A 144,179-nucleotide genomic window follows, 5' to 3' on the forward strand; every position below is an offset into this window, starting at 1 on the left:
TCTATTAACAGTAGGAATTTTTCACAATAAAACACAGGGTACCTGACACCTTTGACTTTAACGTCTTGCTGCTTGACCACGTTGCCGGACTATCAGATTTTACCTTTAACACTCTCCTAAATGTAGACCTATCATATCTCTAAACAGTCAGAGTTTAATAGAAACTGAAACAAGAATTACTTATTATTCAACTGTTTCTTTGATGAAAATAGACGAGTGTTTGCATTTAAGACAACGGCTGCCGGATTTGCATGTGAAGTTTTAGTGGAAATATTGGTTGGAATAATGTCAGGATGAAGACAGTAGAGTTTGGTAGAGTTGATCAGGTCTGGACGAATCTCGAATATCGAATAAGAAAAACGGTCACCAACTTACACAGAAAAAAAAAAACGGTCACCAACTTACACGGAAAAAAACAACATGTCCACTAAAGTACAGACCAACTTCATCCAAAGGGGACACAGGGATTTAAAGAGAGTTCTTCGGCAGGCTGTCTTTCGCTAAAGTATCCTGGAGTTCCATCTTGTCAAGCTGCTTCTGACTAAAGACGAATTCTTATCGGGAACTGAATCGTCTTTAACGGCAGACTTAGCCAAAATTGAAGTTAAATCTGCGCAGAAGTATTCTCTCGTCTACGCAGTTACATAAGTCTAGATGTCAACGTATATGCGCCAAGCCTAATCACAACTCAACGTAACGCAAGATATTGAACGTACATACAAACAAAATAGAACTGCTAAAAAACTGGTGTTAAAAAAAATAAGACATAATCTCAAATTAAAGAGATACTGCCACCAGCAAATGCAGAGTAAACAATACATTAATGGCGTGCTACATACAGAGTTATATGTTGGTCGCGCGGTAAACTAGTCTGTCGGCAAGAGGCTTATCAAGTTCCTCTTTTGTTTTATTTTTTTGCTTTTTCCTGATTAAAAAAGACGAAACCACCAGTTTAAGATTTTATAACAACAACACCTTGTCCTACTATATGGAAGTGAAACTTGGCATCTTAAAATCAACCACGAAAAGAAATTAGACGTATTTGATTCCAAGTGCCTTAGAAATATTCTAGGAATCAAATGGAGTGATTGAATTACCAACTAAGAAATCAAAGACCGCACTAACCAGCAGATAGTATCGTCAATAATCTGCAAACGACGTTTAGACTGTCCCGGACATGCCCTAAGATTGAGCCCAGAGAGAATTGCCAACCAAATCCTCCATTGGACCACGGATTAAAAAAAAAAGAGAGAAAGATCAAAAATGAACTGAAAACAAAGAATCGACAGAGATTTGATTGCAGTTGGAAGCAACAGGAGAGACACTCTGGGTCTGGCTTCAGATCGAAAACGATGGTGTATTTTGATTGCCTCGTGCATCACAAGACGCGGGAGTTCCTAAGTAAGGAAACATCAGTTGCCGAAAAAAAATGCGTTGTCCCTAATCATCGAATTTCGCGGTAATAAATAAACGATAAAATGATACCTCTCAAGAGGTGATAACAGTTTTTTTATCTCCTAATCTCTATATTAATAAAATTGTGCGACCACTTCTCGTATGTCTGTGTATATATATTTCTCGTTTTTAACCTAGCTTTTAATTTCTGAATGTGAGAGAATATATAATTATTACCACAGCTAGACAACGTCGCAGCTCACAAGTGCCATGAAATCCAACAAACCGGAAGTCCAAGTTCCGCCCTCATTTGGACTCATCAGTTAGACACATCCGAACTCAGGATTCGGAATCTGGGCCTCTTGTATGCGAGCCAAGCGCTCTGCCAACTGAGCAAACGTGCCGAACACAAGAAAGTCTTACTAACTATCACAGATCAAGTAAACCGCAACGAAATCCGACAGTGGAATGTACCTACTTTCGTCTCGAACGAGGGATGTGATTATCGCGACCAGCTATAACTCAAGTCGATGTCTCACTAGTAAGAATTTTATACTCGCTAAGGATGTCATCGCGACAAGCTTACCTAACGAGCAATAAGCAATAGAAATTTCAGAATGTGAGAGAATATATAATTATTTCCACAGCCAGACAATTTTAACTTTTAATTTCTGCATATCATTTACATGTTGTCTTTGCCTCTATAATATAAAGAATAAATATAATAAATATGAACAGTCTGTATAAATACAATGTACGTTTATGAAACAATGATGTAATATTTTAAAGTAATGTAAAGGTTATGCTTATAGCCATTAAGGATTGTCATACTTCAGAGAGAAGTGCTCGGAAAATAATGATAACGATTAAGAAATTCTTACAGGTGAATTGGGAGAGTGGGAGGACTTGATGAATAGAAAATCAAAACGTTTTCTGCCGTCTTTGTGGGAATATGCATATGAGAGAGGCATTTTTAACGGAATAAATGTAGTAACTTGCACTTGAGGAAAAATTGTAGCAGTACTTTCGTGGAATACCGTTTAAAATATGTTGTGTGTGCTGATTGTGAAAGATTTGTTTAGGAAGTGTTCGTATATTTTCTTATTGAAACTCCAAAGACAGTGAAATCAGGATTACTTTATTATTTAGAGTATAGAAAAAAAAGAGAAGAAAGTTGGTTGTTTTGTTTGCCGGCATATAAAATCCTTTCGGGTTATTTAATGCCGAATCCAGTAATTTGGGAAAAGGATTTTATGTTTAAATTTCTTTATATCTTTAAATATTTATTCATGGTGTTTAGTCTGATTGTTTTGTAAAAGTAGAATGTTGTTTTTTTCTGTTTTTTGTTTTTGTTTTTGTTTTTTGTTTTTTGTTTGTTTTTTTTTTTTTGCTAAACATGATTGAGTTTTATAAATGGAGAGAAAAGGCCAATCGCATCAATATTTGGTGCATTTTTGGTCAGGAAGCCAGTATGAATAATATGTACACTACTATGGCGGCAAAATGAAATGCATAATGTTTATTTCACTTCGCTGACATATTTCTATTACTTTTGCGCAAGCGCAAATTCAATCATAGCTAGAAGTAGTTTGATTTTAAATCTTTCTTATCTATCTGTCGGATTAGGTAAAACAGTAGGGAACGCGACTAATGCGCTTAATGTTTTGGTTCTGATTCTAGCTGATGGCACCCAAGTTATTTTTTTTCGTTTTTACTTTTGAAATTAGTAGTATATACATATATATATAATATATATATATATATATATAAATAATATATATATATATAAATAATATATATATATAATATATATATATATATATATATATATATATATATATATATATATATATATATATATATATATATATATATAGGGTTGGCCAAAATAAGGGTCCTATTTTTAAAAATTAATAAATTCATGTAAGTTTTAAGAAGTGTTTTTCGGCCAAAATTTGTTTTGTTTATTTCAAAAGAATCTCGGAAGGGTCAGTCTACACACACATAAAGTTTGGTAAGTTTAACTTTTATTTTGTGGAAGTTATTCAAATTTAAAGATAGGACCCTTATTTTGGCCCACCCTGTATATATATAATATTCAATAGAGAATTGGCTCTATAATAATAAATACGAAATTTGCAAGAATTAAAATATATTTAGCGACCCGGCAAGGGCAGGCACCACCACCTCCGCTAGTTTTCTAATATAACAGTCAAAATGTTTTGTTTTTTGTTGTTGTTTTTTTTTCCTTGCAGCACAATTATGAATGACATCAAGATAAATATAAGCAATTAAAATGGTGCAGTATAACCTAAAAAAAAAAAAAAAAAAAAAAAGGAAATATCTGGGGAAACTTAGAACCAGACGTTTAAACAGAAAAGCCTGGCGTTAAGTTGTTGGCAGACGATAATGTAAACCAACTTAACGAAAATGCGATGCTGCTAGTGACTGAGATGTGATTTTATACAACAGCGAATAAAAAAAGAACAGAAAGATGAATAAAAGAGCGAACAGGCGGAGGCCTGTATTAGCAGACGATAATTGAGAGGAACAAAAGTAGGTCATTAGTCGTGTCCGTACTCCTTGAAATAAAACACTCCTTTTAATGATTCTTCGTGCTTCTCTCGCTGGCTGGTGGCGGTGGTAGACAAATGGGGTCTGTATTGATGAGGGAATTCGAAAAAGGAGGCCTCGTCTGAATAAACCCGAGATGCGGGCGGTTTCTTTTTTTTTTTTTAACAGGTATTATTGTTATCAACCAGGGGAAAGCGAGAAAGAAAACTGGCATATTTTTGTTTACTCGCATGTTTGACAAAAGGTCAGTTTATACTGAAGAAACCAGCTCCCCAAAATTTCCTCGTGGATGAGGGCGTCTCGGGTATTGTCCTGTAGTACATCGGCACTCACTCTAAGCAGGTTGAACCAACTTCTTCTGAAGGGGGAAGTTTCATGGGAATATCAAATTCACAAGCTATCCCCAGTCGCTTGTATATCCTCGTTAGTGGAGATGACAACGTTAGGTTTTTGCAATTCTTGCAGGGATGTGTTGACGTCTGTCTACATACAGTGCTTGGTATTCCCAAATGGCCACCCATCTGCTACTGATCAGAGTCAACGTTGTTTAACTTTGATGATCTAACGAGTACCAGTGTGTCAACGTGATTGTGCCGTATATTGAGTGTCTCAGGTGACAGGGGATAACCCCACACATAGACCTCCTTCGAACGCCATCTGTGGGATACAATACCACAAGGCTGTTTCCCAGCTAACTACAACTGGCTTGGATATCATATGGATCGATTTGACTAAAGCATATGGGTATGTGCCTCATCAAATGATTTAATTATCCCCTTCAGATGCATCACATTCCAGAGGGATGCTTGCAACGTATTTTGATGTTTCATATGTGGTTTATCACAAATGATTACATCACAAACTACACAACATTGATCAAAATAGGCTTCCAAATGTCTCAAGTGATTTCATCGATAAGTATGGATATATCCGGAAATTAAAATCCAACGCCACAAATATAGTCAAGGCTGGCGTATATTCCATTCCTTGTCTAGATTTCGAAAAATATCTCCACTGGCGAAACTCAACGCACCTTTGATAATAGACTTTATGGGCACAAAAGAGATATAAAGACCAATAACATGCTCAAAACCATTTTTTTTTTTTCATATTATGGAGTGCGGCTATCGCTTTGACTTCGAAAACGCAAATCTTATAAAATCCATAAATAATAAACCTTTACGTCGGTTAACTGAACCCGGCCTTATTTCTCCATTCCACAAACACAATAAAACAAAGAAAATGTTTCTATCATATTTCTCCTCGCCTATTAATATTGAATTGGACACCGGTTAATTCTAATTTGCTTCCTTCGTGCGTATATATATATATATATATATATATATATATATATATATATATATATATATATATATATATATATATATATATATATATATATAAAGCTGAACGTCTGTGTGTGTGTGTGTGGTCACGAATAGGCTCCTATATAGTTGACTATTTTAAAAAAATGATTACAAATAATGATAGAAGATGTATCGAGACACAGGAATGGGTATGTTTGATCTGGCAGAACGGTGGTTCATTAAAATTGTGGGGTCTGCGTTCGCGCCTGGTCAACAAAGTATGGAAATAAAAAATTTAAAAATTAAAAAAAAACGTTTACAAGTGTTTTTTATATAGATGTACATAAGAATACTTTGATAAGTATGTTTTAACTTAAATAGGGATGGTATAATAAAATTGTGGGGTCTGCGTTAGCGCCTGGCCTCCATAGAATGGAAATAGTCACAAACTTTAATAAAGACTTTTCATATCTATCTGCGTAAGTATATTTTGATAATTATGTTTCATTTTGAAGAAATATGGTATAATAAATTATGGGGTGTTCCTTCGCACCTGACCTCCATAGAATGGAAATATGTCACAAAGTTTAACAAGGTTTTTTAATATAGATCCACAAAATATTGTGATAAGTGTTTCAGTGTGAACAGGTATGGTATAATAAATTATAGAGTTTATCTATTTTATTTTTACTTTCATCATATTTTGCTTTGATTTTGATACCCCCAAATTCAACCCAAATTTACAACCTTTCCTTTTCATAACCTATCATACTTTCATAAATCAGAGTCTATTTTCTGTAGGCTGTTTTTGAACCCAGTCAACGACGGGTACTTTTGCTAATATATATATATATATATATATATATATATATATATATATATATATATATATATATTATGGCAGTAGAGTTTAGTTTCCTAGAAGTACATTCGATGAAACAACATGTGTCTTCCAAAAAGTGCTCAATGAGTAAACAGAGCAGGTATATTAAATATATTTATAGAAACATTGATGTGCATACATGTTTCTGTAATCACCCGTGTTGGGGAGATTACGTCTTCAGGCCATGAATTATCTTCGAAAACTGACATTTTAAGACACAAAAAAAAAACTTTCCTTATTTCGTTTACAAAATTAGAAATCTTGTCACCTAATATGGGTCGGGGGTTATGTGTGGGAGTTTTTATCTTTCATATGTTAACTTATTTTTTTAATTTTTTTTACCTTTCTTTATTCCCTTTTTACATTTTTTTTTTTTTTTTTTATCTCTCTCGTCGTTTTGTTTTTGCGTCATAACGTGCTTGAGAGACCCGACCTTCTGTCTCGCCTGGCCGGTGGTCAAAAAAAGCATAGACATCTCCGGTGGCTATCCCGTGGGGTTAAGGCCGGTATTCTTCCTTTACATACACATTCTATTCTAGAATTAAACACACACAGATATACATATACACTCAGGAGTGTATACGATTGTTTTATTCCAACTTACACATACGCACAGTAGATATATAAATTATAAGTATAAAAGTAAGAATAAAACAAATATAAATATAAAATTCAAGAAGACTACCGACATCTGCACGCATAAATATACATAAATACATGCACAAAAAATTCATACTCTGATACACCCGCGTACATATAGATATGCATATATAAATATACACACATATATACGTACATAATGTATATATACAGTTAAATACATTTACACTAAACGTAAATGCACACCTATATAATCTACATAGATAACCATACACGTAGAAATATCTATACAGATACTTAACATAAATATCCATACACTATATTATATACTAGCCCTATTAGTATACTGGTACTAATAAAACTGTTAATTAGGAATCTTACAACCTGTAGACCCCAATCGGATACACCTTTCAATAAAATATATATATATACTCATACGGGCATAGGCACATAGATATATAAATATAAACATGAGATACATACATATATATATATATATATATATATATATATATATATATATATATATATATATATATACATATATATAGTCATCCACATACAGTACTGTTTCGCAGCTCATCAGTGCGGCTAGACAGGCAACTACCTCAAGCCAGGATTGAAACCCGACCGTTTCTACGGCAGTCAAGGCTCCTAACCATTACGCTATTGGCGGCTGCTTGAACGAGTAGTGAGTTTAACGATGTTTTCATATCGTCTGAAATACCTCCGCTCGATTTGTTTACACAAAGAGCGTCGCTTTTTTTTTTATGCTAATAGTAATTCGTGTTTCACTTCTCAATATGCTCAACTCAAGGTGAGGAGCACTATAGTCATCCACATACAGTACTGTTTCGCTGTTTCACAGCTCATAGTAAAACAATGTTGCAGCTCACAAGAGCCATGTCTCTTGTGTGCTGCGACGTTGTCTCTCACATTTTTAGAAGTATATAAGTGTGTGTGTGTGTGTGTGTGTGTGTGTGTGTGTGTGTGTGTGTGTGTGTGTGTGTGTGTGTGTGTGTGTGTGTGTGATATATATACCTATTTCTATTTGCGTACATTTTATTTTATTGTATTTATTTATTCATTTAACTAGTTCTTTATATTTTATCTTTTTTATTATATTATTTCGATTACTTATTGTATATGTTTATTCATTTATTTAATTTATTTCATTCTTGTTTCCTTTTGATAGGAGCACGTCTTAACGCATGTAAGGCTCAGCAATTAAACTTCGAATGCGACACATGAAACGCTATTCGTAAACCACTACATTATTAAATATCCAATTTTATTGATTTGAACAGTTCGTTTACTTGCAATTCAGATATGGTCGCATATCAGTGAGTGGTTGGCGATACGCATAAAAAGCTGTCGAGAGGCTGGTCCCAAAACAGTGCGTATTCTCTCCTGATGACCTGAACCTAGCCCAAATATCTGACACGAACTGGAAGACGAAGGAATATACTTCACATTTGAAAACAGTCCTTTAAACTGAACAGACGAATCGTCGAGCATTTTGTTTTTCCTTTTCCATTTTAAATTCATATCTAGCGGGGAATTCTAGAAAATCTGGAGATATTTGGCACCCACACACCCGCAATTTAAGATTAAAAAATAAAGAAAAGCGCTTGAAAATACTTTAAAACATAAAATAAACTCATTCATGTAAGTAAAAAAAAAAAGTAGCATTTATTGCCTTTGGTAACAATTATTTATTGATTATTTGTTTTGTTTTTCACCTTTTTTCGGCTAACCATTCTTAAATCTCGCTATAAAATCGATTTTTCCAAGTACATTTTAGGTGGGAGAGGGGGGGGCATTCCAACCTCCGAAGTTTAGTTTAAAAGACGATCTAAGCAACCCTGCTTTATTTAGAAATATTTAGTCGAAAATTGTAAAAAGCAAGAAACAAAAAAAAAAAAACTTATACCAATTTAGTAGAATTTAATTATCTACCAACCTAAATACTTTTAATATGCTAAAACAAAGTTTTTTTGTTTTTTATTTTTCTAATTTCAAAATATGTTGCAGCATTATTGGGATGTTTAATTTGCAGTATATTTCAATTTAACTTTTATTATAAAAGTTTGAGTTTATGATGTCCAGCAAAGGCTTTTTTCACCGGGGTTCTCGGAGGGGGGGGTACTATGTTTTAGAATTTTTTTGTATACTCCCTAGATTATAATATATACGATTTGACAAAAGACGTTGTTTCTATATTTATTTTGATCGACTTTTATAAAATTCACACTATTCCATCCTCTTGAGTGTTTGTTCGTGTTTTTCGTATAAAAGCGAAACTAATCTAAAGCAAGAGCAGCTTCCCGCATATCAGACAATTGCTATTCATTTAGACACTTCCTTTTTGTGGGGAGCTGTGTAACGGCGGAAAACTGAACTGGCCTTCAGCCAACTTTCATTTCTGCACCTGTGTATTCACTTAGCAAGTCAACTTTTTTTATTGACATCACCAAATTTGAATGCTTTTTCACTTCCTATGGCCTCATAGCGTAGCGGTAAGATGTCACGTTTTCTTTCACTTTCTTTTCCGCCTTCGCGTTACGGGTTCGAGCCTACCTGACTACTAAGACTTTTTTTTTCTTTTACACCTCTAAACACCCGGGCAACGCCGGGTATCCTCGCTAGTAATTAATAAAAAGAAAATTGATTAAATTTATTATTAAATTATGATTAAGATTGCGTTAAAAATAAAAAGAATCTCTATAGTAGCTTGTCTATGAATCCAGACGTTTGCTTTACCCCCAGATATATGTATACGTGTGTGTGTGCGTTTATGTATTATGTGTGTGTATATATGTAAATATGTGTATGCATATATGTATGCATGTTTTTTGTTTGTTTTTCGTTTTTTTGTTTTGTTTTTTGTTTTGTTTTGTTTTTTGTTTTGTTTTTTGTTTTTTCGCTTTCATGAGAATTGGTGGCAAGTGTTAATTTATTTGGTTATTTATTTTCTCTAATTTGTGCGAATGGCGGCCTTAAAATGTGTGAATCTTTCAAATGTAAATTCTCATGGCAGGTTAATTTGATTAAATGGTAGAATTTTTTTTTTTTTAGGTTTCGTGAGAAGAGAAATCGAGTTTTAATTTATTTAGCTATTTATTTGGGAATATTGAAAGAAAGGAGCTTCTAGGGTGTGTACGGATAGCGGCGTAAACCTGAGGAATATTTTATATCCTAACGTTTTACGTTTTTACGCGTTGTACGTGGTACAGTGCATCTTTCTATAACAGGCTATCGTCATTTTGTGTTTCGTGCTCTCCTGGATCACGCATGGATATAAGGAGTAAGAGAACTTTTTATATATATATATATATATATATATATATATATATATATATATATATATATATATATATATATATTATGACAGCCCCTTTAAGAAATTCATTTCTTATCGTTGAGCACTTTCAGTTGAATTAAAGTCGGTCAATTTAGCTCTTATGCATAGATCATCGTATAACGATTAGATCACTCTCTGACTGACGTAATGAACCTTTAAAAATTAAAATGTTTAAAATTCAACTCTATTTCACGCGGTTAATGGTAGCCGAATGGATGCGGTCTCCGCTAATCGAGCCAGAGATGTCTCGAGTTGCGAGGTTCGAATCGTTCGGCTGGTGTTAATCCTGACACCCTGCACTGAAGAATCCCGAAAGGATGAAACACTAGTGTCTGTAGGTATTTAATTATTATAGTAAAAAATAAAAAATAAAAAAATAATTATATATATATATATATATATATATATATATATATATATATATATACTGCTGGAGGGGCGGGGGCTTTGCCGGGCGTAAAATACGCTTAAATATGATATTTTAATTTGTTCAGATTTCGCATATATTTTTAGAATCGTGATTTCAAAAGTAAATGTGTTTGGGTACCATCAGCTAGAATCGAAATCGTAGCATTCAAAGCTGGTGACGTTACCACTGTACCAACGTGGCATGCATATAAACCGATTAAATATTAAAAATGAAAAATAAACTAAGATGAATGTACAAAATGTTTAACAGTTTTTTTTTCAATTTTGACCCATTTTTTGATCCCTTAAAAACAATTTTATCTGGCTAAAGATCCATAAAAGAACGGCCCGTAAAAATCTAATTGTTTGATGCCCCTAGCGCCGCTCGGCAACTTTTAGTTTCATAGGAAATAGGGTTTGAAAATATGGACACAGACCGAAAAACAGCCAGACATACAGCCGTTTATATATTATTATTATTATTATTATTATTATTATTATTATTATTATTATTATTACGTAATTTTAATGAAAATTTAATAATAATAAAATAATAAATAAAAATACATCCCATGAAAAAATGGTGTGTGTGTGTGTGTGTGTGTGTGTGTGTGTGTGTGTGTGTGTGTGTGTGTGATTAACAAAAAAAAAAGCTTTTAACTCTTTAAAAAAAAAAGCTAAGGTAGCGAAATAAATTACAGCGTTTTGAAACTGTTAATATCGTGCTAAATAAAAAAAAACAGAACAACAAATCTTATATATATATATATATATATATATATATATATATATTGTTTATTTTTGAAATATCGTTAATTTCAATGTGTACCGTTTTCGTATAACGGGTCTAGATTTTTTTTATGTTAAAACCCCAATCACCGTTAATTTCGAGTTAAGCTCGTTTTTGTTGTTAAAATCAAATGGAAAATCATCTCAAGAAGTTGATGACGACAGGATATTTTTATGGACAAATAAATCCTAAAATTGCCTTCCCACTAATGAAACAGCTGTAATAAAAAAAAATTCAGGAGAAAATAAACATAAGTTATAAAAAAGAAAACGTAAGTCTTTGAATTTCAACAAAGTTTTGCACTATATATGCTCTGCATCTATTAATATTTCTATTATTTTTAAACAACTTTAATAGTTTATTTTGGAATATATTCCATAAAGAAAATAAACTTAAAAGAGAAATTACGAGTTTTTTTGTCTTTTATTCGCAGTTTTGTGTAAGGGGTGTCAAAAATTCCCAAAAAATTCTGATACACCTAGCGCATGTCTCAGTTTCTTTGCGTTTTTTTTTATTTATTTTGTTTTGTTTTGGGATTTTTTTTTTAATTTTGTTTTGTTTTCTTTTCTTTTCTTTTCTTTATTTTATTTTTTATAGGAATTAAACGTTACGTGTAATTCCTGTGGTATTTGGGTTTATCATAAATAAAAATCGATACTTGTTAAATGAACTATTATTTTTCCTTGTATTCAATAAACAATTTAATGGCGACTTCCGTAGGAGGCATGGTTTTAACGCAGTTAATCATAATAATTTTTTAAATTTTCGAGTACTTTTTATTGTATTTGAAAGATTATAGTTTAAAGTTAATTTCTCAAAGAAAAACATTGTGTGGAATAAAAAATACATGGAATAATTTTATCTCAAATCTGAAAACTCCTAGATTTCATAATCTGAAAACTCCTAGATTTCATAATGAATCAAAACATTCATTATGAGAAAAATCGCGTTTACATTTTTCTGGCAAGGAAAATATAAATTTTCTGGAATTATTTCCAAGTTAAGTATTAAGTTAAAGTCTTAAGATAATGAATTAATACAATAAATGTGTTTAACTTTTGCTAAAATGTACTTAACTTTTGCTAAAAAAAAGTAATAATTGTCCAAAAATGTATCAATGGTTGGACCGAGACTTGTTTATCATATCCAAAAAAACTTTGGCGGCAATATTCAAATATGTATGGAAGGCCAAATTAGAGATAATTTATGTCTTTATTTAACATTATTCTGTCATACTGAGCGACTTTTTTTTCTTTTTTTTTTAGTCACAGACCCCCCCTTCCTTCATTTAAAAATGCAGAAAAGTTAATTAAATTCATTAATTATACTACTGACAATTTATTCTTTGAATAAAAAAAAAGTTAGCACCATTATTTATTAATATTAATACAGAATTACAATTGGTTAAGAAAACAATTTATAATCATTGCAAAAAATTACACACTAAAAAAAATACAGACTTACGTTAAAATTTATCATAATGTTTACGTGAAATTTAAAGTTCATAAACACAAACAGACGAGTAGCTGAAAAGAGGAGGGGGTGGGCAAAACAGACTGGTTTTCTTTTCAACTCTGCGCATCCGTACTTACCGACATGGAACGTTCGTATAATTTTTGCCATTTTTTAATTAAATTATTTTCCTATGTTCCTTTTATTTCGATTTAATTTTTTTGTACTTTATTTTCCAAGATTATATGAACATTATCTTACGTTGATAATTATACATTCTTGCGTGCAATTGAAATATTAGAATCTTACATGCAAATATTACGTTACAAATGTAAGCGTAAAAAAAAAAGTAGAAATATTTTTTTCAATTATAATTTATTGTGTGAAAATATTAAATAATGCTTAATTCAATGATAATATTGGTAGTTCGGGAAATTAATTTTTTCTTCGAGTTATATCGATTTCATTAATATGGACTTCAGGGGCTTTTTTCGTAATGTTCTTGTAAAAATTATTTTATTTTTATTTTATTGTTACAAATTCCGATGCTTTATTTACATAAAAAAGCAAAAATAAATTCATACGTTTTTCATTTACTACTTAAAACCATAACTTTAGTAAAGGTATTTTTGTATAAACAAAATGATAAATTTCCACTAAGAGTTAAATAAAAATAATTCATTATATTCCGCGATCATTATTTGATAAATACTTAAATTTTCATTAAAATTGGTTAATTTCCAGATTTTTTGTGAATTTTTAAGTAAAGGGAGAGATCAAAATGTTTATACATTCATTTTGCCCGTACCTAATAAACACTTTATTATACGATTATTTGCACTTACGATTATGCCTAAAGGGAAAAAACTCTTTGCAAACAATTTTAGAGTTATCTCCCTTGCAAAAGTTGTGAATACTTATTTTAACACACGAGTTTAATAATTAATTAATTTAATTTAATTAGTTTAGCTATAGGAAAAAATATAGTAAAACTACGCATTAATTATTTATTTACATGTTATAAGTATTTTCGCTTTTACAACATTTGGAATTTGATTTTCTGCGGAGATACAATGCCTACGATACTTAAAAACAATAATTTCACAGCCAACGAATACATGCACACTCACTACATAGACCCGTTGGACAAAGAAATAGAAACACTTGAAAAAAGGGTATATTCCCGAAATATCGTGACTAGTGATGGAAAAAAACTACCGGTATATCTCCACTTTGTTAGAGCCTTCTAATAAATTATATATATATATATATATATATATATATATATATATATATATATATATATATATATATATATATATATATAAAGGAACAACCCGTATTATGTGTTCATCAACGTTTCGTTTTTATTTCGAAATAAAGACGAAACGTTGATGAACACATAATACGGTTTGTTCTTTTTTATTTCTCTATTTTGTCGGAATACTATTTCAATTATTTTCATCATATATATATATATATATATATATATATATATATATATATATATATATATATATTAGTGATAGGGCGATTACAATATTTTTCATGATTCGATACAATTACCGATTCCTTGCTAAAATTCCCGATTCCGATACAATTACCAATTCCGATTACGATTCTTTATGAATCTTTAATTAATTATTTATAAGGTTGTTATTTTCCCTGATTTTCATAAAAACACATGTTAAATATGCAGATATTTTCCTAAACGTCAAAATACATTTGTGGATGGATGATCTATCGATTTCAGCTTCACTGGTGGTTTTAAAATCAATAAATATTTATTATTTTATCATTATTATCAGCAATGGGAGATTTTGCTTTAAACAAAATCAAATAAAAAAAGACAATTAAAAGAATCGTTTTGGCATCGGAAAATAGGCATCAATTTTTCCGATTCCAATACCGATTCCGATACCCCCAAATCTTCCGATTTTTCCGATTCCCAGAACCGTCCCAACACACACACACACACACACACACACACACACACACACACACACACACACACATATATATATATACATATATATATACATACATATATATATATATACATACATACATATATATATATATATATATATATATATATATATATAGAGAGAGAGAGAGAGAGAGAGAGAGAGAGATATTAATCATTTTGTTATATTTTTTAGTACTTGTACAGTTTAATCAAGACATTAAAAAATGAAAATATCGCAAACAGGTTAAATTGTACGTATCCGTTTTGGACTGTAGATCTCCGAAAATAACGGATATGTACAATTTAAACTTTTTTCGATATTTTCATTTTTTTTTATGTCTTGATTAAACGGTACAAGTACTAAAAAAATATAACAATAACAATTCACAAGAATACGAAAATAATTTAAATTAGTAAAGATAAATTCAATAGAATCATAATCTTCATAATGAAAGACAATGACAGATTGTGTCGATTATATAGACTTTATAAATTGTTTAATATATATATATATATATATATATATATATATATATATATATATATATATATATATATATATATATATATATATAAACAGCAATAATAATAATAATAATAATAATAATAATAACGACAACAACTAGTTGGACCTGTGGGTAATTCCAGAGGACTCATTCATATGTAATGTATTGATGTTGGCATTCTGCAGATGTTCAATGTAAATGGAGGCGCTCTGATATTATTGTAGCTTTTTTTGTTAAAACTGCAAAAGTATTTATCTAAGCTAGCAGAGACGCCCGGCGTAGCCCGGTCGTAAAGTACACTTAAATATGATATTTTAATTCTTGCAGAGTTCGTATATATTATTATAGAGTTAATGTTCTATCGATTTTTATTTTATATATTATAAAGTTGTGATTCCAAATATATATATATATATATATATATATATATATATATATACATATATAAACTTAACAGATTGAGTACTTGAGCCTGTGGAACAAATTCAATTTGGTTTTCAGCCAGACTAAAAGGGTTGATAAGGAGTCAAATTTGAAAAACTGGAACTTAGCAGGCATAATTTGTACTTAATGTGTATCCTTTATGCATACGCAAATATACATTTATGCATTTAACTGCATTAATTTTTAAAGTTTGGAAGTATATGTGTAGCGAAAACCACTAAAGAAGTAAATGTTTTGGTTTCAATTCTAGCTGATGGCACCCAAGTCATATATTTTTTTACATTTTAAATCACTATTATATATTTGATATAATATAATAATCAATAGAAAATGAACTTTATAATAATAAATACTAAATATGCATAAATTAAAATATCATATTTTAGCATAGTTTTTGATCGGGAAACACTGGGCGGTGGGTACAATATAATAATCAATAGATAATTTGTTGCGTAATATTAAATACGAAATCTGCATAAATCAAATATCATATTTAAATGTATTTTTTTATTATTCAATTTTCACCCCAAACAAGGCACAGTGCCACTTTGAAGCAGGGGCTACAATCAGGGACTTAATTAGCAGAGTCATTATGAAGGGAGATGAGTAGAAAGATGCTTGTTAACATTACACTTGAACTTCTGCATATCAGTGCAGTTGGGAAAGCAGAATCCCGGAAGGGAGTTCCAAAGACCCGCAGTTCTGGGGAAGAAACTATTGCAGTAAAAGGTTTTCTTGCACCTAGGGATCTCTACTGTAGCTTGTCGGATTTGTCGGGGGGGGGGGTAGTTACGTCGGGGAGGCACAAGTGTTTGCTGTTCGTCAGAGCATTCACTATTAAAGTATTTGTAGAACAGGCAGAGAGATGTAACATCTCGTCGATGGGAGAGAGGCTGAAGCCTAGATGACAGTTCAGGACCTATCAGGTTGGCGACTCTCTTTTGAACCCTATCCAGGAGCGAGAGACAAGCAGCAGATGCACCAGCCCAGATGTGTGTGTGTGTGTGTGTGTGTGTGTGTGTGTGTGTGTGTGTGTGTGTGTGTGTGTGTGTGTGTGTGTGTGTGTGTGTGTGCATTGAATAATAGAAATTCCATTGTTTATAGTAAGCACTGTTGATATGGAATACAAAATTTAAACTTTAATGGTTTCAAGCCAAACAAGTGCAGAATCCCTCTTTTTAACCATTAATAAAATAGATTAAAGTGGTTTATGCGTTTGCAAAGAAATGAAAATGCTGTCTGGTGGATTTCATTTTATAAATTAAATTATTTTTTCAATAAGTTTTTTTTTAATTATTTTATTTTATACAATTTCATTTTTCATTTCAAAAATAATTGATTGATATTAAATGTAAAATCATATGTAAGTCACATATAAGCGAGAAAATTCACACGTTCGCACAGGAAGTGGTCACACAATATTATTAATATAAAAATTTGGACAGCTCGTGTAATAATCAAGGGGAAATAACTATTTTGAAACTTTAAGATTTTTTAAAAAATCTATAATTATAATAGAATAGAAGTATTATGGTTTCATAGAACTCATTGATGCATGTTGCTTTAGGGAGCTCCTAGTATTTTCTAGTTTTATAAATAAGGCTAAAAAAAAAAAAAAAGCTTTGCTCAACAGTTTAAATATATAAAAATACTGAACCCAAAACACGATAGCGACTAATGGTATTAAGGGAGATAATTCTCCTTGACCTTTCGACTTATGGTTACATAGTCGGAATGAATTATCTCCCATTTCTTATATTTTTATTTTTAAAGTTTAATTGTTTTTCCTTTTTAATATTATTAATAATACTAGCGGGATATGGGGCGCCTGGCTTTGCCCGGGCATAAAATATACTTAAATATGATATTTTGGTTTGTTCAGATTTCGTATATATTAATATAGAGTCGTGATTTCAAAAGTAAAGAAAAAAAGTATTAAGGTGCCAGCATCGAAACTGAAACTGTAGCATGCAAAGCTGGCGATGTTACCACTGTACCAACGTGACATGCTTATAAGCCGATTAAAAATTAATAATTAAAATAAACTAAGATGATGTACAAAATGCTTAACGATTTTTTCCATTTTTACCGATTTTTGACCCCCTTAAAAACAATTTTGACAAACTAAAAACCTATGAAAGAACAGCCCGTAAAAAATCCAATCATTTGAGGCCTCTAGCGATTTTTAGTCTCAGAAGAGATAGAGTTTTAAAACATGGAGCCAGACAGACAGCCATATAGACGTTTATATATTAGATTATTGCAAATGAGCATCCTCCTCTACTACCACTTCTCTTGAAAAAATTAAATTCTAAAAGTTTAACGTAACATCATCCTATGTGTCTGGAGTTTGAGAACAGTTAACCAACCAAATTGAGAGGGATGGGAGCTTGTGAGAAAATTCTATACGTTATTTTTTAAGGGTGAGAATTCTACAATTGCATGTAGTTTTACAAAGGTTTTGTTTTTGGGGTTTTGCTATTTGTACTTAAAGTTAGTGATAGAGTTAAGGAAGGGTTTTGAGGAACTGCCAGTAGACTTTGTGGTAAGGTTAAGGGGTTTTTTGTAAGGAACTTTTCTACTGAGACTTAGAGTTAATGGTGGGTATTATGATGGAGCTCTAAGGTAGGGAAGTTTGTTTGTTTTTCTGTTGTTGTTCGTTTGTTTTGTTGTTTTTTTTGTGTGTGTATGTGATAATGTTTCCATTCAGGCTTAGGGTTAGTAGTATGGTTGTAAGAAGTTTTGTGAATATTATTATGTCAATAATAACTCATTTTTTTTTTTTTGATAATGAAAAGTTTGTTATTTTTCATAATGAAAAACTATTTTTTTATAATGAAAAGCTATTTTTTTATTAAAATTTATTTATTTAATAAAAATTATTTGTTGATAACTTTTCAACGTGAAAAAATTCTCCTATCACCTCACTCACCTGGAAAAAAACGCACAGAATTTATCTCCCATAAAAAAAAACTGTTTAACAAATAACTAAACCTCTAGAGTGACTGGATGTGGTGAAACAATTTGTTTTAAATTTATATTCAAAGCTATCCTCCATTTTATTTTCGGTTTTGTTTTTTGTTTCCAACAAGTTTTTGCAAGGGGTTTCACATGTAATCACTATTGTCATCGTTATCGTCTATTTTACATGCTGGCATGTATTGGACGGCTTTAAGAAATTGCCTACCAAGCTAGCTTATCTCTGGTCAGGTCTTTATTGATCCCTCTTTCTTTCACCAATTTTTCGCTTCCACGTTTTATTTAAATTTCCTTTATGAACTGAATCTGCTACCTCAACTGTTCTACATCTACTAACTGAAGACTCTCATTCACTCTTTTAACGTGACCATACCATCGAAGTCTCCTGTTCTGCATACATCGTCCAAATTTTATCTTGAGATCATCAGATTTAAGATCATCTTTAAGACTCGCATTTGTAGGGATCTATGAATAAAAATAATAAAACTCCCAATCGGATGTTGACTTGTCGGCTGTTACATACAAAGTGTACAAAAGCGTCTCTGCATATCAGCTCTACGCATCTTTCTGCAGAGGAGAAGGAAAATAGTAAAAATTAATCTAGCCAATGGGAAGCGTGCATGATTAGACAGCAGGTTGTGAGAGCCGAGATTTGGAGAGAGAGAGAGAGAGAGAGAGAGAGAGAGAGAGAGAGAGAGAGAGGAGGGACCCAGTAAGCAAGAGACGAATGGATTTGTTCGAATTCATGGGACATCGATATCTTTTGATTGTTGATCATTTTTCCAGGTGGATTGAAATAGCCCATTTATGGACAATCACTTCAGCTAGCGTAATAGAGAACTGCAAATCAATATTTGCTAGGCATGGGATCCCAGAGACAATCAGACAATAGTCCACAATGCAGTTCAAGTGAATTCAAAACTTTTCAAACGTTTTTGACTTTCTGCACCTCACAAGTAGCCCCATCATTCACAAGGAAATGGAAAGGCCGAACGTGCAGTCCAGACAATAAAAAAATGACTTCTGATTAAAGAAAGCAAGCGACCCATACATAGCACTACTAAATTATCACAGCACTCCTCTGCAACATGGCAAGAGTCTTGCAGAGCTGTTAATGAATGAGTAAAGAATTGGGTGAAAAGATGAAGTGTGATTTTGCGACAATTTCACCTCACCTTCAGTCGATGGTATTCACACAGTTTTGTGTGTGAATCCCACTGACTGAAGGTGACATGAAATTGTCGCAAAATCACACTTCATCTTTTCACCCAATTCTCTACATGTCTTCAAAAGAACCCTGAGTTGGTCTTTATTTATTTTGATTGATCTTCAGGAACAAGGACTGTCACTGAGATTTTAAAAAAAATACAGTGTTTGAATCTGGTAAACCAATCTCGAACAGTTCTCTAAGCTATAGCGTTTCCTCCATATACGGCACAACTATCCTTAGTCATTTCACTTGCTTTTTGACCTCGATTAAAGGCAAAAAAAAAAGGAGGTGTCAAAAATGTGATTTTTTTATATACTTGTCAATCCATTTGACAGCTCTGAAAAACGAGAAAAGAATCATATGAGCAAATGTTCATATGAGATGACCATTATCTTGTAGAACAGAATATGTGCTTTCTAATGATATATAACACTTTGCCAAATATCAAAACATATTTTAGAACAAAAGTATTTTTATGAAACGTCGGGAACTTATGCAACAACTTGATATTTCATACATTTCCCTTCCCCTATTCCTTTCCTCCAATCACTTCTGGTACATTCATCCTTCATTGTAACATTGTTGCAACACTTTCAATAGTGATCAAATGGCAAAGATACATTTTTTCGTTGATACATAGTAAGATTATCAGTGTAAGAATTTATTTGATGGTTTATCATTTGTGGAAGTGAATTTCACCAGATTGTCACTCGGAATGGCTGATATGATGGCTACCATCATTTGGGTCCTATTTTACAATCTAACCATTCAAACGTAAATTAAAACATAAATAATAGATAAGACGAGAGGGTGTGAAAAATAACAATGTAACTAAAACCAATCAAGGCTTAAATTTATTGATTCAGTTTTATCATCATCATCATCGTCGTCGTCGTCGTCGTCAGTTTAAAAGTCTAAAAACTAAATTTTTTTTTAATTCTTTTTTTACAGCTTTAGAGTTAGCAGTAAGGGCGAGGAAATTTTTTTTTTTTTTTTGTAGTGATCTTTTCATTTGGGCTTAGAGTTGATGGTATGGTTAATTAATATTTGAGACTGTAAATGAGGTTTTTGAAACATAAATATGAACAAAAAAAGGAAAAAAAAAATTGCCGACATCTTTTTGGAAATGCTGTCAAGATAGCAACCAGCTTTTTTTCTTTCTTTTTTCTTCTTTTTTTTTTTTTGCAATTTTTTTTTGCAATTTTTTTTTTTCATGCAAAAAATTATTGTATGAATTGTAGTAACAGTAATTCACATATATTTTAATGATGAAAACTTCTTTTTTTTTAAATAATTTTTAAGCATGAACAATCCATCCTACCACTTTTACCACCTGAAAAAAAAACACACACACACAGAACTTATCTCCCATTACACAAAAAAAGAAAAAATGGTTAGCAGTCTTTAACCAGTAGAATGACCATAAATTAGGAATCATTTTATATTAAATTCATATGCAAACCTAATTTTCCATTTTGGTTTTGGGATTTTTATCTTCTTTTGTACCAAGTTTTTACAGGGTGTTCACACGCACGCATGCACACACACACACACACACACACACACACACACAAACACACACATTCATGCACCCACATACATGCACACACCCGTATGCACACATGCATGTACGCATGCATGCTGGCACACATGCACACACCGATGCACATCATCATCATCATCATCATCTTCTCTCCACCAAGTTTTTTTAAAAGGTGTTCTCATACACACACTATCATCATCATCATCATCATCATCATCATCATCATCAGTTTAGCATCCGTTTTACATGCTGGCAAACCATGCTTAGGTTTCTTTTTTTTTTGACTCATGTTCACCCCTAACAAGGCATATTGACACTTGGACATAAGGGGCTGCTATTTGGAATTATGCCTAGGAAGAATTAACAAGATGTTGGTTTACGTTACATTAAAACTTCTGTATATCAGTACAGTCAAGAAAGCACTCTTTATCTGTGCCTAAACCTAAACGTAAATTCCATGAACAAAGCTTCTTTCTTAGAACTGCACACCTATGAAACTGTCTTCCGTTTGTCTGCTTTCCAGCTGAATACAATATGGTCGTCTTCAAGTCCAACGTAAACAAGTTCTTGATGAGCCGTTCTCCTTAAGTAATCCAATTTACCAAATTTACACTACTAACGATTACTATATTGTCCGAATGACTACTGTACACTCTTTAACCCTTATCCTTGAGTGGCCTCTGGGCCTTGATAAGTGGTGACTTCTTTGTAAAAATCAAAAAAAAAAGGGTAGCAGGAAGAGAATTCCAAAGTCTAGCTGTTTGAAGGAAGAAACTATTAGAGTAGAAAGCTTTCTGGCATTTATGGACCTCAACAGTGAAGGGTTGTGATTTTGTTGCTAAGCAGGTTTGTCAGGGATATGTACGTTGAGGGGGCACAAGTACAACGAGTTTATCAGAGCACATTCCATTAAAATACTTGCCTCTTCCTGCATTGCTCAATTATTAACTTTATTAATCAACAACTTGACATGTATTTCGTGACAAAAATGACATTTCAAATTTAAGCATAACATACTGGCAAAATGATATTTCAAACTTATGCATGACAGATTGATGAAAAAAAATTCAAATTTAAGTTCCACAGACTGGTTTTTGACTTAGATCAGAGTGTAGTATCTGTTGCTGTAGTTGTGCCAAAATCAACTGCAGTAAGTTAATCAGCTTGTTGTGGGTGCCTACAGTGGTAACATCATTCTTCCAGCTGATAGATGGCCTGGTTCAAATTCTCAGTGTATGGTTCGGACTGAGCCTCCAGCTTGAGAAGAATTGGTTGGATTGAAACATCAGTTAATATTTAAGTTTGAAGGAAACTCTCCTTAAAAGGTGGAGCTCAGGCATTTTTCTCCTCATGCTTTACCAACTGACTGTGCTTCCCCTGCCTGCGAACTGCCTAAAGGTTTTCCGACGCCTTTTGCCTTTGCTTCTCTAGAACCAAAAGAGACACTGGGTTTGCAGTCTGCATTCAATGTGTGTGAGATAAGCTTGGGGATGCCCAACTTATTAATGTGTCGTTGACATGCTGAGAGACTGGCTTTCCTGAATCAAACTTTGGCAGATGAATTTGCATAGAACATTGTAGTCAATGGTGCATTTCCTGGCCACATTCGTCATCATGTGGTCAAGAGTCATTGCAGGCCAAAGGATAAATTGCAGTTCTTCAGAGAGTGCTAAACCGCACTCAAAAGGCTTCCTCAGTTCAGTAACCTTTCTCTGTCTTTTTTTTTTTTTTTTAATAACATTTTCACCCCAAACGAGGCACATTGCCACTTTGGTGTAGGGGCTACTATCAGGAGCAACAACTACTGGGGTACTATGTTGGGATTTCGGCAGCAAGATGTCGGTTCACGTTACACTTGAACTTCTGCATGTCAGTACAGTTGGGGAAACAGGGACCTGGAATGGAATTCCAGAGTCTAGCGGTTCTGGGGAAGAAACTACTGGAGTAGAAAGATCTTTTACATCTAGGGATCTCTACTGTGTGGGGGTGGGATTTAGCTGCCTGTCGGGTTTGTCGAGGGTGTCTACGTCGTGGGGGCACAAGTGTCTGCAGTTCGCCAGAGCATTCACCATTAAAATACTTGTAGAACAGGCAGAGGAATGCAACGTTTCGTCGATGGGACAGAGGCTGAAGCTTAGATGCCAGTTCAGGGCCTATCAGATTGGCAACTCTCTTTTGAACCTTGTCTAGGAGCGAGAGACTAGTGGCAGATGCACCAGCCCAAATGTGACAGCAATACTCCTTACATGGGCGAATGGTGGCCTTATAGAGGTACAGGATACTTTCGGGTGTTAGTAGTTTTCTAGCACGATAGAAAGAGCCTACCTTCTTCGCAGCGGCCCTGGCAATGCTTTCAATGTAATTGTTCCAACTCATGTTTCCTGTGAACGTTAGGCCAAGCAGTTTGAAAGATGTACTCTCAGATAAAGAGTCACTGGCCATTGCTATTGGTGGCAGAGAAGATTTCTTGTAATTATTTAAGGAAACCAGTTTAGTCTTAGCAGCATTGAATGTGACCATAAGGAACTCCACAGGAGATTAATGAGAGGGGGGGATGTCAGAAGAAGATCCATTAATCAAGTGGTTTGGGTGAGAAGATCCACTCCAAATGCAGTTGGGTGCCAGGTACAAATGATCCAAACAACTCTGAGTACTCTCTGATTTGGCAATAACTCGAAATGTGTTTTCCTTCAATGTTATACAATACAGTTCTAGAATGGAGGCTTTGTCCAAGTGTCTGTGCTGAAACATGCACAAAGAACAAAAGCCAGATCACGCTTTCTACCGATGCCATAAACTCCAGCACTTCTGGAATATGTCAACGAGGTGTTGGCTCGTATCGATCCCAAGCATCCTCTGCCTCTAAAAGTATCTTATGTAATCAACAACTTGAAGCCAAAATGGAACAGAGAGAGATGAATGTTTCTCACAATCTTGACTGTAGCATAAACAATGGTGAGAGATGACCAAGGGGTTGAATTTTTTGCTTATCAGGATCTGATCGCATTCTTCAAGCATCAGCTGAAAGTCAAGATCAGATGTGATAGAAAAAGATTATATTTCTTAATTTTTGGGATATCCTTATTATAAAATCCAATAATAAACTATCTTTCAAAGTTCACCGCAAAACTACACATAAAAATGATTACATACATTTCTACTCACACCATAACAAAATAAAAGCAGGTATGGTAATTGGATTCTTCCTACACGCATTCAGAATTTGCAATCCAGAATATCTGGACAAAGAATTCAAATACCTCACAAATACTTTGAAAACCTTGCAGTATTACACATATTTTATAAAAAAACACCTTTGTGTTTTTTTATAAAATATGTGGAATACTGCAAGGTTTTCAAAGTAGCCACACAAAAGCCACACAAATATTTTCCAGGATAAATAAGCAAAAATCATATACACCTGACATCTCTCTCATAAACGGACATCTTTTACCTACATACAACAATAATACAATCATTTGCAACACTCTAAACAAACTAGGAATTCCAATCATGCAAATCATATCACAAACTATAAAACAACAAAACATCTCCAAAACAAACCAGTTTCAAATGCAGGCATATACATTGTTCCTTGCCAAAATTGCCATCATATATACGTTGGTGAAACTCAATGTAGATTAGAGAAAAGGCTCAATAGACATAAAAGGGATATAAGAAATAGCAATTCTCTGGATGCATTATTCTCTCATTCATTGTAGCATAATCATAATTTTTACTTTAAACAAGCAAAAATAGTTACATTTATTTAAAAAAAAAAACGCGATGGAAACTTCTTGAATTAGCGCTTATAACAAATTCAAGCACAATTAAACAACATGCAGGTTTCTATAATGTACCACCATTAATAAGTCAACTTCTATTAACATAATTTCATTTTAGACACAGGTTGACTCTCTCATGCTGTAGAAAACAGCATCTATAATAGTTAATACATATAATCAGTCAATAAATTACGTAACAAAAAATACACTCATTTCATTTCAGTTACACGTCCAAATTTAAATTATAACGGACATATTTGTTCCAAAAAGAATATGAATGACATCATATCTTTTTAAATATATAAACAGCTATATGATGTTATTGAAAGAAATCTTACTCTCTTTCACAACGTTATGCCTTTTTTTTTAATTTCCAACGACTTTTTTCGTTTCTGAAATAGAAAAACGTCATACATTTCATTAACTTTTTCGTTTTTCGACATACTTCTTAATATTTTATAATTTAATAATCCTTTATTTTAATTCTTTATCTCTTCTTTGCATGGCCGGTTTTTTATCTGCATTTTCTGTTTTATTCTTTAAACTTTCCTATCTATCTAATATATCAATCTACCCACACTTTCATATCTTGTATGTATATTTACTTAAATTTTACTATATGAATTTACTTACTTTTTTTTTCCTGAAATTGCAGATACCGGCCATCTTCTCCCCTTAAATAATTTTTATTTTTTATTTTTTATCTTTATTCTTTTCTTATTTTATTTTATTTTATATTATATTTTATATTTTATTTTTTTATTTATTTATTTATTCTTTATTTTCTATTTATTTATTATATATTTATTTATTTATTTTTATTTTCCTTTTTTATTTTTTATTTTTTATTTTCCTTTTAGTATGTTTGTGAATTATTCCATGGATTTCTGCCTTTGGATTATTATGGACCATCTTCTTCCAATTACGGGATGTCTTTGGATTTTACTTGTACAAATGGAAATTCTTTTAACTTTCTTGAAGTTTTACATTTGGATTTTACCGTCACTGGATTTTTTATCTTCCACCAGACTATCCATTCATGTGTAATCACCTTTTTCTTTACCATATTCCCTCTGCTTAACTTATTTTGTTTTCAAGTAAGATCTTTGACTTACTTGTTGTTTCATCAAATACTTCTGCATGCAAAATCCGATCCCGCATTTTGCTAATTCCTACCCTCTGATGAGAAGGAGAGTATTCCTTCGAAACTCCGCGGATTAAGGACTATCCATTTATCTAGTGTTTCCTTTTCAGATTAAATATGTTTTTAACTCATTTCAAAGTGTTTTTTAACATATTTTATTAACTGTTTGCTCATATATATATATATATATATATATATATATATATATATATATATATATACATATATATACATATATAGTAGATGAAGGCGCTAATTATCATTTGAAAAAAAAATCAACAAGAAATCTAGATAAGTTTATAGCCGATAAAAATAGCAGTAAAATTGTCTTGGACCTCGCAGTGTAACGGATAATGCACTGGACCGATACATATGGGCTGGGGTTCGACTCCTAGAAAGACAATCAAATTATGTTAAGGAGAGGTAGCACCTCAAAACATGCGTGTCCATAGGTTACTTGTTCGAATTGAGTTGTTTTCCTCTCATTTCTAAATCATGACCGATCAAATTTCTACATCTCACTTACTAACAAAATTATCAATTTATATGATTGTTGGAATATGACATCTTTTTTCTGTGACGAGGGTGTATGGCATAAATATTTTTTTTGTTGTTGTTGTTGTTTTTGGTCCCCCAACAAAAGGAGGGTGGACCTGTAAATTCACCCTTGTCCGTTCGTCCGTTCATCTGTCCGCACTTTTCTCAATAACTACACTTTGGAATTTTTTGAAATTTTGCACAAACATTAAACATGATATGAGTAAAAGGTAACAGAACGAATTTTCAGGGAAAACTCCTGTTGCTTCCACTAGGGGTGCCTTTCGGGTTAAAATGGCTAAAATTGACACTTTTGTGCTTATTAAAAAAAGATTAATGCCTTGGATTTTTATCAAACGTTCTGAAAAGTTGTAACTAACTGATTTCTATATAATTTTGTTTATCTATACTTCGCGATAACTCTCGGGTGTATCCCAGGGGCTCTTTTAGAGCTAATAAAAACATTTCATTTTTAGGACTATTTTACTATATTTGTCAAAAATTTTCTGTGTATTTAGCAGTTTTGCATGGTGCTGAACTCAAATTTGTTAAGGCTTTGTGGACTTTTGGGGCTAAATGGGGGGGGGTGATGATGGACTTAGTTATTTCTTTTTTTTTGCATGGTGCACAACTCAAATTTACATATGTTAAGACCTAAAACTGCACCGTTTGTTCATTTTCACCACGATTTGACGTCCTTTGGGGACTTTTGTGGCTGGGGGGGGGGGGCTGAACTTGGGCATTTTTTTTTATGCCTCGTTCACTGTGCACTCACTGGGTACCATGCATGCATCACTTGTTTGTGTTAAATTGGCAATTCGGAATCTTAGCTCATTATTCTAAGGGAGATAATTCTATTTTAATAAGAATTGTAAAAAGTCTTTTCAACTACTTTATTTTATGTAACAAAGTTTTATGACATGAATAAGAAAAATATGTAAAATGCGACGATACTGTAATTTTTCTTAAACAATACAGCCAAATAAGTGCCAGAAAAATTGATTTTTTTCAACTACTATAATAAAATAGATAATTACCTTCCTTACAACAATGAGTCAAGATTCCGGCTACTTGTTTAGCTTAATCAAGACATTGAAAAATGAAAATATTGGGGAAAAAAAAAATATATATATATATATTGTACAAATTACTCGTTATGGAATAAAGTTTTCATACAAAAAATATCATTTAATTTGATCAAGTAGGTTTTTTTTTTTTTACAGAGGGAAATCAAACTTTAATGAAATCGCCATTTTGTTTTTTCGCGGATGAGGAGAAGGGCGCCAGGGGAGATAACTCCAGTCAAATTTTGACAAGATTATTTTGAAACATGGGCAGAAAAATACCTAATTACATATTTTAGTTTTTTCACTTATTTAACAGAGTTTCTCCATCTTTTTTTTTAATCCTTTTTTCATTTTGTCCTTTTTTAATCACTTTTTCGTTAAAAAGAAAAGCGCTCCCTCCTTGTTCACAAAATAAGCAAGATTTGATTTTTCTCTGTAAAAAAAAAAAACTACTTCATCAAATTAATTGATTCTTTTGAATGAAAATTTTATTCCATAACGATTACAGTACGTACAATATATTTTTTTCAATGTTATCATTGATTAAACTGTACAAGTACTAGATTCCGAATTGCCGTTATATTTATATGCAAAACTGATCACATCTCTGCGAGCCTTTTCTAGTCTTGCACAAAAACACACATTCATATTTCAAGCTATATTGCTTGTCACATACATACGCGCACACAAACATATGCGCCCACGTCCACACACACGTACATTTATTCACGTTCGCGTACATACACTCACATTCACGTGTATATACACACGCGCTAACGCACACATATGTATTCACACACGCGCACACGAACGCACACATGGACGACGTCACTTCCGCTTTCTAAGGAATTATACACATGCGCAAATGACCACCGGAAACGAGTATAAAACAAAGAGATAAGCTGTTTCTAACCCTTTTTATGACCAACTCTCGACCAGAGAGGTTGGGCTAACCAGCTTCCTCCCTATCGGGAGGCGCACGCTCGCGCGCATCACACCCACTTACTACTATGTATGGGGCATGAGCTAACAGACTGTATGTACACATTCCCACTCTTTCTCTCTCTATCTGAGAACACCTTCGCGTAGCTGACTACTAACTGATGTCAACGCTCCATTCTTTGTCTTTGTCTACACGCTGGAATATCATTCTCATTTCCACTACAACACTCATTTCTCTTCCCACACGCGAACAAACGATAGTGACCCGAACTTGAGATGAACACACATTTCCTATTCTTGCTACAACACCAGTCCCGCAGCGAACATTGGTTACACACGCGCGGGCATGAACACATGTTATAATTAAAACGTTCATTCTTTCAACAGTAAATAAACGACACGTTTATCTTATCCATCAATTGAGTCTTTGTTTTCTTCAATGTCATTCGTTTCATTATTTTCTTATGGTGAGCTAGGGTATTATACCCTGGTCCGTTACACATCCACTTTACATTCTAAAATGATTGATATTTGTTGTTGTTTTTGTTTGTTTGTTTTGTTTGTTTGTTTTTTGTGTCTGTGTTGTTGTTGTTTTTTTCTATTATTCTCTCTCTCTCTCTCTCTTCTCTCTCTCTCTCTTCTCTCTCTCTCTCTCTCTCTCTCCTTCTTGCCCAGATTTTCAACGTATGGTAAATATGAAGAATTACTCCACCCTCGAAAATTCCTTTAAAATTACCACTCTTAAAGGTTTTCGGGGTCGCTGAAAACGAAAATAACGTTTAAAATTACGGCAAACGAGTAGTTTCCAAGATATGAAGAAATGTTAGTTCTAAAAAGGTGGGGGATCACTTTTCTATAATAACTTAACGTAAAATGATCACCCACTTTGTGGCCACGATTTTTTGGGAGGGGGCTTTCTTTCCACCCTCGGAAAATCCTTTGAAATCACCTGTTTGTATTTGGTGGGATGCGGTGGAGGGGCGGGGGATGTTTTGGCGGCCCTCCATCGCCTCCTACTAACTGTAAACAGAATTTTTGTTAAATATTAAAGAGTTCTTCTGCTCGGTTAATATCGGCACGTTACTTACGTTAAAACAGTTAATTAAACTGCATAAGTATCTATAAAAAAAACTGTACAAGTTCTATAATTGAATATCCCCCTCCAAAAAAAGAACGATAAACAAATCGGCAGCCGTGACCATAAAGTCAGTGCATTTCTTCATATCTTGGAAACTACTCGTTTCTTGGAATTTTAAACGTTAGTGGTAATTTTAAAGGATTTTCCGAGGGTGGAAAGAAAGCCCCCTTCCCAAAAAATCGTGGCCACAAAGTGGGTGATCATTTTACGTTATATTATTATAGAAAAGTGATCCCCCACATTTTTAGAACTAACAATTCTTCATATCTTGGAAACTACTCGTTTGCCGTAATTTTAAACGTTATTTTCATTTTCAGTGACCCCGAAAATCTCAACGAGTAGTAATTTTAAAGGAATTTTCATGGGTGGAGTAATTCTTCATATTTGCCCAACGTGTTACTGTTCACACAATCGCGTAAAAAAAGTAGAATCTTATTTTTTAGGGGGGGGGGGGTGATTTAGTAGTAGGTATTAATTTTCCATTATTTTATTTTATTTCACACTTAATCGCCTAAAAAGGTAGAATCTTATTGAGGGATTGATTTAATGATTTAGTGATCTACAAATTTTCCATTATTTTATTTTATTTTATTTTATTTTATTTGTGTATTTTAGTAAGGCAAGTCTGATTCAGAAAATACCGGATTCAGGTTGAAAAAAAGATTAGTTTATTGACATGCACATGAACAATTTTTATAAGTTGAATATCCTGTTTTGTCCCGGTTCTGTAGCTCCTAAAACCCACAAAAGAAAGAAAAGTCGATAAGTGTTAAAAGAAATAGTCAGTGCGCGCACAACGACAACAACAAGAAAAGAAAATCACATGACGAAAAAAGAAAAAAAGAAAAGAAAAAGAAGCAAGTTCATTTCTAAACAAAACAAGCGACGAAAAGTAGTAAGTGAACGTTTACATTTTTATTATCTATATGCACAAACAAAAACAAAGCGACTAAACAAGTTAATGAAAGTTATTTCATTTGATTTTCTTTTTGCGCGCTCATTTTTTTTTTTTTGTATTGTTGAAAAGTGAAAAGTTTATGCAACATTTGCAACGCTTTTTTCTTTTTTATGAAAGTTTTTTTTTTCTCTTGAAGAAGTTTAATAAGTTTTTAAATATAACAAAAAAATGAAATTATTTATTAATTTCGTAAGCTAACAATTTTTCGTGCTTATGGTGCCAATTAAAAGTAGAAAAGTCTTTATAATGTACATGTCGTTGCAGTCACAGAACGGAAATGAAATATTCCAAAAATCACGTAATTTAATCAAGTATTATTTATTATTATTATTATTATTTAAAAAAAATCAAGTTTTCCGACTAAGCGAGCCGTGGTGTTTTCGTACGCCATGATTAAATTCTATGAAATAAAAAATGGGAGATAACTCAAATCGAAGTTAGGTAAAAAAAAAAAATAATAATAAGCTTTACGTTCAATGCAGTTTAGTAGTAAAATCGCTAAAAATCGTAAATTTTGATTGTCTTACTTTTAAATAAAAACACTTAATCGATTTACGTAATTTTTGGAATATGACATATTCGTTCTGTAACGAGTACGTACATTATGCAGATTTTTCTGTATTTTCTTTACTTTTAATTGTTGCCATAAACGCCAATCTGAATAAGCGCCGAATTTTTTTCTCCTCCGTCGAAAGAATAAGTATTTAAAACCGTCTCGACTAATTTACCGGTGATGGTATTTATTTTAAAGAGATGCTATTGCTATGCTTCTATTTGCTTGAATATATCCGGTGTTGCCCGGCATTCTTTTTACTTTTATTTTGTTTTGCATTTGTTTTTTAAAACTATGCCATTCTTATTTTATTTACTTATTCTTATTTAACAAATCCTAATCAAGGTAGTTGTGCTGCGGCCGCCACAACGCCCTCCCCCCTCACACACCACCACCATAATGTAAACAGATTTTTTGTGAAATATTAAACAGTTATTCTGCTCGGTTAATGTCGGCACGTTACTTACGAAAAAAAAAACTGTTAATTAAACTGCAAAAGCACCTGTTAAAAAATTTACAAGTTGTAAGAAATTATTTCTCACATCCCAATTTCCTCCCGGCAGAAGCAAAAGAATTCACAAATACAAAAGCCATACCTTTCAAACTCCAAATTTATTCACAATTAACAGCAAGAAAGTTTATTTGGTTCTGATTTTGTTCTTTTGCAAAACGGTGGCCGGTTTTGCTTCTATACGCCTGGAGCCATTAGTATGAATTCCTATTGTTGGAATGTTAGTTCGTTGTTCCTCGGAAGGATCCATGAATGCTCATGGTAAACTCGGCGGGAATGTTGGGCGCCTATAATTAGGCATAATGTGAGCCACTTAGGACTCAAGGTGAATTGAGATAAGATCCAATATTTGGTAAATAAACATGCAGAACAGTTCTTGAATGTCCTCCTTAATTTGGATAGATTCAGCAGTATAAAGTTCTCTGCTTCTAGAGATGTGGTCCCTCGTTCACCAACTGTTTGGTGTTCATGAAGGAATAGTCTTAGCTCCCTTCAGTGGGAGCTGCTGGGTTTTGAGTCTATCCCAATGCCGAGTTCTGTGTAGACTGAAAAAAGAAAGCATGATACAAAAGGTGCACCAAGTGAATCATCTGACACATTCAAATTTAAACCAATGACAGCCGACCACAATAACTGCGTGGGCGGTCAAACAAACCAGAAAAGATGGCTGCCGTATATGGAATTTCTCACAAAGTTCTATAATTGAATATCCCCCGCCAAAAAAGAACGAAAAACATAAAAATGTTTTTGTAAACCACTCATGAAAACTTAATCTCTTAGCTCAATTAAAAACTACATAGCACAAAAAAATGAACGTTTTTTTTTTTGTTTTTTTTTTTAACTTTCTTATTTCAAATGTCTGCTAAAGATTCCTCCACGATATGACAAGTCACTTTGCTACGCGAACGCATCATGCAAGAAAAGCGTTAACGGAAGTAGTGAAATGGCGCAAAATAGTCCCAGGGTCCAGGGGTTAATACCATGCAAATGGTAAATTTGCGACGGGTTTAAATGCCAGATTCGTTTTCAGCAGCCTCGATAACCCCTAACAATACAAACTAGAATGGTTGACTGTGTTACAGTTAAAATAAACATTTACTGATTGTTTTTGCTTAAAACGGCATATTTTCAAAAAATCGATTTATCGACTCTATCTTAACAAGCATAAAAAATAATAACGTAAAAATAGAATTTATTGAATCATCGAGTTTTATCATATGTTTTAATGTGGAAATGTTGTGCGACCAATTCTGTATGGCAAACTGACTTGGTTCCTTTGTTTTTCTTGAAATCCGCCATTGAAAAAAAAATAGAAAATGTGCCACGTTAGTCTCCATGATGTTTTATTTTCTTTTTTTCGAAAAATAAGTCTAACACATCGTCTACTGGATCATTTTTTGTAATTTTTTTAAAATTTATACTGATTTCTACATGACACGTGATGTTTTCACCTGAAATGCATTTGTTTCAAAATTTATTATTCTGCACAAGCACCTTTTGAAAATTATATTTCATAAAGTTAAATTGTTTCTATATGAGGGGATCCATATCAGCTCAAATGTTTCTGATTGAGATCTATGGAAAAAAAAAACAGAAATGGCCAAAATAATTTACGATTTGAAAATTGAAAAAAAGAAAAATTAAGGCAGACGACACTAGGTTAGCTTAACGTTAGAATTAAAATAATTCCCACCCACCACTAAAAAACTAAGTTAAAAAAAAATAAAACAGTCGAGAAATCGTAAAAAAAAAAAATAACTTGTACCAAACGCAGTAGAATTTAATTACCGACCCATATGCTTTTAACATGCTGAAACTGTTTGTAATTTTGATACTTGTGGATTTTGTATACATTTTTACTGTAACTAACAGAACCAAAAAAAAGGTATAGTAAACAAATATGAAAAGGCACCAAGAACTAGGTCTCCTTCACAAACCTTTCTGTAGCATTACTATTGCACTTGTGGGCTAATAAACACTAAGCTTGTCTGGTCACTGAAAAATCATAGGCCTTGTTTTTCAAGAATAGCATTTACTGAGCCAACCAAACGTAGTCAGTTTGTGCCAATCTGAAAAGCTAGTTTCCAGATTTGCAGCCATGTTGAAAATGACTTCATAACTTTTTACACCAGAAAGGCGACTGCACAAAACTTAGTTTCCCTGTTAAATCCCTAAGTCTGTAAATTGTTCCTGTGCTTATCAGAGTTAAATCTCAAACATTTTTTACACTTGATTTAGTTAAGGTTTTCATTTTTCAAAGCTGAAAAATGAACTTCATTCCACGGTCTATCAAATGTGATCACGATTTCCACACAAATTTTAAAATCTGTTGCAAAATAAAACTTGCCATGTTTATGCATGGTCTTAGTATGTTAATTGCTTTGTACTGGTAATCATTTAAGCATAATGTAATTGTGTGTGAATATTTTTAGTTTGTATTACTGTAAACATAGATTCGAAAAAGTTGTCAAAAAACAAATATATAACAAATAAATGTTATCAAAGGTAAGATAAGTTACTTTTCTACCAAACTGGATATAATTTTCGTGTTTTTATTCAAACTAACATGTTTATTCAGCTCGAAAAGCATGCAGTGTTTACCGATGTATTGGAAAATTCAAAATGGCGCCCGACTCTTTAACACGATAGGTTCGGGATAAGGTGTTATAAATAAAAAACTATACAAAATACTATTAGAAATTAGCTCTATATGTTACCATGACATAAGTTGACATATATTCGGTGGTTTTTTAATAGTATTTTAATTGGTTCGAAAAACATGCAGTGTTTATCGATATATTTGAAAAAGACAAATGGTGGCTACTTTGAAGAGCATTGGTGATCAAGATTTTTCTGATTCTCTCTCTTCCAACCTGAAACATGTGATACAACATGGAAAAAGTGGCTGGTTACTTTTATCACCACTAAAATCAAGCTTCCTTTTTTTTTTTTTTCACCACCAACTTTCAGCCCCTTGTTTTGCCACAGTTAGATAAATGTCCTTCTATATTAGGAAGCCTGTAGTTTTCATAAGTTCCTAGGATATATTTTCGCTTCACATCTAAAATAGTAGACTTATATTGAAGCTATATATATATATATAGTGAATGAATGACAAATGTCTATATTCCAAAGTTCATGATGTTTACCATCTTATAATTTATTCCATTAATTCAGTTGACATTTACATTTCTTGACAATTCTTTCATAGCATAAAATCAATCACTCCATTAAAAGGAAATAAAGTGCGTTTTGATTGTTGCTATTTCTTTTGATAAGTTAAGGGCAAAATAGATTTACTAATTGATATGATAATTAAGTGATTGATTTTGTTCTACGAAACAGATACTGTCAAGAAATGTAAATGCCCACTGAATTAAAGGAATAAATTATAAGATGGTCAACATCATGAACTTTGGAATATAGACTTTTGTCATTCATTCACTATATTGCTCTGTAATTACATTGAGCTTCTTAAATAAGGATTGGTATATATTATAAGGAAATAAAATATATTTCCACAGAAATATATATATGGATGACCGCGTCCCTTGTTGAGACGTAGTAGGTTTATTTCACAGTCGCATTTTCGGCGCGGTTTGCTTGATCTGTGTTGGTTAATTGAAATTCTTGTGTGCAGGGCGTTTGCTCAGTTGGTAGAGTGCTTGCCTTGCATGCAAGAGGCTCGGGTTTCGAATCCTGAGTTCGGATGTGTCTAACTGACGAGCCCAAATGAGGGCGAAACTCGAGTCTTGGACTTCCAGTTCTTTGACTGTCATGGCTCTTGTGGGCTGCGACGTTGTTTGGCTGTGGAATTTATTATATATATATATATATATATATATATATATATATAAGCATAATCATGTTGACACACCAGTTCCCATTTGATCACTGAAGTTAAGCAACATTGAGCCTGGTCAGTACTAAAGGGGGGTATTTGGACATTCCAGGTGCTGTATGTGCACTCCGCTTATCTCAGCATTGTTTCCAGTCGTCCTGAATTTCTCCTTGCTACTGGACTCAAACAGTGCCGATTCAGGAGAAGTGCAGTCAGAGATTGTGCAACCCTTGCTTCATAATTCTATACAGGAGGTTTTCCATTGTCTTTGGAGAATGAACAAACACTTCCTTATTAAAGCTTCTCTTCTTTCACCAACAATGCTCAGATCTTTGTTTTGTTCTAGCCCAAATGAATTGCTCTCTCCTTGAGGAAGCCCCTTGCTTTAACTTTTTTTTTTACTATCGTTTCTCCTGAAATGGAACGTAATCTTTGAAGTAGTTTAAAATTTATAATTGTATTCCAAATTCAATTTTTATCATATATTACCACTAAACTAATTTGATTTCAATAGTTCATGTATATTGCTTTCACATAAACTGCAAAAATTATTTATGTAGTCTACAAGCTATGATAAACTTACATTTAAAAACAAAAATTAAATCGAGAAGTAAACTTTATAGTCGGCAGGATAAAGGTTAACTGACTTTCAATCCAGACCTGAAATAGAAGACTCGCATTAAATCTGTTAAGACCGCTGGAATTTTTTTTCTCCTGATAACATAAGTCTAAAAAATTCATATAATACAAGTTATAAATCCTTATCTCTTACAATTTCGAAATCTAACAATGTTAGTTTTTAAATTTAGCCTGACGTATTGATTTGAAGAATTTACAAGAATGAAATGACAGAAGAGCAAAATGGGTGCTTCTACAGAATTGGAACGAGATTTTGTAGTCAATAAATGGAGTTTTCAGATTTAAAAAAAAAGCAATGGTTTCAACTGATATTTTTTTTTTCGTCTATTCTTATAAGTTAAAATGGTAGCTTCCAAATTATGCAGTCGAAATTACCTAAATATTACTGAATAAAAAGCAACTTTAATCGTGTTAGCAGGTGAAAAATTTCTGCCATCTTGTTTTAAACCAAAACGGAAAATTACCTCCCTTTTGAACTCTCCTGTGTTTTACGATGGTTTTCATCAAATTCTATTTTTTATTTTCTTTAATAGATAATTTTTTACCTTATCGATTTTCCTAATTTTGGGATATAATCATCTTAGAAATACGAGGAATACATAGATACCATTGTTTTCATGAAATTCAGTTTTACAATTTCCGAAATTTCGTCCCGATAGTGTAGAAGTGCCGCAAAGTGTTTATAAATTTAACATCAATGTAACGCTTGTACAAACAAGTTTCCCCCCCCCCCTTCTATATTTAGCAGCTTGTTGCTATTATGCAGTTTTCAAACAGATAAAATGAAATGATGGAAAGTCTAATATAAAAATTAATTTTCAGGGAATCGATAGAGGATCTCTGTTATATCTTATTGATAATTCTATTGGTATATCCTATTGATAATTCTATTATCATATCCTATTGATAATTCTATTATTATATCCTATTGATAATTTTATTATTATATCCTATTGATAATTCTATTTTTATATCTTATTGATAATTCTATTGTCATATCCTATTGATAATTCTATTGCCATATCCTATTGATAATTCTATTGCCATATCCTATTGAAATTCTATTGTTATATCCTATTGATAATTCTATTGTTATATCCTATTGATAATTCTATTGTATCCTATTGATAATTCTATTGTATCTTATTGATAATTCTATTTTTATATCTTATTGATAATTCTATTTTTATATCTTATTGATAATTCTATTGTTATATTCTATTGATAATTCTATTGTTATATCTTATTGATAATTCTATTGTTATATTCTATTGATAATTCTATTGTTATATCTTATTGATAATTCTATTGTTATATCTTATTGATAATTCTATTGTTATATCTTATTGATAATTCTATTGTTATATCTTATTGATAATTCTATTGTTATATCCTATTGATAATTCTATTGCTATATCCTATTGATAATTCTATTGCTATATCCTATTGATAATTCTATTGTTATATCCTATTGATAATTCCATTGTTATATCCTATTGATAATTCCATTGTTATATCCTATTGATAATTCTATTTTTATATCTTATTGATAATTCTATTTTTATATCTTATTGATAATTCTATTGTTATATTCTATTGATAATTCTATTGTTATATCTTATTGATAATTCTATTGTTATATCCTATTGATAATTCTATTGCTATATCCTATTGATAATTCTATTGCTATATCCTATTGATAATTCTATTGTTATATCCTATTGATAATTCTATTGTTATATCCTATTGATAATTCCATTGTTATATCCTATTGATAATTCTATTGTTATATCCTATTGATAATTCTATTGTTATATCCTATTGATAATTCTATTGTTATATCCTATTGATAATTCTATTGTTATATCCTATTGATAATTCTATTGTTATATCCTATTGATAATTCTATTGTTATATCCTATTGATAATTCTATTGTTATATCCTATTGATAATTCTATTGTTATATCCTATTGATAATTCTATTGTTATATCCTATTGATAATTCTATTGTTATATCTTATTGATAATTCTATTATCATATCCTATTGATAATTCTATTGTTATATCCTATTGATAATTCTATTGTTATATCTTATTGATAATTCTATTATCATATCCTATTGATAATTCTATTGTTATATCCTATTGATAATTCTATTGTTATATCTTATTGATAATTCTATTATCATATCCTATTGATAATTCTATTGTTATATCCTATTGATAATTCCATTGTTATATCCTATTGATAATTCTATTGTTATATCCTATTGATAATTCTATTGTTATATCCTATTGATAATTCTATTATTATATCCTATTGATAATTTTATTATTATATCCTATTGATAATTCTATTTTTATATCTTATTGATAATTCTATTGTCATATCCTATTGATAATTCTATTGTCATATCCTATTGATAATTCTATTGTCATATCCTATTGATAATTCTATTGTCATATCCTATTGATAATTCTATTGTTATATCCTATTGATAATTCTATTGTTATATCCTATTGATAATTCTATTGTTATATCCTATTGATAATTCTATTGTACCTTATTGATAATTCTATTTTTATACCTTATTGATAATTCTATTTTTATATCTTATTGATAATTCTATTGTTATATTCTATTGATAATTCTATTGTTATATTCTATTGATAATTCTATTGTTATATCTTTTGATAATTCTATTGTTATATCTTTTGATAATTCTATTGTTATATCTTTTGATAATTCTATTGTTATATCTTTTGATAATTCTATTGTTATATCCTATTGATAATTCTATTGCTATATCCTACTGATAATTCTATTGCTATATCCTATTGATAATTCTATTGCTATATCCTATTGATAATTCTATTGCTATATCCTATTGATATTTCTATTGTTATATCTTATTGATAATTCTATTGTTATATCCTATTGATATGACAAAAAATTCTATGCAATCATGTAATATCCTACCTGAGAATGTATCCTTCAAACTTTCGGCTTAACATTCACGGGCAATATGAATCAGAACAAATACATTGAAGACATTACCAAGGCTGCTGCAAATAAGGTGGGCTCTCTTTACCATGCTAGAAAATTGCTTACACCACAGAGTATCCTATATCTTTATACAGCCACACAATTTGCTGATGCAGGGCATATTGCCGTCACATCTCAACTGGTGCATCTCCCATATTAGTCTCCTGTTCTTAGACAGGGTCCAAAAAAAGTCTCAAATCTAATGGGTCTCGCACTATCCTGTCTCATCACTACTGCATCCCTGTTTTACAAGTATTTTAATGGAATGTGTTCTGATGAACACCTGGCACTTGTGCCTCCCTCGACATACATACTCCCGACTAACCCCACAAGCAGCAAAATCTCACCCCTTCAAGTCTCTATATGCTAGTAAGACTTTTACTCTAATAGTTTCTTCCATAGGACTGCTAAACTTTGGAATTCCGTCCCTGTTCCCTGCCCTGCTTCCTTCACTATACTAACCTGGTGAAAATTAAATGTAATGTGAACAGACATCTTGCTGCTCAACTCTTCAGTCTCCCATTAAACATGATCCCAAATAGTAGCCCTTTATGTTCAAATAGCAATATGCCTTATTTCGAATGAAAAAGAATAAAGAACTTATTTTATTTCTTTGCTCTCCAAACCAAAGAAACATAGCTATGCATATAACTGCCATGCTAATAAGAGGGTCTCAGAATCCAAAAGGTTGTCCAGAGTTTATCACTTAATTTGCTTTCATTGCTATGACCTATGACCTCTCATTGTTTGTCATTGTTATTTTTTTTTTTTTTTTGGTTAATTGCTTTGTTAGTATATGAATACTATGAGTACATAAAGATGAAAGTATGTACAATTTGATTTCGATTATAAAACAAAGTATTTTTGTCTTTTTTTTAACCATGCAAGCATAGGATCACTTGACTACCTGCAAAGACCTTTGTATGTGTTTGCTACATCGCTTGATTGGGTCATGATCTTTTGGGGTTTTTTTTTTTTTTTTTTTTTTTTACATTAGATAAGTGGAAAACAAGTTAAAATAGTTGTAAGATACTTTTAAAAATGTTCTACTTTAAAGAAAAACTCAAATATTTAGAGATTAAAAAGTGACTAAAATTTGCAATTTCTGTAAGGTCCGAATATGTTGCAATTTTCGATTTAAAAAATTTTTTTTTTTTTTTTAAATTTTATATTTTCTTTATTTTACATTAAATAAATCAAAAAAAAAAAAAAGTCAAAATAGTTGTATTGTACTTTTTAAAAATGTTCTACTTTAAAGAAAACATGAAATATCTAGAGATTAAGAATTGGCTAAAATTTGCTCGTTGGATTTGTCTGAGGTCATTGCTTGATCCTGAAACTGGTTTTAGTGTCGATCATGTGGTCTCATTCACTGCTGCATCAAAAGGATTCTCTCTCCAAACAAAATCGCAACTCCAGTTTCAAACGAGCAACAATGTTTGATTTTGAGAGATGTTACACTGATACTCGTTTCCTCCAATTGACAACAGACCTACAATTACTCACACCAGAGAGTATCATTTACTAGGGCTATGACAACAGAATATTTTTATCATTCTTTTGACCCTCGAGTACATATCCAACACAGTTAATCAACCGAGAACCACATCACTCTAAATAAAAGCTTATAAGATATCAACAGATACACACTCGAAAGTCAAAACAATGAAAAGAATATGCTGTTGTCCTAGCCCTAATCATTACAAAGCTACAATTTTTGAAGGAACTGGATTTTCCTCACATTAAAAACCAACCTTGTGTCTAACGTTGCCCTCGTGAGAAGGTAAATAGTTGTTGTTATTATTATTATTATTATTATTATTATTATTATTATCTTAATTGTATCGGTTAGGTTTGGAAGTTCTGTATGATATATTTCAGGAACATTTCTGTTTGTCAGATCTCTGTTCAAGTTAATTCAAACGTATATGGAGACTGTCGTAGAGAGCTTTTTTTTTACATGGTGGTTACCACTTATCAAGGCCCGGAAGCCACTCGGGGATAAGGGTTATTGCGTGTATAGTAATCAATGGGATAGTATCGTAGTAATCGTTGGTATTGGAGATTTGATAAAGTGTCTTACTTAAGGAGGCGGTTCGTCAGAAATTTGTTTATGTTAGACTTGAAGACATCCAAGTTGTAGTCAGGTGGGAAACAGGCAAACGGAAAAGAGTTCCACAGGCGTGCACTTCTAAGAAAGAAGCTTTGTTCATGGACTCTACGTTTGGATTTAGGCACAGATGAAGAGTGGGGAAAATTATTGTCAGTGGTTTCAGCTAGACAGGTGTTTCTCGTGAAAGATTGGCGAGGGGGGGGGACCAGAGATTGGAGCTCAGACGAGCACTTGCCATGGAAGTAATGATAAAACAACGATAGGCTCGCAACGTCTCTTCTGTGGGTGAGAGGTTGCAGGGAAGAGAAAAGAGCATCCCCCACTAAGCCACGAAGTCTATTTTGTACTCTGTCAAGGCAGGATAGGCTGTTTTTAGCAGCTCCTGCCCAGATGTGGCAGCAGTACTCTATCCTTCGACGTAATTGGCTTTTATATAGATAGAGAATTGCATCAGCAGTGAGATATCTTTTGGAGCAGTAGAAGGATCCCATCATTTTCCCAGCAACCTTGGCAACAGACCTGATGTACATGTTCCATTTAAGATCAGGAGTAAAGGTCAAACCCAGAAGCTTGTCAAAACATAGAGCCTCTCCAAAACGAGAGCCATCCATTTCAATTGATGCCAGATGGGGATCAGAGCGTTGATAATGTAAAGATAGAAGCTTGGTTTTAGATGCATTAAAAGTAACCAGCCACCTCTTCCCCCACTGTACCACGCGCTCAAGATCAGAGGAGAGAGAATCAGAGAGAGCTTTGTCATTTACGGCCTTTGATGTGTTGCCATAGATGGTCGTGTCATCAGCATAGATGTCAACGAATGATTTAAGTATGTGTTTTGGGAGATCATTGATGTAGATCAGGAAGAGAGTTGGACCCAGGATGGACCCCTGAGGGACTCCAGCATTAATACTGTGGCCTCTGATTTCTGCCTATCAACCACTACTCTTATGAGCCTATCAGAGAGAAATGATTTAATAATTGAGAAAACATTTCCAGTTATACCGTAGCTGAAAATCTTGTGAAGTAGGCTTTTATGCCATACCTTATCGAAGGCCTTTGATATGTCAAGAAAAATTGCCCTAGAAAGAAGCCTTTGTCGAGAGATTCACTAATCCTATGAGATATAACCATTAGCACATCTGCTGTAGATTTAGCAGAACGGAAACCATATTGCATGTCACTAAGAAGGTTATTTGTGCTGAGGTGGTTGACTACTTCTCTATTTAGTATGGATTCCAGCAGCTTACTCATGATACACAGGAGACTTATTGGTCTGTACTAAGAGGGAGATGACTTATCACCTGAATTCTTAAATACAGCTATTCTTTCATTTATATTTTGTGATATGAATAAGTAACCTCACCAGCTTTGAATGCGGCAGTTTCAGTTTTGATTCTAACTGATGGTACCAAAATACTTTTTTTTACTTTTGAAATCACGACTCTATAATAATAATATATACAAAATCAGGACAAATTAAAATATCATATTTAGGTGCATTTTACGCCCTAACAAAGCCAGGCGCCTCCATCCCCGCTAGTGTGATATAAATAATATTATTGCATACATTTTCTCATTGTATCTAGTTTTCTTTGTTCACTGAATACAGTTTTAATGGTTTTTGTTGTGAACGTGCGTCTGAGTGCATTCACTGTGCATGCCATGATCATTTGGTTTTTATCTTTATACTAATTTGGAACTTGATTTCAACACTGGCCTTAATATCAATAATGCGGTCTCTGTCACTGCTGCAACAGAAGGGTTTGACACAAAACCACAACTCCAGTTTATAACAAGCAACAATGCTTTATTTTGAGAGATGTTAGAATCGTACTTGTTTTCTTCTACTGAACAATGGGCCTGCAAATTAAGACAAACCTTACAATCGAATACCATCCATTAGCTTAGGGCCTAAGGATTCCTCTATCTTTGAGCAACACTGAAATCAAACAAACTAGCCTCCTCTAACCCTACGCTGGAATATATATATATATATATATATATATATATATATATATATTTTTTTTTTTTTTTTTTTTTTTACATGGAGTTCACCACTTATCAAGGCCCAATGGCCACTCAGGGATAAGGGTTATTGTGCATGCAGTAATCAAAGGGATAGTGTAGCAGTAGTATTGGAGAATTGGTAAGGTGTCATTACTTAGGGGGGGGGGCGGTTCATCAGGAATTTGTTTGTGTTGGACTTGAAGACATCCAGGTTGAAGTCGGGAGGGAAACAGACAAGCGGAACAGAGTTCCACAGGCGTGCAGTTCTAAGAAAGAAGCTTTGTTCATGGTATCTATTTGTGCACTTTGCAGCAGACCATCCAGTCACCCACTTGAAAAACATGGATCAATTTATTTTTAAAAAAAACTACTGTTTAGGAAGTCCTGTGTCTGGATGGACATTAATATTTTAGGTACTTTCAATGGTTTCATCTATGAATCCCCGTTGAAAGAGGTAAAAAGTTTTCTAAGAGTAGAAATAAAATTTTGGATGGTCAAATCCCAAACCAGATATATTTCCCATTTCTTCAATGGTTTTTCTTCTCTTAGTTAAATATCTTTCTTTAGGTGGTTTCATTTCTCAGCATGAACCCCCATTTAAAGATGTAATAAAGTAGGCACATTCTTTTGTATTAATATTTCATAAACTAAGTAAAAATGCACAATTGCATTTTAAAAATATCTACATTTTAATAATTCTTCAACTATTTTTTGTGGTTCTAAGACTTCATCAGTAATCTTTACTAAATTATTTGTCTACTAGCAAAAAGACTTTGCTGTACACTCAGGTACCCGCTTTGTGGGCACCCTTGCAGTAAGCAGATGTTTTAAGAGCCAAACCAAATATGACCGTGACCTTGTGCACCATCGCTAGGTCAGGTTTGCACCATCGCTAGGTCAGGTTTGATCATGATCGGTCCAATGGTGTGGGCTGTAGGAGAGTATATATAAATAAACTATGACCTTAACCTTGGAAAATGGTGTGATACATCCTGTGGGGGACTATCATCATGCCAGGTTTGGTCATAATCGGTACAGTGGTGTGGGCTGTAGGAGAGTATGTAAATAGGCTATGACCTTTAACATTGACCTTGAAAAATGGTGTGCACGATCCTAAAGTGGGGGACCATCATCATGCCAGGTTTGGTCATGATCTGTCCAATGGTGTGGGCTGTAGGAGAGTTGTACACACAGACACACACACAAACGCTACTACTTTATATATATATGGCTGGGCATCATTCATTCATTTCATATGAATCAAATTGTAACATGGCATGGCCGTTACTTTTAAATTGTATCATTACAGTTCAAACCTCACGCCATCTGGTACTATCGAAAAGGAACAAAAGCAAAACAAAAATGAATAAATCCGACTCAGCATTTTTTTTTTTTTTTTAGCTAAAGGCATTTATTATCATTACTTTCCAAACAATGCTTCTTGTTTTTTTTTCTAACTGTTCATTTTGTCTGCCATAAGATTAACAAAACTCTGCCATCTCAACACCAGCTTAAAAATCTCTCGACACCACCATGGGGCCACACGTCCATCTAACCTAACCTGACATGCGTTTTTCTTTGTTCTAAATCACATCCCGATCATAGCCATTTCTCCTTTTCAACTTTACATGTCTATCTTTTTTTTTCTCCCTCCGACCATGTGGAGTATTTTTTCTTTTTCTTCTGATGCAAACCCATGCACACTTCCAAATTTGCATATGTGCTTTAACTGCTGCTGCAGTTAATACCTTCACTAGCTATCTATCCTTCGGCTTCTGATGACATTTTCACACGTGCTCATATGCGCTCTGTTACAAAATGATTATTGTTGGCATTCATTTATTTGATATCTTTCTAGTTAGAATTTTTTCTAGAAAGACATCTGGTATTTACGGGACCAGCCACGTGAATGTTGTCAACATCCCTAAATGAAACTGGATTCGAACTTGGCACACCTGATTGTCAGTCTGTGTTACTAACCAATTGGTCATTGTTGTCTCCATGGAATTATACAAAATTAAAGTCATTTGCATACAAATATTTTTGGGGAACACATAAACTTGTAATTACCTCTATTTGTGTGAAAACGCAACTCCTGTTGCATTAATTTTCTTTTTCTTTACTTTCCTCACATGGTTCTGAGTATGACCTTGAAGTGTGTCTGGTGATGAGACCTCAATTTGGGAGCTTTCAGGAGTGTGAAGTCAACATTGCTCCCAGGTCCATTCTCACCCAAAGTGATAGTATCTGTCAGACTTATATATATATATAGCTTAAATTAAATACTTATTGACTGAAACACGAAACTGTCTTGGACACCCATGAGCAAGGTGTTCATCCCTGCTACCACCCCCATCCAAACATTTGTCATTCCTAACTCTTTCTACCTTTTCTTTCTGATTACCATATAAGCTATGCATTCCACGAAACATGCTGCCTGGTTTACAGAGTCACCTTTTGTGTTCAAATTATTCCCAAGTTCATTTTGATTCATATAATGAATCGCCTATGTCGAGATTAAATAGAATCTGTTCTCTGTATCGCATGAAACTGCATCCAGTAGTGAGACCCCAGTCCCAGATCATTAGGGAGTGTGAAGCCATACTGTAGTTACCATTACTTCCTGGTCCACTCTAACCTGGAGGAGTGGTAGTACTGTGGGTTAAATAGAGACTTTGCTAAATTATCTGTCTACTCATTTACAGCGCTTTGAATCTGGTAGTGAGACCTGTAGCAGAAACAAATGGGACTTTTTTCTTCCTCGAATCAATGCCTCTCCCCTGTGCTATTCGGCCACATCTTGGCCAGTCAGGGGTACGGCGCATTGATACTTCTTATCCCCAAAGGAAATCAGCCAGCATCCGGTTTGAAGAAGAACAACTCATTCTTACGCAGCGAGACACCAAACGGAACGGACCTCCTTTTCTTCTCTCTCTCTCTCTCCACCTCGGTGTTATCTCTATGGTATCGACGATTCCACTGGAATAACTACCGCGATAATACTAGGTGCTGGAGTCCAGCTTTCTACAAGGAAAATACCACATTCTCCTCAATAAACCTTTTCTGTGACCTTTTATGAAGTTGTTGCGTTTGTCATTTCAGAAACTTGTATTGAATTATTTATTTTATTAGGGTGTGCCCTAAAAGCATTACAAACCCTAAAGACCCCAATCCAAGATCATGAGTCATGCTTTATTTATCATTATTCCCCATACCATTCTGACCCAGAAAAGTAGTACCTACAAGTGTCCCATCGATGGGTTTTGCCTTAGGTATGACACTGAATTGCTTCAGACATGAAATGTGTGGAGTTAACCTTATTCCTATGTTAACATTGACCCTGAGTGGTTATATCTGAAAGTCTGGATCAGATAGTCTGTTCTTGCTATAGCATGAAACTACATCTAGTGGCAGCATAATCATGTTGACGCACTAGTTCTCGTTAGATTACCAAAGTTAAGCAATGTTGAGCCTGGTCAGTACCTGATGGGTGACGACTTGGAAATACCAGCCGCAGTATACATACCAACACCTCCCTGCAAGAACAGCAAAAAACTAACATTATAATCATGCATCTATGCACTCAACTAAACATGCCGCCTTGCACATGTTTATAGAGTCACCTTTTGTATCAAAATTATTCCCAAGTTTATTTTGATTTCTATCTGAAGTCTCTCATACCTGGATTAAATAGAATCTGTTCTCGGGTGGTGAGACTAACCCATTACTCCCAGGTTCATTCTAACCCGTAGGAGTGTTAGTACTTGTCAAAGTTCCGTCTATGGATTAAATAGAAACTATCGTTTATGGACTTTTGTCTATTTGTTTATGGTGCTCTTAAACAAAAGAAAACAGAAAATCATTTAATCACGTGAGCCTCTGTTGTATAAAAGTGTTGAGGTTGAGTGACAGACATGTTTATACAAAATTGAAGTATAATACAAATACTCTTGGCAAAGGCATAAATCTGCAATTCCATTTCATTATACAAAAACACAATTTGTGTTCAATTAATTATATACAATTAACATTTCTTTTTCTTAACCTGTTTAATGTGGTCCGGAAGCCCTAATTTGGGAGCTTTGAGGAGTGTAAGATTACGCCTTTGGTTATCATGACTCCCAGGTCCACTCTGACCCAGAGTGGTATTACCTGCCAGAGTTTTATCTATAGGTTAAATAGAACTTGTCTTGGCTATAACAAATGTGTCAAATACCCTGGGGCAAATTGTTTACCTTGCCTCTACATTTTTTTTTTATAATGGAGTTGCAGTTTGTCAAGGCCCAGAGGCCACTCGAGGATAATAGTTAATGGGTGAACACCATTATAAACAGCAATGGTGGAGCAATGGTGGAAATTAAGTAGAAATTTATTATCTTTTATTGCCTAAACAAGAATTTGTTTGTTGGACTTGAAAATGACCATGTTATAGTGAGCTGGGAAGCAATCCCATGATACTGTGTTTCATAGACAAGAAGTTCTAGGAAAAAAACTTTGCTCATGGAATTTCTGTTTAGTTTTAGGTAGAGATAGAGAGTAAGGGAAATTGTTGGCAGTTGTTGTATATAGGTGAGTATTTGCTGTGAATGATTTATGGGAGCGGGGGGGGGCATAGATAGAAGTTCAGCCGAGTACCTGCCATGCAAATAATGATAGAGCAGATATAGGCCCATTATATCTCTTCTGCGAGGAAGGAGTACAAGGGAGGTAAAAACAGGGCATTTCCTACTTCCCAGAAATCCATTTTTAATAACCTCCATTTTTTTTTTTTTTTTTTTTTTTTTTCTTACATTTCCCGACCCTATCACTTACTGAAGCCCTCTTAAACTGTCAGTGGTATGACACAAAACTGCATCCAGTTGTGAGACTCCAATTTGAGAGCTGTGTGGAGTCATCCCTTAATTACCACCTTCCCTATCCTCGTTTTGCTACAGAACAGTAAATGCTTTGCCAAATACCATTATTCCTTTTCATGTTGATTTTCAGTTGACAAAGGTCAGAAAATAAGAAGACAAAAAATGTTTGTCTGATGCTTTATAAAATAATTTGCGTGGCAAGTTAAGTAATAAATAAATAAAAACTTCAAACATTCAATTAAATTTTCTCATATCAGATTTTTTCTTTATATTTTCTTAATTTATTCCCATAATATTTAGAAACTGAAACTTGTGTGAATTTTATTATGCATTGTGTTTGTTTGTTTTTTATTTAATTAATTTATTATTAGTTTATATCCGCTCCTTTAGTAGTCTTATGTATGACTTTTAAAGACATCTAATGGTGAGGCCTCATTTGAGGGCCATGGAGAATGTAGGGTTGTTCCTAAGTTACCATTGCTCCGAGCTCCATTTTGGCTCAGAGTTGTAATACTTGTCAAAACATCTGGTGCTACCAAATGAGGATATACTGTCTTCCATACCAAAAATGCTCCAAACACATATAATAGTGTTTTTTGTTTGTTTGTTTTGTTTTTTTGTTTTCTTTGCTTTGCCTTTAAGCTTAACTATATTACTTTTCATGCTCGCATTTTTCTATTGTAATTTTTTTTTTGTCACAGCTTTCTATTTGCGTACAAACAAACTCCAAAAATTTTATAACTTTTTAATCTACATATACATATATATATATATACAAAAGTAACTTGTCTGTCTGTGTGCAAAATGGTCTCTACCAAACTCCTCAGTCAATTTTTGGTCTACAGACTTGAAACTTGATAAATAGGGGATTTAGACCAGTGGAACAAATTAGATTTGTTTGTAAAAATAGCTAGTAAGGAGTCAAAACTAAAAAGAATTGGAACTTGATAGGCACGAGTCAACTTAAAATGCATCTGTATGCATGCACAAATAGAAGTTTATCTGTTAAAATCCGTTTTGATATCCATCTGTTGTTAGTTCAGACGGTAATGAATAACATTGGACTAAATGTTTTGGTTTCGATTCTAGCTAATGTCACTTAAGTCATATTATTTTGTTTATTTTAACTTGCGATATCACTACTATGTATTGGGTAATCAATAGATAATTGGCTCTATAATAAGAAATACGAAACTGTATAAATTAAAATATCATATTGAAGCTTATTTTACAATCGAGCAATGCTGAGGAGCCTACTAGTAGGATATAGATTTATATTAAATTTTATTTGTTCCTGTTGCGGGGGACATACACACCCTTATAACCGCTAAGATGGGCTTGTCCATTAGCCATATAAGCAGCAAGTCTAGACCGCTCAATGAGAGCTATCCCCGGATGTCATACAGAGACAACTCCCCACGGACTTACTAACCTTTTCTGTACCACTAACCCTTGCTTGATATAAATGTTCTTCTTCTTCTCACCAAGTCGTCGTGTTCCTACTTTCACTCTTTCCAATGGCGACAAGGATGTAAAAAAAAATTTTTTTTTTTTTTTTTTTTTTGAAAGATGTGTAAAACTTTCAATATTCAAACGTGCAAAATGGTCAATTGCAAACTTTCTAAGTTACAATGCAAAACCACAAAAGTTCAAGGGAAAATTGCAGTGTAAAAAAAAAAATAACTAAAAAAAAGATTACAACACTTAAATTTATCTACTCAAAGAAATTGTAAGTAGAATTTCTTTTTTTATGCTTTGCTAAAAAAAAGAAGAAAAAATGTAATCTTGTTTTAATTTGTCATAGAACGTGTCGACCCAATTGCTTATGCAAATTACACATGGACTTTATGTTGGAAGATTTTTTTTCTTCTGTTACTGAAATTTTGGGAAATGAATTCTTGTTTTATGACAAAGTGGTTATTGTTGACCGACTAGTTGTTTGTTTGAACGGTACCGAGAAGAAGAAAGAGACAGTTGTGATAAAACAGCAAATATTCTTTTTATGTGCTGGGAAGCCATTTTTTGTTTTTGATGATTTGCAAAAAAAATTATTTGTTTCCTTCCCATTTATATTTTGCAATGGCACGCACGCACACTGAAAGGAAATGATGCTTGTATTTTTTTTCTTTCACCTGTCAATTTTTTTTTAAAGCACTTTTAAAATAAAGACTCTTTTCGTTGTTGGATAGATTTCTGTTCGCCAGTGGAGTGAGAAAATATACTGCTCGTGCAACAATATCTATTACTGAAAACAGGAACCCAGAACAATTTCTTTTGTAAAACAGTAACTTTGTTGAATAAAAGTCGACTTGTATATTGTATATATTATATTGTATATTTTATGTTGTATGGCGTATATTGTACTATTTTTTTTCCTACGGTAAACCAAAAACCTGTCTCCATTTCCAAACTATTGGCATATCTGAGACAAAAGGAACACGCGTCAACAAATAAATAAGTGTATGCAAAATTAATCTATAATCTGAAGAGTATACTAGTCCATAAATTATAAAAGTTTTCTCTTGCTGTGACTTTCGTTTAAGTTACAAATTTCCTTAAAAGAATAGAATTTCTTTTTTTTTTTTTTTGAGAAAATAAAAAGAGACAATGGAAGATGTGAAAGAGATAACACGTCTAATTGAATTTCAAATGGACCAGCAAAAAAGAGCTGACGATAGACTACAGCAGGCAGCAGAAGAAGGATCCAAATGCAAAAGAGCTGATGACAGACTTTTTGCATTGCAAACAGAACAGAAAGAGAGAACTGAAGCACGACTCCAGGTTTTAATGAATAGGAATCAAGCTATGGAGAGTGATACAGCATTTCCCCAGAGTGTGGTACTAAGTACAATTAATAATTTCACCTAATGTCCTGAAGAAAATCGAATGTTTGAAACGTATTTCAGACGGTATGAAGATCTGTACAATATCGACTGTGAAAATTGGGCAGTCCAAAAAAAAAGTCTGTTTACTACTCAACAAATTAGGGGCTATGGAACACGACAAATTCGTTGGCTATATCTTGCCACAAAAGACTAGCAATTTGACATTTACAGAAACTGTTAAATGACTAACTGAACTATTCAGCTCAAAGACATCATTGTTCCACAGACGGTGGAAATGCTTGAACGTTACGAAAAAAGACAATGTGGACTATTTGACTTTCGCCTCGATTGTCAACAAATGCTGTGACGATTTCAAATTATCAGAATTGAGTGCCGATGATTTCAAGTGCTTCATATTTGTCCGAAGGTTTAACTTCAACAAGCGACTCTGAGATCCGCCAAAGAGTTTTGTCAAAACTGGAAAGTGAACCAGGCTTAACTGTACAAAAGCTGGTAGAAGATTGCCAAAGGATCAAGAAGAACTCAAAGATCATCGAAGAAGCTGGAATTGCACACATAAAGAATATACAGAGAAGAACTAAGGGGTACTCTCCCAAAAACAAAACGGAAACTGGACACTGTCTTCCACTCAAGCATAAAAGACAAGGTACCCAGAAGCCTTCAACTCCTTGTTTTCGCTACAGAAACTTGCATTGGTCAAAGGATTGCCCCTTTTGTACCAAAGAATGCTTTAATTGCAAAGAACTAGGACACAAAAGCTCACACTGCAAACGGCAAAAGAAAAGTAAAATTCGGGTTCAACATACAAGAACAGTCGAAAATACGTCTTAGTTAGAATTTTAGACAAGGAAGTTAAATTGCAATTAGACTCAGGACCAGACTTATCAATAATAAATTTACAGACATGGAGAAATTTAAATAGGCCAACTATGCATAAAACTGGCAAGTCAGCAAAAACAGTAACTGGAGAAAAAATAAATTTTGAAGGAGAACTAACTACAAATGTCACTTTTAATGGTACAACGAAAAAAACTGAAATTATTTGTGCTCAAGAACACAGAAAATTTATTTGGGACCGACTGGTTTCAGGAATTTAATCTGTGGGATGTACCGATCAACACATTTTGCCAAAAAGTAGAATCGTTTTCTACAGAAAAACAAGAACTTAAAACTGATTTTTACAGCAGGCCTGGGTAAATGTAGGAAAGCAACAGCAAAATTTGAACTGAAATGCAGAACCAGTTTTTAGGAAAAAATGAACATACCATTCGCTTTGCTAGAGAAAATCAATGAGGAACTTGACAGACTAGTCAAGACCAGCATCTTATCAATAGTGAAATTCCGCCAATGGGCAGCTCCAGCTGTGTACATCAAAAAGAAATTGAAAGAAATCCGCGTTTTCACTGATTTTTCTACTGGGCTAAATGCCGTCTTGAAAGACTACCATTACCCATATGTATGATCTTCTCTGAGGTCGATCTTAGTGAGGCTTATCTTCAGATTTCAGTTGAGGAAAATAGCTCGAAGCTACTTTGCATAAACACCCACAGGGGTTTATACAAATTTGAGAGACTAGCATTTGGGGTCAAGGTCGCTCCAGCAATTTTTCAAGAAATAATTGATACTATGCTAGACGGACTCGATTTCGTAACTGCACATTTGGACGATATAATTATCATCAGCAAATCCAAGGAACAACATAGAGAGCGCATAAAAAAAAGCATTTTCACGGATACAGGATTTCGGTTTCAAAGTCAAGGAAGGAAAGTGCGAATTTTTCCTAGAAGAAATTAAATACCTAGGATACATAATTGACAAAGAGGGAAAGAGACCAGATCCTGACAGGACAACTGCAATAAAGAACATGCCAATACCCGGGAACGTCGCCGAACTACAAAGCTTTCTAGGACTGGCCAACTATTATCAGTCATTTATTCTCAATATACATAATCTTAACAAACTTTTGAAGAAAGACAGTACTTGGGAATGGACATCTGAATGCCAGGGGGTATTCAATAAAATTAAAATTGCACTGACGTCCGACCTATCTCTTACACATTACAATCCAGAATTAGCTCTCATGGCATAGGCACTTGCATACTACACAGAATGCCAAATGGAAGCAAGAAACCAGTGGCACATGCTTCACGCACTTTATAACCTTTGGAAAAACATTACTTGCAGATCGAGAAGGAAGTCCTCGCAATAATATTCGCAGTAACAAAGTACCATCATTATTTGTATGAAAGATTTTTCAATTTGCAAACTGACCAAAAACCGCACCTAACTATCTTTGGATCGAAGAAAGGACTACCTGTGTATACAGCAAACAGATTGCTGAGATGGGGTACGATCTTACTTAACTATGACTTTAAGTTAGAATACCTTCCTTCGCAAAAAATTGGTCATGCTGACGGATTGTCGAGGTTAATTCGAAGTCAAAGTGAACACTGTGATCGCTTCTTTAAAAAACGACAGCGAGATCAAGAATCTGATGTTTAACGTGATTAAAGAACTACCAGTTACCCTACATGAAATAAAATGCGAAGCCCAAGAAGATGAATTCATTTGCTCCACAAAACAGAAAATCATGGAAAATTATACCCAAGACTTTACAGAAACGAATACTAAGAGATTTTCAAGCAGAACATCCAGGAAAGAATAGAATGAAAAGCCTTATGCAGAGTTATGTATACTGGCCAAATATGAATTTAGACATCTCAGATTTGGTGGATTCTTGCAAGGGTTGTTCTCTAGCAGCTAAAGCACCACCAATCACCTACAAACCATGGCCAAAGACAGACCAACCTTGGTCGAGAATACATGTGGATTTCGCAGGACCAGTGGAGGATGTCTGCTACTTGATTGTAGTAGATAGCTATTCAAAATGGCCAAAAGTACTCAGGTGCAAGAGACCCACCACAGGGGTCACTATCTCTTTCCTCCATTAACTTTTTGCCTGATTTGGCATTGTCGATTGCTTAGTCAGCGACAATGGGACACAGTTCACATGAACTGATTTTAAAGAATTCTGTGACAATTTTCAAATAAAACACATCACTATACCTCCGTATCATCCAGGATCTAATGGAAGGACAGAACGTTTCGTAGACACTTTGAAAAGAGCATTGAAGAAAGCTTCTGAAACACCTTCAGATAACGCCTTACAACAGTTCTTGCAGGTTTACAGGATCACACTGAACCTGAATACCCCTGAAGCAACATCTCCTGCAGAGACCATGTTTGTGGGAAAAATACGACCAGTATTCGAAAAACTACTGCCAAAACAAGCAAATTCGGGTAGGACCACTACCATTCTCACAAAAAAAGTATAACCCAGGAGAAAAATTTTTCTTTAAAGCATACGGAAACAATACATCGTTTTGGGAACAGGGAACAATTGACAAAAGAATTGGAAACACAACCAACATCGTTCTAGTTTCTACCACCACTCACAAGAGACACCTAAATCAAATTAGATGCCGTTGTGACGATGGCAAAGACACACCTCAAGTTGAGGAAGAAGCTGGCAATAGGTTATATGATACGTTCGATATCGAGCCTCCCCAAGCAAACATAGAACAGTGCCGATCAACAAGGAAGAGAAAGGTTACTGAACCCCTTACCATCTATCCAAAAAGGAAGAAACATTAACGTTTTTCCCCCTGAACAAAAAAGCGTGGGAGGGGGTGTTGTGGGGACATACACACCCTTATAATCGCTGATGGACTTGTCCATTAGGTATATAAGCAGCAAGTCTAGACCGCTCAGTGAGGGCTATCCGGATGTCATACAGAGACTACTCCCCACGGACTTACCTTTTCTGTATCACTAACCCTTGCTTGATATAAATGTTCTTCTTATTCTCACCAAGTCGTCGTGTTCCTACTTTCACCCTTTTTGGCTCCACTACAGTTCCCTAATTCATAATTCAGTGGTTGCTACATTTGTGCTGTCTTTAAAATCATATAATTCCATACATCGCAAGCGTTAAATAAAACAAAAAGCTTGATATTGTAATTATTGAATACTTCTGAACCAACTGTTTGCATAAACATCCAAAAGACGCTGAAGTGCTTATCCAATCAGAAGGTGAAAAAAAAGTTAAATTGCAAATTGATTAAATTGTAAAGTGGCGATTGGTAAGAATTTCCAACAGAAAAAAAAGGGGGTGAAAAAAGTAAATAATCAACTTGCGTTTCTGAATCTTTGAAACGAGGATTGGTTATTTGTATTATTTGGATTCTTCGGACTACCGTTCTCATCTTGAGTGTGATTTACACAACATTTCGATTGATGTCACCTGCGACCTTCTTCAGGTGTATCTTGTCAAACTGTGAAATTTTTCTGAAGGTTGAAGGTTCAATCCTTAGTGTGGACGACCAGAAATACAACTGCAAATTACTTAGGACTTCTAACCAATCATGGGTGATGGAATGAGAGCATGCTATCCTCATGAATTAAATAAAGAGTTCCATTCCAAATTCTGTGCAGATTCTAGAGTTTGACAAGATACACTTAAAGAAGGTCAGAGGTTACATCAATTAAAATGTGAACAATAGTCCAAAAGCATCCAAATAATAGGCTGGTAGTGTTTGACTATTACTGCCTCCGACGAATTCTACAGGCTCACTGGTACCATTTTGTTTCCAATATCCAAATCGGGACAATGTAAGAATTGAGAATTTGTGGAGATTATGAAATAGGGGGTGAACCATAAAGTTTACGCCGACCCGTACCCTATTCCGAATGTGGAAGTAGCTTTACATAAACTTGCCGAAATGAAAGTATTTTCGAAGATAGACCTAAAATCAGCTTACCACCAAATACCCATAGATGAAAATTTTAAAGAAGTGACGACCATAAACACACCTGTAGGCCAGTTAAGGTGGAAAAGGATGCTGTATGGCATAAAAACGGCAAGTGCAATTTTTCAAAAAGCTATTGAAAAAGTAATAGGAAATGTTGAAAATACCATCTGTTATCAAGACGATATATGTGTTGGAGATTTAAATGAGGATGATTTAAAGAAAAAAACTGAAAATTATACTGAACCGGCTAAGAGACGCTGGCATGACAGTAAATACAAAAAAGTGTGTAACCAACAATAATGAAATATCATTTTGGGGTTACTCAATATCTAAGAAAGTGATCTCTCCAGATGAAGCACTAATAGAGAAAATTATGAAAGTGGCTACACCAAAAAATAAAAAAGAGTTGGTGTCTTTTTTGGGTTTGGTAAATTTTTATAGAAAATATGTACCAAAATATGAGTTGACAGAACCATTTACGAAGTTAAGAAAAAAAAATGCGGAGCTCATTTGGTTAGAACACCAACAGAAAGCATGTTTGTAAGTTGTAACTGTTCCATTAGCTTATATCTATGTGCCGAATTATGCATACTTTCAATTAATCTTAGTTGGATTAACTCTTCTTTTTTTGTCTGTTCTTCTGTTCCTAGTTTTTCAAATTCACAATATTTACTCACACTTCTTAACCGGTGCAAATATTTTACTATCGGTTCATCCACTTTCTGCTTCATTGCCATAAACTTTATCCTTTCTGCAATCACCAGTCTTTTCTTTGGCCTCATGTTTCCCTTGATAACCTGACTTATTTCTTCAAAAGTCATTTCTTCTAGTTCTTGAGGATAAACCATTGTAGCAACCTTCATAATTGCTTCACAATCAGCGTTAGCCATGAACAAGTCGGTGATTTCATTCTCCCCTCCTCGGTTTTTGTTGTCTTTCAACTTTTTGCTTCTCGTATAAGCAGCGAAGCAACAAATCCACGTATCTACGTATTCCAGATCTTCAAAGACCAGAAAGAATCCTATCGTCGACGTCCGCCATTGAGATGTTGTGTATAACGCTAAGCAAGCATTCAACAACCCTCTGTTCTAGTTGGTGTCGGTTTATAAATATGAGCTATCGCATATATTTAATTTGCATATCACTACACCAGCTATATTAAGTGCAAGTCCAGAATGCAACTTAATTAAAAGTAGAAATGCTGAAAAAATGCTTATGACCTATGTACCTATCACAAAACGAAAATGTCATGTTCCAAAAATCATGCAAATTGATCAAGTAGTTCTATGGTTTTGTTTTTTTACTAAGAAAATCAAATTTTATGAGGAAGCAAAAATGGTATGTCTTGATCTGTCATATTTGAAAAAGAAGACAACTCAATTAAGACTACTAAATTGCAAAATCAGCTTTGTAATGGCTATGATATACTATTAATCACTAAAAATCGTAAAAAAAAAGTGATTTTTAAGTACTTGATTAATTGACAAAATTTTTGGAATATGACATTTTCATTCCCTGACAAGTATGTATATTATAAGAATTTTCCTGTACTTTGTTTAATTAGGTTAAATTCTGGATAAGAACCCTATATTATTATTTACTATTGTATAAACACACTATTATTAACTAGCAGTACCAACCTGGTGTTGTCTGGGAGTATTTTACTTTCATTGTATATATGATTTTGTAAATTATGTTAATGTTGTAAACGTTATTTTAAAAGAATTTAATTGTTACAGTATTAATTTATCATTAAATTACTAAGTTTGAATTATCTCTCTTCACTTTTAACACGATTACGATAATTGCAGCGATATGCATATATGTGGCGTGAAGTTGAATTTGCTTCAGAGAAGCAGAACTGCGAGATGGATTTCTGTCATTTTTGGTGAATTGTGTTTCTTTTTCCTCACAAGTAGATTTGTCATGGGGGTTTCTTGCTGTTTTTGTTGTCTTGTTTTTGTTTTTTGATTTTTTTTTTATGATATCCATATTCAGTGTAGATGTAACCATGAAGAAGCATTCTGATATAGCTTTTGAAGCAGAAAAAACTATCTCTTCCCATAGCAGAATTACATAAACAGCTAGGGGGGAAAAAATGAATGAAAACAAAGTAACGTATTCCATGAGTGGCGTTTCTGACAAAGGGGGAAGAATTGCTATTTTCTGGGTTGGAATTTATCTAACACTTATTGTTAACTAGTTTTTGCCCTTGAAATAGTAATAGTAGTAGTTTTTTTTTTTGTTGTTTGTTTGTTTTCTTCTTTAGTTCCTTACATCATGCCTTATCTGGAAAAATTTCCATGAAAAAAAAGTGAAACAAGATAATGCATTGGATGTAGATAACCATAACTTTCAAGGTTTTAATAAATGGTGATTTGCTAGGAAGATTAGATAAATAATGATTTCAAAGCGGTAAACATAATGTGAAGGACAATTGTGTATAAGTGATAAAGATTGTTTTGTGTTGTTTTTTATTATTATTATTATTATTTTGTAACTAATATTTCAGATTTTGTATCGCTCAAAATTAAAAAATATTACTATACTAGCATTTCAGCCCGGCGTTGCCCAGGTGTTTGGATGTGTGTGTTGAGTAGGAAGGCAGGCTTGAACCCGTGCCGCAAAGGAGGAAAAGAACGGGGAAAAAACCTGACGTCTTTGCTGTTACGACCCCCCCCCCCGCCGCCAAACCGGAAGTGACGTAGGTTTTAATTAAGGCTAGACAATCAAAAGCAGAGGATGACTTTCAAAAATATTGGTGAAAAAACCGACCCCCCCCCATAGATAGTGCCCAGTTTAAGGTTGAAGATATTAATGTTTTTAGCCAATTTTTCGATATTTGTCATCTGAAAGGTCGAACTTCAAAACAATACTGATCTCGTAAAAACCCGTCGCCTCTGTCAAAAGTTTTAGGCAGACATGCAAGCATACATACATTTATATATTGGCAACTAAAAGTTTTCGACCCAAACCGATTAAAAAGCTTACTCTATCTTTGAATACCCTTTATGTCAAATTTCAAATGTTTAGACCAGAAATTGTCTGAGTAATTTGGTAGAGACCGCTTTTTTTTAACTTTGACCTCTATTATAACCCCTTAACATTTATTGTTTTGGGCTCAAATCAAGTTATTTAGATCCACGTCCAAGGAACCTATATCTAAAATTTCAATTGTTTATACCCGAAATTGGCGGAGGAGATTAGTAGAGTTCTCAAAGGTCAAATCGTTGAACTTTGACCCATTAACAGCCAAATTTTTGACCGAAAACGGATTACATGGATTTTCCTAAATCTCAGTACTCTGTATATCAAATTTCGAGTCTGTAGACTTAAAATTAACAAAGTTATTGCGTAGGGAAATGTACACACACAGACACACAGACATGTTCACTTTTATAGATATATAGATAATACTAAACTGATTTTGTCTTCAAAACGTTCTTATAATTTTATATATATATATATATATATATATATAAAGACCAAAGAATTAATAAAACATGTTAAAACACTTTAAGAAGAGTTAAAAACATATTTAATTTTTAAAAAGGAGACACAAATTAAGTGGATTGTCCTTAATCTTTTACATCTGAATTACTATTACTACATTAGAATTACTTTATAAATAATAAGTCTTTAATATTTATAATATATTTTAAGTTTGCTATCTTGGATTATCTTTGTAAACTTAATTGTAATTCTTATATATATATATATATATATATATATATATATATATATATATATATAAAATTTATTCATACAAACATTGATGACTACATATGTGCATACATATTTCTGTAATCACCCGTGCTGGGGAGATTACGTCTTCAGGCCAAGAATTACCCTTGAAAACTCTTTTTTGAGGGTAATTCTTAGCCTGAAGACGTAATCACCCCAGCATGGGTGATTACAGAAACATGTATGCACATATGTAGCCATCAATGTTTGTATAAATAAATTTAATATACCTGCTCTGTTTACTCATTGAGCACTTTTTGGTAGACACATGTTGTTTCATTGGATGTACTTCTAGGAAACTAAACTCTGTCATAATATATATATATATATATATATATGTATATTTTTGTAGTCATCGACATACAGTCCTGTTTCGTTGTATCACAACTCATCAGTGCCGCTAGATTAGCATCTCTCCCTAGCCAAGGATTGAACCTAGAACCGTCGTGTTGACAGTCGGCAGTTCTCCCACTCGACCATGAAGGTGACGCTTGTAAATAACTCGTCGGAATGTCTATTTAAATGGACCCCCGCCACCACTTTTATAGTGCTCAAATCGTCTGTTTGTAAACAAACAAACAAATATATATATATATATATATATATATATGGTGTCCAAAATGTCACTGAAGAGGTTTGAACTTAAATAAATTCTTTACTTTTTATAGTATCTTTCTGTAATTTTAACACAGAACAACAGTAGGCAACCCGGGTGGAGACAGGTGTTTAAAAAAAAAAGTGGTTGTAGGCAGGCAGGCTCGAACCCGTAACGCAAAGGAGGAAAAGGTGAAAATAATAATTCATAATCAACTATCAGGTTCTTCATGCCAAATTTAATACAAATCTGAGGCATAGTTTTCAATATGGATTCTATCATTTGTGAGTTCCAACATAGTCTACATAAAATAGAAGGCTATTTCATGACCTGCTGACATTGCAGAATAAAGTACAATAGGTATGATTAGACAATAGGTAACTATCACAAGCATAGTCATTTTCTGTTTCAATTCTCAAGGAAATTGTTGAGGGAAAACTGGTCCAAAAGTGATTGTATTTGGCTATAACACATATTAATCTAGTCATGCCATTGTTTGGTGTCTACGTCATGATATCTCATAAGAAATAGACGATGTCAGCTGTATTATCAAAAAAAAAAAAAATTAACTAAAAATATTTTAAAATGGGTGAATTTTTAAATTAATAATTAAATACACTTTAAAAAAAACAAAAATCTTCACTACAAAAAAAAAAATTACTCTCATTTGATTGCACATGTCCAAATGTAAAATAATTCTTTCTTTCAGAAAAAGAAAATACAGTCACTTTTGGACCAGTTTTATAAATCCCTCAGCAATTTCTTTGAGAATTAAAACAAAAAACAACTTGTAATAGTTATCTATCACCTAACCATGACCATTGTACTTTATTTTGTGATGTCAGCAGGTCATGTGACTTTAGTGCAACGACCTTTTATTTACATAAGCCAGTGTTCAGGTCTGAATGATAGGTGGGTGGGTGTAATCTATTGCACGGGGGAGGAGGAAGAGGTGGCCTATTTTAGGCGTCCCGGATCATGAAAACCAAAAGCATAAAAAAAATGAATAAATTGTTAAAAAGTTGTATTGTTTAATAAACTTTATCACCTGCTAACATTGTTTTGATATTTCTCATCACAGGATTAATGCTCAGGGAATTTACATGTATACATCCGTCATGATGTCAGTTTAAGGACGAAAGGGCATTTATTTTAACCAAAAAAATGAATAACCCTATATTCATTTTTTTTGTGGATTGTTATCCACATCTTCATAATTGTTGTTGTTTCACCATGTTTCGGCCAATTCATCCTCTGGCCTTCTTCAGGTGATTAATTATGACAAGATAGAAAAACTGAGTCTTGTAACTGTATCTTCAGTAATTACGGCCTTCCATAGTTGTTGTTTTCTCACCACGTTTTGGCCAACTAATCCTCTGGTTTGCTTAGGTAGGATTGAAACCGCTATCTTCAGACAATGCTCATCTGAGCTTCAAACTATGCGCCCCACCCCTCCCGCCTCCTTGTCAAACTTTCACACAAAACATTTGTCTAACTACAACGGCCATCAACAGTTTCCTCCACTCTCTTTCTGTGCCCAATACAAATTCCATGAAAAAAGCTTCTTTCCTAGAACTGCTTGTCTATGGAACTCTGTTCCACTCACCTGCTTTCCAGCTGACTACAATATGATCGTTTTCAAGTTCAATGTAAACAAATTCTTGTTCAGTCGCCCCCACCCCTAAATATATACATTTCTACCCCATTTCCACCCTTGTTGTCTCGGTGATGACTGTACACTCATTAGCCCTTATCCTAGAGTGACTTTCAGGCCTTAATAAATGGTGACTCCAATGTTAAAAAAAAAAAAAATGTACATACACACGCATACATCATTCCACTTACACTCCCTTTATATGCATTTTAATGAAAACTATTTTATGGTCTGTTCGGCATACAATAAACGTTTTTGTGAGCACACACATACACATGCACGTATATATAACAGGAATACCTGACGTTGCCCGGGATTGAATGATGATCAACCTCTCACGTTCTCACGTGAGAGGATGGTTAAGGACCCCTCACGTGAGAAGGTGGTTAAGGACCCCTGTCTATCTGAATTCTTGGCTCGTGTAGTCTAGTCTTCTCCGAGGTTGTTACATGAAATCTGGTCTGCTGAAAGCGAATATCGAAGCAGCAGGCAGGAAGAAAGACAACTCATGTAGACTAATCTACAGTGTTAATTTTGCAGAATTATGTACAAATGTTTTTACAATTATCACTCAGTTTTTGGTAAGTTCTTTTCAAAGTCTCAAATCTCTTCACAGACAGCGACAGACGGATGGATGAGGAAAGTGGAGGAATCCCCTCTTCAGGGAACGGCGGTTCTATACGATCTGTTCTCCCCGAATTCAACAAGCAATCTGCTTAATTTTAGAGCCTATCGGCCCAATGTGGGTGGGGTGGAAGTCTCTCCAGCCAATCAAATCACGCTAAACCCCAACGATCTGAGACCCAATTCAAGACCAAATCCCATAACCTTGAGGTCATCAGCCATCATTCAGCCAGTACAATATGTTCTTCCAACACCCTCGCATTTCCTGTTGTTGAGTTTTTCCCAAATAACAAAATATCTCAGGTTTTTCCACAAAAAGCAAATATATCCATTTTGACAATGAATTAAAATATATCTATATTTATCTACCCTAAATTCCCGAGGCACCTGCCGTTACCTGGGATCGGTCAAAAAACTATCTCAGCGTAGTTCTAAAGCTCCTCAATGGGGAATTACGTCACAAACAAATGTTTCATACTACCATATTTTTATTGTCATTGAAATGCCTGCTCTAGTTGGACACATCGCTCTGCATCGGGAAGAAGCTTCACATGCCTCTCACGATGACTTAATCCGCAATACATTCTAGGCTACATTGCACTGTAGAGAACCTACTATTGATTTTATAAATTTATTTTTATATATAATGACTTGCATTAAAGTTTAAAATGCAAGTCAAGTATCATGCTTCAATTGTGCTCTAAACAGAAACATATATTTTGAACGCGCCCCTATCATATCGAAAAACCTACTGTTGATTTTATGTGCTTGACTTAACTACTTGTGTGGTGATAATGGCTTGAATTAAAGTTTAAAATTAAAAAAAGGTCAAGTATCATGGTGCAATTGTGCTTTGAACGGAAACATTTTGAATGCACTCCTGCCATATCAAAGCACCTACTGTTGATTTTATATGCTGGGCCTTTCAGCTTGTGTGGTAATAAAACTTCTCAAATGCACTTGTGATGTTAGACTTTGTAAGGCGTTAACTTTGGTCAAATAACTGCCCAAGATTAAAGGCTTGATGACTAATGTTTTTTTAAACAAAGATGGTCTCACCAATGACGAGTGCAGGTTCTGCTACACAGAAGCAGAGAGTGTGATCCACCTGACATCCAGTTGTAAGGGGGGGGGGTAATATACAATGCAACAAAATGGAGTGTGTAAATATCTCTACTGAAAAGTCTGTGAAAAGCTGAATACCTTGTGAATAACAGGAAGTCTTGGGAACATATACCAGAGAGAATAGTTACATATGTAGAAAATGGAGCTGTTAAGCCTGATGTTGTGATATTGGACAAGATGGAGAAAGTAGCAACCTTGGTTGAAGTAAATGTCCCTACTGATGCTGGCCTTAATAGAGATGAGAGAGAGATGAGGAAATACTAAGGTCTTATGTACAACATGTAAAGAAACTTGAATCTTAAGTGTCATTTTAAGAATTCTTCATAAGTTTTTGTTTCGGTTTAGCTGATAACACTCAAGTTATTTTTTTTTTAATTTTATTTATTTATTTTTTTCATAAGTTTTTGTTTCGCTTCCAATTAAAGCTGATGCACCCAAGTCATATGGATATATATTTTTTTGAAAATCGCAACTTTATCTATATATATATATATAAAAGCAAAAATGTGCGTATGTATGTATGTTCGTTTTTTGTGTATGTCCGCAAAAGGATTTTTTCCGGCGATTTCTCGCGGCTGTTGCTCATTTTTTAAACTTTTTATATCACGTCGAAATCATAATATCTACGAGTTACGAACGGGGGTCGTGTGTGTATTTAATTTGCCCGACTTTCAAAAGCTAAATATTCAACATTTTTGGATCAGCGCGTGTAGATTCACCTTTTTCGTATAATAACAGCGAAACTAATACGAAGGTTGTTGCATCGTTCCCAGCATCCAAAAGCAATCAGCTTTGATCAATGTGTTTTTTTCCTTATATCAGACAATTGCTATTCAATTTGGACAATCCCCTTTCAATGGGGAACTGGTTCCCTCCCCCTTCCATCATCTTGGGGAAGCCCAAACTGCCTCGCAGTAAATGAAAAAAACGATCCCACAGTGAAACAAAGTAAACAAACGCTAAAAAACTGTCCCGTCATTGTAACGCTCCTGCGATGACCTCATTAAGCGGCTACCTGTCAATCAAACCTCCTTGACTTGACTCACTTTAATTGCTCTTACATTTATATTGTCGCCGTAGTGCAGATGTTCAGGCTCAGTCTATAGGCCTCAAGGCTCTGGGTTCGAGCCCACATGCTACCAACCCTCCATTTTTTTTTTTTTAAATCGCTATCGTTAAGTTTCCTTTTTGTTCTGATTTACCTCCCCCCCCCCAAACACACACACACCTACAAATACCCGGGCAACGCCGGGTACCCCCCCCCCCCGCTAGTAATATATAAAAATCGATAGAATATTAACTTTATAATGATATATACGAAATCTGCCAGAATTAAAATATCATATTTGAGCATATTTTACAAGCCAAGCGTCCCCACTAGCTTAGATAAATACTTTTGCAGTTTTAACAAAAGAGCTACAATAATATCAGAGCATCTCTGTTTATGTTGAATATCTACAGAATCCCAACATCAATATATTACATACTAGCCTGGGTGCCTGGTGGTGTTTGGAGGTGTGTGTTGAGCAAAAAACAAAAAAAGTGGAAGTAGGCAGGCAGACTCTAATCCCTACCGCAAAAGGGAAAAGCAACGTGGAAAAATAACATGACATGTTTGCTGTTGTGCCCATTGCCAAACCGGAAGTGATGCAAGTTTAAATTAAGGCTAGACAATCGAAAAGAGGGGATGACTTTTGAAAATATCGGCAAAAAAGTGACCCCCACCCTGTAGAAAAGTGCCCAGTTGAGGGTGAAGGAATTAATGTTTTTAGCCAATTTTTCGATATGTGTCGTCCGAAGGGTCGAGCTTCAAAATAAAACTGATCTCGTGAACATCTGTTGCTTCTGTCAAAAGTTTTAGGCAGACATACAAATATACATACATACCTTTAAACAGACAGGTGAGATTTATATAATAGACAAATGAGTTCGCTATGAAATTTCCAGTTTTTTTTTGGGGGGGGGGTACATAGGCATCACCACTTATCAAGGCCAAGAGGCCACTCGAGGATAAGGGTTAAAGAGTTTCCAGTAGAAATTGGACAATATAGTAATTGTTAGTAATGGAAATTCGGTAAATTTGTTAATGTATATGGAACGGCTCATCAAAAACTTATTTACGTTAGACTTGAAGACAACCATATTGTAGTCAACTGGAAAGCAGGAAAACAGAAGACAATTCCATAGGCGTGCAGTTCTTAGAAAGAAGCTTTGTTCATGGAATCCACGTTTAGGTTTAGGCACAGATAAAGAGTGGGGGAAATTGTTGATAGTCTTTTCTGCTAGACGGGTGTTTGCAAGGTTTGGCAAGGGGGGACCATAGATTGAAGCTCAGTCGAGCACTTGCCATGAAAATAACGATAAAGCAGAGACAAACTCGCAACATCTCTTCTGTGAGAAAGAGGTTGCAGGGAAGAGAAAAGGACATCTCCTATGAGGCTACGAAGTCTATTTTGAACTCTATCAAGGTAGGACAAGTCATATATATATATATATATATATGGTTATTCATTGAACTTTTGAATAGTCAAGTCGCTGCCTGATGATATCTGTTGTTTGATTGAAACAAGTGGCTATTTGTAGCAGCGGGATGTGAGCATGTTTATATAACAATAAACAAGTAATATATATATATATATATATATATATATATATATATCTTCTATAATATAAAGCTGAACGTCTGTGTGTGTGTCTGGTCACGAATAGGCTCCTATATGGTTGACTATTATAGAAAACTGATCGCATATAATGATAGAAGATGTATCGAGACACGGGAATGGGTATGTTTGATCTGGCATAATGATTATTCATTAAAATTGTGGGGTCTGCGTATACGCCTGGTCCACAAAGTATGGAAATAAAAAATTTAAAAATTTAAAAAAAACGTTTACAAGTGTTTTTGATATAGATGTACATAATAATACTTTGATAAGTATGTTTTAACTTAAATAGGGATGGTATAATAAAATTGTGAGGTCTGCGTTCATGCCTGGCCTCCATAGAATGGAAACAGGCACAAACTTTAATAAAAACTTTTCATATCTATCTGCGTAAGTATACTTTGATAATTATGTTTCAGTTTGAAGAAATATGGTATAATAAAATTATGGAGTGTTCGTTCGCGCCTGACCTCCATAGAATGGAAATATGTCACAAAGTTTAACAAGGTTTTTTAATATAGATCCACAGGATATTGTGATAAGTGTTTCAGTGTGAACAGGTATGGTATAATAAATTATGGGGTTTATCTAATTTAGCTTTACTTTCATCATATTTTGCTTTGGTTTTGATACCCCCAAATTCGAAGCTATCTCTTTACAACCCTTCTTTTTCATGACCTATCATACTTTCATAAATCAGAGTCCATTTTCTGTAGGCTGTTTTTGAACCCAGTCAACGGTGGGTACTTTTGCTAGTATATATATATATGATGGGATACCTGGCACTGTGCTAGTATCTACCTGAAACCCCATCATACTCATCATAATTTGGCATTATGTTACAACAATAGACAATCAAAGGGAGCGAACTCCTTTTTGGTTTCAGTCAGAATTTTCATTTTTGCCTTTAAACTGTGTTATGTGAGTTTTCATATGGGGAAGTGAGAACAAGCTGAGAGACGATGACAGACACCAACGATTACTTCTGTCCGTGATAGTTGTGACACACAAACTCAAGTAATATCCGACTATGATAGATGTAATTTGTATCATTCTATGTGTTGGTTTGTTGTTTCTTTTTGGGGTTTTTTTTTACATTGGAGTCACCCCTTATCAAGGCCCAGAGGCCACTCGAGGATAAGGGTTAAAGAGTGTATAGTAGTCAATGTGACAATATCATAGCAATCATTAGTAGTGGAAATTTGGTAAATTGGATTTCTTAAGAGGAACGGCCCATCAAGAACTTGCTTACGTTGGACTTGAAGACAACCATATTGTAGTCAGCTGGAAAGCAGGACAATGGAAGACAGTTCCACAGGTGTGCAGGCTGAAATAAAACCATAAATAATTTCATTTTTATTATTTTTTTTTTTATCATTTTTTTAATTTTAAATGTACTACATTCAAATAAATTGTAAATAAAATGTCTACGTCAATGGGTATCCTCATTTCTGACACTATTTTTTGTCATTCATGTGCTTCATGCCCTATCATACTTTCATCCATGTTTGAGCATGATCTTTTGCAAGGTATTAATAGTTATGATACACTATCACTTCCATTCATAACAGGTTATGAAAATAAACTTTGTTGAAATTATCTAACAAAGATAAACATGAAATTAAGTTTTTTCATGCAATTAATGCTTCGCCATTTTACTGTTCGTATTTATGGACTTAGTATTTTTCTGATGTTATCTTTGCCAGATATGATTGTAGAGAGAAAAATGAGACATATGAATCCAAGCATCATGATTATATTTCTAATATATCTTCTGACCTACGTTTTCGGAGCCTTCGACTTAAATACCGATTCGACAGATGTAATTTCCTGCAGGTAAGTTTTACTACATTTACTGTAATTTTTTGTGGGAAGGGGTGGGGTGATTATGTGGTATAAGAACTATGCTATCTACAACATTATCCAAGCAGTTTATGGAAAATGGTTGAACATGCTGATACACTGAGCTCTTTAACCCTAAATCATAAAGAAAATATTTGTTTGCTATTATTGCTTTAGTCTAAAACAAAATCTAAATACAAGTATTTATCTTGATTTGAACAAAAGAAAAATAAAAAGAAGGAAAAAATAATATAAAAAAAGTTTTTTTTAAATTTTGTTTGCTATCAGTTTTTTATTAACCCCCAAATAAATATTTATTCATGAAACTTACCTTACAATGATTTTTTTTTGTTTTGTTTTGTTTTTTACTTTTCTTGGTTTGGATTGCAGCTTTATAAAATTTTTGTAAAAATTGTCTAATAATTATTCAAGAATACTGTTTTCAGTTTTCAATTAATTTTTCATTGAATTAGCTTCATGCTGACAGAAATAATATTTTTTCATTAAAAAGATCACATTACTTTCGTTCGGCACCTTCTGGCATTTTCCGTAAACCACCCATACAATTTCGTCAATAGCACACTACTTATACTGCATAAGTACACTATTTTGCTGTCACAAATGGAAGTTGTTTTTATATGTGGACATCGCTTCTCTATTACTCTATAGCTAAGTGTAGTCTTAAGAGTAGATTAATTTTTCACTTTTTTTTTTTTTTTAATATCAGATATACCTATCTGGAGAAAATTATGTATTATATCAAAAACTAGATTTCTAATTTTTAATCCTTAAAAGAACATATGGAGATCCTTGTTTTTGAAACATTCCCCATATTATTAAATTTATATTCTAATAAAGAGCAATCTGTGTGTATTTATATTTTTGGTTGGACAGTTAATTAGAATTGGGAATTGGAAAAATTAAATTGGAGTGGGGGGGGGGGTAAAATCAGTATTGGAATTGAAAAAAGTTTAGATTAATTTCTGATTCTAAAACCGATTCTTTTAATTTTTTTTTTCTTTATTTTTTCTTTATTTTTTTTTCCTAAAAGTTTTATTTTCCATGCTGATAGAAATGCTAAACTGATAAATCTTCATTAATTTTGAAACTGCCTAAAAAACTAGTATTCAGCAATAATAATAACGAATTTAGGTAAAAATGGCACAGTCAAAATGGTGAAAAATATAGATGAAAATCTCACAATGAGTTTATCATAATCTTGGATACAATACATAAGGGGAAATTATTAAAAAGTTTGCCAAATTAAAAAGAAAATTGTATTTACATTTTAAATTTGATTAGGACTCTCCATTCCCTCACTCCCCTCCTCCCCTTCAAAATAAAAGTAAATGAAATTCTACTTTTAGGCGTATTATTTGGATTCATCAGACTACTGTTCTCATCTTAAGCATAATTTTCATAATGTTTCGGTCGATGCAACCTTTGACCTTCTTCAAGTGTACCTTGTCAAACTCGGTAATGTTTTCTGTCAAACTCGAGAATTTGGACAGAATTTTGAACAGAGGATAGCATGCTTCCGTTCCATCAGCCATGACTGGATAGAGATACTAAGTAATTTGCAATTGTATTTTTTGGTCGCCCACACTGAGAATTGAACCTTCAACCTTCTGGTACTGACGTAACTCAATGTTGCTTAACTTCAGTGATCTAATGAGAACCGGTGTATATTTGTTTTTGTATAAAGGCAAATATCTTCATAATTACAAACAGCTGAACTTCTGAAAGTCAGTGTGGCAATGTACCTAAAATTTAAGTTGGAAATACCACAAAATGTTGGAGCTTTTTTTAAAAAAAAATACAAAGGAACAATTTTCATTGCTTCTAATTAGATAGTCATTAAACCTAATTTCTAAAAAAAAAATGAGTGCAAGTTAGAAATCTAATTTTTGATGGGTGAGTACTCAACATTGACTAATGTCCAATTTTCTCCACTTGGACAAATTTGATATCAAAAGAAAGAAGCTTTTTTTTTTGTTTTGTTTTTTTTAACTATAAAGTTGCTGCTTATCAAGGTCCGGAGGGCACTCAAGGATAAGGATTAATAATTATCAGGTAAAACTACGCTGTGATGACCGCTGATAGTGTGCTGTATTTCTGCTGTGTTTGAAAGAATGATGATGCTGATATATGAAAGGAAGAAATTTAAGTTTACAGAATGCAGAACAATGCAAAGGTGTCATGGAGAGACTCAAATTGATGTAACTTAAGATATAAATGGTGGAACCAGCTATGCAGTTTCATTTTTATTGATCCAATTCATGTGTGTATACAAAACGATACACATATATATGTCATCCACATACAGTACTGTTTCGTTGTATCACAACTCATTAGTGTGGTTAGACTAGCACCTTTCACTAGTCGAGGATTCAACCTACAACCATCGTGTTGATAGTTGGCAGTTCTTTCCACCAGCCCATGGGATTAGTGCTCGCAAATGACCTCAACAGAATGTTCATTTAAATAAACATTTACCCACTGCTTTTACAGTACTGAAGCTGATTGTTTATTTACAAACAAACAGCGAGCCTTGCTTCATAATAAGATAAGTAGCGGATGAGATACATTTATGACAGTGCTCTACCCAAAGAGGAGGGCTTAAAATATATATAATACTGATCCAATTCATGTGCATGTATAACTAATATATATATATATATATATACTAGCAGGGAGATTCAACATTGCCCGGGATTGAATTATGATCAATGAATATTTCACACTCCTATATTTTTATTGTCATCGAAATGATGTACATATATCTAAGACAATGGCAGAATTGTTAGAAAATGACCTCCAAGCAATGACAGGCTGTAATTTGATGGTAACATTTAATGCTCTGCTCTCCTTTAACAATTACAAGACGCCTCTCCAACCTCTTATATCCATGACAAATAGCATCCTACCTGAGAATTCTACCTTCAAACTCCTCAGCCTAACATTTGCGGGCAATATGAACTGGAACAAATACATAGAGAACATTGCAAAGGCTGCTGCAAAGAAGGTTAGTTCCCTCTACCGAGCTAGAAGACTACTCACGCCTGTGAGTATTCTTTACTGTTACAAAGCCACAATTCACCCATGCATGGAATATTGTTGCCACATCTAGGCTGGTGCATCTATCACTAGTCTCTCCTTCTTAGATAAAGTTCAAAAAAGAGTTGTCAATCTAATCGGTCCCACTTTATCAACTAAGCTCCAGCCTCTGTCTCATCATCACAATATTTTAATGGAATGTGTTCTGATGAACTTGTTTCACTTGTACCCCCTCAACGTACATATCCCTGACAAACCCGCTTAGCAATAAGATCTCACCCTTTCATTGTTGTTCTCCCTAAATGCCAGAAAGCTTTCTATTGTAATAGTTTCTTCCCTCGAACAGCTAGAATTTGGAATTCCCTTCCTGCTGCCTGCTTCCCTGGCTGTACTGATATGCAGAAGTTTAAATGTAACATAAACAAATATCTTGTTAATCTTTCCTAGACATGGCCCTAAATAGTAGCCCCGTACGTCCAAGTGGTGATATGCTTTGTAAGAGGTGAACACGAGTAAAAAGAAAAAAGAAATAAAAAAGAAATCTGTGAAAGCTTCACATACCTCCATGCAGTAACTTAGCCAAAATATATGTTATTCTATATTGCACTCTAGTGAACCTACTGTTTTTTTTATAAAATTATTTTATATAAACTTCTTTCTAGTTAAAGAAAAAAACATTAAGAAATTTACGTGTGGGGCTTCAATCTACAGACCATGGCATGCAAAAAAAAAAAACATGTAAATTATCAAGTCTTATAAAATTCTTGTCAATCAATGAAAAAAACATTAAGAAATTTACGTGTGGGGCTTCAATCTACAGACCATGGCACGCAAAAAAAAAACATGTAAATTATCAAGTCTTATAAAATTCTTGTCAATCAATGAAAAAAACATTAAGAAATTTATATGCAGAGTTTGAACCTACAGACCACGTTATGCAAAAAAAAAAACACACTATCAACTTACCCACAGTAGAATTTCACGGCTCGTTGTTCTATCATTGTTGCTAAGCGACGACATGGGAAAAAAAATGGCTTTACTGATGATAGATAAATTAAAATAACAGTTTCGATTATCGGGGGTATTCTGAGATAAAACTTAACTAAGATCACTCCCAGACTTATACACTAAAGTTCTGTAAATTTTAAAGAAAATCTGTTCAGCCGTTTCATAGTCTATAAGGAACAAACTCACACACACACACACACACAGACTAGGGTGCATTTATATAATTGTAGATATATATATATATATATATATATGATGAGAATAATGGAAATAGTATTCCGACGAAATAGAGAAATAAAAAAGAACAAACCGAGTTAGGTGTTCATCAACATTTCGGCTTTATTTTGAGATTTCCTCTCGATTAATGAAAAGAGGAAGTCTCGAAATAAAGATAAAACGTTGATAAACACATAACTTGGTTTGTTCCTTTTTATTTCTCTCTCTCTCTCTCTCTCTCTCTATCTATCTATCTATCTATCTATCTATCTATATATATATATATATATATACACATGAATACATACATGTTTTTTTTTAACCTTTCATATACATTTAAAAATCACACACATGCCTGATGAAATGAAGTAATCCCGAAACATAGCATTACAGACACACTTACCGTCTGACACAAGTAAGAACATCCTACATGTAAAATATTGTATTAAAAAAAAACATGTTCATATGGTTGTACATATACACATGAATTGGATCAATAAAAGTGAAACTGCATAACTGGTTCCACCATTAAATCTTAAGTTGCATCAGTTTGAGTCTATCTGTCACACCTTCACGTTGTTCTGCCTTCTATAAACTTAAATTTTTTCCTATATACACGTTGAGCAGTACTTCAAGCAAACTACTTCAATCTATTATAACAATATATCTTTATTGTTGGTGACAGCGCTGGGTCATTGGTTGTTAGGAGGGAGATATACAAACAGGAATTCAATTAGTTGATTCTCAGTCCCAAATCGTCAGAAAAAAAATATTGTAAAATCAACAAAAAATATAAATATTGAAAGAAAATTAGTACTCAATGAATCTGGTGATGGTGAGAGTAGATAAATAGTAGTGAGTAAAAATAGATGCTAAATTCTCTTTAAAAGTTGGCATCTATTGGAAAAGTCCGGAGAAAATATAAATATTGAAAGAAAAACTGAATGAATAATTTCTGGAAACACGCCTGAAGGTTTGGATTAATTGGATTGCAAAACAGATTAGCATATGAAGGTTTTAGTTATTATCCTATTATATCTGAAGGTGGGAGAAGATAATCAATTTATTTAATTTACTTTATTATAGAGATGAATAATAAGTAAATGTATACATTGTATCTAGTAGGTAGAGTATGTGAAATATGTGTGTGGTTGGGGTCATTTCAATTAGTCCCCAATAATTTTACTCGTCACTGAGTTTTAGAAACAAAGACCTTGTTCAACTATGGTTTCTATTTTGTGTCTCATATGTGAAATTGATAGAAATTGACAGCACCTCTTTTCAATGACACCATAATCTGCACCGCCTCTTAACTTCATTGTGTTCTCTCAGCTTCCAATAATATATCAACATAGCATTTGCGCATAGCTCACTATCTTCAAAAATTGAACTCCCCTGTTCTTCAGACGGCTTGCTCATATACAGCACAATATCATCTAATCTGCATACAATCGGTGAGAATTCGGCGTCAGTTCAGGGGGCCATTGAAGATAAAATCAATTGGGCATCGCCATTTTGTTTTTATTTTTGCTATGATTCAACAAGTGAACTCTACAAAACAGGCAGATTTGTGAGCGTTATTGAGGTAATTTTTGCCCTCGGTACAATTTTCTCTACAACATGATTGGCTGGGCTGTTTAGATTGTAATAGCATAAAAAAAACAAATTATATGGATGTGATTTTTACAGATTCAAAAAACGTGCATGGGCCATCATATTCATTGTCTTTTTTTTTTTTTTATGTAATCAATCTGAGGTGGTTGAGGTAGTAACGGAAATTTTATCGTTACGTTCAACAAATTTTATCCCGTTGCACAAGACTAAGAGTTCTAAAAGAAATTTAATAAAAAATAAAGAGACCAAGGTAAACTGGTATAAAATTTTATCAAAAATAAAAATAGAAAAGGAAAGAATGATAGAAAAGGAAAAGCATAATTGTTAAACGAGTTATTTTAAGAACCGCCAGAGGGACTGATTTGGCAGCCCAGTCGAACTATACATTTCCTTTTCTATCATTCTTTCCTTTTCTATTTTTCTTTTTGATAAAATTTTATACCAGTTTACCTTGGTCTCTTTATTTTATATTAAATTTCTTTTAGAAATCTTAGTCTCGTGCAACAGGATAAAATTCGTTGAACATAACAATAAAATTTCCGTTAGTAGCTACTTACCTGCGGCTAATGCTCCTCACATCCGTCCAGCCTCAAATTGGAAGATGAGAAGGAGAGAGGAAGTGTTTGTGTCTGCAACATGATTCCAGTTATGCAAAATTTCTTCTCTCATGCCCTCAACCACTGTTCATTATTGACGGCAACCTTCTGTCTAGTAAAACAATGGCATTCTGCATGTAGTCTGGTGCACTGTAGCATCTGCTGTGGCTTTACAGTTCGAAACTGGAATTGGTTCTCCAGATGCAGGCCCGGGCAGGTGATAAGAAGACCTGGTTTTCCCAGTTAACAGGGTCCCCCTCTTGGCATTGCAGACAAAAGCTAATGAAAAGGCAAGGCAATACGGTCAGAGCCAGCGCAGTTGCAGAAGTTGTCAGTTGCAGTGCTTCATCATCCACCTATTGGGACTCCAAACCGGATTTTTTGTCAGGGTTTACTCTCTTAGGCTTTGCCTTTCCCGAGGCATTCACAAGGCAGTGAAGCTATTTGCCAATAGCTGGTGAAAATTTAAAATATTTCCAATTTTGTCGAAAATAATGGAGATCCTCATTGCAATTATGGTTTTCTGAAAATGAAAGCAAGATCCTTAAATGATTCTTTTTAAAAAAAAGTCTGAAAAAAATGCGAATTCTGTAACAGAGAAAATTTTGTTAAATATTTCCGATTTTGACAAAAATAACAGAGATCCTCATTGTAGTTATGAAAATGAAAGTGAAATATAGAATAATAGTAAATCAAAAAGGGAAAAAATATTATTCTTATTTAAGCTGTTAATGGCGTTTTATACAAAACTTGTAAGGGGATGAAAAGAAATAAGACAACAAGGAGGTAGAGTTAACAAGAGTATGTATTTTTTTAAAAAGTATAAAACTAATGTGCTTCCAGAGACTGCTTCTAAATTGGTCATTGCTATTTTGTCTATTCATAGTGTCTGGAATAGTCCATTTAATGAAGCAGTAGGGTAGATAACAATAATAGTAATCATTTTTGTTGTTGCCTTTTTTTTTTTTTTTTTTTTTTTTTATTTTTTTATTACTATATAACATTTTATTGTCTGTATTGATTTCAGTGCCTCCTTAGTAGAAAGTATTCCTGAAAATCTGACCTACCCAGCTGGTTCCATTTCTCATCCATCAACTTATAAAGCCTTAAGCAAACTTATCGACAAGGCTACTCATACCATTGAAATTGCTTCGTTTTACTGGACCCTACGGAGAGCTGACATTTACAATGATTCATCAGCATGGCAGGTAACATATTCATATATTTTTTCACAACCATACGTTTAATAAGCTTGGAATATCCCTATATTAATATGCATATCTACATCATCTATATATTAACAATTATTATATTTTGTCTTTGTACATCAATAAAAAATTGTCATGCCAGGCCATTCAGAAGTAGTCAATAGTGATGGCACGATTCCAATATTTTTCCCGATTCTGATACAATTACAGATTCCGATTCTTTATAAATCTCTAAATATTTTACAATAAATTACTTTCAAAACACATCTTAAATGTATTCTCTCAAACATAAAAACACATTTGTGAGGGGGTGATCTAGAGATTTTAGTTTTATTGAAAGTTTAAATCTATAAATATTTATTATTTCATTATTACTATAAGCAGTGGAAGATGTTTCAAATAAAAAAGATAATTAATGGAATCGATTTTGGCATTGCAAAATAGGCTGAAAATTTTCTGATTCCGATACCAATTTCGATACCCCCCAAAAGCTCCAATTTTTCCAATTCTGATTCTGATTAATCGCCCCAACACTAGTAGACAACATAAGAAAGGGTTAAAAAGAGTTATATCACTATCTGCCATCAATCTGCAAGCTTTTGGATTTGGTCAAAGTTCCATTCAGCCGGCTTTGAATTAAAGAATTCTTGATACACTTCCTCGACTTCATCAAATGAGTCGAATCAGTAATGAACTCATCGCTTGTCTCAATTGTGCTGAACCAGAAAGACCCATTTTTCATCCGATGTCAAAATGTGCTTCCAAAAACGTTTGTCATATTAATTGCTGAGCAATAGACGGCAAATTTTAATTTGTCTGCTGGTTTGTGCTTCGGTGAGTTTGTGCGGATCTTGGCGTGGCTTTTTATCATGTCGCCAGAATCTAAACACTTGAGGTCGCCACATATGCAATTGTTCCTTCACTTTCGGCAGCACAAATCTCTTTTGCGGCTTTCCTGGTTGAAAGACCTCACTACAAACTTTAGAGACAATTTAATAATTAATCTACAATTACTACAAAAGGAAATTACATTTGGAATGACTTTCCACTTGTTCAAATCCTGCATTTTTAATTATATGCTATGAAATTTGGCTTCTGGACCAATAACACACAAGACAGCAAATTTTCTCATTTCCAACAAACTTTGAACATTCATACTTCAGTGGTTGACTGTATTATTGAAATAAAAGTGCAACTACATTATAATAGCGAAATTTGAAATTTTTAATATTGAATTTCAGGGCAAGGCAATGATCTCTACTACATTTTCATGTTACATTAATGAATATATCCAAAAATTACGAAAAAAGATCAGGTAGATAAAATATTAAAGAAAACATTTTTTTGGATGAAAATTAGTAAAAATAAAATGTTTGACTAAAAAAACACTGGAAAGTTCCAAGGGAAGGTAAATAGCATGTAACTATTGTCAATTTTTTAATAAATTGTGCGTTAACAATAAATGAGTTACTTCCCTTTGTTTTTAGCATAATTGAGTTACTTCCCTTATGTCATGTGTTCTCAAAACAATACACCAAGAGTTTTTACAATAAAGATTATAAACTCGTGTTCTTTTTTAAGTAATGCAGTAATATTTAAGTACTTTTGACATGAAAATTAAGTAGATATCATTGCTTTTAGTTGAAATTGGCATAAAAATCAGTAGATACCATTGTTTTTTTGTTTGCTTTTTGTTTGTTTGTTTTTTGGGGGTCTTTTTAATCGATTTCTTTTTGTTTTCCGAATTTTGCTATTATAGTGTAGTTGCACTGAAATAAGTTTGGGATTATTGTTTATGTTTTACAAAGATCTGTGTACCCACATTTATTTTTTTTTTTTTTTTTTTTTTTTTCTTTCATATTAAAGGATATAATAGAAATAAAATCTTCATTTAAAAACAGATAGCAATAATGTATGTGAGAAATAAAAATACCAGGATCACCAGAACCATTTACAGGAGGTTACAAGAGAATATTGCCAGCATGTTAATATGGCGTTTTCATTGACAAAATGTTTGTTATACGAGCTTTTTGCAATCTTCTTTTACATGGCTTTCACGTTTAATTCAATCAATCTTTTTCAAGCTTAAATCTTTATTATATTTTTTCTTTTCCTCTTCATTACTGCCTGATTTTGTTGTTTCTCATCACTGCCATTTTTTTTTTTTTTGCTTCTTTTCATGCAGAAATATGACACAAAGAAGACGTTTACTGAGTTTATTCATAGTTTTATCTAGAGATAATTTACTAGGGAAAGAAAGACTAATGTTCTCTTAAATAGCTCTTTACTTCTTAAAATTAACTTTCTAATGAGTGAAACAGATATACAGACAAAGACTTTGATAACATTCACTAAGATTATCAGTTTTCTACATCATTGGCATGTCTCGACCGCATGGCTTCCACCAAGAGATTGTTATGAAAACCTTAGTTTTCTCTCATTCGAAAATGTGATGTCATCGTTCAATTTCGTTTTGTCTACCATTTGATCTTGTCACACATCTTTCATTTAATTCTGGAAACGTTTCTGTTTTACCAATCTGGGTTATTATGTACTCAATGTGACCCTTGTCAAAATTCACATTAGCTAACTTAATCACTAATGATGTAAAGTTTTGTAACATGTAACTAACTTACAAAAACAAAACAAAAATGAGCCTGTTTTATTTGCTTATATATATATATGCTTAACGTTAATAGTCAGCCAACATAGTTTCTAACTTCTGATGTGTCTGCTAACGGAAGCGATGACAAGGCAAATAAGTTCCTTCACTATTTTCTCTCACGCCTATATACCCCCCCCCCATGCATGAACTCTGTTATTCTGATCATTCTTTTTTTTATTTAATAATCATTGAAAAGTTTTTTTGGTCTTATTTTGATTAAGAATTATTGAAATTAGTTTTTTTTTTTTTTTTAAGAATTATGGAAAATACTTTCTGCTCATTTTTTAAATTTTTTTTTAAGAATTATTGAAAACACATTTACAAATCTTTTTAATACTGAACTATTTAGTTTATGAAGCAATACCAATTTCTATATGATTTCTGAATTAATTCATTGATAAATATATATATATATATATATATATATATATATATATATATATATATATATATATGATTTCTGAATTAATTATTCATTACTGTTCTCAATCTAGTCATTCATTTTTTTTTTTTTTTTTTTTTTGCAAGCTTTTGACAGCATGTACAAAATTCAAATCTGCACGATTTTCTTATTCCAGTTCAAACTAGGCCAAAAAGTGGCCAAAACAGCTCATGATATCAATGATGCACTTGGCACAGGAACCACTAACAAACATGTGGCACAATAGTGGTTCAAGAAATTTTGCGAACATGTGTCAAGAGTCTCAAAGATGAAAGCAGTTGATAACAAACATTTAATATTTTAAAATAAAACCTTAAATGAAGCCGATCCGCACAAAACCACAGGAGAAGTTGCTGTTGAACTCGAGGTCAACCACTCAACAGTTGTTCACCATTTAAAGTAAATAAGGAAGTCAAAAAAGTTGGATAAATGGGTGCCGCATGAATTGAACGATTATCAAAAAATCGTTGTTTTGAGGTATCTTCTATGTTCCTTCTACGCAACAAAAAGGACCCATTTCTCGAGCGGATTGTGACATGTAATGAGAAGTGGATCCTCTATGACAATTGGCGATGCTTGACACAGTGGGTGGATGCCGGAGAAGCTCCACAACACTTCCTGAAGCCGAAATTGAACCAAAAAAAGGTTATGGTGACTGTTTGGTGGTCTGCAGTCGGTCTCATCCACCATAGCTTCTTGAATCCAGGCGAAACGATTATGGCAAAAAAGTACTGCCAACAAATTTACGAAATGCACCAGAAGCTCCAGCATATACGCTCGAGATTGGTCAATATGAAGGGACCAATTCTCCTCTATGACAACGCTTGCTTGCATATTGCTTGACTGACCCTGAAGAAGCTGAATGAATTGGACTATGAGACTCTGCCTTATCCGCCATATTCACCAGACCTCTCACCCACTGATTATCACTTTTTCAAGCATCTCGACAACTTCATGCACGAAAAATGCTTCAAAAGCTGAGATGATGCCAAATCAGCCTTCAATGACTTCATCACTTCCAGAACTTTGGATTTCTATGCTAATGGGATTGTTTCTCGCTGGCAAAAATGTGTTAATTCTAATGGTTCTTATTTCAAATAATAAAGTTTATTATGAAAAGAGTTATGATCTTTTGAAGTTGAATGTCAAAAACGACTTTATTTTTTTGCACCAACCTAATATATTTTTCAATAATGTCCATTTCTTCTATTTTATTTCAATAAATCATTTCACAATAGACATACTAAAGAACAATAAAAGTGAAGGAAATGATTTGCCTTGTTACCACTTCCGGTAGCAGACACACTGGAAGTTAGAAAGTATGTTAGCTGACTATAACCTGCTTAACTACCAGAATGCCATTAGTGATTGGCTGACAACACAACTCATTTGCATAATCAGCAACATGGCTCATCTGTATGACTGGTGACATCACTATTTTGGCTATTTGTTTGTAACCAAGTGTTTCCAGATTAGTTCTAAATTTGCTTTTCTGGTCCTACCAGAGCAGACTGTCCAAAGATACTGGTTTTCTGGCTTAAAATGCATTAAACATTAATGTAATTTTTTTTTCTTTTTCCTTTGCAAAACTCAATCATGTTTTGCGAAATCAAAAACAAAACCAATTTTCCTATACAAAAAAGTGCAAACCAAACAACATGAATAAATATTTAATGATATAAAGAACTGAATTCAGTATTAAATAATTCAAAAAAGATTTATATAATGTGAAATAAAACAACTAAACCAAACTCCAGAAATAAATATTTGAAAATAGAAAGAACTTGAAGCATAAGACCTTTTTCCCAAATTACTGGATTTGGAATTAAATTACCTAAAAAGAGTTGATAAAATAAAATTACTAAAATAAAAACAACCAAACCGAACAGCATGAATAAATATTTGAAGCATGAAAAGCTTTTCCAAAATTGCTGGATTTGACCTTAAACAACCCAAAAAAGATTAGTATGTCGTAAAATAAAAAAATAAAAGTAATAATAAAAAAAACAACCAACCAAATTTGCTGATTTTGGAAAAGCTATCATCTATCTTCCAATAAAGAAAAAAACACATGAACTTTCTCTTACATACATATAGCTGGATATAGAATGTAATCAATGAAATAGATTGGAATTATTTTTTTATTATTACAGCTATGTTCATTTTACATATCAGCCCGACTACAAATGATAATTTCTTTAAAAGCTATCAAAAACTGAAACTCTAAACTGTCTCTCTAAAACCGCCCCTCCTCTAACACATAACCCCTTTCTGCCAAGCAAAATGTAATGAAAGAGTACTAAATTGATATATTTTATCTTTTCAGGGGGAAGACATCTTTAACAAACTGATTATTGCTGGAAGAAATCGAAGCATCAATCTTCGAATAGTGCAAAATATAGAGAATAAACGATTACCAAACAAAGACACAAGGATTTTGGCTAAAGAAGGTAAGATATTTATTCAGATTAGAAAAACAGTGAACAAAATTTAATCTTGTCTCTCTTGAACAATAATAGCCTAGTCTAATGATTTGTTATATAAAGGACAGTTCTTTGTGTTTGAATGTTCAGCTAAAAGTCAAAAACTAAAAAACAAACAGCCACAAAGTTGGTATCAGCGTTGCCTTGGGTGAATAATATCTAATATTTAAAAAAAATTATCCATCGTTTAGAAGTCAACTGGACTAGGTTTTGGGGTTGGGGTCTAATCATTTACATGTACTAATTAGAAAAGAAAACGCTGACTCGTTCTTTGAGGAATCTATTACATAAGTAGGAGTTATCTGTGTGTATATGTGTATTTATGTCCAGAAGGGAATGTGTTATGCAGAAGAGAAAGAAAGAAGGTTAGACAAAGCTCGAGAGATATAAGTTTTAATAAAAATGTGTTACACTTTTGTCCTGGATAACGCCAGGTAGCCCTGCTAATCATCATGTAATGGAGACCCCTTGTAAGGATGTAAAAAAAAAAAAAAAAAAAAAAAAAAAAAAGAGAGAGAGCGAAGATAATGTGTGTTTTGTAGTAGAGTACAAAGACGAGGTGGTGTTAACCTTGCCAACATCAGCGCAAGAATGAAATATACAACCGTCTCTGAACTAGACTGAGGCTAACTTACCCGTGGCATAGTAAATAAAGTATTTCGTAAAATTCACTTGTGAAATTACACTCTGGAAGTTGATGGTTCAACCCTCAGTGTGGATAACATGCTAAATATAATTGCAAATTACTTCTACCCAGTCATGGCTGACAGGACGAAAATATGTTACCTCCATGGATTAAGTAAAGGTTTCTGTTCAAAATTCCATGCAGATTCTCCAGTTCAATAAGATGCACCTGAAAAAGGTCAGAGGTTGCATCAATCGAAAGATTGTGAATGTTAAGTTTTGAGACATTGTGTTGAACAAAGATGTCGGCGTAGTTCAGATCAGTAACCAAGATGGCGGCCAAGAATCAAATGCGGTCCGTGGCGTAGTTAACGGCGAACTGATTGAATCCAAAATTCGACAATTTTTATAATAATTTTCAAGCGTTTTCATTGGTTGTTTAGCACAGCCGGTGGTTATAAAAATGATAGGCGGATCCATTCGTCTCATACCCCCATTAGGAGTCAAAAACATTTTACAGTGAAAATGAAACTCAAGATGAGAACAATAGTCCAAAGAATCCAAATAATACGAATAATCAATCCTCATCTCAAAAATTCAGAAGCATACTGTCAGGATTGTTTCTTTATTATATTTATCATGTTTATTAAATATTATGCAGCAAAGTTTTTAAAGGAAGTGCATGTTATTATCTTTAGGTACTCTAACTTGTGTAGGAAACTTCCTTACTTGTTTAAAAGTGTTGAGGGGAGTGACAACATTTTAAAGGTGTTTATCACCTCACATTTAAAGGTGTTTATCACTCACATTTAAAGGTGTTTATCACTCACATTTAAAGGTGTTTATCACCTCACATTAAGCTTGATTCTGTGTCACATTCTTCCTTCATGTGAAGGTTGAAAAAAACTATCTAATACTTGTATTTGAATGATTCTTGTATATTATACATAATTTTGTTTTCTTTTTACTAGCTGTACCTATGTGGCGCTGACTGGGATGCAGTGAAATCATTTTATTTTATAATCTTTATTTAAACTTGTATAGAAAAAGAAATAAAATTCAGTTGTAAAGGGCACTTTCTTTATTATTCTTCAATAATATTACCTTTGATGATTTGTGTCATTATTAAAAAATGTTTCTATATTATCAGTTATCCAGGTAGGACTATATAATTTTAAAAATAAAGCAAAGTAGGTTATAATGATAATAACATGGTACCATGTTATTAACACTATGATAACAAATGAAAATTTGCTAGTCAGAATCCAAGTTTTATATGTCAGCTTAAATGCTATGTAGGTTCAACTTTGAAAACCTCACAAGATAACTTTATACTGTAAAAAGCAAGTGCCGCTGCTTCTTTTTCAAAAATTTACAACACTTTATCTTTTTCAGCTTTTGCAAAAGTCCGTTCACTGAATGTGGCCAAATTCCTGGGCTCTGGAATCTTGCATACCAAAATGTGGTTGATTGACCGAACTCACTTCTATGTTGGAAGCGCCAACCTTGACTGGAGATCTCTGACTCAGGTAATAGAAAGGAAAAAGAAATGAACTGTTGGGCATTTATGGTTGAAATTTGGTGAACAAGTCAGCTAGAGACTGAAATTTATTTGTACTAAATATGGCTGGATTGCAGACAGGATTGCAGATTTTAACAACTTCATGGGTCTTAGCTTCTGTTTTTTTTTTTTGTTTTGTTTTGTTTTGTTTTTTGTTTTTTTTATTATTCTATCTGTATCCAAATGGGTGGTGTTTTTGCAGTCTTGCTTTGTGGGACGAATTAGTTTAACCTGGCCATCTCCAGTCCCTAAATGTAAGGGCTAACCCTAAGTCCCCATGGCTACACTCTTATCTTTGTCTAGTGATGAACCCTTCAAAATGTAACCAAACATTTACTTGTCACTAGAAATAACCGCTCTGATGCTCAGAGCACACAACATGCACAACTCCAAGTCTGGGTGGCAACACTTTTCATTTCAGCCGGCTGTGCGTTGTTTTGATGTCATGTTGAGTTCTTTTCCTGCAACAGGTTTGATCTGTGTCTTCATTACCATCTGGACATCGGGTACATCTGAAATCAACTATGTTTCAATTCGACAGGCAATCAATAATTAGGGATATCTCAGAGACCTTTTTTTTTTTTAACAAGATTACTTACTGTGTAAAACAATTCCAAATACAACAAGGAAAGTTAAACTATTTGGGTTTTTAATGTTTTCAAAATGCAGGATTTTTTCGACTTGGATTCCTTCAGATGGTTTCTCAGTCAGACGAGGAAGAGCTTTTCCACTTAGCTCTTTTAAGGAATTTCCAGCCCCTGGTGGAGCCTAAAGCTGAAGTGCACTCTCCAATGGCCAACAAGGAAGTTCCTCTTTCATCTGCCAAACACAACATGGAAGCTTAATTCCGACCACTTATCCCTTTGGGATTAGCATTTCCTCCTCTGTCAGTTGAAGATTATTTCTTCCCTTCTCTTTTCTTTCTCCTGAATATCTTTTCTTTCTTTCTCTCTTTTAATCCATATCTCTTTTTGATTCTCTTTTCCTCTTGTTCTCTCTCCCTTATTCAAAGCTCTTCTGTCTTTCTTTTTCTTTCTTTTTCTTAACAGGGAAACGTTGGTTATTGGTTAAAGCAATTTGACTATATACATCCCTGGGTGGTCCTTCACTTGATTTCCAAATTTCAAGTTAGACTATTTGTTACCAAAAATGTTTATTTTACTTTGTTGAGAAATTAATTTTTACCAACAAAAACATGTCCTATCCTCCCTTTAGGCATATGGGATATCTTTGGCAAAGTGTCAACACCCTCTATTACACCTAACCCTCATAATTACCAGCAAGACACTCTGGTGTTGTTCGGGTGCATAAAAATCGTGTTACATATCAATAAATATTTCCCAAATTTCAGTTTCTTTTCAATATTTTAAAGAGATTACGGGGACATAACATGAGCCCAAGCTTTCGTTTGAAAATCTATATATTTTAGATTTGCATTGAATTTGATCCATAGTCATGGTTGACATCAATTAAGCAAGATTTCCTTGATTTCAATTTCTTAAAACCTTAAGCTTAAGCCCTAAGATTAAAACCTTAACCCATAAATTTTAGATTTTCTAGAATCAAAATCGCCTAATAGATTTTAATCAAAATTGGAATATGAATTCTAGACATAAGGTTTAGTATCATTATATTTTAATTTTCATAAAAGGACATAAAAGTGGTGCAAAACTGTTCTGTTTGGAGAATTAATTTTACCCTGTCCTGGTCTATTATATAAAAATCAGTTGCTAAAAGTTAAAAAAATAAAAGTCAACGGCCGGGGAGGGGAGTCAGTTTTCTAGAAAGTTTGTGTACTAAAGGGAACTGATAGAAACAGAAAGTTGCTCACTGCCTCTGGTTATAATAGCTGCCCAGGCCAGTCGAAATGTTGAGAATTTGTGTGTTGTGTCTGCAATTTAAAGAGAACAATAGCTAACCCAAACAAATAGTTGTTAACAGACAACAAAGTGAGCCGCTTCTGGTTATACAAATGGTTTGGTCTTGCTGACTAGTTAATGATATAAGGTGTAGTTCTCCTATTCAATCGGGTCACCAAAAGTAATTGTGAGTTAACACTAATCTCAAATATTGCAAAGCTTACATCTCTTTACTAAACAGGTAATTAATCATGGCTTTACCAGCTCAACTAATTTTGGAACTGTTTCCACTCCAGTTTCTGACACACAGTTCCTGTCTGTCCTCTATGCTCTTTTTAAAAAAGGGAGAACATTAGATCCCATTCCTTAAAAGAAAAGCCAGCTGCTTTAGGGCTAGGACAACAACATATCCTTTTCATTGTTTTGACTCTCTCGTGTGTATCTATTGATATCTTATATGCTTTTATATAGAGTGATGTGGTTCTCGGTTGATTAACTGTGTCGGATATATACTCAAGAGTCAAAACAATGAAAAGAATATTCTGCTGTCATCACCCTAATAATAACCTGTTTAAAAACTAAACACATTTTGAACAGTAGTTTAAGTTAAATGTTAAGTAGGTGGGAGTTACTATATGGTTCTCGTTGAACCAGGTTCTGTGATCTGGTTCTAGTTGTTGTCAAAATATCTGTTGTGAACTTACATCAAAAGTGAAGTTCACCAGTGTATTGCCTGTTTAACTGTGCCTATCTATTTACATAATTGAGCGAACTTGTGGAGTTCATATAAAACATTAATTACTCCCTATCCTTAGTGATAACAGTCGACTACACTAGTCAAAATTCCACCGAATTGTGTATTCTGTGTTTGATATGAAAAACTGATGACTTTCTGAAAATAGACATCCGGAACTGCAAAGTGTCTTGCACCAGGTTATGCAAATGATTCGTTGTGCTGACCAATCAATGACGTTTAGGACTCGATATAATGTTATATCATGCAATGGTCTGTTCTTTAATTATACGTTTGTGTATTTATGTATTTACTTCTTTTATTTAACTGTTTGTGTAACTCTTTCTTATTTAACTCTTTTTTAATCAGGCTGTGATCGTCTAGTCTCTAAATCAGTCTTAAGAGTGTGCTCATCTAATGGTCGTGAACGTCTAGTCTTTTTAGTGTAGGTGTGTCAGAACATATAGCAACATATACATGGTGACATACCTGTCTTTTGCTGGGCTTCTGAGAAATTCGTCAATGTCTTGGTGGAGCTGGTTCTGTTACAACAAAAACATATGCAAGACAGGAACCCAAGACGAATGGTTATTTTTATATATTTTTTTTTATTCACTCCTCAAGCATTTTGTCACAGCAAATTAAAGTTGAATGATGATCTTTGTGGTTTCTCTGCATCCATTTCGAAACCATCGCCCCCTTATGGAGAGCCTGTTTAACCCTATCTTGTCTCTTCGGCGTCTAAGAATGAACTCAACTAAAATAAACTCTGCTTCTTCAAACTGGAACCCTTAACACGTTAGATCCGGTCCCTGTTTGCATAGCTTCCGGTGCAACTTGATCAATCACAGAGTTTGATTCATGCCATAGCATAACCCTTTGACTCTTTCTGCACCTGCAATGGTCGCTCAGCTATTGTTTCCTACGATTCAATCTATTGTTTACTTTGCTAGATAGATAGACAATTAGATAAATAGATAGATAGATAAACCAATAACTGAATAAATGTTTTCTACTTGGTGTTGCCCAGCGATTAAAAATAAGTGTATGTGTATTTCACCTATTCAATCAGTAAGTTCAGCAGTCCACTGTTCAGTTCTAGTCGGTTTCCATTGTAAGCTTGATAACTGGTGCTTGTTAAAAGGTCTGCTCATTAAAGGCAGTGTTCATTGTAAACTTGTAGACCTTGATCCATTTAAGCTTAGGCTGATCGACTTTTGACTTTCTGTAGGCCCTGTTCATTCTCTAATGGGAGATAGGGTACAAAGGCTATCCTGATTCAATTTTATTTGCAAATAAATAATTAAGAAGAAAGAGAGAGAAAGGTGTGAGAAAGAAAGGCTCTATTGTGACATCACTTTTAATTTTTAATTGAATGATGTCAATAATTTTTTTTTAAAAGTGCTAAGGGGAGAGGTCTATTATGACATCACTATGTATTCTGATTTTATGATACCCTTTGAGTTTGTAATCATTCTAAAATATATGATTATCAACCAATGTCAAATTTAACAAATGATATATTTAATAATATAATAAATACTGACTCAATGGGTTACAAATGATCTAGTTATCTTATAAAAATTTATTAAAATTTTTATTTTTTAATAATGAGTGTGTAAGAAATTGTTTAGAAGTCAAATTTTAGCTGGGATTATGCAACCCTTGCTTCATCATAAACACCTAACTCAGACAAAACAGCAATAATAGTCCTGCTAGTCTATTATATATGAGGCAGTTGTCTGTATGTTTGTATGTCCAGAAACTCCAAAACTACTAACCAAAGACCCACAAAGTTTATATTTTCTGGATTGGCTTTGCCCCGGATGTATATTCTCTAAAATTTATTTAAAAAATTATATTTAAAAGGGCTGGCTATGGTAAATTAATTTCTTTTTCAACACATTAAAATAAGAGAGGAATAAGTTGAGCAGAGTTGTAAGAGAAGATTGGAGAGTAAGATAGTATAATGGATAATAAGGGAAAAGAGGCTGATAAAGAGATAACTAGGAATTGAGGGAGTGGTAAAAGTTTTAATCTACTCAACAGGTATTCCTGCTAGTAATAAATAAAATCTTGTTTGTTTGCTTTTTTTTTTGTATTTTGAATACTGTTATTTCTTTTTTCTATCTTTTTAAATTTCCAAAGGTGAAAGAAATGGGTGCTGTTATTTACAACTGCCCTGCCTTAGCAAATGATATGGGTAAATTATTTGATATCTACTGGTACATGGCAGCCGCAGATAGCATCCCCAAACCTTGGCCGAAACAATATGATACACAGATCAACAGTAAGACTCCGATGGAACTCAGCTTAAATGACAATAAATATGATGTTTATATATCGGTAAGTTGCAATAAAAAAAAAAACAAATTAAACTTCATCCTTCAAATTTATTATACTTTTATGCTTTTAATGCAATAAATCATTACAGTTTTTAATTTTTATATTTAAACTTAAGCTAGACAACTCCTATTATATTTGTCAATTTCAAATGAATTATCTCCCTTGCTGAGTTTTTTTTTTTTTTTAAGTCATTGTTTAATGATGTTTCATGTTAGCAGTTGTCTTAGCTGAACTAAGAAAGTGGCTGATTAGAAAATTCTAGAGAAAACTTTCACTCCTCAACATCTTACTGATTCTACTCCTTCACTGCAAATGAACAATACTTTATCATTTAGGAACATGTCTTATATGCCAACAAATAAAATTTTAAAATAAGTGAAATACAAAAATAGAGTAATAACTGAACTGGTGAACACGTGAATGTTATTAATATATATGTACAGGGTAAACTCCTAAACTAATCTACTAATCTTTATGAATTATTAGCGAGTGAGTGCCCGGCATTGCCCTGCGCTAGAATCTCTTTCCGCTCCCCCCTCTTCCACCAAAAAAAGAAAAATTAACACAACTTTTCTTTCAATCAAAATAGCAGGGAATGCCCATGCGATTGAGGAAGAAAAAAAAAAAAATGAGCCGCAATGTCCGGGCTCAAACATGAAATGTGGAAGAGAGGAAGCATGCAAAAACGTACGGGCAAACGCTTTTGTTCACACAGTTATGATTGCCTATGACGTCATAACATTGCAAAGTAAGCATTTTAAACAGTTTTAGTCTAATACAGGTGCCTGACTTGCAGAAAAAGAGATGTGAAAAACGGATCCTCCCTCCTTCCATATAGTGGTTCAGTTGAACCCTACAGAACAAATCTTTTCTTCTAATTTTCATGTATTATGCAGCCGGGGCATTGCCCTTTAAGATGGTACCAGTTTTGTGCCTGTTGGATGCAGACATACAAACACGCACACAAACACATACATTTGCCCTTTATATAATAGACTAGTGGGGGACACCCGGTGTTGCCCGGGTGTGTGTGTAGGGGGGGGATGTTAAGTAATAACACTGTTAAAAAAATCGGAAAAACCAAAACAAAAAAAAATCAAAAAAAAACATGCAATCTTAAGATAACAACGTTGTGTGTGTAGGGGTGGGAGTAAGAAAAAGCCCCGGTGTTTAGAGGTGTAAAAGAAAAAAAAAAGTTTTGGTCGGAAGGTGGGCTTGAACCCGAAGTCTCGAGGGTAAGGCGGAAAAAAAAAGCTTGATGTGTTACCGTACGCCAAAGAGACAAACAACTAAGTAGTGACAAAATGAAATGTTTAAAAAACCAGCACGTTAAACTAATATGAACGTTTTCTAGGTCAAACATGACGTCATCGTCGCAGTAGTCATGGAAAAGGCAAAATGAAGGAACGCTTTTTTGCTACAACCCTCCCTGTACAAAACTGATGATTTTAGGGTGAAGGAATTAATGTTTTTGGCCAATTTTTCGATATTTGTCGGGCGAAGGCTGGAGCTTTTAAATGATACTTATGTAGCGAAAATCCGTGGCCCATGTCGAAAGTTTTTGCAAGACATACAAACGCACACACACACACAAACATTTTCGCTTTTATATATATAGACTAGCCTGGGTGCCCAGCGTTGCCCAGGTGTTTGGAGGTATAAAAAAAAGTGGTAGTAGGCAGGCTTGAACCTGTTAAACGAAGGCAGAAAAGAAAGTAAAAAAAAAATCTGACATCTTACCGCTACTTCATGACGCGACCGGAAGTCTAAAGTGTTCAAATTTAACGTAGTCAATGAAAAACAAAAGATGACTTGCAGAAATGGCATGAAAGCAAATTAGTTTAATGTGGGGAGGGCAGCTCCCCCATAAAGGGAGCACTCTGGCAGTATCCAAATAAATAGTAATTGTTTCAGTATGAAGGGTTTTCCCTACATTGAATCAAAACATCGAAAAAAAACACAATAAAAACTAACGTAAGGCAAACGAATGATGTTAAATGTAAAAATCGAAAAACAAAAACAGAAAAACGAACGTTAAAACTGCTTTAAAAAATCTGAAAAATAACCCCCCCCCCCCCCCACCAAAAAAAAAAACGTGAAAAATGGCTTAAATACGCCTGTTTCAATATTAAAATTTAAAAAATCGGGTACCCGAGTGTTTTTGGGTGTGTGTGGTCGGGGGTGGGGTGTGTTAATGAAAACCTAAGAATAAGCGAAGTAAAAAAAAAACAGAAAAACGAACGTTACATGAAAAATGGGTTAAATAACCCTATTATTAAAATTTAAAAAATAAAAAAGACATCTCACACCACAATTCGAACCCAAAACGTTTAGATAATGAGCCAACACTCTAACCAACTGAGCTAAAACGACACACATGAAATTGTTCTTCAAATATTTAAACTAGAACTGATCTCGTCATGACAGGACGGTTTTTTCTGACCCTCCCCCTGTAGAAAAGTGTTAATTTCAGGGTGAAAAAGTTAACGTTTTTGGCCAATTTTGCTGTCTGTCGAAAGTTTTTAGCAGACACACAAACATACTTACATACATACATACATTTTCGCTTTTATATTTATAGACTAGCAGGGGTACCTGGCATTGCCCGGGTGTTTGTAGGTGTGTGCATGTAAAATATAAAAAAATTATGTTAAAAAAAATCGGAAAAAACCAAACCAAAACCAAAAAAAAAAAACAGCGAAAAGCAGAAAAAAAAAGCATAAATAACCCTGTCGGATTAAACCTGCAATCTTTAGATAACAATGCTGTGTGTGTAGGGGGGGGGGGGTAAACTAAAGAATAAGCGAAGTAATAACCCTGTTTAAATTAAAAGAAAAAAATGTTGCCTGGTGTGTTTAGAGGTGTAAAAGAAAAAAAAAGGTTTTGGTCGGGAGGTAGGCTTGAACCCGAAGCCTCGAGGCTAAGGCAGAAAAAAAAATCCAATACATTACACCTACGCCAAGCAAACAAACAACTGTGATCTGATAAAATGAAACGTTTAAAAATACCATCAAGTTAAACTAACATCAACGCTTTCTAGGTCAAACATGACGTCATCGTCGCAGTAGTCGTAGAAAAGAGGAAAATGAAGGAAGGATTTTTTGCTACCCCCTCCCTGTACAAAACTGGTCATTTTAGGGTAAAGAAATTAATGTTTTTGGCCAATTTTTCGATATTTGTTGTCCAAGATATCGGGCTTCAAAATGATACCAATCTCGTGAAAATCCGTCGCCTCTGTCGAAAGTTTTTGTGAAACATACATACATACATACATACACAGATTTTCGCTTTTATATATATATAGAAGATCATATATATATATATATATATATATATATATATATATAAAGACTAGCAGGGATACCCGGCGTTGCCCAGGTTCACATGAAGTTCGATATGGACACACCTGCTATAGTAAGAATAGCAGTTTTTCATTATGTGTCAACTCGATCGTGGGCAAACAATTTCAAAAATAAAGATACTTCAAAATGGATAAAAATACGAAAATGTAATCGCCTAAAAGAAGAATGTGATAACCTTTCCACCAGATATTTCGGCAGAAGGGATGCGAAGAGAAGAAGCTATTCTATGGATATTGAGCACTTTTCGTTGCCTATGCACTGGAACCTCCCCCCCCCCCCTAAAAAAAAATTACTCAAAAAATAAATAAATCAAAACAACTTTTCTTTCAAACTAAATAGCAAGTTGTGCCCATGCGACTGGAAAAAAAATAATGAGGTGTGGTGGCCGGGCTCAAACATGAATTGCGAAAGAGGGAAGAAAGCAAAAACTTACGGACAAACATTTTTTCTCACACATCCACAAGTGCTTATGATGTCATGGCATTGCAAAATAAATGTTTTAAACATAGTTTTAGCTTTATATGCATGCGTGACTTGCAAAAAAGCAACGCATAAAAGGGCCTGCTTTCAAAAAGTGGTCCAGTTAACCTCCACAGAATAAATCTTTTTTTTCTAATTTTCACATATTATGCATCCGGAGTATTGCCCTTTCAGATGGTATCAGTTTTGACTTTGTCAGATGTGAATGGCAAAAGTTTTTAGCACACACACACACACACACACACAAAACTCTCCTTTATATAATAGACTAGTCTGTGTAGTCAGGCAGGCTCGAACATACCGCGAAGGAGGAAAAGAATGTGAAAAAAAAAGTAACATCTTTGCTGTTGCGCCCATTATCAAACCAAAAGTGACAAATGTTTAAATTAAGGCTAGACAATCGAAAAGAGGGGATCACTTTCGAAAATATTGGTGAAAAAAGCGACCCCCTCCTTGTAGAAAAGTGCCTAGTTGAGGATGAAGGAATCAATGTTTTTAGCCAATTTTTTTATATTTGTCTGAATGGACGAGCTTCAAAATGATACTGATTTCGTGAAAATCCATCACCTCTGTCAAAAGTTTTAGGCATACATACATACATACATACATACATACATACATACCTTTAAACAGACAGGTGAGGTTTATATTATAGAAGAAGAAGATGGGATGCATATTTAAGCAACATGGATAAATTATTATTTATTTATTAACTTTATAAATTTTATTATTCAAGGGGGAGGAGGCACCTCACTCTATTCCCTCCACACACACAAAAGAAAAGATTTAAATCTAATGTTATACATATTAATTATACTCGTCCTGGGTCAGGTATTCTGCTAGTTACAGTATATAAAATACATAAAATTCATTTTTCTCTTTTTTTTTAATTTATTTTTTTATTTATTTGTTTGTTTGTTTTTAAGAGCTCTCCTCCACCATTTTGCACAGCTAGTCGCACTATAGACATTGATGCAATTGTTAAGATCATCAACTCTGCAAAAAAATTTGTCTACATTGCTGTCATGGATTATAGCACTGCCGTTGAATTCAGCTATCCACATATGTGAGTATCCAAAGATATTCGTACACTATAAGTGTTTTTACTTTTTTTTTTTTTTGCTTCATTTTTTTTTTCTTACTTTATTTATTTTTTTTTTACTTTCTTTTCCGTTTGTTTGTTTTTTTTCTATTTTCTTACTTGTGTTTTCAAGATATTATATTTTAGTTTCTAAATATGATTTTAAAAGTTAAATTTAATTAATGTGGTAATGTTTGATTATTAGGTTATTAATTGAATCAAGTTATTATAAAACTATAATCATTTATTTGTACAGTAATTTTTTTAAATCTTTATAAACTGATTTAATGTAAAAAAACCTCCAAAACTTTCAATTATGGGGATTTGCTAGGAATTTTAATGTTACTTAAAATTACTTTTTATTCAACAGTTAAAACGTTTTCAAATTGCTGTAAATTTTACAAGGATTACAAACAAATTCAGTTTATTTCATTTTTTTTTTTTTTTTTTTTTTCATCTAATACGGTGGTGTTTGAATATATGGTTAAGGGTTAGTTTTACTCATTTAGAACTGCTTTCAGGCTTCACCGCTCACTCATTTTGCAACCAAATTTCAAACAATTTTTACAGTTCATAGGTCACCTTCTCAGCTTTATTTTGAAATAAAAAATTTCAATTTTCGTTCATTAAAATATAAATTATAATAAAAGTACTGGTGTTCAAAAGTCTTCACAATAAGTAAGGAACATGAGACTGTTTCTTCTGATTGGCTGTTGGTTACCATAGCAACTTTTTCAACATTGACATTTTAAAGACAACATTCTTTTGATTTGCTGTTGATTACCGTATCAACTTTTTCCTTGTCAACACCTTCATAAATCATAGTGGGAATGTTGCTCGCATGCCATCTTATTTGGGAGAGTTAATATAAAGAGAGTTAACAAAAATGATGCTCTTTGCCTTGCTTTGGCTGATAATCTTTTGCTTATGATGTCGCCTGTTAATTCTGTTTCTCTTTTTTTTGTCCCTTTTTTTCTGTTTATTTACTTATTTGATTTTTTTTTATCTAGTCGATTTAAGAAGTTGGCAATAATATTTTTATGGCTTGTTGGCAATGCATATGATATTGAACACAAAAAAGAAAATATCATTTCAAAGCAAGGCCTGGAAAAATGGATTACATTAAAAAAAAATGCGAGCATGAAAAGTAATATGGTTAAGAATAAACTTAGAAAAGTAAAAACAAAAATTAGTTGTTAAAACTGGAAAAGAAAAAGACAAGATATTCTAGTAAAAAATATGAATTTATAACTTAAAATATTGCAGCATTAAGAATTTATACATAATGTTAAATTGAATTTTAAAAAGTTCTTAATGCTGCAATATTTTAAGTTATAAATTTATTATATTTTTTGCTAGAATATCTTGTCTTTTTCCCCCTAGTTTTAACAACTAGTTTTTTTTTACTTTCCTAAGTTTAATCTTAACCATATTACTTTTCATGCTCGCATTTTTCTATGTAATATTAAAATGGCTGACTTATTTTGTAAGAAACAGAAATGCACTGAATTTAGTGCTTTATGCTATTGCATTTGTTGTATAAATAATGTATTAATACTAAATAATAGAAAAAATCAGGTAGATATCACATTTGGTAAAAATTTGATAGTCTAATTTCTCAATGTGAAGGAATCGGATTTATCAGTTTTTACATTCAAACACTTCATATTGTTTGTATTTATAATTATATTTTGTTTTTGTTTTTTTTACATTAAAAGTTGAAATGGGATGATTGACTTAAATAAAATATATTACATTTGATAAATGTTTAATTTTTGTGTATGGCCAAGTGATTAGATGTCAAAGCTTTGGTAGTGCTAATTCAACTATTTTGAAAATGTCTTTTTCTGGATTGTTGAACAATTCTACTGCTATCGGTTCTGGGTATGATCTTAAAAGACTCCAGTGGTGCAGTTCAATTTGTAGGAAATGTGTAGTTCCCCCTAGTTACTATTACTTCCAGGTTCACTTTGGACTGGAGTGGTAATACCTGTTAGGGCATCTGATGCTAATTGCAAATCAGCCTGTCTGAAGATACCAGCTTCCTGACCAAAACTGCACCAAACATTGAGGTTATAGTTATTTTTTTCCTTTCTCTTTACAAAACTCAATCATGTTCTGCAAAGTCAAAAATAAAAACGGTCCTGGATATGACCTAAAACTATATCCGATGGTGAGGCCCCAGCTTGCGGGCCTTGGGGAGTGTGGAGCCACACTTTAATTGCCATTGCTTCCAGGTCCACTCTGACCCGGAGTGGTAGTACCTGTTAGGGTCCCAACTATGGGTTAAATAGAATCTGCTTTAAAAAAACAAATATATTCCATTAAAAATCGTTCTTCAAAATAACTAGATTCGGCATTAAATAACCTGAAAAAGGTTGATATGCCATAAAACAAAAACAACCAACCAACCAGAAATAAAAACAACAATTTTCTTCAATAAAACAATCAAACCAAACCCCATAAATAAATATTTGAAGATATAAACAACTTGAAGCATAAAGACTTTTTCGAAATAACTGGATTCAACATTAAATAACCCAAAAATGGTTCCTATAAAACAAAACAACTAAATCAAACTCCATGAATAAATATTTGAAGCTATAACTTGAAGAATAAAAACTTTTTCCAAAATAACTGGATTTGCCATTAACTCAAAAATGGTTAATATACTGTTAAACAAAAACAAACCACAAATCTAGTGCTACTAATGAGTCCTCATATGGCTGTATGATTCAAAAGTTACTGATCTAATCCAGAAAAAAGTGGTTACCTGTGCAAAATGAGTATTCAAAGTGCTGCTGCTACCGATGATAAGCATATTGGAGCAGTACCTCATTGCTATATGAGAACAAAATCCAGTAGCAAGGGAAGACAACTGATGTTCCATTGCTGGTGGTGGGAAAACAAACTCTTGGTTTTCAATGTATGTGGTGTGACACAATGTTTTGTCATTTATGTTTACTGTCAGTTAGGAGAGGCTGATTTTTTTGTTTTCTTGTTTTCTTTCAATCTTTTCACAAGCTATTTTTGGCATATACATTTCTTTTCATGATGAATGATATAAGCCTTCAATATTTGGCTGATCCCAGAATTCAGTTGCACCATAACTGACATTCCAGCTGTGAAATAAATCGAGAATGTTGGATTTGTTTGTGTATAAAGAGTTATCTACTTCTACATTGAAATAATACATAGGAGTTATCTGCCCCTGGTACAAGATGTACCGATGAGTTATCTGCCCCTTAGGGCCATATAAGAAGGGTACTTGTAGAGTTTAATCAAGACATTAAAAAATGAAAATATTGAAGAAAAAGTTATATTGTACGTACCCGTTACGGAATGAAGTTCTGAAAAAAAGAATTTCACTTGATTTAATCAAATAGTTTTTTTTTTTTTGTTTGTTTGTTTTCTTTACTGTGGGAAAACACGTTTTTATGACAGCCCGCTGGAGTTAGCCATGTTTGGATTTTTAGAACACGCCATGGGGAGCTAACTCAGTCTAAAGCGCCGACATCTCCTCCCCATGTTAAATAATAGCTTTTCTTCCCAAAAATCAAAACATATCTACCTTTAGCTCAGTATCATAACATTTTTTTTTTTTTTTTTTTTTTTTTGCTGTCAAAAAAAACCTACTCTATCAAATTAAGTGAAATTATTTTTTCAGAGAACTTTATTCCATAACGGATATGTACAATATAACTTTTTTTGAATATTTTCATATTTTAATGTCTTGATTAAACTGTACAAGTACCATAAGAAGAGATGGAAGTACCCTTTGCTTTTCGAGTGGAACTCATCAATAAACTATATCTTCCATACTTTACAGTTTGCAAAAGACTATGCCATGGAAATGATTGAACAAGCCCTGCAAGTTGAGACAGGTTGTGTATGAAACTTCTGTGCTTTCAATGAGATGGAATCGGGTACACATTATCAGTGCCAGGGAAATTCATATCGTAAGAAGATTCCAATGCTAATATTCTTCCCAAGCAAGTGAAAAAGTCAAAATTAACTGCTGTGAAAATTTTAGTGAATAAACTAGAGAGTGTATAGCTCTGTTTGATTTTAGTTGCTCAAAGATGTTGGTGAGCAAGGTTGTGTACTACTTTTAGAAGCAGAAGGTGAGACTACAAGTTGGAGATTTAGTAGGTTCAATAGCAAAACAAATGAAAAGGTTTGTTCACAAATATTTACAACAATAACAAAATAAATGAAAAGGTTTGTTCACAAATATTTACAACAATAACAAAACAAACAAAAAGGTTTGTTCACAAATATTTACAACAATAACAAAACAAACGAAAAGGTTTGTTCACAAATATTTACAACAATAACAAAACAAATGAATGGATGGCTGCTAGGCATTGATCTCCTTCTTGGAATTGACTTGATTAAGGAGCTCGGGTGTGCACCTAACTGAATTGCTTAAAGCGATAAAAAGTATAGATTTTTGTAACTAACTTTTTTTTTTATTCATGGATCAATTTTCCTTGTTTCAGCTATTGGCCTGTTATAGACGATGCCTTAAGGAATGTGTCTTTTACAAAAGGGATTAAAATTCGTCTACTTGGAAGTGCTTGGGCTCACACTAAACCCACAATGTTTAACTTCTTAAAATCATTGCAGGCCCTTAATGGAGCCAGAAAGGCTGATATCCAAGTTGTAAGTATCTTTTTTTTCCTTTTTTTCTTTTTTTTATTAAATTTACAAAAAAATTTTCAGGATGAGTCTGGTATACGATACATTACACAATGTATATATATATCCGCACTTAAATTAGAGCCTGGTCCTGGATATGACCTAAAACTATATCCGATGGTGAAGCCCCACCTTACAGGCCTTGGGGAGTGTAGAGCCACCCTTTGATTGCCATTGCTTCCACGTCCACTCTGACCTGGAGTGGTAGTACCTGTTAGAGTCCCAACTATGGGTTAAATAGAATCCGACTTAAAAAAATATACTCCATTAAAAATCGTTCCTTAAAATAACTAGATTCGGCATTAAATAACCTGAAAAAGGTTGATATGCCGTAAAACAAAAACAACCAACCAACCAACCAAATTAGAGCCTGTGTTAATGTACAGAGTAACCCGGATATAAGAGAGCCGTGTAGATCCGGTAATAAATCTCTTATATCCGGTTGCACTGTATTAATAAACTGATACTGTCATCTTTGTATGTGTAATGCTTAAGAGTTCAGTGACAATTAGTGCATATGGGAGAAGTAGGAGAGTTTAAACGTGGGGAGGATGCAATGGACAAGAGAGGGAAGAAAGTAATTTATGTATGTTGATATAGATGATGGTGGGAACGAGGGTGTTATATCAGTTGAAAGAGAGAGAAGAATAACAAATATCCATGTTTTTAGGAAATAATCTTCACATTATGTTTTCTATTATTAACCTCTCAATTGCATTTTTGAGGAATTTAATAGTAGTACTAAAAATAGATAATAGATAAAATTTAAACCTCTTTTCTTAAATAACCATGAAATTTCCATTTACCATGCTATTAATGATAATTAATGATAATAATAATAATAATAATATCAGGTTGAATACAATAAAATAAAACTATATATTTGTTTTAAATCCAACAGTATGAATGAAATATTTATCTATATAAATAAAACAGATGTATATATATTGCTTCAAAAAAAAAATGGCCAGCAAAACCTGCAGGCCCCTTTCATCAACAGACTCATCAGGAGTTAATTGTTGATCATAAAATAAACAAATAAAACAATTCGCAAGAACAGACTTATGGGGTATACGTGTAATTTTTACCGAGGGAGAGGGGGGGAAAAAACGGGTGGGAATACAAATAAAATATGAATAATATAAAATATATGTACAAGTGGAGCAAGGGGAGAGTTAAAACATATCCCCAAATAAGTCTAATGATCTGACAAACTCCTTCTGTCAACAGAGAGACAGTCTGCGTAAGAGAATAGAGACTGACTCCAAAATCCGCAAGTGATTTTGAGAGTTAGCCTGATGCAAAATCCTAAAACACTCCATTTTATACGCATTGGCACACGCTGGATTTTCAATGGAGGTGTTGGCCAATGGCAGATTCCAAGGTGGAAGAAAGGGGGTAAGTGCGACAAGGCTTGCTCAATCTTATTTTTACTGGAACATGTTGGTTGATTCAAGTCTGCAAATTTAAGGAGGTTCGACCTACATAGTCAGCAGCACACTGACAATTAAATTCATAAACTACATTTCTTTTTGTGATGTAAGGTAAACCATCCTTAACAACTAGGGGAAATGCAGACTTTACACCAAAGATCAAACGTAGAGCAACGGACAGGAAGAAATTTGAAACAGATTTAAGGATTCGTCTACCCAAACACTGACCAGTCTCCCCAATTCAAGGGACCTTTAAATAAGCAAAACACCTGGAGAGATCAAAGAACGCAGGAGAATTATATTTTTTTACTTTATTTTTAATAATATAATCAATTAAATTCTCTGGATAACCGTTTTGATCTTCAATTCATGTTCCAATTTACCAGAAGTACAAATTCTAAGGGCTTTATACACTAACATCTGAATAAGTCCAATTTTTCTGGAAGTAGGCACAAATGAATGCCAGTTCATATATAGGCCTACAAATGTTGGCTTACGATGACTGTAGTAAGAAAAGAACTCTTACTACGTTCAACTAAAATGTCCAAGAAGGTAAATAATTAACGTTGTATGGAGAGAATTGAGTTTGATGAAAAATGTTTTTGCCTCATTTTCAGAGGCAAAAGCTGCGAAGGTGTCGTCGACATATCTGAAATATATCGATGGCTTCGATATATCAGTAAATAATGCTGACTCGTAAAATCCCACAAAAATGTCAGCTAGTGCAGGACCAAGGGGACTTCCCATCTGAACCCTGTCGATCTGACTGTACGTAACGTTGTCAAAGCTAAATTCTACTGCTTTAGTGCAGATCAGCATGAGTTCAACAAATATGTCCCTGGAGAATGGGAGGGGGCTAAATTACTATTGTAAAGAGAAAAAATTCTTCCAAACCATTTTCAAGACTCAAGAACAAATCTGGTTCAATAAGGGTCTCACTATATACCAAGTATGCAGTGTAATGCACCATTGTTCTTTCAATTGTTGAATCTCTCGATCATCTTGTGCAGAGTTGACTCCCTTGGTAGTTTGAATCTTCCAACCAGTAGTAACTATCAGTTCCTATATGATTGCTTCCATAAACATGAAACATTAGTGTTTGTAGATAATTATTTATATTTATTTAAAATATATAATCATTCCTATTATCTGTTTCGTAATTCAAGTATATATATATCCACACTGGTGAGCTGTGAAACGGCGAAACAGTACTGTATGTGGATGACTATATATATATATATATATATATATATATATATATATATATATATATATATATATATATATCCTTTCTCTTTTTCTTTTCCTTGTCTTTCTTTTTTTTAGTCCTTTTTCTTTTTATTTTCTTTCTTTTCATTTTTTTCCTCAATTTTATTTTACTTTCTCTTTTATTTCCTCTCATATATATATATATATATATATATATATATATATAAATAATTGCATTTCCTTCATGGTTGAGCTCTCTAGTAGTTAAAATATGATATCGATTTTATTTTGTTTGCATTTCCTTTTGTTTCTTTCCTTATTTTCTCAGCTTTTTCTTATTTATTTTCTTTCCACAGAAAATGTTCCATGTTCCCGCTTTTACACCAGATCAAGCACGCATTCCCTACGCTCGTGTCAATCATAATAAATACATGGTTACCGATTCTACTGGTTATATCGGTAAGATCATAGCATTTCAATAAAACTTGAATTCTGTCAAAAATCCAGAGTTTGACCTAATTAAAAATAGAAAAAAAAATCTCTATGGGTATCCATCACGAAACAAAAATGTCATATTCCAAAAATTACATAAATTGATAAAGTCATATTTTATATACACAATCATTTTTTCTTTTTACAATTTTTAGCGATTTTAATAGTAAATTGTAGCCATTACAAGACTGATTTTGATGTCAGTAGTTCGAATTTAGTTGTCTTTCTTTATTAAACAAGGTAAATCTATACACAATGTATTGATTCCTCATAAAATTTGATATTTTTAGTTAAAAAATATCTACTTGATCAAATTATGTGATTTTTGGAATATGATATCTTCCGTGATGAGCACAGACATTTTAAAGATTTTACTGTATTGTTTTTATTAGTTTGATCTCTGGATTTGCGGTAAATATTCCACTGTTTCAATAACCGCTAAGAATTCAAAATTTTACATGTTCATTCCTTATAAAATACTATGTACTGACCCAACACTGCCCCAAAGTTTGGGAGTCTTTGTACTTTTATTTTTATTTCCCATATTTTAAAAACTTTCAAATTATTGGGTTTTTTTAATGGGATTTTGACAGATTTAATCATATTGTTAGATCATTAAATTATCAATTAAATCAAATTGTTATAAAACTATAGCTAATTTTATTATGCTATAGGCTTTAATTTTTTTTATTTCTCTTAATAATCGATTTTACAAAGAAATTTTATTATGGTAATATTTTAGCATTGTTTTTAAATTTATTGGTTGTAGATATCTTCAAAAAACTTTCACTCTTTTAATACATGAGGCTTAGTTAAAAATTTGAAATTCTTCTAAGGGAAGCTACACTTTGGTAAAAAAAGACATCCTTGCTTACCTCCCATCCCTTATAATAGACGATGCATAGAACGTTTACAAATTCAAGAAATGAATATTTGTAGCAAGATTAGATGCACGTGCATCAAAATAGGTTAAAAGCAGAAAATTTTCCACATAAGTTAAAAATTACGTAAGAGAACGGAAAATTTTGTTATAAGTAAGAAAACAAACAAAAGGTACATGTCACAGGAAGTTAAATGATGGAAGAAGTTTAAAATGACACTTAGGGAGGAAAAGGAAAGATCTTTCTGTTTAGCAAATGAACTGATTGTGTTCGGTTACACGTTTTGGGGGTTCCATCTATGCAGTACAGGAAAGGAGACAGGAAAAGCCTTTATGTGTAACCTAAGTAGGTAATTTTGCATAATCCAGACCCTAACATTCAAACAGACTTTAATTTTCAAACACTCTAGCAGGTGGTGCCCGCATCTGTTAATTGAGGCACAGAAGCACAAAATGTCAGAGGAAGAAAGACCGTGGTGGACAGTAATGGCTCCAAGTAGAGGGAAATGTTGATAGAAAAAAGCTAGGGCCAGTGTTACAGCTATCTAACGTGGAAATATCCAACATAAAGCTGTTGTAAATACCACCAATGCTTTGGATCGTATGAATCTTCAATTGCAACTTTTCCGAGGATTCGTCAAATCAAGATCAACCCAAGATGAACCAAGTATGTTTTCCCATTGGCCGATGTAAAACCTTAGAAACTGTTATTTGTCCCTTAATGTTTTAATTATTATATGTCCTGTTTAAACAACCACTAGATGATCAATATCAATTCATGTCTAGACAATCAAATGTACAGTGATGATCATATTTATTGGCACGGTAAAATAAAAGTTAAATTTTGTCTAATAAATTCTAAAATAATTTTTCAATAATTTTGAACAAGGGTTTTTTGCAATTATGTTTGTTGTTCCTTTGTTATTTATTTTTTCTAAAATCCGATTGCTGCATCGGAAAGGCCAGTTAAAAATACATAATATACTTTGTTATTTTCTTTAATTTAATCCCTTTTTTAGAATTTATTAGACAAAATTTAACTTTTATTTTACCGTGCCAATAAATATGATCATCACTGTATATATATGTCATATATACACCCTTCCATGTCATACAGAAGCTGCCGACAATATTACAAAAGAAACGTTGGTTTTAAAGAAAAAGTGAGCCAGGAATTATCAGAACAAGTGAGATAAGCTAATGGACTTTGTTTTTGTTTTTTTAATTTAATGTTTTTATAAGTAACATTACTAAACCCACAAAATATATTCTTGGTTATTGATAAATAATAAACTGATGCAATAAATTATGTTTACATTTATATTATAAATTTCATAGCATATCGGTTACTTTTTTTTTTTAATCCTTTGAGATGAAACGTCATAATTTGTGCATTCATTCTTTTTGTGAACTGTTATCCTCATCTTCATAATGATGCAGTGGATAGAAGCGTTGAGTCTCTACGGTTCCAGGTAAGCATTACTGAAGATAGCAGTTTCAATCCTACCCAAGCAGGCCTGAGGATTAGTCGGCCAAACCATGGTGAGTCAACAACAACTATGGAAGGCAGTAATTACTGGGGATAATTCATAATACTCAGTATCTCTATCCCATCGCAGTTAATCACCTGAAGAAGGCCAGAGGATGAGTTGACTGAAACGTGGTGAAGCAACAACAACAACTATGAAGATGACGCTAATAGTCCGCAAAAAGATTTGAATGAATATCGGTTACTTATGTTTATTTTATTTATTTATTTATTTTTTAGTTTAGAACTTGTTTTTTGAATGAAAATTCCCTCATGAAGTATTATAAACACATAAACTGAATATATTTAGCATTATCAAAAAATAATTTGACAAATAACTATTTCTTTAAATTCAAAAAAATAACTAAACTATGATGATAATAAAATTAAAAAGATATGGTATATAATTTGTGTTTTTGAGATGTGTAATTAATTTTAATGATTACACAAGGGCAAAAACGTTGAGAAACAATGCTTTCCTATTTTTATTTTTATTACATGATAGAAAGAATAATTAAATTTGAATTTATCAATTTAAAAATGTTTTTATTACATGATAGAAAGAATAATTCAATTTGAATTTAACAATTTCAAAATGTTTTTTATTACATGATAGAAAGAATAATTCAATTTGAATTTAACAATTTAAAAATGTTTTTTTTTATTGCATGATAGAAAGAATAATTCAATTTGAATTTAATAATTTAAAAATGCTTTTTTATTGCATGATAGAAAAAATAATTCAATTTGAATTTAACAATTTAAAAATGCTTTTTTATTACATGATAGAAAGAATAATTCAATTTGAATTTAACAATTTAAAAATGTTTTTTATTTTTTTATTGCATGATAGAAAGAATAATTCAATTTGAATTTAACAATTTAAAAATGCTTTTTTTATTGCATGATAGAAAGAATAATTCAATTTGAATTTAACAATTTAAAAATGTTTTTATTACATGATAGAAAGAATAATTCAATTTAAATTTAACAATTTAAAAATGTTTTTTATTTTTTTATTGCATGATAGAAAGAATAATTCAGTTTGAATTTAAATATTTGAAAATGTATTCTTTTATTACATGATAGAAAGAATAAGTCAATTTCAATTTAACAATTTAAAAAAAAAAAATTATTATTACATGATAGAAAGAATAATTCAATTTTAATTTTACAATTAAAATTTTTTTTTTTTAATTTAGGTACTTCCAATTGGAGTGCAGACTACTTTATATCTACAGCTGGTTTGGGGTTAATTTTCAAGCCTTCTCAAACCCAACAAAAGAAAACCAACATGAGACAACAACTGGAAGACACATTTTTACGTGATTGGAATTCAAAATACTCTAAAAATATTTGATCTCTTTTTTTCTCTCCTCATGTTTCTCTTTTCTAATCCTCTATCTTCTCTCCCTTTCTTTCTCTCTCTCTCCATCTCCAAATGTCTCCAATTAGTAGTTGGCCTGCAACCAAGAGGCTATGCTAACTATATGAAAATTTAACCCTGATACCAGGTCTAAAATTTGGAAAGTCAAAATCAAAACTGTTTCCTTCCTCTCTCTCCTGATCTCTCTTCATCCTTCCCCTCTCTCACTGACTGGTGGACCTTTAGCCAATATCCTGTTATTTATCGGAAAATCTGACCCTGGTACCAGATCTAAATTTTGGAAAGTGATAATCTGTATTTTTTTTCCCTCATTTCCACTTTCCCTCCCTCCTGTCTCTTTCCTTCCCTCCCCTCTCTTTTCTTCCCCCTCCTCATCTTTCATTCTCCCTCCTCCTCCCCCTATACTTTAACTAGATATAAATGAATTAATTTCTGCCAAAATAAACTCAAATTAAAAACCTTTTTCATCATTGTCTCAATTATTTCAATTCAAGCTGATGTATTCTATTTTTTTCTTTTTACTTCATTAATTTTTTTTTTTTTTAATTAAACGGCCAGATTTTGGTTCAGTATTTAACTGAACTGGATTCACTTGCTTGTGGGCCTTAGACCAAACCTTATTGGTATCTTGTAAGCTATTCCTACTTTTTAACATTTTTTGGGTTTGTATTACTGTACACATAGATTCGAAAAAGTTGTCAAAAAACAAATATATAACAAATAAATGTTATCAAAGGCAAGATAAGTTACTTTTCTGCCAAACTGGATATATTTTTTTGTGTTTTTATTCAGCTCGAAAAACATACAGTGTTTACCGATGTATTCGAAAATTCAAGATGGTGTCTCACACCCTCTTTAACACCGTAAGTATGGAAAAAGATGTTATAAATAAAAAACTATACAAAATACTATTAAAAACCTGCCGAATATATGTCAACCTATGTCACGGTAACATATATTGAGCAAGTTTTTAACAGTATTTTATCCGTTTTTTTATTTATAACATCTTTTCCCACACTTACCGTGTTAAAGAGAGAATAAGACGCCATCTTGAATGTTCCAATACATTGGTAAACACTGTATGCTTTTCGAGCTGAATAAACATGTTACATTGAATAAAAACACAAAAAATATATCCAGTTTGGTAGAAAAGTAACTTATCTTGCCTTTGATAATATTTATTTGTTATATATTTGTTTTTTGACAACTTTTTCGAATCTAAGTGTACAGTAATACAAACCCCATTTTTATTTTTTACTTTTCCACATGCTTTAGAACAAAATTCTCACACTTATCATGATTATGAGCCAAGCTTTGGACTATCAGGAATGGCATACCAGTCTCCACCCTTATCTTGTTGACTCTTTTATTTGATGATTGCTCTCTCGATTTTTCTTCAATGGAAGGTTCTTTATATGATTTCTTTACATAGCTGGAGTCTGATAGCTGGGAAATATTTCCAAACTATGTTAATCTCTTTGTTTTTTATTCATTTATTTTATTGCGGACTATTACCCTCATCTTTTAGTTGTTGGTTCACGACGTTTCGTCCAACTATTCCTCTGGCCTTCGTCAGGTGGTTACCACGACGGGATAGAAATTCCAAATCTTCTAACTGCATTCTCCATAGTTGTTGTCGTCTTGCCATGTTTTGGCCTACTAATCCTCTGGCCGGCTTTGGGGAGGATTAAAACTGCTATCTTCAGACAATGTTCACCTGGAACTGTAGAGATTCAATTTCTTCACCCACTGCACCACAGGCCCGAAGCATTCCAATTAATTAAATAATATATCTTTGTTTTTTGTTTGTTTATTTTTTGAGGGGGGAGAGAGTCAACATTGTTGAAGTATTTGTTAATATTAAGCTTCTTCCTAATATCTGTACTTCTGTAATATAGCCATGTATAACATCTCTGCTATATAGTCAGGTTATATATTATTTTTGTTGGAATCCTTTGAGATGAGTAATTTATGTATTTCTTCTTTTTTTTTTTTTTTTGCGGACTGTTATCCTCATCTTCATAGTTGTTGTTTCACGACATTTCAGCCAACTCATCCTCTGGCCTTCTTCAGGTGATTAACCACAACGAGATAGGAATACTGAGTTTTGTAAATGTATTCCCAGTAATCACTGCCTTCCATAGTTGGTTATGGAGGATACAGTTACAAGACTCCGCATTCCTATTTTGTCATGCTTAATTACCTGAAGAAGGCCAGAGGATAAGTTGGCCGAAACGTGGTGCAGCAACAACAACTATGAAGATGAGGATAACAGTCCACAAAAAAAAATACAAAAATTAACAAAATTATACAGATTAAAATAACACAACGACATAAACTAAATAGTTTTTTACTTAAAAAGATTTTTTAAATATTTCCAATTATTCTCTAAAAGAAAAAAGAGGGCAAAAAGTGCTTTCAATAATTTTTGATAAAAAAAACAAATTTCAATAATTCTAAATTAAAATAAAATATTTTTAAACGATTATTAGATAAAAAGAATGACTGGAAAACATAATAAAAAAGAGTTCATGCACAGGGGAGATATGGGTACAGGAGAAAAAAAGTGAAGAAACTGATTTGCCTTGTCACTGCTTCTGGTAGCAAATGCACCAGAAGTTAGGAAGTACTGACTATTACCAACTAGTGTATATAACAGTTTGTCTAATGTGTTTATAATGTCTATATTGGATGTGGAGGTATATAAATGTTGATATATGCACATGTATATAACAGGACGATGACGTATGAGACAATTCTTTCACAACATGACGAATGACATTGTCGGTGGGGACACCAGCAAAAGATACATACCTTTGCAAAGGTATGTGACTTGAATTATATTTGGATATAATCATTTATTTCCATGCTGGGTTCTTTCATGGAGTTGGCACACTCATGTAAGTCTACATGTTACTAACTCACCCCCTTTGGCTGTGAACGACTTGGGGAAAATTTGCCCATGGAACATTTTGGTTGGTTGAAAATGAAAAAAATACTTTTATTTTTCAACCAGAACTCGGACACAGAACCCATGCTCAGATGATATTTCTGGTCATTTGGAAGTCAGCCTTTGTTCAATCAACATCTGCTTTCAGTTCTTTTATGCATGTTGTTTCTGTCTGTTAATCGGGAATATATGTCCTATTTTTTTTTTTTTTTTTTTTTTTGTAACAAATCAAAAAGGTTTGCCATTTTAAATGTCCAGTTTAAAAAAAAAAAAACTTCAACCATAGAAAGCCAGTGGTTTTCGTTGTGGACATGGAAACAAATTCTCTACAAAGCTGACTCCAGTGTAGTGTTGTGCTTTTTAGATTCTTTACAAACACCATTTGCTAAAATCTATAATGTTTTTTAAATGGTTATGCGTGATGCTGCTTCTCATGATTATGTGTCACAAAATTATTTTTTTCACTGAGAATGCCATATCACATAAAGTTAAAAATTAGCACTTGTTTTCTTCAGCCACTGAATTCATCTAGCTTCTTAATCCAGCAGCTTCTTTCCAAGAACTGCAAGGTTATGGAACTCCTTTCCTGCTCACTGTTTTCCTTGTATCTACACTCTTGTGTCCTTTCAAGACACATATTAATGGGCATCATCTTTTGTCTTTGTGATAATCATCTTTTGTTCTTGTTAACTCCTTACATCAAGTGACTTCACGCCTTGTCTCAAGTGATTTTTATAAAACAAAAAATTGAGAAATATTTTCTTTTGCGGGTTTGATCACAAATGACCCAGAATACAAACTTGTGTTGCGTTGCTTATTTTTATTGCTTATGTATATCAACATTGTTTTATTTCCACACTCATTTTTTTATATAGGCTGAGCTTTCTATTAGAGTTCTACTAAGTTTAAAAAAAAAAAAAAAAAAAAAAAAAAAAAGTAAAGTAGGCGACAGTAGTCAGAGGCAACCTGAAAGCTCTCTTTTCATTGACTACTACATTGAGATGTAGGGAAAAACGCCATTTCTTTTCCAGGATTACTCCACTTACCCTTGATTCTCACTTTATAATAGTGAGTGCTTAGCAAGAAGACATCAAGAACCATTTTTAAAAATGTTTTTAGTATGGCTCTACCAAAGATTGAATTCAGCTATCAGACCATTAGAAAACACTCGTTAGTCTCACTAGGGAAGCAAAACACAGATCATCCTGGCTATTCTGTGTCAGTGTTTGCTCAACCCTCATTTTCTGATAGAAAGACTATTGTTGTCATTATTATAGTTGTTATAAATTATCACATTAGTATTATCACTAGCGGGAGCTGTGGAAATTCCACAGCGGACTCTTTCATATGTAGTATATTGATGTTGGCATTCTGTGGATGATCAGCATAAATGGAGATGCCCTGATATTATTGTACCTATTTACAACGCCTCCCCATGGGACAGAGTTAGACACCAGGGTCGTTTTTTAACGTGGAGAAAAGGTACAAAAATAAAAAATTAGTCATGAAGGACTGCTCCTACTCCGGAAGAGAACAAGAAATTGAAGTGCAGCAGCATCTGAAGAACAGATACTACACTTTGATCTTAACCAATTGTAGCTCTTTTGTTAAAACTGCAAAAGTATTTATTTAAGCTAGCATTCAATTTAGCTTAAATTTGCAGTTTTTGAAAAAAATGACAAGTGCGGACTTTCTTTTTGGTGGCACTGTATGTGTGTATATATATATATATATATATATATATATATATATATATATATATATATATAAATATTTGAAGACTAGTTTCTTCTATGGAAAGCAATCACTGGTTTCTTCTGTAGAAAGCAACTATTTATTAAGTTGCCTGACAAGGACTTCCGGTTTTAACCAACATTTGTTCAAACCATTAACATGTTCAGTGTCACAACCATGTAAATTTGTTTATATTAATAAAAAATATATCTTATATAGCTCTTCTTTTATTGATCATATTATATTCTTTTATTGAGCACTCTTAATAACCTCATTAAATTCATTAGTTATCACTCTCAGAATATGTTTCACCTGGTGTGTGTGTGTGTATATATATATATATATAGTGTGTGTGTGTGAAAGACATGGAGCGATATGCAATGGATAGACCAAATTGATGAGGCTCAATTCACAAAGCTGCTGCCAATTTCAAAGAGGATCAATGCCAGAAACTCACTGTTGTCAGAAAGAGACACCGTAGAGCAGCCCCAGCAGTGATCACAATAACTGACTTCCAATGCCTACCTATATATATATATGGCCCCAGCCTAGAGGCATATAGTCTTGAACGACTATATGCCTCTAGGCTGGGGCCATATATATATATATATATATATATATATATATAGGAACAAAGAATTAATAAAACACTTTAAGAAGAGTTAAAAACATATTTAATTTTCAAAAAGGAGACACAAATTAAGTTGATTGTATTTAATCCATGGGGTTTTGAAAAAAATACTTTCGTTCTCATCAGAGGGTAGGAATTAGCAAAATGTGGAATCTGATTTTGCTTGCAAACTATTTAATGAAACTACTAGTAAGCCATAGAGTTTACTTGATAAAAGTTAAAAAATAGTGAAGTAGATGGAATGGGGGAAAAAATGATTTCACGTGAATGGATAGTCAAAAGAAGAGTAAATTATCCAATAATGGCAAAATCCAAGAAAAGTTGGTAAAAGTCCGGTATCCAGAAGTAAAAATCCAAAGGAATCGCATTACTGGAAGATATTTCGATGTCATCCAAAAGGCAAAATTTCGTGAAATGATTCACAAATGGGAACAAAGAAAAAAGAGTGAGTTCAATATATTATTATAAAAAGAAAGATAAATTGTGCTTAGAATGGAGAGATTTCAAGATACTTCTGCCAAGGCCGAGTTTCTAAATATGAATCTATATATACGAATGTGTATGTATATATATATATATATATATATAATGACAAAAAGTCTATATTCCAAGATGTTTTTTATCTTACTGTTTATTTCTTTCAGCGTGTTAAAATGTTCAATACTTGATAGTAGCTGTTTCGTAGCGTAGAAACAATCATATAATTATTATGTCAATTATTTAATATATATATGAGGTGGCTGCCAGAGCAAACACACAATGTTGAGTCTTCTAAGAACTTTTTTCTTCTTGCAATATTATATTGTCATGCATTCTTTTCTACCTAAGCAAAGAATTTCTAATTTTTCTGAAGAGTATATGCACGAAAAGAGACAGTATTGACATAATAACTGATTGTTTCTGCATAATGAAATGGATCTGTAAAAAATGTACCGAAATTGTAATATGTTGGATGAGCTGTTTTGTATGGAAAATAAATATTTGGATCTTGGAATGTAACTATATATATATATATATATATATATAATGTATGTCTTGTCCAGGCAGGAAAGTGTACTCTCAAAAGCTCTTCAACAGTACTTCATTTTAGGAGATATTTGGCTCCTATACAAGTAGAATATTCCATCAGGAGTGAGATACCTTTTGGAGGGGTAGAATGATCCAACCATTTTTCCGCCGACCTTAGCAAAAGATTTGATCTAAGTTTACAGATCAGGAGTGAGGGTAAGTCCCAGAAGCTTGTTAAAGCATGGTGCTTCCCTAAGACTGGAGCCATTCATATCAATTGAGGTCGGGTGGGGGTTAAAGCATAAGTGGTGAAAAAAATAAAATCTTGGTTTTGGATGCATTAAAATTAACAAGTCATCCTTTTCCCCATTGTATCACATGCTCAAGGTCAGAAGAGGTGGAGAATCAGGAAAATTTTGAGCATTGTCAGCCTTTGAACTATAGCCATACATGGTAGCATCGTCCACATAGAATGTGATATGAGAGATCATTGATGAAGATCAGGAAGAGAGTTTGGCATAGGATGAAGCCTTGAGGAATGCCAGCATTGATACTATGAACTATGGACTTTTGCCTCTTGACGACTTCTTTTATAAACCTATTAAAGAATTTAATGGTTAAGAAGACATTATCAGATATTTTGTAGCTGGCAATTGTGTGAAATAGACCTATATGACATACCCTATCAAATACCTTTGTTAAAAGCAATTGCCCTAGCAACAAAGACCTTGGTAACAAATTCACTGACACTGTGAAATTACAGTTAGCACATCAGCTGTAGATCTCACAAGGTAAAAATCATATTGCATATTACTGAGTAGATCAAAGGTTCTCAACCTTGTTTGGCCCATGCACCCCTTTCACCATTTATAAGAATGTCATCTCCCACCACCACTCCCATCCTTTCTAAGATTGCTTGTCTCAAAAGGTGAACTACTTTGCTATTTCAAGTGCTTACGACATACGAAGCTTCAGTAACTTTTTCATTTTCTTCTTTAAAATCTTCTGTTGAAAACAGATTCACTTTTTTGAGAGCATTCCCATGGTGTTTAAAAATTTGTTGTTCTTTGTCTTTGTGATGGGGATGAACATTTTGCTTCATCTTTGCTGGTTTCATAGAATCATTTGTCAAAACTTTACTACAAATAACACACTGGGGCGTTTCTTCTCCATTTATGATGATGGATGTGAATTCATGTTCAATATATGGATGATTGTATTTTCTTTTTTTTTGTTTTTTTGTTGTTTTTTTTTTATACTCATGATGGGCTCCGAATTCTGTAAATAAAATAAGAAAAAGTTAAAACTATAAAGGGGTTGAAAATTCGCCCACGGAGAACCCAAAATTCACCCCTGAAGGTGAATGTCACCCCCATTGAGAAATGGAGTAGATTGTTTTTGCTGAGGTGATCAAAAACTTTTCTATTCATCACAGATTGGAGCAAATTACTCATGACTAAGACTAGGACAACATCATATTCTTTTCATTGTTTTGACTCTCGATCGTGTATCCGTTGATATTTTATATGCTTTTATATAGAGTGATGTGGCTCTCAGTTGATTGAATGTGTCTAACTGTCGAATATATACTCGAGAGTAAAAAGAATATGCTGTTGTCATAGCCCTACTCATGACTACTAAGAGATTGAGAAGGTAAAAAAACGATCTCCAGTATTTTTTAATACAGGATAGATTAACAAAGTTTTCCAAGATGTTCGGAAGCGTTTCTCCTTAAGGTAACATTTAAACAGTTTTGCAAAAACTGCAGCTAGTGCCGGTTACACGTTTTCGAGCACTATAATTGGTATGTTGTGAGGGCCAGTTGCTTTACTGAAATCAAAGTTTCTGATGAGTTTTGAAACATCGCAGATACAGGGATGTCACTTAGCATATTTTTAATCATGGGAGGAAATTCGGGAGGTAGGCAGCCCTGATGATAAAGGGTTGAATTTAAGCAAACATTGTGAAAAATACAAGAAGTTTTTGTATATGTAAAGCAAATGGTAAAATGGATTATGGAAAAAAATCATCTACTTAGGCATCAAGAAGTCAACATCAACGACCAATCAGTGTATGGTTGTTTCTGAGACAATGCAAAGCTTTCTATTTGAATAAAATTTCATCATCAGCACCGAAATTAGACATACAAATTTATTATATATATATTAGTGATGGGATATTCAATTATTTTTCCCAATTCTGATACAATTACGGATTCCATACTAAATTACCGATTCCACTTCTTTATAAATCTCTAAATATTTAACTATGAAATTGGTATTTAGTCCTGATTAGTGTAAAAACATATCTTAAATGAACATATATTTTCTCAAACATAAAAACACACTTATGAGAGGGGAGATCTATAAATATTAGTTTGACTGGTAATTTAAAATCAATAAATATTTATTATTTTATTATTACAACCATTAGAATTTTTCTTAAACAGACATCAAATTAGAAAAGATAATTAAAAGAAACGTTTTGGCATCAGAAAATAAGCACAAAATTTTCCGATTCCAGTACAGATTCCAATACCGCAGAAAGTTACGATTTATTCGATTCTCGATCCTGATTCCGATTAATCGTCTCAACATTAATATATATATATATATATATATATATATATATATATATATATATATATATTTTATCTGCAATTTCTGTTTTGGTGTTTAAATATTCCTATCTATCAAATATATCAATCTACCTACACTTTCATATCCTGTATATATTTGCTTATATTTTACTATATGCTTTTACTTACATTGCTTTATCCGGAATTTGCAGATACCGGCCATCCTTTCCCCTTAAATTTTTCTTTTTTTTGTGTCTTTTAATAATGTCTGCTAATATTTTCTTAAATAATAACCTGTACCTTTCAGTTGACCTCTTTTTTTGCCCTATATTTTTGGCACCTCTTAATGTCACCTTGTCTGGGTTATTTTGACATTTGCTTTTCCATTTTATATTTAATTCTATCACCATTCAATCTTTTTTTTTTGTTGTTTTTTTCTCTTATTCTTCATCACTCATTTTTTTCTCTCTTCTTCATCCATTTTTCTTAATTACACCTTATTTTGGCAGCCGAGATAACGCATATCTTATTTTTCTTTTAGTAATATTATTTGAATTCTTTCCCCTTTTCCTTGTATCTATTTGTGAATTATTCCTCGAATTTCGGCCTTTTGGATTATTTTGGACCATCTTTCAATTACGCGATTTCCTTGGATTTTACTTGTGCAAATGGAAATTTAACTAACTTTCTTGGATTTACATTTTTGGATTTTACCGTCATTGGATACTTTACCTTTCACCAGATTATCCATTCACGTGAAATCACTTTTTTCTGCACCCTATCCCTATGCTTCACTTGAATACACAAATTTCTTGACAAAGGCTTCATTTCTAGGGCAATTGCTCTTGACATATCAAAGGCCTTTGATAAGGTATGGCATAAAGGCCTACTTCACAAGATTTCCAGCTATGGTATAACTGGAAATGTTTTCTCAATCATTAAATCATTTCTCTCCGATAGGTTCATAAGAGTAGTGGTTGATGGGCAGAAATCAGAGGCCCACAGTATTAATGCTGGAGCCTCTCAGGGGTCCATCCTGGGCCCAACTCTCTTCCTGATCTACATCAATGATCTCCCAAAACACATACTTAAATCATTCGTTGACATCTAAGCTGATGACACGACCATCTATGGCAACACATCAAAGGCCGTAAATGACAAAGTTCTCTCTAATTCTCTCTCCTCTGATCTTGGCATCAATTGAAATGAATGGCTCTCGTCTTGGGGAGGCTCCATGTTTTGACAAGCTTCTGGGTTTGACCTTTACTCCTGATCTGAAATGAAATAAGTACATCAGGTCTGTTGCCAAGGATGCTGGGAAAATGGTGGGATCCTTCTACCGCTCCAGAAGATATCTCACTACTGATGCAATTCTCTATCTATATAAAAGCCAAGTACATGCAAGGATGGAATACTGCTGCCACATCTGGGCAGGGCAGGAGCTGCTAAAAACAGCCTATTCTGCCTTGACAGAGTACAAAATAGACTTTGTGGCTTAGTGGGGTATGCCATTTTCTCTTCCCTGCAACCTCTCTCCCACAGAAGAGACGTAGTGAGCCTGTCTTTGTTTTATCGTTATTTCCATGACAAGTGCTCGTCTGAGCTCCAATCTCTCGTCCCCCCTCACCAATCTTTCACGAGAAACACCCGTCTGGCTGAAACTAATTTTCTTCACTTTTTATCGGTGCCTAAATCAAAACGTAGATTCCATGAGCAGAGCTTCTTTCTCAGAAGTACACGACTGTGGAACTCTCTTCCGTTTGCCTGTTTCCCACCTGACTACAACTTGTATATCTTCAAGTCCAACATAAACAAATTCCTGACAAACGCCCCCCTTAAGTAAGACACTCTATCAAATCTCCAATACTAATGATTACTACAATACTATCTCATTGATTACTGTACACGCAATAACCCTTATCCCTAAGTGGCCTCCGGGCCTTGATAAGTGGTGACCCCCATGTAAAAAAAAATATATATATATGTATGTATGTATGTATGCACATATATGTATGCATGTATGCATATACATATTAACGTATACACTTTAGCAAGGAAACCAATCTACATACGTCTTTTTTAACACACAAACTTATGCACACAAACGCATGCACTGACTATAATTAAGAACCATTAGTGACACACATTTTCTTTGTTTAAGTTCTTAATACTTGTGAATACACAATATTTTGAGACTTGTTAATGTTTATAGCAAACACCCAGCGAATTGTGAAGTGCAAAACACACACACAAGACAGTAATGATTTAAGCATGAAACGAACTTGATGCTGTGTGAAATAATGTGTCTCTTAGTGACGCGATATTGTAATTTTAGTAACCATTCATTTATGAAGCATAGAATTGGATTCCGGAATATAAGAATTATCAGAGCGCAGCCAACCAGAATGGACAGAGTTTGGGAAGGGAGGCATTATTGTTTATAAATCGAAAATTGTGTAGATTATGTTAGGTCTAAGTATTTTTTAGCTATTTATGGATGGTGAAAGCACAGAATCTGTGGATAGTGTAGAATATGTTCCGGTGACAACTGGGAGTAGTGATAGGACTAAATGTTTAGAAAGAAAAATAGGGACTTCCTTCGCTAAAGATGTTGCAACTGTGATGATGTTGCTTATAGGATTCAATGTAGCATTTTAATATCATGGCTAAATGTGTATAAAATGGTGTTCGAAAGCTACATTCGATAGTGGCTATTAGCCAAGACGTATTGAATATTTATGTGACATCTGATACTTTGGTCTAGAGGGGAATTTTTGCAGTCATTTTATTATGTAGGACATAATATTTCTAACAAAAGCATTTTAATGGATATTAATAAATAAATCTATATAAATAAAACAATAGATGTGTGTGTGTGTGTGTGTGTGTGTGCATATTTAATAGGTAAACTCTTAAACTACTGGTCACATAACACTGAAATTAACAAGAAATAGTAATTATACACCAAGGATGGTTTATAATGAGTAAAACCTTTGTTTGGGTTGATGAATAATGCGTACAGAAATATATCAGAAAATTGAAATGCGAAATATTCATTTCAACTGGCCAACATGTTTTTACTTTCTGCGCATGCTCAGATAAAATTCATTTCTTTAAGTGTGTTAATATTTAGAATTTATTATGTTGTCTCAATAACAACATTGATAGAGAACACGTGTGGAGCGCTAAATGTTTTTAAACTTTTGCCATCATGTCTTTGTTTTAATAAATGCGAGTATCTGCATGATTTTAAATATATTAAAACATAGTTTACGGCAAGCAGAATCAAAATATTTATGTACAGGCCTGGAAAATAAAACTTTTCTTTTTAATTTCTTAGTTTTTTAAGATGATAAATATTTATTTATTTTTTTTTTTACATAGGCGTCACCACTTATCAAGGCCGAGAGGCCACTCATGGATAAGGGTTAAAGAGTTACTATAGTCAAAAGGGTAATATAGTAATCGATAGTAATGAAAGTTTGGTAAATTTGTTAACTTAAGTGTAACGGCTCATCAGAAACTTGTCCATGTTGTACACCATATTATAGACAGCTGGAAAGCAGGAAAACGGAAGACAATTCCACAGGCATGCAGTTCTAAGAAAAAAGCTTTGATCATGGAATCTACGTTTAGGTTTAGGCACAGATAAAGAGTGGGGGTAATTATTGATAGTGTTTTCAACTAGACGAGTGTTTCTTGTGAAAGTTTGGCGAGAGGGGACCATAGATTGACGCTCAGTCGAACACGTTCCATGAAAATAACGATAAAGCAGAGACAAACTCGCAACATCTCTTCTGTGACAACTGACAATTTTTTTTTTTTTTTTGTGCCGGAACTCCCTCACAAACAAAAAAAAAAATCAATCAAAGATACTCATACTTTTCTTAAGGAAATTTCTCACGACAGGGCATACATTCTAAGTGCAGTTTTGATAGAAAAGCTTACTTGGGCTAATATCAGGTTCCTATGTTTCTGTTCTTCTTCCTTCTTTTTTTCCAAGTAATATATGAATATTGCTCGAGATTCTGAAATGAGAAATATTTATAATCTAGCCTAACTTTAATAAGTTTATTTTTCTTTAAATTAAATTATTACACCTGTTCCCTTTTAGATAATTTTCTTTTTTTCTAAATAGTTTTTCCTTTACTTTAAATAACTTTTCTCTTTTTCTATAAATAATTTCTCCTTTTCTTTTTTGTAAAGAAATAAGACGAATACATCCTTATATATCTTTTTCTTTTTATACATTTCATCAATTAGATAAACAAATATTCATTTCAAACCAAAATTCTAAAGTTTTCGAACGCATGTGTTATGTTTTTTAGAAAGTTTTCTTTACACATTTACTGAATTCAAATATTTCCAAGAAAATTATGATAACACAAAATAGCTGACAACGAATATTACAGTTAAATTTGGGGCTGATAAGTAGTTTACCAGATATGAAAACATTTGTTATCTAACGTAATAGTTAATGTAATCCCTGGCAGCCATTTTTTTCACAACTGAGGAATTAGTAATGCATATGCGTAATGACTTTCTGAATAAACACTCCCCCCCCCCATGTTAAGAATGACTTTCGGAATAAACACTGCAACCTCCTCATGTTAAGAACGGTCTTCAGAATAAACACCCTCAACCTCCCTATGTTAAGAACAGCTTTTGGAATAAACACTTCCAACCTCCCCATGTTAAGAATGGCTTTCGGAATTAACACCCCCAACCTCACTATGTTAAGATCAGCTTTCAGAATAAACATCACATTTTTTTTCAATTGGGAGGGTGGGTGTGGAAAAATATTTTCTTTGTTACCTGCTTCAGTTACACGCTTGCACATTAATAACTACTCAGTTGTGAAAGCAAAATGGCTGCCAGAGATTACATTTGCTTTTACATTGGATATCATATGTTTTCATATCTGGTAAACGACCTATCAGCCCCAAATTTAACTGTGATATTCATAATCAGCATACCTGAAAACCCATAAAAATCGATATTTACAATCCCAAAACCGCCATGAGACTGAAATCAACCAATAAAAGCCTGACATGAAAGCAATCCTTCAAACATAAACAGATATTCTCTTGCCCATCATTTTTAAATGAACTTCACTGAAATTTGAATTTGCTCAAAAAAACAATAAATTTTATAAAGTTTATGTTCATCCACCCCATGCCGGTAGAAGTGCCATGCGGCAGTTACCAAATTACTACAATATTGTACGTATAATTCTATCCTTTTACATCATATTCCAAAATCATCCTACACCAGGACTTTACATTATAAATGTTTAATTTCGATATTACTTCAAGTTACACTTAGAATGCTAAAAAGAGAAATAGGTTTAACAAACCGTTATAGTCTGCAATAAGTGGTTTATCTATCAAATAAATGCTGCTATCCTTGGAAACTGAACATTTCATTCAGTCCCAAATTCTTTCTTTCCATTTAAAATGTGATATGAACATCCGGCACTTTTGCAATATTGCGTGATGACCACCTTTTGGTTTCCAGTTTGGAGAATACTATTATGAGGACACATTTATTTGATCATCAGTCTGCAGCACTTTTCTCGAATCACCTCCTGGTTCAATAACATTGAATAGAGATCTTCAATTGTACTGTGGCCAGACAGTAAATTCAATTGGTGACCTCATTCCTAAGGTTTTCCCAAATATTGCTCAAAATTTCCACAATGTTGGATGGCTTTGTGAAAAAGAAACCTTGGCCCCTAGAAATGGTGCTGCTGATATGATCAAATATAATCTTTCGCAAGAGTTATCAATCTATTGATTGTGTTATTAATGAAGATCAGGTTGTAGAATTTTCTGTAGAATTCACTAAAACCGCCTGGAATGCCACATCATAACCGGATATTGAAGGAAGGGGCTCCAGTTATATTATAAAGCAATTTTGATCCACCTAAACTGTATAATGGCACATGGTTAGCAATAAAATCTTTGAAAACTAATGATCTCGGAGCCATTATAATAACTGAAAATTTTAAAGGTGAAACTGTGTTAATTCCTCAGTTTCCCCATATTCCTTTAGACATGCCATTTTAGTTCAAGTGTTTACAATTCCCGATAAAAATTAGTTTTTCCATATATATAAATAAAACGCAAGGACAAAGCTTCAAAGTTGTTGTACTTAATCTTCAGACACCTTGCTTTTCTCATGGCCAGTTGTATGTTGGTTGCTCACGCATTGGAAGTTATGAAAACCTCTACATTCACACACCTGTTACAGGTCACACCCAAAATTTTGTTTATGTAGAAGTTCTTCAAAATTAATGTTACAGGTATATTTACCTCTGTTCAGATATGCACTGCTTAAAACTACATTTTAATTATTTCATTACAAAATAAGTTATCTTTATATATATTGGACATGTAATAGTTAAAGTAGGGAATAATAAGGGATGCCCCTTTTTTCTTCCCTGCAACCTCTTTCTCACAGAAGAGATGTTGCGAGCCTGTCTCTGCTTTATAGTTATTTTCATGGCAAGTGCTCGTCTGAGCTCCAATCTATGGTCCCCCTCACCAAACTTTCATGAGAAACACTTGTCTAGCTTGAAAACACTATCAGTAATTTTTCCCACTCTTTATCTGTGTCTAAACCTAAACGAAGATTCCATGAACAGAGTTTCTTTCTTAGAACTGCACGCCTGTGGAAATATCTTCCGTTTGCCTGATTTCCAGCTAACTATAATGTGGTTGTTTTCAAGTCCAATGTAAACAAGTTCTTGATGGGCCGTTCCATTTAAGTTAACAAATTTATCGAATTTCCATTACTAACGATTACTATATTGTCCAATTGACTACTGTACACTCTTAACCTTTATCCTCGGGTGGCCTCTGGGCATTGATAAGTTGCGATGCCTATGTAAAAATAACCCCAAAAACAAAAGGAGATTTAACAGTTTTCAGATATGCACTATGATATAAAATAATAATTGCAATTCTTACATCATATTTTGAAAGGAAAAAAAGACTAATAGATAAAAGATTAAATTAGAAAAGAAGATTAGGGCTACTAGCAAGACCTCTATAAAATAAAACGCATCTACTACTCCTACCTCATTGGAGGATTTAGAAAAAGAAGCCATTATGAATTGATGTTTCGTTTAACCAATAAGATACTTATATATGAGGACGGGATATTCAAATATATCAAACACAACCTGGCAACGCCGAGTACTTCAGCTAGTAAATAAATAAATTTCAAAAATTTCACAAACGCAACTCATTAACTCCCCCTTATAATTATGATTGTCCAGGTGGCGCTAGTTAGTTCTATTAATTTTCAAAAAGGAAACGCTTCTTTAGTCTTTGTTGTTATTATATTTTAAACAAAGCCGAGTTCCAACCAATAATAATGACAAAATATTTACGCTCTTAACATAAAATATGATCTTAAAATACATTTATGATTTTCTTGTGTTTAATCATTCATTTTTTTTTTATTTATCTCTTAATAAAACTAATAAAAAATATTTTCGTCGAATTCCGATTTTCGATGCACCCATAAAAGTGGTCATTCGTGATTTTGTTTTTAATTTTTACTTATTATTTTATTCATAATATTTTGGGCATAAATTTAGGTATTTAAAAAATACCATTTATTCTTTTAACCGTTTAAATCTTAAATTATCTGTTCAATAAACTAAAAAGTGCGTTTCGTTTAATTCCGATTCTGGATGCACCTACAGAAGGGAGATAATCGGTGTCTTTTTTTTTGTTATTTTTAATCAACAATGGCCTCAAATAATTCCATCGATGAACCGTCACTTTCCACTGCAATGGAAACTGAGCGGAATGTATGTGGGTCCAAAAACAACGAATCGATACCCGCTTCACATTTAAAAAAGGTTCGTTTCTTGTTTGACGTCATCGTTTCTATTATTTAGTTCTGTCGATCTTCGTTTGGTCGTCATTTTCAGTTGCTTTTCCCCCATCTTTGTATTGTTTAGTAGTATTCAGCAAAATGATTTATTGATACAATATTGGCTCTCTCGAAAAGAAATATTGGTTTTCTTTCGGTTTAGGAACACAAAACAACCATAATACTTGACTTTGGTCCATAAACTTTCATTCTGGCCAGAAATCACTTTCTAATGTAAAGTTTCAAAGGTTCAAAATCATGTTTAAAATTCACGCAACCACTGAGAAATTACCGTGACAGCCATTTTAAAAAAAAAATAATTCATCTATTAATAATGGTGGAAAAAAAATGTTCGGAAACCGTGTTTACGTCGTCAGATTCAAGATTCGAAAGTGATTTTGAAGCCTTCAAAGTGTCAATTTGAAAATAATTTATAGTTATTAACCAAACGAAAACAGACAAGTGTTAATCTGGTTAATTTTGCTCTGAAACCGAAAACGTTATTTCTTGATAGCGTCCCTATTGTATTAATAAACACCGTTTTTATTTATTTGTTTATTGTTTAATTTTTAATAAAATGGTGTAACCATTTTGTGTTTATCGCCTCAATGTGACATACACATCTTTTATTCATTTAATCGATTAATTATTGCAATAATAAAAAAAAAAAATCCAAAAGCGAATTTTAAAAAAATTACGAGATTAACTCCACCAGAATGCCTTTTGACTTCTTCATAAACAAATCGGCAATGTTAATCACTTCTCAATTGCGAGTTTTTTTTTTTTTTTTTTTTTTTTTTTTAATTTGGAAGTCCTTAATATGTCGAATAGAAAATCTTTTTTTTTTTTTTTTTTTTTTTGCATTTAAAAGTCCTAAATCCTCGTGTATTGAAAAGTTTTGGAATCTATTTTCATCAAACAATAATAACAAAAATGAAAGTAAAAAGCCTTCCGGCCAACGCCGAGTGGTAAAGCTAATTGTTTCACATACATTTAGTTTTTGTTTATTAGTTTTGCTTATTTTCTGATAGATTTATAAATTAACACCTTCAGCTAAAACATCTAAAAAAAAAAAAAATAAATAAATAAAAACTCTACTTTTTTAGGCGTTAAACTGGGCCGAGAAAGAAAAAAATGTGTTTACTGTGCTATTTTTTTTTTTTTTTTTTTTTTTTGCGATATTTTTTTTAATATTAAATTTCTAGATGAAACTACAGAATAATTACAAAATACCCTCCCCTCGTTAAGAATATCTTTCTAAGTAATATTATTATTTCGGCACGGTAACATAAGTTTAATTTAAAATTTAGAGGCGGGGGGGGGGTTCAGTTTCACATATAAATTTAACATTAAATGGTTCCCTATTTCCGGACCATACTAACATTTATGGTCAGTTAACTTTTTAAAAAAATTATTACTAACTCTAAGTCCATGTTGCAAGAGATTAATTACAGAATTGAATATATTTAGAAATAAATGTTATTTAGTCTAAAAATTTTGAATTTTTTTTTTTAAACAAATATTATAAAATTTATTCAACAGAAACAACTTAGTTAATTAATAAAATTTTCTTTTGCAAAACCAATATGCAAATGTCAGGAAATTTCATCAGATGTCTTGCTGGTTTGGCAGGCTGAGAGCAGGTTTAATATGTTTCCTCAAATAGTGGCGATGGAGAAGTGTTCATGAAGCCAAATCAATTCACGGTGATGTGTGTCATCAATAGATCAAAACTGTTGAGAAAATCCCATGTCCTATCGTCTCCACAGTGATCGTTTGAAACAGAAATTTCTCAAAGACCAGTATGTCTTGATCACTAGTTCTCTGCTGATGCTGCTACATTCTCAGGGTTGGTTTGTCGCCGATTCCATTACTAACTAAGGTTGGTTTGTCGCCGATTCCATTACTAACTAAGGTTGGTTTGTCGCCGATTCCATTACTAACTAAGGTTGGTTTGTCGCCGATTCCATTACTAACAAAGGTTGGTTTGTCGCCGATTCCATTACTAACAAAGGTTGGTTTGTCGCCGATTCCATTACTAACAAAGGTTGGTTTGTCGCCGATTCCATTACTAACAAAGGTTGGTTTGTCGCCGATTCCATTACTAACAAAGGTTGGTTTGTCGCCGATTCCATTACTAACAAAGGTTGGTTTGTCGCCGATTCCATTACTAACAAAGGTTGGTTTGTCGCCGATTCCATTACTAACAAAGGTTGGTTTGTCGCCGATTCCATTACTAACAAAGGTTGGTTTGTCGCCGATTCCATTACTAACAAAGGTTGGTTTGTCGCCGATTCCATTACTAACAAAGGTTGGTTTGTCGCCGATTCCATTACTAACAAAGGTGCAAATGTGTTCACACAAATCACATATTACATTAGCAACTTGCCATTTGCTAAAGAATAAGCAAAGTAATAAAAAAAACGTTACCCGGGTGTTTAAAGGTGTAAAAATAAAAAAAATAGTTTTGGTCGGGAGGCGGGATTGAACCCGGAAGCCTTGACGCGGAGGTGGAAACAAAAGCCAACTACTTAACCGTCTCGACCACGAATCAGAGTAATTGATTAGTGTGTTAAGTTAAGGCTTATAAAGTGAGTGAAAGAGGTTTGATTGACAGGAAGACGCTAAATGAGGTCATCGCGGGATCGTTACGATGACATGGCAGTATTTTTAGTTTTCGCTCCCCCCAGATGATGATGGGAAGGGGGTGGAAGCAGCTCCCCATTGTCCAAATCGAATAGCAATTGTCTGATATAAGGAGAAACTCTACATTGATCAAAAGCTGATTGCTTTCTGGACATTGCCGAGAACACGACCCGTCTGAATTTAGTTTCACTGTATTTATCCTAAAAAGCAGGACAAACAGGGGACAGAGCGAAATAGTGCGAATCTCATAAAAGTCGACGTAAATAAATTTAGAGGCGACATGCGTTCCCAAATCGTAGATATTATTATCTAGGGGATATATAAACAATCCTAAGCGATAGTAACCCCCACTCACCCCCACTCAGGACCGTCGGCGAAAAAAGCCTTTTATGAGACATACAAAAAAATGTGTGTGCATTTGCCTTATATATATAGATATAGATATAGATATATCTATCTATCTATACGCCTATAAATTCGTTTTCTTTTGTGTGTATTGATATTCTTATTAAAACCCCTCTTTTCTATTTATTTAAAAAGAAAATACAATTTTCTTATATATGAATTATGGATATATGGATCATGGAAATGCATTCACTAGCAAAAGATCTAACTAATTTGCATATTCTTTTAAGCATTCATTTCAATTAATTCCCTATTAATTTTTTCGGTTTTCTTATGGGATGATCATCTTTAGTTAACTATTACGTGTAATTATATTCATGCAGATATTCTACATGATTTATACTTGCATAATATTTGCGTAAAAAGTTTACAGGACACACAATATTGTGTCTATATATATTTATCTATAATCTATTTATCTATCTTTCTATATATCTATAAAAGTGAACGTGTCTGTGTGTCTAGATTTCTCTACGCAATAACTCTGTCAATTTTCAGTCTACAGACTCGAAATTTGATAACGAGTATGGAGATTTGAAAAAATCTTTGTGATCCGTTTTCACCCAGAAATTTGGCTGTTAAGGGGTCAACGTTCAACGATTTGACCTTTGAGAACTCCACCAAACTCCTCTGACAATTTTGGATATAAACAATTGAAATTTTAGATATAGGTTCCTTGGACATGGATCTAACTTAATAATTGATTTGAGCCCAAAACAATAAAAGTTAAGGGGTCATAATAGGGGTCAAAGTTTTTAAAAAATTTGACTACCAAATTACTCAGACAATTTCTGGTCTTAACATTTGAAATTTTACGTAAAGGATATTCAGAGACGGCAAGCTTTTTAATCAGTTTGGGTTGAAAATTTTTAGTTACCAATATATAAATGTATGTATGTATGTTTGCATGTCTGCCTAAAACTTTCAACAGAGATGACGGATTTTTACAAGATCAGTATCGTTTTGAAGTTCGACCTTTCAAACAGCAAATATAGAAAAATTGGCTAAAAATTTAATATCTTCACCTTCAACTGGGCACTTTTCTACAGAGGGAGGTCCCTTTTTTGCCGATATTTTCGAAAGTCATTCTCTCCTTTTGATTGTCTAGCCTTAATTTAAACCTACGTCACTTCCGGTTTGGCGGTGGTCGTAATAGCAAAAACGTCAGGGTTTTTTTCCTGTTCTCTTCCTACTTTGCGGTACGGGTTCGAGCCTGCCTTCCTACTACCAATTTTTTTTTTTGCTCAACGTACACCTCCAAACACCCGGGCAACGTCGGGCTGAAATGCTAGTATATCTATAAAAGTGAACATGTCTGTGTGTCTGTCTGCTGTCTACATTTCCCTACGCAATAACTTTGTCAATTTTAAGTCTGCAGACTCAAAATTGGATATACAAGGTACTGAGATTTGGGAAAATCTTTGTGATCCGTTTTTGGCCAGAAATTTGGCTGTTAAGGGATAAAAGTTCAACGATTCAACCTTTGAGAACTCTACCAAACTCCTCCAACAATTTGGGGTCTAAACACTTGAAATTTTAGATATAGATTCCTTGGACATGGATCTAACTTAAAAACTTGATTTGAGCCCAAAACATTAAAAGTTAAGGGGTCATAATAGGGGTCAGACCGCTTTTCTTTTTTTTTTTTTTTTTTTTTTCTCTCAACATACACCTCCAAACACCTGAGCAATGCTGGACTGAAATGCTAGTATATCTATAAAAGTGTCTGTGGTGTGTGTGTGTGTGTGTGTGTACATTTCCTTACACAATAACTCTGTCAATTTTAAGTCTACAGACTCGAAATTTGATATACAGGGTACTGAGATTTGGGAAAATTATGTGATCGGGTTTCGGCCAGAAATTTGTCTTTTAAGGGGTCAAAGTTCAACGATTTGACCTTTGAGAACTCTACCAAACTCCTCCGACAATTTTGGGTTTAAACACTTAAAATTTTAGATATAGGTTCCTTCGACATGGATCTAATTTAATAACTTGATTTGAGCTCAAAACAATAGATTTTAGGAGGTCATAATAGGGGTCAAAGTTTAAAAAATTGACCGCTTTTTTTTTTTTTTTTGCTCAACATGCATCTCCAAACACCCAGGCAATGCCGAGCTGAAATGCTACTATATATATATATATATATATATATATATATATATATAAGTGAAAGTGTGTGTGTGTGTCTATCTCTCCGTCTGTATACATTTCCCTACGCAATAACTCTGTCAATTTTCAGTCTGTAGACTCAAAATTTGATATACAGAGTATTGAGATTTGGGAAAATCTTTGTGATCGGTTTTCGGCCAGAAATTTTGCTGTTAAGGAGTCAACGTTCAACGATTTGACCTTTGAGAACTCTATCAAACTCCTCTGCCAATTTTGGGTATAAACAATTGAAATTTTAGATATAGGTTCCTTGGACATGGATCTAAGTTAATAACTTGATTTGAGGCCAAAACAATAAATGTTAAGGGGTCAAAAAAGGGGTCAAAGTTTTAAAAAATTTGACCTCTGCGGTCTCTACCAAATTACTCAGACAATTTCTGGTCTAAACATTTGAAATTTTACATAAAGGGTATTCAGAGATACGGCAATCTTTTTAATTGGTTTGGGTCGAAAATTTGAATTACCAATATATAAATGTATGTTTGCATGTTAGCCTAAAACCTTCAACAGAGGCAATGGATTTTCACAAGGTCAATATCGTTTTGAAACTCGCCCCTTCTGACAATAAATCCGAAAAATTGGCTAAAAACATAAATTTCTTCACCCTCAACTGGGCACTTTTCTACAGGAAGGGGTCGCTTTTTTGACCGATATTTTCGAAAGTCATCCCATTTTTTCGATTGTCTAGCTTTAATTTAAACCTACGTCACTTCCAGTTTGGTGTTGGTCGTAACACCAAAGACGTCGCGTTTTTTTCCCGTTTTTTTCCTCCTTCATGGTACGGGTTTGAGCCTGCCTTCCTACTACCACTTTTCTTTTGCTTAACACAAACCTCGAAACACCCAGACAATGCCGGGCACCCATGCTAGTTATATATATTATGTTTTTAACCCTTCTTAGTGTTTTTAACATATCTTATTAATTCTTTGTTCTTATATATATTCACCTTTATCAGGTTTGTGGGAGAAAACCCCAACCAAAGTGCTTGATTATAAGAAAATATCCGTATAAGAGTGTAATTTCTATTTATATGTGTTACAGAAGATCAGGAAAACATTGGCACTGTCGGTTTCAAATCCAACACAAAGAGGATCAATCTCTGGTTGTCTGTGTGGGATTTGAAACCAATGGTACCAATGTTTTTCTGATCTTTGATCTTGTAATATATATAATCTATCTATCTCTCTCTCTCTCTCTCTCTCTCTCTCTCTATATATATATATATATATATATATATATATATATATATATATAAAAGCAATAATGTGTGTGTGTGCATTTTTTCTGTATCTCCGGCAAAGGCTTTTTTCCGGCTACTCGCTCATTCTTATAACTTTTTATATGCTACCGTGATAATATTTAACAATTACGAAACAACGTTGTAAAAATCTTTTATTTCAGCCACTTTTATCTTACAACAAAATTCACGCTGTGAATTTGTTGTTTTCTGCTCCTGCTGCTATGGCATGATATTTGACCTACAAAACGACCTGGGTTTTTAAACGCTTATTTTCGACTTTCCTAAAGTCATGGCGTAATGCTATGTTGTCAGACTTTTAAGATCAAGGCTTCAGGTTCGAGCCTACCTCCCTCCCAAAACTTTTTTTGCTGGTTTTCTTTTTTTTTTTTTTGCTTTTGTTCGTTTTTTTTTAATATTTAAACAAGGTTATTACTTTTTAGTTCCCATCTACCCCTTAACACACATACTTTCTTTTATTTTTCAGATTTTTTAAAGAAGTTTTATTCCATCACATTTGCGTTTTCTTTTTTAGTTTTTGTTTTTCCGATTTTAAGAAATTTTAACATCGTTCGTTTGCATCACATTCGTTTATTGTTTTGTTTTTTTATAATATTTAAATAGGGTTATTACTTCGCTTATTCTTTTGTTTTGATTTACCTCCCCTCAACACACACACCTCTAAACACCCGGGCAACGCCGGGTATCCCTGCTAGTATATATATATATATATATATATATATATATAACAAGAACATAAATCAGTAGTGAAGCTGAATATTTCAACTTGACAACATAAATATTTCCTAGCAGAGCATTTTTGTTGTCATGGAAGCATTGATAACTCAAAACTCTTTACCTGATTGGGCTGAAATTTTGTATGATGGTTATTGTTATCAAAGATCATCAGATCCATTCATCAAATTTGTTAAAATTGGAAGTTCAAATTCTGTCAAAATTTTGATCATGACCAAACTTTTCATAGTTAAGTTCATATAAGATGTGGGACTTCATTGGCTACAATATGTGCCAAATAGTGAGTTTCTGTATTTACTTCCTTTCCATCACGGGAAGATTTGACACAAGGTCAGATGTGGAGAATCATGATAGCATTCCTAAAGGAGAAACACTCTGAATTATTCAAAATTGCCTGGATAGCTCGATCGGTATTCTCCAGTCAGTATGTTTCAGACAGTAAGCAATAAAATTACTCCACCCAAAAAAGGGTAGGCAAGGTCTGGTAAGGTGGACTTCCCAAAACTACCCAAGACGAATGTCTCAACTCACTAGATAATTGTCCATCAAAAGGACCCAGTTTGTCAAGATTGGAATCTTGACTGGTCGCAACCTGATGCCAAATGAATGCTGCAAGTCTCTGCACTGAATAAAACCAAAGTTATCACTGAAAGTGTGATCTTGATCTTTGACATCGATACTCCAAAATTAAACCAGTTCTAACTTAGATGATCGATATTTTAACCAAGTTAAACAATGGGTCAAGTGATGTGGATGCTAGGCTGGACACAAGCAGACATAGTGAGAAACTCAATCAAAAACATAACTTCTATCCCCCCCTTCTTTTTTAAAATTTTTTAATTGCATTTTCATCCCAAAAAAGGCACAGTGCCACTTTGATGTAGGTGGCTACTATCTGGGACATAATTGCAAGAATACTATGTAGGGAGTTGAGCCGCAAGATGTCTGTTTACATTACACTTGAACTTCTGCATGTTAGTACAGTCGGAAGCAGGAACTTGGAAGGAAATTCCCAAGTCTAGCTGAAATTATTAGAGTAGAAGGTTTTCTGGCATCTAGGGATCTCTGTGTAGGGGTGAGATTTTGCTGCTTGTCGGGTTTGGTTCAAAATTCTATTTAAAAAGAAAATTCTATTTGAAAAGAAACTAAAAACGTCAGATTTAAAATAAAAATTAAATAATGAAGTGAAAGACTTCCGAGCAAGCGTTGTAGTTTGTTATATAACATCATTAGTCCGTTTATTTGCATGTCACAGACTTTTTTGAATCAGACAGGAAGCAAAGGAAAATAGAGAATATGGGATGGAAAGGGGATTGAAAGTGAAATGTCAACCGAGTGCAGTAATCTTGCATGTAATTCCTTAAAAGAATAAAATTATGATTGCAGTATTGACAATAAGTTTCCATTATCAAAATGGCAGAACTTTATGACTATGATAATAATAAGCAAAATTCTACTCCTTCACTGTAGAGGTTCCGAGATGCCAGAAAGTCTTCTACTCTAATAGCTTCTTCACTCGAATTGCTAGATTTCAAAATTCTCTCACTGTTTCCTGGTTCTCTGACTGTATTAACATGCAGAAGTTAAAATGTAATGTGAACAAACATCTTGCTCATCTCCTCACATAGTCCCCAGTAGACATGGTCCCAAATAATAGTAGCAAGGCAATACGATTTTTTCTTTTCATCAAATAAATTCAAATCAAGCATTATTGGAAAGAGTATAAAAAACAAAGAAATATTATCTTTAGTTTTTTAAAATTGGTTCATTAGAACTGGAGTTATGACCATTCACAGTATCAAAAAAAATACATGGTTGCTGGACATTTTGTTTGTGACTGAAAATGGGAGGAAATTTGCACAATTTACAGACTGACCCATCTTTTTGTAATTTCAGATCTTTTTAAGATATTAATGATGAAATTCTGAACATATCAAAACACCATGAAGGCTGTATTTATGACCATCTCACATGGTAACTTAGTTTCATGGTTTTAAGTAGAAACATCATAAAAACAGCTAAGAAAAATGATAAGTAAGGCTTTATCATCATAGGAAGTATTATTCTGATGAACATTATCATTTGTTATTATCACATCATGAAAAATCAAAGATGGCAACCAGGAAATCCAGGATGGCAACTGGGAAATCCAAAATGGTCACCATGACACGATTCAAAGAAATTTTTAACAAAATACGGCTTGTAGCATATCAAATTAAAGGAAATTTTGTACAGATCAAAATTGTTTCCAAGTACTTTAAAACTCATTAGCATACAATTTCGCATTATTAAGTTTCATTTTAACAGCCTTAAGTGGAAACATTTTAAAACAGCTAAAAAAAATAGGAAGTAAAGCTTTATCATCATGCAAAATATTATTCTGATGGACATTATTATCATTTGTCATCATTAAACCATGAAAAATCCAAGATGGTGACTGAGACATCCAAGATGGCCACCACAACATGATTCAAAGAAATTAACAAAATATGGCTTGTAGCATATCAAATGAAAGGAAATTTTGTACAGATCAAAATTGTTTTCAAGTACTTTAAATTAATTAGCATACAATTTCGCATTATTAAGTTTCATTTTAACAGCCTTAAGTGGAAACATTTTAAAACAGCTAAAAAAAATAGGAAGTAAAGCTTTATCATCATGCAAAATATTATTCTGATGGACATTATCATTTGTCATCATTAAACCATGAAAAATCCAAGATGGTGACTGAGACATCCAAGATGGCCACCACAACATGATTCAAAGAAATTAACAAAATATGGCTTGTAGCATATCAAATGAAAGGAAATTTTGTACAGATCAAAATTGTTTTCAAGTACTTTAAATTAATTAGCATACAATTTCGCATTATTAAGTTTCATTTTAACAGCCTTAAGTGGAAACATTTTAAAACAGCTAAAAAAAATAGGAAGTAAAGCTTTATCATCATGCAAAATATTATTCTGATGGACATTATCATTTGTCATCATTAAACCATGAAAAATCCAAGATGGTGACTGAGACATCCAAGATGGCCACCACAACATGATTCAAAGAAATTAACAAAATATGGCTTGTAGCATATCAAATGAAAGGAAATTTTGTACAGATTACAATGTTTTCAAGTACATTAAACTAATTAGCATGATTAAGTTTCATTTTAACAACTTTAAGGTGCTCTGATAATTATTAGGTGGGTTTCTACCACTATTTTTTATAATTTTTTATTTTTAAGTAATTGTTGAGACTTCAAAGATTTCAAGAGACATCACAACCATTTCTTTTGTTCTCGTATAATGCTCCATGCTACTTGTTTTTTCGAACCACACCAAAAATTTATCGAGGAAGGTAGAAAAGAGTAACTTGCCTTTGGTAACAGTTATTTGTTATATATTTGTTTTTTAATCACTTTTTCATACCTCTGTGCATTGTAAAACAAACCCGAGAAATGTTATCATAGGCAAGATAAGTTATTCTTTTACTTAACTAGATAAGCGATTTGCGTGTTTTAACTCATTTAAAAAAAATTTTTTAACTTAAGTAAAAATGTGGTGTCGAATGAAGCTGTTTGAATTAAAATCAAACAAAAATAATTTTTTAACAAAATAAAACAAAATTACAGTGCTATTGTTGTAATACTATTTTAAAGTTAAACTCAAGTTTCACAATATCCTTTTTTTTATTAAATTGTTAGGTGAAAGTACAGAATAGATATAAAACACCTTATCCCTATGCTGAGAATGGGTTTCTAATTCTAAATAAAGCGTTTCAAAAGTTTGGGGAACTCTCTTTTAGAGTTGCAGACCCCCCCCCCCCATCACTTAGAAATTTACCAAAATTCAGGAAATCAACCAATTTTAATGAAATTTTCAGTATTTATTAATTAACAGTAACAGAATATAATATAAATATGTATAAAAATGATAACATTTGTAATGATTTGGAACACGGAAGACGTATAACTACCAATTAATAAGGTTTTGTTCAGTTAGAATCAGAGGTATTCATGCTGAAATAGAATAATGAAAAATTGCTAAGGATGGAGTTGTACAACAATCACCCCATATGTCATTTGTATACTGATAGGTTTTTTGAATTTTTTTTACTGGATTATTATTGATTGGACACTAATTAACCAGATTATGAAAAAAATTTGAAAAAAAAAAAACCCTCACCTTTCATAAAAACAGATAAATTATTGCAAAGAAACACCCACAAACTCCTTGATGGAGTAAGGGAGGTTATGCAGTCGTACAAAATGAGATATTCGTGTGATGCTTGGATGACACAATAAAACATGTAGATCTCATAGATTGGTTGAATTAGTCAGGGAGCAAACCGCTCGAGAAAGTGTGTCTGTAGCTGCATTATCTTTCCCTTGACAGTATATTGCATCAAATGTAAAGGCTGATAGTTTGATTCTCCAGTGCTCTACCTTCTCATTCTTTATTTTGATTGAGAAGCTGCAGAGCATTGGTCTGTATATCGGGCGGAACCGATAAGGTAGTGACGCAATTAACACACTGCTTCGATAATGTCATGTGCTTCTTTTACAGCTGAAGAGTAATGTTCCTCGCTGACTAAAAGACATCGGGAAAAGAAAGCAACTGGGTGGCCGTTCTGATTGAGGGTGGCAGCCAGGGCAACATCTGCAGCGTTGGTTTCTATTGTAAGGGGTATGTTGGAATCAATTGCCGTAAGTGAGGCGTGCTTGGGTTCTTCTTTGAAATTGGTGAAATCCGCAAAGTAGGATTCAGCAGGTAGAGAGAAGATTTGGTTCTGTGCTAGCCATTGAATTTTATCTGAGAAATGAGGAATCCATTGAGCATAATATGAAAACCTTCCGACAACCCGTTGTTGTGATTTATCATCTTGTGGTGGAGGTAGATATCTCAAAGCACAGAAGCGTTCAGAATCTGGTTTTACAACTCCAAATGACACTTCATACCCTAAGAGGGTGACTCAGTTCACATCATGCTCTTCTCATTGAAACTTATGTCATACTTCCTGACAACATCTAAGAAAAGATTAAGGTTTTCACCATGTTCCATCATATTACGGTCACATATAGTCATGGTATTAACATACATGAGAGTGTCTGCAATCTTTTAGTGTTTACTAGATTGTCTATCGATCGTTGCAAACATGATACACCATGTGTTATGCTAAATGGAATATGCCACAATTGATATAGATTTCCACAGGCTTTGAAAGCTGTGAATTTCTTCTACTGTTCTTGTATTAGTATTTGATGATATGCATTCTCCAAGTCCAGGGTAGTAAAAAACGGAATAGTGAGTGACTTTTTTGGACTAGTTCATCCATTAAAAAATAAGCATCACGGTACGTGAACCGGTTGATGTTCTGACTATAGTCAATGATGACGCTTCTTATATCGATCGTTGGTGGTTACTAGCACCTGTGCTCTCATGGTGTGCGAGAGGGTTCGATAACATCATTTTTTAGAAGGTCATGAATTTCGGATTGTATAAACTGCTGATGGATCAGTGAGTGTCTTTTGGATTTTCTAGCAATGGGCTTGCAGCCAGGCAATAAATATTTGAATAGTGGTGGAGAAACAAGATGGAACACCATTACGGCGCATACAGAGAAAGGATCTTTGTGACCTCCAAAGGGTATTTCTACCTGTGAGTGTAGTTTGAGAAAGTCATAGCCAAGTAAGATGTCTGAGCAAAGAGAAGAAAGAACTGAAAGTTTGAAACATGGGTAGGTAAGCCCTTTATATGCTAATGTTGCATAGACCCAGGCTTATCTTCAGAAGGAGTGCTTTGACTTTGTACCCTTCTCTCACTGGCCCCTCTCCTCCGTCGACTTAGACCCGCTGGACTACTTCGTTTGGTCATATGTCAAGAACATCACCAACATGGCCTCCCACAACACCAAAGCCAGCCTGATCACTACCATCTGCTAAGTATTCGTCGAGCTCCTGCCGGCGCTTGTGGAAAAGGCATGTCCCAGGTTCTGGACCCGTATCGAAACAATGATTGAGACTGAAGGCAGCTACATTAGATGTTACTACATAATCAAATTACCTGAATTGATTTTTTTTTTTTTTTTTTTTTTTTTTTTTTTCAGTAAAAGTTTTAAAATAAAACTGTATAGTTGTTTTCTTTAGGTCGACAAATTTATCGCTCCACCCTGTAATTTGGTGGCTAATGGAGCTACCAAAATGAATTTGTTATCATTACATATATTTTACAAAGATCTATGTGCTCAGATTAAAATTCACTAGATATAATGAATATAAAATTTTGGTTTGGAATATTTAATCTAAATTATTAAACAGGGTTTTGTTCTTTCCTCCACACTGCTTAACTATACCGTTGACTGGACCACCCATGGCACACTTGCTGACTTTCCTGGTGTCTTCGTTGGCCACAACTTCATCCTGACCTTGATTATGCTGATGACACAGCCATTCTCAGAAAACTTTGCCAACATCTATTTAGCCATGGACAAAATACACCACTTCTACGTAAACAAAAATCCTCTCTGCAGGATTCCTACCCTCCTAGAAAAGCATTCTTCTTCTCAATGGGGGACCTCTAGAGGAGGTTGAATCCTTCAAAAACCTGGGCTCGATGTCTATCACTATTGGTCAGGGGTACAGTGACATCAGCATCTGAATCAACAACACCTTGCATGCTTTTAGTCATCTGCAATTCCATGGTCCAGACTCGAGATGATAATAAGCACAAAAGTCTGAATATACCAGGCACTTGTTTGGGTGATCTTTCTCTACAGTTGTAAACCTGTTCAATGAAAGCTGTGGATCTCAAAAGACTAAGGCTGATAGTGTTTGACTTCTACTGCCTTCAACGAATCCTTTGGATCTATGGACACCATTTCTCCAGTACCCAAATCAGGGCATGATGCAGGATCATACCCCCCTCTTAACCAAGCTCTTTTAAAGAGAAAACCTTGCTGATTCAGCCACACTTCGCATCCTAACCCAAAAGAGTTCATATGTAACAGAGTGCAAACATGCGTATGCAAAATGACATCACCAGTAAAGGAAAAGATTATAAAAGATGACATCACCTGTAAAGGAAAAGATTATAAAAGATGACATCACCTGTAAAGGAAAAGATTATAAAAGATGACATCACCTGTAAAGGAAAAGATTATAAAAGATGACATCACCTGTAAAGGAAAAGATTATAAAAGATGACATCACCTGTAAAGGAAAAGATTATAAAAGATGACATCACCTGTAAAGGAAAAGATTATAAAAGATGACATCACCTGTAAAGGAAAAGATTATAAAAGATGACATCACCTGTAAAGGAAAAGATTATAAAAGATGACATCACCTGTAAAGGAAAAGATTATAAAAGATGACATCACCTGTAAAGGAAAAGATTATAAAAGATGACATCACCTGTAAAGGAAAAGATTATAAAAGATGACATCACCTGTAAAGGAAAAGATTATAAAAGATGACATCACCTGTAAAGGAAAAGATTATAAAAGATGACATCACCTGTAAAGGAAAAGATTATAAAAGATGACATCACCTGTAAAGGAAAAGATTATAAAAGATGACATCACCTGTAAAGGAAAAGATTATAAAAGATGACATCACCTGTAAAGGAAAAGATTATAAAAGATGACATCACCTGTAAAGGAAAAGATTATAAAAGATGACATCACCTGTAAAGGAAAAGATTATAAAAGATGACATCACCTGTAAAGGAAAAGATTATAAAAGATGACATCACCTGTAAAGGAAAAGATTATAAAAGATGACATCACCTGTAAAGGAAAAGATTATAAAAAAGAGAAAGAGAAGATGAAGCCACACATGGTGGGAGAATGAAGAAATAAATTTTGTTACAATGGGAAAAAACAAATTAAAGTTCTTTCTTATTCTTTTTCTACTTTGTGACTGAGGCTACATGTTGGGTAACGTTACACATACATGAAGCAATAGCTTTAGAACCATTCCAAGATTGGTGATTGGTGAAAATGCCTGGGAATTCAGCTGAAGACATAATTACATACCATCAAAGCTAGCTCCGGTTCACAAACATGGTGTTCGCAACTAATCCTGGGACTGGCTGCTCATCACTATCTTGGCTGTTGTGGACCATCGAGCCTGGTCGGCGTTCATCTGGGACGTTGTATGTTCTATGGGAGGAGCTAGCTTAATCCATCCTGGGTGAATATTGCCCCAAGTCAATATAAATTATTACTAGTGAGGGAACATAAAGAATTTTTAAGTCTGAATAGGATGTTTTAAATTTTCAGAAGCCAGTCAAGTATTTGGCCTATCAATTCCAAAGCACTAGTAAAAAAAAGTCAACTGAATTGCTTTCAATCTACATATGCTATAGCATTTCATGTTCATATGTACATTATCACCTTTCACCCACATTCAAAATATGTAACTGTTTGATCAGCAAAAAATATGCTAAAGCATTTTACAAGGGCCATTCCAAAAGTAAAACCTATTTCTTTCTTTTTTTTTTTTTTTTAACTCAAAAAGTTGAGGAGCTATGAAGACAAGAGTGGTATCATTAAAACAAGCAACTTTTTTGACCCAGAATTTATGTTTTCATATAGTCACCACCATTCTCAATACACTTTTTCAGGAATTGAATGACACATCTCTGCTTCTGATGCATGTTCATGACGGGTTGCTTTGTTAGAGTCTTACACCATCGCGATCTGCAACAGAGAGATGAAACTTAGGTCATGAATGCATAAGTTCAGTCATCATAACAATACAGTTTGCAATCTCCTCTGATCCATTCAAATGGAATAAAAAAAAATAGAAGGCATTACTTTTGGAATGCCCCTCATGTTTGTGCATACATTATCTTTCCTGCACACATGAGAAAATTAGTAAAGATAGTTCTGGCAAAGGAAATGAAAGATGCTACTCACACAGGTGGCAGCGCCCTGTCTAACCTTTCCAGATGACTGGATTGGGGAAGGAAAAAGAAGAAAAGAAAAATTGAAATTTGTCGATGGAGTCTTTAAATAAATGTAGCATGAATTTGCATATGAAGGGAATGACAGCTATAAGAAGGACAAATTTGAGAGGACATAGTGCGAGTTTTTGACAGCTAAGAGAGAACATAGGTGTTAAAAGTTAGTGCTGTGAATTATGTTTTATGTGGACCATCAAGCAGCTGGTATGAGTTGCAGCATTAGTGAGAAAAGTTTTGACTTTTTTTAACATTACAGTGGTAGTTGCTTATTATTCTTATGTTGCTAAGATAAAAAAAAAAAAATTCTGACATTTTTGAGACGAGGATTGGTTATTTGTATTATTTGGATTTCGTGGCACAGTGATTAGAGTACTTGGAAAAATCAATTGTAAAAAGTGATATTCTCCTGACGGTTGACGCAGGCGACCAAAAAAATACAATTGCAATTACTTACAACTTCTCTCCAATCATGACTGATGGAACAAGAACATGCTACCCCCGTGAAGTAAATAAAGAATTCTGCTCGAAATTCCGTCCAAATTCCCGAGTTCAACAGAAACATTTCTGAGTTCGACAAGATACACCTGAAGAAAGTAGGAGGCTATATCGACTGAAACGTGAAAATCACACTCAATATGAGATCAGTAGTCCGATGAATCCAAATAATATGAATAAAAAAATTGTATTTACCCATTTTAAAATGCATTGTTCCAAATCAGATTATGTCATGTGTCTACTAAAACAGTACAGTTTTAAACAAATATAGGTAAAAGAAAATGACATTTGTTTCGTTGATGTAAAAAGTATTTTGCTGACAACTTTTTTTTAGAATAAAAAGGCAGAAAATATTTATTGCTTTAAAAAGAATTAAATTGCTACAATTAGCAATAAATAAAGTAGAAATATATATATATATATATATATATATATATATATATATATATATTATAAAAAAAAAATTTGTCCGCCCACCTAACTTTTAATTAGCCACCACGTGATCATGACAATATATATATATATAATTAAAAACATAATTTTTATAATGCAATATGCCTAGGGATGATGGAAGTATTCCCATCGAAAGCGCTCACTAAAGAAACTTATGGATCCAACCATAACAATTTTGAGAAAAACACAAAAAAAAAATATTCAGAGATTAGAGAAGGTAAAAAAGAAAATAGTGAAGCAGAAAAATTTTGTGCTTTTTGATAATACTCGTCTCAATATATATGCAGACTGATTTAGAAAGCATTGTTGAATTTCCGGGAGGAGGGGTCCATCTTTTTCTAATTTTTCAGAGATGTCCATAACAGATTTTTATAATGCTTTAAACCTTCATATTCTCTTTTTTTATTCAAATATTAAGTCATTTATATAAGATCAAACAAAACCTATTTTTTCCTTTCTATCTTTCAGCCTGATGAACGCCTGAGTTTCAATCCTGGAGAAATCAACTCCACACGGCAGTTAGGCCTACCAAATCCAGCTTACAGCAATCGAGAAACAACTTTAATGAATGCTGATAATCCAGAGCCGGATTCTGTACAAAGACTGTTGGGTCGAGTTCCATCGGCCTCCATTTCCTCCTCCTCCTCTTCCACCTCTTCCTTCAGTAGTCATAATCCTTCTTGGCCTTCCTCAATATTGCAACCTCATCCTCCTCCTCCTCCTCCTCCTCCTCCTCCTCCTCCTCTTGCTGCTGCTACGACTACAACTGCTGGTGCTGCTAAAAACTCTCATGTAATGCCCGGACAGCCAATCAAAAACAATTTCTCAAATGCAAATCCTGTGAACCCTTATTTATTGCCAAACATTTCCCACAACAACCAACCTTTGCCAAACTCATCTGGCATGAACAAGGGCAGCTTTACTGATAACCAACCAAAGGGATCTACTACGAGTAACCAGGTTCCGTTCTTTAGTCCTAAAAAGACACCGTTTGATTCCATGAGCTCCACAAAAACAATGCCAAGTCCAATCTGTTCTCCCAAGCCGTTTATGGGTATGTCGACCTCCAGCCTAAACACATCCGGAGGTATGCCCCCTCCATATATTAGCTCTATGAATGCAGCTCGGGCTCTAGCAAACCCAGTAAGCTCTGCTAACATTGTACCTGGTCCAATAAGTTTCTCAAAGCCAACCTCAAGTCCTAGCAGTACAACAAATAATATGACAGAAGCGTCTAATTTTCCCACGCAAACAAGTGGTAAGGCTATTCCTACAACGAGCGCATCAATGCCACTTACACAGTTTAACGCGACGCAGATGGTCAGCTCATCTGAAAACTATCAACTTCCTGTAAGAGATGTCAGTCCTTTGAAGACAACACAAATTTCGACATCTATCAGCTCTGGTCACATGGTTGGTAGTTCTGTCCATCCAGCTAACAATTCTACACCGTCTGGTCATGTGACACCAGGATCCATGCACTCTGGTCATGTGACTATGCACTCTGGTCATGTGGTTGGCAGTACTATTTATCCTGGGCATGTACCCAGTTCTCTGCATTCATCTCGCATACCTGGTGCGAATGTACAGTCCGGTCATGTGTCTGGTACATCCAAGCAGTCAGGCCAACCTCCAAAGTATCCTGGCAATTCTGCATATTCGGGTCATGTCTCTGCTAGCTCTGGATATCCTTCATCTGTCTCTAGCAGTTCTGTCCACTCAACTCAGATCTCTGGTAATTCCATGCACACTTCTCAAATGTCTGGCAATTATCTGAACGCTTCTCAGTCTGACAGTTCTGTAAAAGCAGATTACATTTCTGGAAATTCTCAAAACAAGAATCAGCCTGAAGGAAACATTACACACCCGGCTCAGGTTTCAAGCAGTTCTCTACTTGCGTCAACTGTTTCTAACAGTACTGTTTATCCCACTCCAGTAACTCCAACATCTGTCCGCTCTGGTATGAGTCCTGGTCACGGATTTTCTTCCTCTGTTCATCCAGACATGTCACCAACTTCTGTACACTCTAGCCAAATATCTTCACAAGCAATTAACTGCAGCCCGGCATCTTCAACTCCAATTCATCCTGGTCAAAAATCACCCAATTCAGTGAAACCTAGTCAAGCGGTTTCTGCTTTTGCTACATCTGTTCAAACACCTGTCAGTTCCACGCAATCTACCTATGTACCGGCCAGCTCTGTTCACCAAGCACAATTAAAAAGTATTCCAGTGCACCCAAGCCAAGTGCATAGTAGTAGTTCTTTGCATCTGGCTCCAGTATCTGCTACTTTCATGCATTCAGCACAAATATCAGACAGTTCTACTCACTCCAGACCAGAGGCAGCCAACCCTATACACCCTGCCCAGGTGTCAGCCAACCCTGCGCACCCGGCCCAGGTGTCCACAAATCCTGTGCACCCGGCCCAGGTGTCAGCTAACTCTGCGCACCCGGCCCAGGTGTCAGCTAACTCTGCGCACTCGGCCCAGGTGTCAGCCAGTCCTGCGCACTCGGCCCAGGTGTCAGCCAGTCCTGCGCACTCAGCCCAGGTGCCAACCACTCCTGCACACCCAGCCCAAGTGCCAGTCAACTCTGCACACCCGGACCAAATGCCAACCAGTCCTGCTCACCTGACTAATATGCCAGCCAATCTTGCTCACCCGGCCCAAGTGCAGACTGGTCCTGCTCACCCGGCCCAGGTGCCGACTGGTTCTACACACTCGGCCCAGGTGCCAGCCAGTCTTGCTCACCCAGCCCAGGTGCCAGCCAGTCCTGCTCACCCAGCCCAGGTGCCAGCCAGTCCTGCTAACACAGTCCATGCCCAAGCAAACCCTTCTCTTTTATCGCAATCATCATCAGATATTGCAACGCCATCAAAAGTATCCATTAGTTCAATAATCTCACCAAACACCCTTGTTGATTCTGTACACCTGTCCCAGGCAAATGTTAGCCATCCTTCTCTAGTGCCTGCATCTTTTCCTATGTTGTCTGCAAGTCTTACTTCTGCGCCCCAAGTCACTGCCAGCATTGCACAACCACCTGACATATCAGCTTCCCCTATCCAGGTTTCAACTAGTTCCTTAAATTTGATCCAAGTATCAGCAATTTCTACTCATCCGATTCAAATAGCCCCTATCTCTGTGCAACCAACTCAGCCCACAGTTGATCCTGTTCACTCGGCCCAGATTTCAGCTGCTTCTCTTCCTTCTGGTCAAGTATCAAGTAGTTCTATGAGTACTGCTCAAGCCTCTCACGTTTTTTTAAAACCTGCACCAACATCGGGTAGTTCCTTAAGGCCCTCTGCCATTACAGGAAACTTAGCAAATCAAAGTCGGATTTCTGGGAGTCAAAATGCTGGTCCAACTTCGTTGTCTGAAAATTTCTTGAAACATGATCAAATAGCTGGTTGTTCTATTAATAGTCCTAATCAGGTAAGCAGTAGTTTTATGAATCCAAACCAAATATCAGCTTCTGTGAACCCAAGTCATACACCTGTTAATCTCCCTAATACAATTCCTGGGCCAAGCACTTCTTTGAAACAAAGTCAGATCTCTGGCAGTTCTATAAGCTCCAGCCAGATTTCTGAAAGTTCTTCAAATCTCGGCCAAGTATCTAACAGTACTAGAAATCCTAACCAAGTGTCTGGCAGTCCTATAAACCAAAGCCGAGTGCCTAATTCTTCAGAAAACTCTCACATGGAACCTGGAGTTTCCCCGGATCTTTCTCAGCTATCTGGTACTCGTATAAATAGTATGAACCTTCAGGAAAGCCCTAGTGATAATTTTGCTCGTTCTCTAAATACAGATCAAGTGCCAGCAAGTTCCACAAAGCAAGACCAAGTGGCTGCCAGTTCATCGAAAACTGATGATGATTCAGCCAGTTCTATCCAATCAGAATCGGTCTCTGGAAGTGCTAATAAAAGCAGTGTGGTCTCTGAAAGCTCTGTGAACACAAGTCGGATGTTTGCAAGTTCTTCAAGAGTGCAACACCAGGTTTCGGCTAGTTCATCTAAAAATGACGATGTGTCCGCTAGTTCAACAAAATCTGACCATGTATCTGCCAGTTCAATGAACAGTGACCAACTATTAGCCAGCTCTACAGAGAACTCCTGTGTTAGTTCAGCTATTTGCAGTCAAGTATCAGCCAGTGGGTCTGTGAATCAAGTCTCTGCCAGTGGCATCTCTGCAGCCAGCTCCACCCAGAGTAGCTCGATATCAGCCAGTTCGTCTCGGAACAATCAACTGATACCCAGCTCTACTGAGAATAGCCAAGTGTCTGCTAGCTCGACAGAGAATGGCTATGTTTCGGCCAGCAATCAGGTTAGCGCCAGTACCCAGGACAATGACCAAGTAAGCGCTAGTACCACTGGTCGAAATCAAGTATCAGCTAGCTCATCTGCCAACTACTTGCAGGTTAGCTCAGTAGATACAAATAGCAATCAGGCAAGTTCCTCAGAAAACGGACAGGTATCTGCTAGTTCTACAGAAACTTGCCAGGTGAGTGCTAGTTCTACAGAGAATAATCATGCTGCCGTTAGTTCGATGGAAGTGGACCAAGAAGGTAGCCTTGATGGTGCCACCTCCTCAGGCAACAATCTTGGCGACAATGCTATGGACTGCGATGCTTCAGATTCTGCCACGACCACCTATGACCAAGTCAGTGTCAGCAGTGAGAGGTCCAACAATCAAGGCATTTCAAGCTCAAGTGAATTTCGAAGACCAGCAAATAAAGCAATCGTGTCAGGCAATGATGCAAACTCATTTGAAGGTTCTGAAGCTACTTGTACCGTGAAAGATGCTAACCAGGTGGCTACCTCCAGCCAAGCAGTATCAGCACAAAATGAA

At 33.7% G+C, this 144,179-nt stretch overlaps 2 protein-coding genes across 4 annotated transcripts in view; both read left to right on the forward strand.

Moving 5' to 3' along the window:
* The first annotated feature begins 30,685 nt into the window (after positions 1 to 30,685).
* On the forward strand, positions 30,686 to 105,893 carry LOC145260485 (5'-3' exonuclease PLD3-like). Its single transcript, XM_080118594.1, has 10 exons — positions 30,686 to 30,932; positions 68,331 to 68,460; positions 75,985 to 76,165; positions 81,599 to 81,722; positions 83,775 to 83,908; positions 88,681 to 88,878; positions 93,647 to 93,786; positions 98,304 to 98,466; positions 101,501 to 101,603; positions 105,247 to 105,893. The coding sequence occupies exons 2-10, from the start codon at positions 68,333 to 68,335 to the stop codon at positions 105,402 to 105,404; spliced, it is 1,329 nt and encodes a 442-aa protein (XP_079974720.1). The 5' UTR covers positions 30,686 to 30,932; positions 68,331 to 68,332; the 3' UTR covers positions 105,405 to 105,893.
* Positions 105,894 to 122,047: 16,154 nt separating this feature from the next.
* LOC145260486 (uncharacterized) overlaps positions 122,048 to 144,179 on the forward strand; it is a 118,235-nt gene continuing 96,103 nt past the window's right edge. For all 3 annotated transcript variants that reach the window (XR_013864307.1, XM_080118595.1, XM_080118597.1), the window contains exons 1-2: positions 122,048 to 122,205; positions 139,806 to 144,179. The exon at positions 139,806 to 144,179 is cut by the window's right edge. Coding sequence is in view for 2 of the 3 variants with exons in the window: in XM_080118595.1 (XP_079974721.1) it covers positions 122,092 to 122,205; positions 139,806 to 144,179 (4,488 nt within the window). In the remaining variant the exon portion in view is untranslated. The remainder of the gene's footprint in view (positions 122,206 to 139,805) is intronic.

The sequence above is a fragment of the Euprymna scolopes genome, chromosome 36 (assembly GCF_053919585.1).
Source record: "Euprymna scolopes isolate OS-2025 chromosome 36, ASM5391958v1, whole genome shotgun sequence".
In the NCBI taxonomy this organism is placed as follows: Eukaryota; Metazoa; Mollusca; class Cephalopoda; order Sepiida; family Sepiolidae; genus Euprymna; species Euprymna scolopes.

Bases quoted from the DNA above. Each gene is read 5' to 3' on its own strand.
- LOC145260485 (XM_080118594.1), top strand. From the start codon at position 68,333: ATGATTGTAGAGAGAAAAATGAGACATATGAATCCAAGCATCATGATT. The intron at 81,723-83,774 runs GTAAGATATTTA...TATCTTTTTCAG, and splicing joins AAGGATTTTGGCTAAAGAAG to CTTTTGCAAAAGTCCGTTCA. The intron at 93,787-98,303 runs GTGAGTATCCAA...TCCTTGTTTCAG, and splicing joins GAATTCAGCTATCCACATAT to CTATTGGCCTGTTATAGACG.